The sequence below is a fragment of the Emydura macquarii genome, unplaced genomic scaffold, assembly GCF_026122565.2.
Source record: "Emydura macquarii macquarii isolate MOO-44397 ecotype Brisbane River unplaced genomic scaffold, CSIRO-AGI_Emac_v2 contig_1146, whole genome shotgun sequence".
NCBI lineage: Eukaryota > Metazoa > Chordata > Testudines > Chelidae > Emydura > Emydura macquarii.
Genome location: NW_027131283.1, coordinates 22,141,280 through 22,285,458, shown reverse-complemented (window position 1 = coordinate 22,285,458; position 144,179 = coordinate 22,141,280). Strand labels below are relative to the sequence as shown.

Here is a 144,179-nt window from a genome sequence, read left to right as displayed (position 1 = left end):
GTGGCTGCAGTGCTGTTTGTCAGCACCTGTACCACCCTGCCCGCAAGGAAGCAGAGAAACACTCTGCACGCTAGGCGAATGGCGAATGGCTCGCATGTCCTCTCGACCAGATCCCTTGAGTGCCGAGGTTGGCACTGATATGGACCCCCACCCACCCTATATCTGAGGCGTCTGATATTGGGGTAATCGAGGGGATTAGCTCCTCGAACACCCTTCAGCACTGCCCAGGGGGTCCTCCACCAGTCTAGGGAGGCTAGGATGGGCAGGGGAACTGTGACCACCTGATCCGGAGCATGTCTGCTCAGGACATATACCGAGGCCAGCCATGCCTGAAGCTGTCTAAGCTTCAGGCAAGCGAGTCTCACCACATAGGTGCAGGCTGCCATGTGACCTAACAGCTGCAGACAATGCCTGGCTGTTGTTGTGGGGCATTGGTGCAGATGGGAGATAACGGAGACCATCACCTCGAAGTGAGGTTGGGGCAGGAAGGCTCTGGCCTGGGAAGCATCCAGGGTAGCCCCAATGAACTCTATGCGTTGCACTGGGTTTAACATGGACTTCTGTTCGTTTATCAACAGGCCCAGCCGGCGGCAAGTGGCGCAAGTGAGGGTCACACTGCTCTGCACTTGGGACCTGGACCTGCCCTTGATTAGCCAATCGTTCAGGTATGGGAAAATTTGTACACCCTTTCGTCTCAGGTGCACAGCCACTACTGCCATGCATTTGGTAAACCTTGGGGCAGAAGATAGGCCAAAGGGTAAGGCTTTGAACTGGTAGTGGGAGCCAGCTACCATGAAGCGAAGGAAGCGTCTGTGGCTGTGGAGGATAGATATGTGGAAATACACGTCCTTGAGATCCAGGGTGGCATACCAGTCTCCTGGATCCAGGAAAGGGATTATGGAAGATAGGGAAACCATGTGAAACTTGAGACTCTTGATATATTTGTTGAGATGACACAGGTCTAATATTGGCCTTAAACCCCCTTTTGCCTTGGGAATGAGGAAGTACTTCGAATAGAACTCTTTTCCCACCATGCCCTGAGGGACCTTCTCCACCTCTCCCAGGCTGAGGAGGGTCTCCACCTCCTGTATGAAGAGTTGCTCATGAGAGGGGTCCCTGAAGAGGGACGGAGAGGGAGGGTTGTTTGGGGGAAACAAGGCAAACTGGAAGGCATAACCCACTGAAACTATACCAAGAACCCAGCGGTCCGAAGTAATTTTGGCCCACCCTGAGTGGAAGGGCGCTAAGGGGTGGGATGGATCCAGGAGAACAGTTGGGGCACCACGCTCGGACACACCATCAAAAGTGCCTTCTTTGGTTGTCCGACCTGGAGGCCCCTTGCTGAGGGGCTGAGGAGGAGCTCAGGGACAGATTACATCTCCTAGACCCCCTATTTCTGTCCCGTTGTCTGTAGGACGGGAACGGCCGAGGTTGGAATCTCTGCTGCTGCTGTGCCTGGGGACGTGACTGACGCCTAGAAGACTGTGGCATGTAAAGGCCCAGGGAGCAAAGCATGGCCCTCGAGTCCTTCAGACCATGCAACTTAGCATCAGTCTGGTCTGAAAACAAGGCCGACCCATCAAAGGGAATGGATGGACTGCTGAGCCTGTTGGGACAGCCCGGAGGATTGGAGCCATGAGCACCTTCACATGCCAATGGTGGAGGCTATAGTCAGCCGCATCCAAAGATGCCTGGAGTGCTGCTTTAGCTACCGTGATACTCTCCTCCACAATCATATTAAAGTCCAGGGCCTGGTCCTGGGGCAGAGTCTCTGCAAAGTGTTGCAGCTAGTCCCACAGGTTAAAATTATACTTGCCCAGGAGAGCTTGCTGGTTGGCAATCCTAAACTGAAGATTTGCCATAGAACAAATTCTTCTTGGCTGCCTTAGACATCGGGGCCACCGAAGAAGGGGTTTGCCACAGGGCCTTCACTATTTTGAGGACCCCTTCATGGATGGGGAAGGCTACCCGAGCTGAGGCAGCCACCGCCAGCACATTGAAGAGACTGTCTGTAGCCTCTTTTAGTTCCTCCACCTCCCCCTTTTGAGCAGTTCCTGGTGCACCCTGAAGTCATCCAATGGTGCTGAGAGGTCTTGGGAGACTGCTTCATCCAGTGAGGAGGAGGAGGATTGAAGGGGTGCAGCCTGAAATGGCACCCCTTCCTGTTGACAAGCAGTACCCACAGAGGTCCCCTTCTGTGAGTCTGAATCCTCATCCGAGGGCGGGTGATGGGCCTTCCCCCTGTACCAGAGGCATTGATTGTATCCCCAAGGACTTAACTGATTGGGGTCCCGGCCCCACTTGGAAACCCCAAGGGCCCCAAGAAGGCCATTGGGGTAGCCATTGCCCTTGAGGCCATCCAGGCGCTTCCTGCATTGGGTACTCTGGCACCTTTTGTTGACGGCAGCTTGTCTGACGACTACCCCCCGGGAGGACCCCAAAGCAGCGTTGGAGTCCGAGGCCCTTGCCCTGCGGTACCGAGTTGGGGGGGGAGCGGTGTCCCGAGTCATGGGCACTCTGTCTCTTCGGAGAATGCCCTCTCGATGACACTGACCTCGACGATGACAAGGAATGCCTTCGGTGTTGCGAACGGTGCCGGCGTGCGGGGTTGCACTCCGAGAAACTAAATGTACCAGAGCATCGTCTCGGTACCGATGACTTTCGGCGCCACTTGCTTCTTGGCTCCATGTCAACTCTCAGCAACCGGGTCCTGCATCACCTCAGTGCAGGCGAACTCTTCGGTGCTAGGGAGCAGAAATGGGAACCGTCTGTGGAGCAGTGCCCGGCGGGCGACCTCGGCTGGTGCTGTCTCCTGGCATGAGCTGCTCTTGGTGCCAGGGATCGATGTTGGCGTCAGGAGGGAGACTCCACATCCCATGTCAGTGCAGGTCAGTCCGATGACCCCGACCTGGAGTGACTGCTAGGGGAGCAGTGCTGCTCCACCCTACGTGACTGTCTGGCGGGAGATCTTCCTCCCTGTACCGGGGATTTCCTGAGCCACTGAGGGGGACCCAACACGGGTTCCCCCTGTGACACCAGCCCCTTCTCCCTCAGTGGAGAGCGGGATGGAAGCAGTGTAAGCAAGGCCAACAAGGCTCTTGCTGCCTGAAAGGCCTCTGGTGTCAACGGTGCCAGCAGGGTCAAAGGGGCTCCCCCACTCCCAGGAGTCGGGGGAGGCTCCCTGACTGAAGACACTGGCTCTGGAGAGACGGTCTCCACGGACCGACCTCAGTGAGGCTCAGTGCTCGACCCTGCCTGTTTCGACGGCACGGGGGAGTGTCCACGTTCCCCGTGCTGCTTCCTCCTCTTCTTCTGCGGCACAGTGCCGAGTCGTGGTCAGTGCCAATGGCACACTCCATACCAAGACGGAGCGGGTTGGCTTGGAGGCCGGGCAAAGTGCTGCCTCCATAAGCAAGGCTTTCAAATGGATTTCTCTGTCCTTTTGGGTCCTTGGTTTGAAAGCCTTGCAGATCTTACACTTGTCCTTACGGTGTGCTTCCCCCAAACACTTCAGGAAGCTGTCGTGGGGGTCGCTGAGTGGGAAAGCCTTCCCGCAGGAGGCACACGGTTTGAAACCCGGTGATCGGGGCATATCCCAGTCTCAGCTAAGTCCCAGGCGGGACTACCCTAAGTCTCTAACTACCACTGTTAATAACTACTTAACTAAGCAATCTAAGGATAAATAACAGAAAAACAAAGTCCAGAACAAGGGGAATAGCACTTGCAAGGCAAGCAAGGCTAGTTCCAGCAACGGGCGGAAAGAAGGAACTGAGGGGGCATAGGGCCAACAGCGCCTCATGTACTGCGGCATCTGCATGGGGCTCCAGGGGGCGCCGGAGCCGGCCCTAGAGGATCTGCTACGGGGAAAAAAGTTCTGGTAGCCGTGCATGGAGGCGTGCACACACTTATAGTGGAATGGACATGAGCAAGCACTCCAAGAAATGCTATTTTGGCCCACTCAAAAACTGGTAACACAATCAAACTCTGAAGGATCCTTTTATTACCCAGATTTACTTCTGCTGCTTTCTATCTGATACCTTTGAAGAGCCACTTTCTCTCTACCTTCTTGCACCTTCATTCTATTGAAAAAGAGAGCACTTAAATTAAAAGGCCAGATGCCATACTATGGAAAAAATCCACAGGAGTGGGCCAGGTCAGAACAGTAAACTCCACAAAGTTCCCGTCATGGAGTTGAGAACCACCCTCCCTTCCAATCTAAATACCTTCCTGTAAGAATATTAGTCACTCTGCTACCCACCCTTTCATCATCAGCTGCCATTGGCTGGATCCCCCCACAGCTACTCAGCAGTAGTTATTGAGGAGACTCAGCTGGATTTGATTTCTGCATGGAAATCCTGGTACAGCTCAGGACTGGTAACAGGGAGAACAGAAACTCCCCTGCTTCTTCTCCAGTAAGACATCCTTTCAGCAAAGGAGGAAGGGTGCCGCTTGGCCTGGTAGGCTCCCCTTTTTCTTCAGCAACAGCTGCTCTGGCAAGTTTTGGGGTAGCCCTAATGAATCCTTGGCTCCTTTTTGAATAAAAATGCATTCCCCTTTTACTCTCAGAGCTCCAACTCTGCACACAAATGCCTTTTTTACAGTCCATTCCTTTCTCTCCTGTGCCCTGAACACTCCCCCATCCCATGCCAAGCCAGCCAATGCCTCCGCACTCCAGCATGTACAGACATCTCCACAGTTTCATGCACTATGGGCAGCAGTGCCATGGCTAGCTACCCCTGCTGTGTCAAGAACATAGACCAGGATCCCACCCTTCAAGAGTGCCAGATGGATTTGAAGTGTCTGAAACATCCTCACAATAAGCCTCGAAATAATTTGAACTGAAAAGTAACTTTTACACTCATTAAAAAGTGTATTTTTAAAGGGAAAGTGCACCCATATTTTACCTTTTTGGATTATAGGTTCATCATCTTTCTAAAGGACTGGTCAAGTAGGGTGTGGCGCTAAGACATAGGATGGCCAGTCAGCTTGAATTTGATCATGTGATTCTGGACACGTGTATAAGAAAAATATACCATTGACTTAACAAGCAAATTGTCCATAAGTCCTATCACAGTAAACATTCATTGGGTTCCATCTCAGTCACCCAGTTGGCATTCACTAGAGATAGTCAACATTTAAAAAAAAGAATTTCCACCAAAAAAATGGCCTTTTATTTAAAAACAAACAAAGAATCACAAAAACCTTTTGATTTAATTCTTTATTCACAGTATTAACATTCTGTATCAAAATGATTAGAAACATTATTAAGGGTTTTGATAACACTGTAGATAAAAATGTCAACTAAAAACACATTAAAGAGAGGCCATTTCTAACACTGCAAAATGGAAACAATTTTGAAATCATTTGCAAATTTTTGTTTTCCAGCCAGCCCTAGGTATTATCAGTTCATAGTGTATATTTATTCAAAATGGCCTTAACAATTAAGGCTTTTCCCCCTCAGTGATCAGCCTTTTTAAATTTAAATTTAAATAAATCTCCATTTGTTGAAGTATTTTTAAAGCTGTCTTATGACTTGGCCAACTGAAGAATCCCGTGGAACTGTGATTAGCGCTGTGCCAGGCATGGTTCTGATGCTGAGCCCAGGAAACTGGGAGAAGGAGTATTTTTGGTTACAGAACTACTCCACCCACTTGTGACAAAGTGCAGTGGACCCCACCAGCTTGCTAATTCTTCCTTTTAATTTCTCTGTGGTCTATTGAACATCCCCACTTACAAGTCTCTGCTGGAGAAAAGCTCTTGCTCTGGCGGTCTTTCCAGCTGCCTGAAAAAGCTTTTTGCTGGCAATGAGATCGTACAGAAATCCTTTCATATATTACAGTATGTAGGCTCACTCATGACCTCACAACAGTGTGCTCCTACACTGGGTCAATTTCACTGACAAAGATTAGACTGCTACCTATGGGGCAGGTCTACACTGCTGGCAAAATTCAGCAGCAGTCGACGGGAGTTATGCAGGCTACGCAGAGTAACTTGCGTAACTCCTGTTGACTTCGTAACTCCCCTTTAGCGCGCCGTCTCCACTGCGCTGCGCCGACGGAAATGCGGTCCCGTCAACGCAGCGCTGTGCTTTTTCTGGAGGTGATTTTACTAGATTGACTTCTGGATCGATTGAGCGTCTGCCCCTCAATTAATCCGGAAAAACCGATCTGACGGCGGCAAATTTGCCACCGTCAGTGGGTACATAAGCCATGGTGTCTCATGGCTAGATTTTCCAGCAGCCCTGTAGCTTAAACAGAAGCCGGTAGAAGTTTTTGATGTCCTGTAACACCGTTCTTATGTCCGGATTCTCTTCTGCAAAAAGCCCCGACCCTGGCAAAGAAAACATCTGGTTTTTATTTGAGCTGCTGTGAGAATTCGATGTGCAGACAAATAGTGAGGCCCAAATGAGCAATTCAGGCACGTCCTGTTCTGATCTGGTTACAATGACACAACAGGTACCTCATTGATAGCCTCTGGGTATAAAGGCAGTTTTGATGCTATTTCCCAGTCTGCTGGACTCATTGCGCCAACACCTTAAAACTTACTCCGAATAACACTAGAGAAACTACAGTCCTTACGAACCACGTAGTACAACATGCAGTGTACACCCTCTGCCTGGCAAGAAAACCCCAGAATTCACTTGCATGTAAAGCAGCTATTAATGAATTCAGACTTAAAGGCAAGCTGTAAACAGACATTGGAAAAATAATGTCTGAGCGCCCGAAGTATTGTCTTAATGCAGATTGTCAATCGTAGGGCAGAGGCTGTCATTTACTGTGTTTGTACAGTCACAAGGTCACAGTACTAAATGGGGGACTGAGCATAGCTGCAATATAAATAAACAACAACAAATCGTTAGTAGCAAAATCTAAATGTTGATTTTAAAAATATGCTTTCAAATGTTCAGGTTTTGCCCTTGCGAAAACCTTGGCCCGAGATTCTGCCTTTCATCGCAGCCTGTGCAACCCCATCGAGTCAGGGCCGAATCTGGGCCCCGGGGACAAAAGTTCTCTCTTTATTCACAGAAGAACTACAGCAGTCAGCCACAGCGCAAGCTTCCTCTGCCTTAACCCAACTGACCTTCATGAGGTCATTTAGTGTCCATGATCATTCCAGCCTCGGTTTCTCAGCTGAGATGGCGTAATAGGGTCCTCAGGGGTCCGAGTGGTTAGCATCCACTGTGTCATGGGGCAGCGGTAGGAGAGCCCAGACCCACTCACTACACCAGGCTCCAACCCAGGGACCTCGGAGACTCAGCAGCGTTTGGTCTTCAGGAGTGGGCCTCTGAGCTACCTTCCCTGGGTTGCTTTCTGCCGCTGCTTCGCTCCCTCAGCTTCTTGTCCCAGATAAGGAGAAAAGGAAAAGGAGCCCCCACTACGCTTCGCACACAGTCCTGTATCTTCAGGGAGGCTTCTCCAGCTCCTTTCAGCAGGAGCCTGCAGGGTAAGTCTGCACTCCTCCTGAGTTCAAGGGATTGGGATTTCCCTAGCAAAAGGCAACTCGGTAGAAACATTTTAGGATATATATGGGTTCTTTTGGCCAGAAGCTCCTGGATGGGTGCACACCCATGTCTATCCAATCCCACATCCTACATAGTAATCCAATAGTAATTCCAAGACAGTAAATTTGCCAGGTTTTTTGTCTCTTTCATTTTTCATTCTCACACCCGGGACAATTTGGCATTTTTTGTGTAACCTATTGTACCAGATAATGCTCCATTAGATGATATGACAGACATATGTCTATCATTTGGCTGAAAATGGTGCACTGCTCGGGAGATGGAGTAGATGAGCAAAGAGGTTTTTATTCCATTTTTAACTTCTACAGATACATTTGCATTTCAATTATTTATTTTCATTTTGACAAGTTTTTATAGTTTTCCTTTAGGTTATATCATCTTGTGTTTGGGGTGAGTCTTACTTCTGAGGCCCACAGTATGGAAATAGTTTGTGAATAAATGTAATGCAAAACATTAATCCTCCAACTTGTTCTTAAATGAATGATCTAGTTAGATAGCATGCCTGACAGGAAGCATACCCCTGAACATGGCAGTAAGAAGATAATAGCACTCAATATATACAGTATCTCATATCTGAAGATTAGTGAATAAGTGGGGTCAGTAAACAGGAAAAAACAAGTAAAATAATGTGAAGTCTTTTTCTTGGCATGAAGAGGTTCAACACCTACCGCAGTGTTTCCCAAAGTGAGGGGCATGGTGCACAAAGGAGTAGGCATAGGGTAGGGGAACAGACAGATCCCTTAGCTGTTCTCCAGGCCCAGCTTTTATTTTAAAGCAAGCTTCTAGAAAGGCTGCCAAGAAAACCTTCAAAATATGAAGTGAGTGAAATGGATGCAGAAGCAGCTCCCTGAGTTTGCAGAAAGCCTGAAACAATAACTCCGAGGTAGGAATTGCCCCATAGTTGCAATGGGTGCCACCTCAAATACCAGGGACAACACTTTAAATGGCACTATTATTAACTGTTTCACTGCTTATTAAAGTATGAGAGAAAGAGGGGGGATAATATCAAGATCTACACCTGTGTTACCTAACGTATAAGAAGGACTAGCTGGTATGGTGGGCAGTGGGGTGGGATGGAAGACATAAATTTAAAATAAGTAGGCCTTTAACAACATATGGCAGGGTTTTAGAGGTGGGGGAAGAAACTATTGGTTTCATTTTCCTGAAGATGTGGTTCTACTTTCGAAAGATTTGGGAAATGCTGATTTATTATATACTGAAGGATCTACATACCAGTTTCATTGAAACTGACTCTCAGATAATTGAAAATTATCACTATAGTTATAGCATAACAAAATATAATTCTCATGAATGGAAGGATTAAACCTGTCACAAGAATGAATGCTTCTAGATCTCCAGGTGAAGTATGTCACAGATGTCTAATGTACGAGGACCCTGTATTGTACTAAGAGATAGTCTCTTTTCAAGATTTGGCGATGTCCTATGGAAATCTATTCCCTTACTCAGGGAAGCTGCACATTTGGAAATGACTGGTGGCAAACTCATATGCAAAAAGTGGCATTGATCAATCTCAAAGGACATTAGAAAACTTCATGTCTTATAGATTTTAGATTATATTAACCTTTCTTCCTTTCTGGCTTCTATTTTGCAGTCAGACTTTGCAGAAGTTTAATCGCACAGGAGCAGGTGTCCTGTCATTCGTGAATTTGGTTACCTACATTCCCTTGTTTGTAGAAATACATGGTGCTGTTATTCAAAACCTTCTCTCAGTGGGTCCACGTGCCATCTCTGATCTGGGATCTGCAGTTACCATAGATGGATTTTGGAAAACAGAACAGCTCTGACAAGAAGAATTCAGAAATACAAGACCCAGTGGAACTAGGCATCTTAAGTTTAATTTTGCTTCATGGAGAGTTTGTTTAAAATCATTGCTTTTTGCTTGCTGAGCCTGGCTTGCTGTTTTAGTCAGTTTATGATTTTATGTTGAAAAATTACAGCTTTCATTCTCCTACTTGACTTTTGGCCCTTTGAGGTTGGGGCTTGTGTGGAGATTTGCCAAATTCAGCTTTTAAAAATTGCATAGCCACTTACCCACCCACCCACCCACAAACTGCTAGAGAGTAAGAATCCCATGAACATGAGTGAGACATAAGACAGTCCCTTTCCTGGGACATCTGCTCATAGCTGAGCAAAGATGCAGATGGGTTGAATAAAAAAGGGTGAATAGAATGGGGCAATTTCTCAGCTGGTGTATATAGATGAAGTCAACAGAGTCAGCTGAGGACCTGGTGCAGATTTTCTAATTCCAGATTATACCATGTCCATCACTGGCCAATATCTGATGCTTTAATGGAAGATTAAACACCCCAGTTATCAGTTATGCAGTTCTGTACATAGGAAAGAGGCCTTCCTGATCTATGTAGGCAACCAATTCTCTTGGTTTCCTTACATATGAATGTTGGGCCCCATCCAACATACCTTACTCATTCACAATTCTCAACGGCTGTAATAGGGGTGTTGTGGGAGAGGGGACTGCTGGAGCAGATGTGTTGTTAATAGAAATGAATGAGAGGTACTGCAAGATCTCATTGATTGACCTTTGGGTTCTGCAGCACCAAACTAAAGCTAGTTCAGATCCATGTTGATATGAGGCAACCAAAACAATCAACACCTTAATTCAGGTGAGAGAATGGTGCTGTTTCATATAACCAAATTCTAATATTTTATGCATCATTTTCTAGCCTTTTTAGCAAACCTAATTTTATTACAAAACATGCTACAGTTTTTGGAATCTGCATTAAAGATTTGAAGTTGTCCTATAATGCATCCTGCCCTTCCAAAGGCATTTAAAATCAGTGGGGTTTAAATAAAAGTGGGTGGGAGTATTTGGTAATTATTGCTAGCTAGTAAGGTTTTGAATTAACACTTTTGCATCTGCTGTAGTATCATCACTCATTAAGTTTAAGGAAATGTTAGGGCTTGCATGCATATTAGGAGATACATTCAGCATCACAGCAGGTGTTTTCTACCTGGACATACTAGTAATGTTTGGAACGAGTCAAGACATGCATCAAGCTTTCCAAATTCTGACTTATATCCTATAATGAATTTCAATTATTTGTGAAATCTACATTTGAGCCCTATTGTTGTCTATACAAGAGCACTGTTTTGGTTTAGACTATATGTCTGTTACAAAACAGCATGGTGTTTTTCAGCCTAGTGATAGCTTGATTCCACTTTTGAAACCAGCAAAAGGCTGTACTTTGTCTCTTGTGTTGTACGCACATATATCTGCTGGAATCTCTTAGCTAGATACATTCACTGAAAGTCCTTCACCACTTCTGCTGTGTTACCATAATGCAACAACAATTGAAATTAGCATTACAGATATAGGGTGGGATTTTCAAAAGTGACTAAGGCCCAGATCCTCCAAGACATTTAGATGCCTAAATAGCATTAAGGATCTGGATTAAATGCCTTTGAAACATGAGACCCTTTTGAACATCAGTGGTGCTTGTGCAGTGCTCCTAAGTCATTTAGGCAGTTTTGAAAATCCCACCCATATCTAGTACTTCCAGCAACACAGCCTTATCCTGCTTGCACATACCTGTGACAGAAGGTGAGGAGCAGTCAAGCAGCAACAGTTATATTAAATGTAAACATAGTAATATTTGTTTGTATTCCCAAGACTGTGCACTTTTAAAAACTTTCTCTAGCTGAGTGGAATACTTTTTTCATTATAACTGAAAATTATTGTGACTCATAGACCCTATGTCAAATGTATTGGATTTATACAGGGTTACACACACTGCACTATTCTACAATTTCTTCCTGTTACTCTCTGAATTATTTATGATTATGCAAAAAACACAAAACACACTGTAGATTAGCATTTGGTAGTATTAAATTCAAAATAGAGTTTATCACCATAACAGTCAATCACTGGGCCTCCACTCCCTATGTGTAAAATATATAAATCAAGATAAATCTGTCTTGTGTACAAGCTCTTCAGGGCAAGGACTGCCTCCAGAGCAATGTCTAGTACAACAGAACCCTAATCTTGGTTGGACCCCCGGGCAGTGTTGTAACAGAAATAAAGTAATATTAATTACAAATGACAGAGACATAAAAGGTAACTCTTCTATTTAATTTGTTTGCATGGTATAAACTCTCCATATGAGAACTAAGACTGAGAGAATCTCCACCAGTTTGTGATCCAGATCCCCAACTAATGTAAAATGGCATTGCTTCACGGAAGCCAATGGAGCTACACCATTTCCATCAGCTGAGGAGCTGGCCCATATAGCTCTTTAGAAATAGTCATGAAAGCTCTATTTCAATTCCCTTATGTGTGTCTCAGCCCATTTTAAACATTTAAATGCTTTATTTCATTGAAAGAATGGAAATTTCTTGAACAGTGTAAAACATGTTTAATTCTACACATCTGTGGCTTGAAAAAAAACCCCAGAGAGTTATAGATTCCTTGGCCAATTCAATTTGCCAGGGTGAATTTCTTTGTGAAGTTCTTTGTCTGTTGCTCTTTCCTCTGCCAGTCATCTTGTTCTGTTTTGAGTTTGGTCTGTCTGATTAGTCTAGTCTAGTGGTTCCCAACCCGTGGGGTCTTTGAGAGTGGCCCGCAGCTCTCCTCTGCTGACTGCAGGAGGAAGCCACAGCCGCTGCTTAAGTGTGTTGCCGGTGTAGGCTCCTTGCTGCAGCCTAGGGGAGATCAGTGCTCTCCTCACCTTGGCTGTAGCAGGGAGCATGGCAAAGCACTCCACCTGGGTCCCTAGGCGCTGGGTCCTTGCTGGAGCCTGGGGGAAGGTAGCACTGATCTCTTGTCCCCCTGGCTACAGAAGGGAACTGCTGCCTAGGGACCCAGGGGGAGCACTTGGTTTCCCTGCTGCAGCCAGGGGAACAGGAAATCCTCCTCGCTGAAATCCTTCCCTCTGGCTGCAATGTGGGAAGAGGGGGATACTTGCAGAGACTGGTGGCCTTTCAGGGTTGTAAAAATTATATTTGTGGCCCATGAGCCAAAAAGATTGGGAACCACTGGTCTAGTCTGTCCCTACTAAAAACTCAACTATATCACAACCAGAGACCCACACAGCAAGCCAGCCAAAGAGACAAACACAAAGAGACTACGGCCCCTCTTGGTTCTTTCAGGCTTCTTTTGCTATTCTCCTGCCTTCAAGACCACTCTTATGGCGCCAGTGCTGCTGAACTGTTCTCATTTCCAGATTGGGACCTTTAGAAGCCAACTTTTTCTTCTACAATCCCACCTTTCTGCCTTAGCCAAGCCCCATTCCTCTTCTAGGCTCCTCTCTTGCCACCCGACAATCAGCTTGTCACATAAACGTTCCCAATGTAACTTCTGCTCAGCTTTGCTTCCTCCCCTCCCTCTTCTTCCCCACACAACTGCTCAGTCAGATTGGTTGGCAAAGAAAGGAAACTATTCCATAAATTCTCTTCCCTCAGATAGGTTTAAAGGGATAGTCTTTAAACATAATGTAAACAGGAAAATAAGCGGTTCTGTCAGAAATGTTCAATCCACAATGTCCAAATTCTCAGAATGAACTCTTTGGCACTAAAGAAGAGCGCTGTGCTGCTTGAAAGTTTGCTTCCTTGGCACTAGCCATTTAGCAAATGGTTTTTATATGCACATTCTGCTTTTTTTTTTTCTGTCCAGATTTGGAATTCAGATTACATAAATTAGATTAATTCAATTATTAGTTTACTATTGTGCTGTTCATTCTGTCATTCTCCAAACAAAAATGGTTTTGTCATCGTGTTTTCTGAAGATTTAATCAAATAATCTGGTTTAGGTAATTAATTGTTTAAATTCCCTGTTTAAAAAACCCTTCAAGAAAAGAGTCCTTTTTGCAAAGACTAATTAAGTAATACAATCATGAAAAAATGTTGATACATGAATTGAACTCTCAAGACTATTACCTCCTGTTCAGTACCATGCGTATGAAGTTATGCTATTTGGGCAAAATATTTTCTGAATACAGAATAAAAGGAATGTCATTTAATATGAAGTAGATGCCGGCTATTGTGGATGTAGTGGATGCATATCTGATCAGACCTGAGGACATGGTTTTTCTGAGGCATGATACTGAAGATGAGACTCTAGATAAGATTGAAGTTGTTTCTATCTATCCTAAGTAATTCAAAGGTACTAATCACTGTGGTTTCTAAGCACCAATGGTATCCACCAGGGGCTGAATTTTGCTCTCAATGACTGTGCTTACACTGGCAACTCTCATTGTTGCACTAGCACCAGCATGTGTAACACAGAATCGTGTAGATCTGCTCTTAACAGACTTAGACAGCATGGTGATAAAAGTGCCAGGGGCTGGTTTACACTACTTCTCTATCATTGCTAGCACAGGTGGAGCTGTGCTAATGCAGTGGTGGGAGAATTCCCCAAAAATGACCATGTAGAGGAGACTAGCCCCAGAGAGAGGAAAATTTGGCCTTAGATGAGTTAGTATGATACATCAGCAGAAGTGATCAGGCACCCAAAACCTGATCTTTGAGAAGGAAGGAAAAAAGCAAAAGAAGTAAGGGCCATATTTCTATTTATAAATGGGTAGGATCAATAGAGGCAATAACCATGCTATAGACATGAGTAATATGTGTTACAGATGCATATAAGTGTATCAGTACAAGGTGTTATACATGGGTATAAGCCACTGTTAATCTACTGAACTCTATAACAATCAATAATAATTTATTAACTATTTATTAAAACCATATATTAAGAATGTATTCATCCTTTATAAACACAACCTTAATATGAAGGGTAAACTGACCTTAATATGAAAGGTGAACTAACTAAATTTAAGATCAGGACCCACTGACCTTTCCATCTCTAGTTGATAGCACTTCACAACGGCATGCTGCTCAGTGGTGGCACTCAGCAAGAGGGTCCCTGGTATCATGTTTGTTAATAACTATATACATCTGTACATGTACTTCCCTTTCAGAACGTTGATTTAGGGCCAAATTGGGGCAGGACCTTATGTATACATGTGATGGGGAGAGCAGAAGGGCAAAAAGAGCTGGTATCCTAAAGGCGGCACACTGTGTGTAGCGGGCTGTTTAAGGGGTTGTATATCTCAGATCCCCTCTTAGGGTAGAGTACAGGGTTGTATGCATAGCAAATAATAAGGCCTTAACGTATGGATAAAATCATCAAAGACATTACCAGCCTTTAGTATCTAAATGAAGAACAGTAAATGACAATGTTTAGCCGGTCATCAGCTCTACTCTAATGTGCTGCATGCTGGGGTGGAATCAGCCAACATCCAGATTGTGACTATGCCAAAGCTTTATTCCATGGTTGCCAAATGGCTGAGTCCATGTGTGGCTCCCCAGTTTGATCTCCACAGTGATTCCAGTTCAGAGAAATCACCACCCATATTTCAGCAGTGTGAATCAGCACTGGAAGGGATACCTTATACAAAGCTATGAAAACTGACCATATATGGCATATTGATCTTTAAGGAAGTCAGTGAACTCCACTGAACATGATCAGCATGAACTGACGTTATTCGGGTGGTCACTACACAGTACAGCAAACCGGCAAAATTAACTAAGTCCATTTTCTTCAACGACATTCAAATTGGTTCCACTGTGGCTTTAATGTTCATATATAAAGGCTTTCCTACCTATCTTTTTCTGGAACTATAAAGAGTTCTTTATGGTAAGTTTTGGAATTCTCTACATAGCAAGGAAGAGCATGTCATAATAAAAGAAAGACTCCAGTGGGGTTGTAGGAGTAACTAAGAGCAAAATTTGGTCCCCTGTATTTGAAAAACAAAGATATGTAATTTGACAGTGAATTTATAGCTGTGAATAGTAACGAAACAAAATATTGGAATTTTTACACACACACACACACACACACACACACACACACACACACACACACACACACAGTGTAATTAAAACTGTAATGGAGTTTTCCACTCCTCTAAAAAAAATTGTCAGCAATTTTCTATTTGTGGCTAGTCAGTTACCATATCATGATTCCCTTTGATTTATTTATTGTTCAGATTTATTAGATTCTTTTCTCTATCACACTATAGCATAAACCATTGGAACAGTCAAACTTGGAGCTGTGTTTCTTAGTTGTGATTGGGCAGATAGAAACAATGTCATCTGTTCTATTCCCTGACTGGCTGAGCAGAGTATGGGAGCACCAGAAAAGAGACTGTTCTGTTTACAGTAAGAATGAACATGGTACAGATCGATGAATGATACAGAAGAAACCAAGGCAGAATAAATGCTGTTGCAGTTCAAGTTGAGCAGTTCACACAGCACCGCAAGATAATGTTTAGGAAAAGCTTCCCTTTTAATATAGGATGAGAGATAAACAGCCATATTACAGGAATGAGTGGGCGAGGTTCTGTAGCCTGCGTTGTGCAAGAGGTCAAACTAAATGATTATAATGGTCCCTTCTGACCTTAAAGTCTATAAATCCTTTCCCCCTTCCCGCCTACACTGGTGACTGAATGAATTGGAGATAGTGAGTTAAAAATCAAGCACATCTAGATCAATTAGCATGAAAAGTCAATTCATTTAATCCTGATGGATGTCTCTGGGAAACACACACTTCACAGCAAGAATCTGGCTGCAGTGCAACGCTCTCAGCAATTCAAATCAATTAAGCCATTATGTGGATCTTTAAGCTAATGATCATGGGGATTTGGTTAATTGTCTGCTTCTCATAGTTTCTCCTTAGGGAGCATGTAAACTTTTTTATTTCTCCTCTGAATTTTCTGTGCATTTAAGAACAATCCATTTTAGCTGTCATGTTCAAATCTTCATAGTCCCATGGGAAAATTAATCTTCCTCTCTAAATGTTCTGCAGAAAAACTAAAATCTGCAGTAAAACCAGTGAATTATGTCTATGTGGAACAAATTTTCAAAATCAAACTTAACCAATATTCATTCCCTTTCCTTCAGGTCCCAGACCAATGTGTTTAATGTAATTAAGACTTACCTGTAGTTCCCATTTCAACATCCTACTATCTACACCTTTTTCATTTGCTCAGATAAATTCCTTCTAGTTGTGACGGGGTTTCAGTGCTATCTAGACCTATAGCTAGCTTTGCGACATAGGCTGATTAATGCCACAGGCCATAACATTACACATTTGGGCCCTGACACTGCCCTGTGCAGGTGGAGGGATGGATTGCTCTACCTTCATGCTGCTCCTCTCAGTGAGTGCCATTCCCTGGGACTCCATGCGTGTGCAGCCATCTACGTTGCACTTCTAGGGCCACATTTCCCAACGTGCTCAGCTCCCAGCTCATTGACCTCATTAGGAGTTAGCGGTTGGGTGTTCGATGCTTTGGTAAAGTCAGACCACCTGTGTAGGTGACTAAATATGGATGCAGGAGCCCCACTTCAGGATTCTATTTTTAAAATCGTGACACTATACCATATTCCCTCTGTGAGGTGGGTGAGCATTTTACAGATAGCCAGACAAAAGCCTTGTCTAAACTTGCAGCAGCATTTTGGGTATGGGTACACGCCGCAGTGAAAGGTAGGCTGATTTCACACTTCCCACTGTGGTGTGTAGTTACCCCTGGATCTGTAAGGGGAAGGCAGCAGGGAAAGGCTCCGGCAGCATGACACTACTCTGCTAAAAGCAACAGTGTAGACATGGGAGGCACTCCTTGGGCATGTAGACAGCCATGTAGGCTATATACTCTAGGAGTTCAGGCATGTAGGGCACTCTACTCCTGGGGGTCTCAGGAGGATACAAGGGATATCCCTATATACATAAACAAACTGCTCCGGATGACCACCCTTGCTTAACCCTAGAGGGGAATGAAAAGCAGATAACTCTACCTCTGTTTGCTGTACCACCTCTTCTTGTACGAGTAAAACAATGTGATAAGTCTGCCGTGGTTCCTTCTTTTTCACGTGGGCATGGCTGCTGATCCCTGTCGTGCCCCTTTGCCTGCATCCAGCCACAATCTTTCTGTAGATGTCCACATTTCTGCAGCTGGTCTGTAGCTGTACCTGCCCACTCTCTTCTCCCCACAGGCCCAGAAGACCCAATACCTCCTGTCTATCTAGGCAGAAGCTCATCTAGTGTGTAGAGCCGGCATGGCTGGTTGGGCAGTTGCACACAACAATGGATAGTCGCTAAGTGTGCTTGCCAAGGTGGGCAATCAGGAAAAGGCATTTCAAAACACATGAGGAGTTTTAAGCGGGGTGGGGGAGGGGAGGGTCGGTGTCTACAACATCTGGGCAGTGGAGTTCACATTTGTGACCAGAGCATTTATGGTCACAGGGAATGGGGAACTATGAGGCAGCTGCTAGAGGACTGTTAGGGTGGATACATGTTGCACAGTATCTACACTGGGACTGCGTTGATCTCAGTAGGTCGACCTCAGTAGGCTCCACAACATTCTGGGAAGTGGTTTTACTGTATTGCCATAACAGGGCACTTATGTCAGCAGAAGACAAATTTGAGTATAGACACAGGCACAAATAGATTGACACAAGGTGACTTATGTCAACCTAACTTTATAGTGTAAACCAGGCTCAGCGATGAAGGCAACAGACATATAGGAGAGAGTCACAACTGAGCCCTGCCTCTTTACTCCATTCTGTTGGTATAAAGAGGCCTTAAAAGGGAATGCATTGGCCCACATAGAGTTGCTGAAGTGACTTTTTTGCTCCTCCCAGTCCCCAGTGTATCAGGTATGAGACAGTGGGCTGGGAGAAGAAGTATGCATAACCAAAGCCCTGTGCTCCAGCTATTCTCTGCTTCCTATGTCCCAGGGGGCCTGGGAGCCCCCAGACGAGTCCAAAATACAGTGAGCACAATAGTGGCTTAAATGATAGATTTCATGATTGTAAGGAAAGGAAGGATGAAAGCAGAAGAATAAGAACAATGATCTTCAGAAAAGCAGACTTTAACAAATTCAGAGAACTGGTAGGTAAGGTCCTGTAGAAAAAAATATCTAAAGGAGATCAGGAGAGCTAGCAATTTCTTAAGGAGACAATATTAAAGGCACAACTGCAAACTATTCCGATGTGAAGGAAAGGTAGGAAGAATAGTAAGAGGCCAATATGTTCCTTCACAAGCTCTTTAATGATCTGAAAAATCAGAAAGGAATCCTACAAAAAATGAAAACATGGACAAATGGCTGAGGAGGAGTACAAAAGAAAAGCACAAGCATGCAGGAACAAAATCAGAAAAGCTAAAGCCCAAATGAGTAACACCTCACAAAGGCAATAAGAAGAGGTTCTTTAAATATTTTACGAGCAAGAGAAAGATGAAGGAAAATGCAGGGCCTCTACTTAGGGGGAAAGAGAGCTAATAACTGATGACATCAAGAAGACTGATGTGTTTAAAGCCTATTTTGCTTCACTAAAAAGATTAATGGTGACCAGATACTCAGCACAGTTAACAACAAAGGAAAAGGAACACAAACCAAAAGAGGTAAAGAAAAAATTAAATAATATTTAGATAAATTAGATGTATTCAAGTTGGCAGAGCCAGATAAAATTCATCCTAGGTTACTTAAGGAACTAGCTGAAAGCAATCTCAGAACCATTACCAATTATCTTCAAGACTTTATGGAAGACAGGTGAGGTCCCACAGGACTAGGATGACCAGATGTCCCGATATTATAGGGACAGTCCTGATATTTGTGGCTTTGTCTTATATAGGGACCTATTACCCCCACCCCCTGTCCTGATTTTTCACATTTGCTACTTGGTCACCCTACAAAGGACTGGAGAAGGGCAAACATAGTACCTACCTTTTAAGGTGGGGGACAAAGAGGACCTAGAGAATTATAGATCAGTCAGCCTAACTTTGATACCCAGAAAGATACTAGAACAATTATTAAACAATCAATTTGTAAGCATCAAGAAGATAATAGGGTTATAAGGAATAGCCAGCACAGATTTGTCAAAAGCAAATAATGCCAGACCAAATAATTTCCTTCTATTACTGTATTACTGGCCTAGTCTCATAAACTCTAAGGTCAGAAGGGACCAATATGATCATCTAGTCTGACCTCCTGCACAACACAGACCACATAACCTCACCCATCCACGCCGTAATAGACCCCTGACCTATGACTAAGTTATTAAAGTCCTCAAATCATGGTTTAAAGACTTTAAGGTACAGAGAATCCACCAGCAAGTGAGCCCATGCTACAGAAGAGGGCGAAACCCCCCCCAGAGCCTTTGCCAATCTGCCCTGGGGGAAAATTCCTTCCTGACCCCAAATATGTCAATCAGTTAAACCCTGAGCATGTGGGCAAGACTCACCAGCCAGACACCCAAGAAAGAATTCTCTGTAATAACTCAGAACCCACCACATCTAACATCCCTTCACAGGTCACTGCCATATCTACCACCAGTAGTCAAAGATTAGTCAATTACCAAACTAGGCTGTCCCATCATACCATCCCCTCCATAAACTTTATCAAGCTCAGTTTTGAAGCCAGCTAGGGGTTTTTTTGCCCCCACTGCTCCCCTCGGAAGGCTATTCCAGAACTTCACTCCTCTGATGGTTAGAAACTTCCATCTAATTTCAAGTCTAAACTTCCTGATGGCCAGTTTATATTCATTAGTTCTTGTGTCCCCATTGGCACTGAACTTAAATAATTCCTCTCTCTCCCTGGTGTTTATCCCTCTGATGTATTTATAGAAAGCAATCATATCTCCCCTCAACCTTCTTTTGGTTAGGCTAAACAAGCCAAGCTCTTTGAGTCTCCTTTCATAAGGCAGGTTTTCCATTATGCGAGTCATCCTAGTAGCCCTTCTCTGCACCTGTTCCACTTTGAATTCATCTTTCTTAAACATGGGGGACCAGAACTGCACACAGTATTCCAGATGAGGTCTCACCAGTGCCTTGTATAACGGTACTAACATCTCCCTATCTCTATTGGAAATATCTCGCCTCATGTATCCTAGGACCGCATTAGCTTTTTTCATGGCCACATCACATTGTCGGCTCATAGTCATCCTATGATCAACCAATACGCCCAGATCCTTCTCCTCCTCTGTCACTTCCAGCTGATGCGTCCCCAGTTTATAGCAGGAATTCTTGTTATTAGTTCCTAAATGCATGACCTTGCACTTTCCACTATTAAATTTCATCCTATTTCTATTACTCCAGTTTACAAGGTCAACCAGATCTTCCTGTATGATATCCCGATTCTTTTCTGTATTGGCACTACCTCCCAACTTTGTGTCATCTGCAAACTTTATTAGCACATTTCCACTTTTTGTGCCAAGGTCAGTAATAAAATGCTTAAATAAGATTTGGTTCCAAGACCGATCCCAGAGGAACTCCACCAGTAACCTCCCTCCAGCCTGACAGTGGATGGGAAGAAGAAGTTGATGTTGTTGGAGGCCCAGTACAATTTGAGTTGCTTGACCACTGTCCTACAGGCCTAGCATAGCTTCAGTTGCTTGCTTGGCTATTCTGACCCCTGTAGCATGACATCTTCCAATTGGCAAAGACTGAATAACCTTGCAGATGTCTTAGTTTCGCATAGCACAGCACATAATAAGACAAAATACAGATACTGTATTTCTTGCAGCTGCACATAGATAATGGTGATGGGAACAACAAGTTATCCTTGAACGTCCGGGGGTACACTGTTTTATTGCCAAGGGACATATTTTTACTCCGCCTCTCCTATCACCAGATGTTGATGACCCCAATTATCATGGTGAGAATGGAATGTAGTTAAGGGTGGAAACCCAATGTAGGTAATTAGCATATATGATCATGAAAAAGAGATAATTAGGTGAAGGTTGTTTATAGAAGGGTATAAGTAGTCGTTACTTAGACAAAGGGGGGAGCTCCATCAACAACTGCCGATTGGACCAGAGGATCCACTGACTCTCTGGCGGGGCCCCTGAAGAAAGCCGTTCCTGTATACAGCCTTCTGAGTAACTGCTTAGCTGTCCAGGCTTAGTGAATATGATATATTGTAGTTAATTTTAGGTTTTGTATCTAACTAGTATATTTATAGAAAACCTTGCACATTAAACCTTATTGATCTGCAAATCGGGCGTACCGTGTCTCACTGGTATCCACACTGATCATAAAGTGTCCAGAATCAACAGATGTGATATATCTTGATTTTAGTAAGGGTTTTGACACAATCTGACCTGACTGTCTCGTAAGCAAACTAGGGAAATGTGGTCTAGATTAAATTACTATAAGGTGGGTGCATAACTGGTTAAAAGACCATACTCAAAGAGTAGTTATCAACGGTTTGCTGTCAAAATGGGAGGGAGTTGCTAGAGGGGTCCCACACGAGTCAGCCCTTGGTCTGGTACCATTCAATATTCAATATTTTCATTGGTGACTTGGGCTTGGTCTACACTTAACCCGGCAATTCGGCGGCTATTGACGGGAGTTACGCAAACTACACAGAAAATTTGCGTAACTCCATTCGACTGATGTGCTTCTGTTCTGCATGCCGTCTTCACTGCACGGTTCCCATCGATGCAGCGCTACGCCACTTGCAGGGGTGGATTAACAGTGTTGACTTCTAGATCGACTGAGCAGGTCTTTACTGACTGCTCGGTCGATCCAGAGAAGTCGATCTGATGGTGGCGACTTTGCTGCTGTCAGTGTAGACATAGTCTTGGATAATGGCATGGAGAGTATGATTATAAAATTTGAAACTCACACCAAGTTGGAAGGGGTTGCTACCACTTTGAAAGGCAAAAGCAGATTTCAATATTACCTTGACAAATTGGAGAATTAGTCTGAAAACAACAAGATGAAATTAAATAAAGACAAGTGCAAAGTATTACACTTAGGAAGCAAAATCAAATGCACAGCTATAAAATGGGAAATAACTGGGGGAAATAAATAGGAAATAGCAGAATAAGTGAATAAAGAGAGGCCTTCAGCCAGAGCTGTCAATCCAGCACCTTTCACAGGTTGTAGATTCACTTTAAAAAAAAAACTGGAACTAAAAGAAACTTGTATTGCCCCAGAAACAGCTCTAGCTGCCTTAGACTGAATAGCACACAAAACATTCTATTTGCCTTGGCAGCAAACGCACGCATATGAAAACTCCTCCCCCACACATAAATACAAGGAATTTGTCTGTCTCTTTTCAAGTATATACCAGCAGGAATGTACACATTGTAAAAATGGAGCAAGACAACACATTAACAGTAATATTTTTCATATGTTGGTTAGATTCTGCTCACAGCAATTCCTTCTATTGTGAGCAGGAGTAAAAAAAAATTACAGTTGCAGGCAAGCATTGGAATGAGTTGTGCAAAAGCCAGTCTAAGCACCATGCAAACAGGACCACACCTTCCAAACATCCGCCTAATGGTAAGGAAAGAACTTGCTGTAAAAAAAAAAAAAAACACACACCTTCCTTGGACCAGCCTCCTCCCATTGCATAAATGGGAGTTTTCATGTAAATAAGACCACTCCTTCTCAGGACCTGCTTATTCTCATTTGTGAAGATGGGATCTTAAGTACATTAGTCTGTCCTTTTTGCAATCTATTAAGCAGAAACAAGAGGAGTGTAAATAGCATTTACACTCTTTTTACTTGGGAAAAAATCTCGTTCCTTCTTTTGGAAAACAAAGTCCTTAGGTTCCAGCTGGTGTAGTAGATTCCATGAGTCAATCCAAGTTTTTCCTCAGTGCTCCTTTAAGGGGGATGACTTTATGCACAGTTTACTTTCCAATAGGATATGGAACTATGTTTTAACATAGAACAGTTACCTTACACAGTCAAGCCTGCTAAGGCTTTTTACATTGATATTATATTGGTCCCTTAGTTCCAACTTATGTTTTATGGACTCTTCTAACAATGGAAACAATGACTTTTTTAATACATCCTCGTTTTTCACACACACATATTCTAAACAAAGTGCAAAGTTTATTTGGAGCATTCCCACCTCAGTACAAATTCAGGACACATGTCCCAATAGGTAAAGAACTAAACTGCTGCCAGTATTAAATGTAAGCTTTTCCAGATGCCACAATGGTTTTCAAGGCCAACTAAACCAACTCTAAATCAGCTGTGTTTTGGGACACAAACAGCATAGATACCAGTAAAACATTATCATTGGATAGTAAATTAATTATCTGGAAACATGTAGGACTTCTCGGTTGAAAAGGAAAACAACTTGAAGGCATTCAAAGCAAAAACACTCTTCTGAAGTCTGTTCCTCACTTGCAGTAACATAGTCCTTGAAAAATGAAATAGGCAGACTTCTGCTTCCTAAAACTAGATATATGGGACATCATGAAAGTGCTTGTAATGGCCTGCGCTGGAGCCAAGAAGGTGGTTTTTAATAGAACTGGGAAAGGGTGGATTGCATTCCCACAGAAATTGTGGAAACACAGATGTTGTCTCAGCTTAAAAAAGTAAAATTGCCCATGTTTTTGATCTTTGCACCAAAGGAAAAACTACTTCTTGGAACATTTGACGGAAGAGTACTAAAGGAAACCATTATGATGATTACTGTGGCTCCCACAAGCACTAGAAGAGTCCAGGGTTTGTCAGCATTTTCATTGTAAATCCATCTTTCAGGAAAATATCTTTTGGCCAGAAGTATTAAGTTGGGACTGAAATGTGGAATGTAAGATCTCAATTGGAAGTGTAAGCCAATTTGGCCATTTGCAAAACAATAGTCCGCAAAAAAAAAAACAATAGAATTTTTATTAGTTTTAGTCATTTTGTTGTTGTTGTTTTGCACTGCTAATCAGTGATGAGCAACCTCCAAAGGTTTGAAATCAATTCAGATACGCATCCAAATGTTTGTGTGCTCACTTGAACTATCCACAACACTTAAGTCTGCAAACTTCAGCTGGAAAACATGAAAGAGTTCAAAAATAATTCTCAGAGTCCCACAAATAAAATCCATTATCATAACACAAAGATTCATATTCAGCTCTGGCTCTTCTGCCAGGCATGGAGCTTTTCTTCCATGCCAGTCTACTTTTCATGGAGCCACCATTCCCAGCACTTTCTATCTGGAATTCAATTTTCTGGCTTAGACTTCCTTCTCCTGTCAGCATCTCTCCTGTCCTGAAGGAGAAGGCAGCATATATATTAACCTCCTTCAGAGAGCTCCTCCTGACTGGCGGGGAGAGAGGGGAGCCCTGTCCCCACCCTACACTAAAGGACCCTTAAAAGGACAGTGTCCTGGGTTTTTTCCATCCAATTACTAATTCCTCGGGACCTCTTTCTCTTTTCCAGCTTCCACCATTTCCTTCACCTTTGTTCATTCCAATGTTTCTGGGACCAGGGTCTTTTGGCCCTCTGTAGGTTTAAAGTGCCAGTACATATTACTACAAACATATTTTATTTTACTGCACCACACCAAGGTACCTGCTAGGATCACAATACATGTTCCTATCTGCCACTGTTGCACGGCTTTACTGTTCACACTGAGCCAAAAATCTGCTGCACATACACACATCCCCTCCCACTTCCTTCCTCTCTGTTTCCACAGTCTCTTCCCACATTTCACCCTCCATAGCTATAGAAAGGAGAAGAGCTGAAGACCATGAAGTCCATTTGGGATCTTACTGTGCAAATATAACTAACCTGGGAGATATTCAGGTAATCATGGTGATGGACTCTAGTACAAAACCCAGAGTTAGCCAGATGTACAGAACCCCCATGGAACTGAAACAAACAAGCCCAGGCCTCAGAGCTCCCCCACTCAAAGGCAGCTGCAGCTGCAACAGAGCCATGCATGCTGGGTGTACAGTTCATCTGAAAATCTGGCCTCATGTTTTTCTGCTCCACCCTTGTTGTTGTTCCTCACCATTCCCCTTTCTCCTATCACCACTACCCCTTAGCTCCCCAACTGTAAAAATGAAGGCTCACATTAGACTGGGTTTTCAATTCAGGCTGGAGGTTAGTGTATGTGACAGGCCAAAAGTATGTGACTCAAAAGAATGGGTTCATGAGAAAGAAAAGATGTATGTGTTAACTTTGTAGTGATCCTGGTAACCAGAGTTATCTTATTGAAAGTGTGGGCTGATGTAATAGAAATAAAGAAAACATGGTTAATTGGCACCAAGTGCAGAGTTTAGCCCTAAGACTGTCTGTGTGTGTGTGTGTGTGTGTGTGTGTGTGTGTGTGTGTGTGTGTGTGCACATATCTATCTGTCTGTCTTTGGCTAAAGTCCAATTACAGCACTTGTTTTTATGGTATATAAAAAGTAAGGTTTTCTAGGGGTTTTTTGGTCAGAGCTTTTCCTTGCCTCCTGGAGTCACACTATGAAGAGAAGCTGTATCCCAGGCCTGAACCTATGTTGACCAGTACTTATAACTATACTGTTATTAGGATAGAGAATATGAGGATGTATGCATTGATATTTTGGATGTAATCAATACCAAGTGGCCTTTGAACTAATAAAGGAATGCTTGTGTGGGAATTAAGTCATGGTAAACCTTAATAAACTTATTAGGGACATTATTTACTACACCAATCTTCTTCACCCACGTTCTTCTTTTCTCACTTCCTGCCACCACTCCAATAATTTTCTTCTTCCCCCTCCATTTACCATTCTCTTCCTCCTACTGTCTCCTACTCTACCCACCCACCCACCCATTCTCCTCCTCCATGTCAACTTCAGTTTCTCCCCTAAACTCAAAATAACCTACCTGTGATATGTTAAAATTATTACTACTGAATTACCACACCCCCCTAGGAACTCTAGTCACAGACCAAGGCCACTCTGTGCTAGGTGCTGTTCAAAAACAGAACAAAATTACTGTCTCTGTCCCAAACAGTTTACAGTGTAAGAATACAACAAGAAACAACAGCTGGGTAGAGACAGACATGGTTGTACACGGAAACAATGAGACAATATTGATGATAGGCAGAGCTCACAGCACACCAGCAGCCCAATTGTTGGGGTTGTTTTTTGGTTTTTTGGGTTTTTTTGGTAGGAATCCTGGCAAAGGAGAGTGTTAAAGAAGGATTGGAAGGTGGAGAATGAAGAAGCGCATGTTTACTGGATATGATTACATGCCTAGTAACCATAGCATCTTCTTATCCACTCCGCCGTCCCTTCTCCTGCCCATCTCTGTCTTAGATCCCTTCATCTGTGCAGAACAACTTGCAGGATCAGGGCTTTTGACTGTAAGCTCTTCCCTATGGGAACAGTATCATACTATGTGTTTTTGCAGCAACTTACACAACCGAGCCTGATCAGAGCTTCTGGAAACTAGCCTTAAACGAAAAAACAAAACCAAACCGCACAGCCTGAAAGTAAGTCCGAGGAGCACAATCCTTCCCTAGCTCAATAAATGGTGTAAAATACCTTATGTGAATTGCTCGGTTATTTAAATCCATTGGGAAGATTTAACATGGTCACTAACTCCTCCACTTACCCCACAGAATTCTTCTGTGAACAACATCTACATATTAGTGTCTAGAAAGTATCTCTGAAACAAAACAAAAAACAGCCAGCTGGTGAGAGACCAATAAACATACCCTAAATCACAAAGGTTTCAACAAGAAACACTAATCCCTGTATGTCTGTTCCAGAAATGGAAAAGGAGAGAGATTCTTAACATCCAAATAGGGTGAAAAGATAGCGTTCCAACAAACAGATCAAAAGTGGAAAGAAAAAATGTTTTTTCAGATCCAAATGGTTTTGAAAATGAAAACTTGGGTTAAAAAAAGAATTAAAAAATGGAAAGCTGAAACATATTCCCATGATTTTTTTTTATTGTTTCTCTTTAAAAAAGAACACTAAATCCAAACCAGGTCCCGCTGTCAGACAGCATCCTGTGTATTTTCTGTGGCTTACAGTAAGGTCCTTTTCAGAAAGATGGGATTAAAGACAAGTACAGCTAGCCAAAGCTTCATTTTACAACATAAATGGAAGAGGTTGGGGGGAGGAAATCAATAATTTATGCACCACTAGGAAGGTGGTAGGCAGATCAGGTGCCAATGAGTTGCTCCCACTTCAACTTTTCTCTGAGGGAATCTATGTAATGGTGATTCTGAAACAGCAGCTGGTCTGACATTTATCCTGTACATGTTTCACAGACCTCCCTGTAGTAGGATTCTATTGCCCATTTGCTCTCAGCAGGAGGGGAAGCATGGGAAGCGTGATGTGTTTTGAGCAGCTCTCTTATCTCAAGATAATACTTTGCATTACCCAGAACACTTTTCCATCCAAAGATTTCAAAGTGATTCACAAAGGTTGGGTCAGCATTAATATCCCCACTTCACCAATGGGATCACTGAGGCACAGAGGATCATATTCTTCCCAAGCAGAGTCTGACATAGCAGCAGGGAGTGAACAAGAATGGCTTACCTGTGAGCTGCCCTATACTGCACCTGGCTAGCAACTGCCTTTATGGGCCAGACTGGTAGCTTGGAAGGGATGAAGTGTTGGAACCTTTAGCCACACTCCCACTTCCCTGGAAATACCACTGCTATGTCCCCTGTGCTTGAGGCTCCTGAGGAGGCCTGGAATAGAGCCAGCTTGGACTATGCCTGCTGGGGATGCTTCCCAAGATGGGTAAATTCCATGGGAATTTAGGAAACTTAGGTCAGCTTCACATGGAGATGGTGAATCAGGGCCAGGAAGGGTAATGCCAACCCAAGCCATAAAGCACCTCCTGAGAAACACAGAGCAGCCTCAGCCTCTCATTAGGACATCTCATAGGATTGAGGTCCTAAACTTTCTTTACCTCAGTAAAGCCCATCTGTAAATCCAGGGAAGAAAAAGTGCTACATATAGTGGGAAGTATTATCTAAGGATGAAGACGCTTCAGCAAAAATTAAAAAATAATACATTGCACTTTCAAATGGCAATCTCCTCCCGTTGATAACGAAGGGTAATGGAATCCTGTCTGTGAAGCATGTACTAGGTTGAGATAACAGTCAGTGGAAGGTGAAAGTGTGTAGCACCTCACAGTATTGGCCATTCGGTAATTTGCTCAAAGTCTCCAAATAAGTTAGTGGCAGAATAATAGAAGACCAGATCTCTGGACTCCCAGCCCTTAATCCAGGAATTGGGTCTTTACACTGCTTAACCCAGCCAGCCTTCACAGAGTAAATCATTCATAACAATAGGCTTTGGGTTGCAAACAACCACAGTTATGGAAAGCGATAAAAATGTTTTGCCAAGTATGTTTTTACATAATAGCCTTTACTGGCTCAGAATAAATCATTAATCTAGGGACATAACATGTAAAAGAAGTATTTACTTAATAGACCATCGTGGCTTCAATAGGCCTGTTTCTGTCAGTGAGAAAAATCATATATTTATATGAGCCCAAACTCAATTTTTTAAAAAGATTGTTAGTGGGAGATTTTTAGAGACCCAAAAGGGCATTTAGGCACCTAACTCCCATTGACTGTCAGTGGGAGTTGGGTACCTAATTGCCCTTTGTGCCTTTGAAAATCTCCCCTCATAATTTTCACTTCTATTTTAAGATATCACTAATTTGTTCAACTGACAGACTATAAAAAGTCTCCAAAGATTATTTTAAAAAAAAGACAGTGACTTCTCCCACTTGGAAAGCAGAGTTGCCTCAATTACTGCACCTTCCTGTGACAGGATGAACAGGTCTGTGGGGCCCCAAAATTCCCACAGGTGAACCCAGAGTCCTGCTGAACCCCACCCCAGTGACATCCTTAGGAAGTGCTGCACGGGGCAAAAAATGACCTGGAATCTGAGGAGTTAATTGTCAACCAGACATCTGAGGCAGCTGAAGGGAGCATCCTTTTAAGCATCAATACTTTAAAAGAAGGGGGTGCTGCTCTGAAAACAAAGAAGGAGGCTTATCAGAAGCCATGGTGCCCGAACCCTGGGAAACATCAGCTATTTTTACCTTTGCATTTAGTGAGAAAGATGCAACTTCCCCCCCCCCCTTTAAATGCGGACGCATCTGCCACAACCCTGAGGAACAGCTGCCACATAGGGGAGCAATTTAAAAGAGCCTCAGTAAGGTACTGGGGAGGCAGAAGTACAGTGTGTGGAGAGGTATTGGCCCAGAAGGCTGGTTGTGGTCGCAGGGGTAGAAAAATTAACAGTCAGAGGAGTGAAGGGGATGGGATAGAAAATGAAGTTAATTGACTGTTCTCATAGGGGTGAGAGGAAGAATATTCCATCCAAAAATGTTGCATGTATCATTGATTAATTGAAATTTTGGCAGCACATCACCGGCCCAGAGACTGCCTCTCAGTCTGTAGCTATGCCACCACTTTACTGATGAGAAAAGGTGTTCAAGTTAACCATTCCCTGGTGACAGTGTGTTTTCCTGTGAGGAATTTTCAGCTGTGGAACGAATTCCTCCACTGTTCCTGTATAATCGGTGGACATGCAGGGCATGTTTGTATTATTGTAGCGCCATATTATAAGGTGCATCTATTTTCTGATTCTTCTGGTGAGAAGCTGGGCTGAGGGTTATGAATTAGGCAGAGGGGAATTTATTATCCTATAACTTAGTTTTTTGAGTTCAGTCTGATTGGTTAGTTATATCTGGATATAGTTTGTGTCTTTCTAATTGTATAAATGCTGCTCATCACTTCCTTAAAGAAATTTCTTTAGGACTGAAATATCTTTGTGCTTCATGTCAGCTCAAAATTGAATTTGTTTAAATTCTCTGAGCAAAATAAATTCAGTTATTTCTGTAGCTATGCGAAGGTGATGAAAAAAAACCCTCTCTTAACCAAATGTTTTTAGAGCAAAGTTTATGTTCACAACTCAAAAATAGCTAAAAGCTATAAACTTTGATCTTGGCTTGTTTAGTAAACTATGCTGAGACTTAAAAATAAGACAAGTCTGAAGAATATTGGTTCAGTATTTTAGAAGTTATGACTGTTTAAAGTTGCCATTTTCATATATCAACAGTAAAAGTTTTCTAACTTTTTTTTAAGATGTTTTGTTATCATCCCAGTTTAGGACCCTTTGTAACACTCCAGAACCAAGAAATTTTCTTGAAATTATGGCCGACAGTGAGACTTCAGGTGTGGTTTTTTTTTTAATTGGCAGCATCATAAAAGTTGAATAGTTGTAACACAAAATTGATTCCACTACGTACACCTTTCCTTTTCTCATTAAAAAATCTTTGTCACAAGGAGGAGGAATCATTATTTGAATACCTCATAGCACCTGCCTCTCATTTAAGTCAAATGGAAAAGCTCCCATTAACTTCAATGGTGCAGGTTCAGAGCCATATTGTGCAAATTATAGCAAGGATTAGTACTACTCTAACCTTTCAGAATTAATTTGCCTTTTCTTCTTCCTTGCTATTCACATCCTAGTTCTCCCCACAGCTCCTACGCATTAGTTCAATAATTCTGGGAGTGTTAGGTAGTTTCTGGGTCTTGTTTAATTTAGCTATTTAAAGGGCTAACCTTGTTGTAACTTGGGCTCTTGGCAATACCATGTCTGTATATGACAGACCTTTTTGTTAATGTGGCTTTTTAATTGTACATATTACAATATTTTTAATAATTAAATAGTGAGAATTTAGTACTATATGCTGTTCCTAGAGAAAAGCAGGGCTGTCAAATGAATTTTGAATAAAAAACATAGCTTTGACAGGATTTGTATCAACAGGCCTTCCAAAAGAAAAATCAGACACCTCATCCATTCATCAACTAATTCAAGCTCCAAAGACAGTGTATATGTTTTTTATTACTGGAATTTATCATAATAAAATGAATAACACATTTTTTTAAATGTTAACAAAATTATGACTCACCTCCACGAAAGCAGAGTACAATAGACTCTCTGGAGAAATTGAGCCTATGACTTTCAGCACCAGAAGCACACATCTCCACCATTTTTGCTAAAAGAGTAACTATTACATTATAGCAGTAGTAGGCTCTTATCTTGTGTGTGGACTAGCACCTGTGGGGGCATAAACACATTTAGCCGGCATGTTACATAGACCTTACTTATCCCCGTTTTACAGATGGAGAAAACTGAGCTACAGCCAGGTTAAATGATTTGCTCAACATTAAGCAGAAAGTCAGTGATGGAACCAGAAATCCTGACTCCCATTCTTGTGCTCTAACTATTATACACAATACTTTCTCAGAAGCAAAACCCAGAAATAGGATTACTGTGATTTTCTCCAGTCAAGCAACCAACTAGCCAGCCAACAACCAACACCTTTTTTTTGAAAAAAGTAAAGTGATGAAACCTGAAAAACTCATGAAAGTTTATGAAATAAACACAACCCAGAATGTATTCACTTTGTAAGTCTATTTATTCCTCAACCATTCAAAAGTCACACATTGTCCACAATGAAAAAAACCCTGCAATTCTGTAAGACACGACAACACAATAATCAGATCTCTAGGCTTCTAACTAGTTAGACGCATCACTCTTTAATATCTTCTCTTACATATGGAGTTGTTGTAGCCATGTCGGCCCCAAGACATGAGAGAAACAAATGAAACAATGCTTTATTGGAGCAGCTTCTGTTGGTGAAAGAGACAAACTTTTGAATTCCACACACCTGAAGAGGAGCTCTGCAGTGCTCTAAAGCTTGTCTCAAACTTTCACCAACAGAAGTTGGTCCAATAAAAGATATTACCTCACCCACCTTGTCTTTTACATACCAATATATTGATATCAACTTATTTGCTTTTTCAGCACCTGGCCACTTATCAAGTTTTGGGTAAACTAAATTGAAGCTGCTTTTAAAAAGTACATGAGTCATAATGAGCTAGCTGGGCAGGAGCATAAAATTTTTGAAAACTGACAAAATTCTGAATTAAACTGTCCAGTCATCCAAGTTATTTCTGTAGTTTTTTACCACTTTGGTGCAATAGATTGTGACACAATCTCCTTTGCAAATAAAGATTTAAGGAAGAAATATGGATCTTCAATTTGAAATGCTATGAGAAAAAAGAAGAACAGAGGACAATATTCCATTAATGCATTTCAGTCTCTTTCTGTTCTGGGTTCACTCTAAGACCTTTGTATTTGGTATCAATTGGGTTGGCTAGCGGAAAGGGTTCACAGCTGCTCTGACTTATTTTTTGATTTTGTCTTTGTGCTTCCAGTTTTAACTCGAATGAGCTCAAGCCAGATTTCCACTGAGACTGTGACAATAGTGTAAAGTCCCTACAAAAATGCCTTCCGTTTTTTTGTAAATTTGCTGCCTGTATAGATTTCCTTCTTGTGTAAAATGTTTGCTAAGATTTGATCAAAAGATATCTCTGCACTCCATGAGAATTTCAATATACTTACCACAGCTAAATTCAAACATGGAAACGCTATCTTCTGAATAGTCTTTCAAGTGTCCTTTGGAAGCCAACCCCTCAATTCTTTTTTAAAGTCGACCATTAGGCTGATGGCAGCTGTGAAAGAGTTTTTGAATTTCTCAATGTGCTTTATGACTTTGTTGCTACTTTCTCAATGACATTTGAATAGCATTCTGACCACTCCTCCACCAAAAGTTTAGAAAGATTGTATCTGAAGAGTTCACTCATTTTTCCTCCACTTTATTTTCACTGTCCAAGTTAATGGGAAAGACTTCCTTACCATAATTTTCTTTTTATTCTTGAATGACATCTTCAGAAACTTAAACACAATATTCTGTATTGATGCTTGTAGCAGGCATTGTTAGTCATTTCTCATGTTAGACCAATCACCCTGCATTAATGTCAATGTTGATTCTTTTAGTTCTTCCTTTAATGTTTCCTCTCCCCCCACTCCCCACTTCCACCATATAGTAGTGGATCTGTGAGTTTAGATCTGGGATATGACATAGAGGCCGATGCTGGTTCACCCTATGGGTCAGCAACTCTTGTTAGGCCTGACTTATTCATTGCACCTAATATACTGTTGCCATTATCTGCATCTAAAAGGTGTCATGTAAGGTGTCTCATACAAACTGATAACACAGTGGTACTGAAAATCATTATGCGGTGTATGTAGAGAGTGTGTACAAAGAGGACTGGATATGTACTAGAATTATGTTCTTAAAAGGTGTTTGACAAACAATGCATTAAACCCAGACTGCCCTAGACAACGGAATGTGTCTGACCAGTCTGGCTCTCAGACAGAGACAATGAAGGTACATTTCCATGCCAGATAAACAAAGCCATCAGGAGAGCAAGTGGGGAAAGATGACCACTTAGTCTTTACAGTGGATGGAGACTGCACTCCCAGAAAGCTTTCCTGCCTCTTGAAGGAGGGTCAAAGAACATTGGGAAGATAAAAGGAGAGAGAAAAAGTCATTTTGACACCTTTCACCTGAAGAGTCAGAGGAACTGAGCACTCTGAGATCTGTGAAGCGTCCACCCAGAGAATCTGATCAGCCATGCTCAAAGAGAGATCTGGTCAGAAACACATCTTTAAACAAGAAAATCTACTTTGTTAAATCAGACTTTAGTCTTAGAAAATATTTTTACTTTTGTTTGCTTGTCCCCCTTTCTATCTTTATTCCTTATACTTGATATCACTTAGTCCTATGTCCTTTTGTTAATTAAATTTGGTTACTTTTACTATAAACCAATTCAGTGCACTGATTTCAGGCAAGGGTCTGTTAACCCCAGTTAAGCTAACAGGCTGCAGTGTATTGTCTCTTTAAAGGAGCAAAAAAATTATCTTCTTTACGTGTTCAGCAAGTGGGCTGGGCTGGACATTTCAGGGCAACATCTCTGGAGAGCTCAGAAACTGGGCTTCACTTTTTGTTACCTGAAGCACAAGGTTTTGATTTGCAGAGTCCCGAAAAGTTTGCTGGCAAGGCAGACAGGCTGGTGGGTCAGGGAGTTGTCACACAGCTCAGCAGCAGCAAAACTCTCACTTGTGAGACTGAGAGGGGTAACACAGTAACTCCCTGTTCTGGGAACCCCAGCAGATTGTCACAATGGTGGTTATCTGAGACAAATGCTACATACAAAGCAAGAGAGTAAGCGGTTAAGCTATGACTCCATCACAGCCCCTTCTCAACCTCAAAGGCCTCCTCTCCCATCCACCACAAAAGGGTGAGGAACAGGAGAGAATTAAAGCTGGAAGGAGGCTCTGATGAAGAGCTACCAGATCTGCTCATGGGACAGCTTCTCTGTCTGGCAAGGCTCCTGTGATTTGCCAGAGAGGAGTCCTGGTCTGATGGACCTCAGTGGGTCCGTCAAACCTGGACATTCTTCCTCAGTGGTAAAGATCTCCCAAGATGGCTGGAGAGGGCCATGAATGTACAAATTCATGTCCGCTTCCACTCCACCCAATCCTTGGTTCTCTCAAAATGGTACCCTCTCCACATACCAGGTTTCCCCATTTCCTTCTCTGTCATCCTTCCACATATCCAAATGTCTACGCTGCTCCACACTCTGGGCAGAGGTGTAAGTGATGTGTATGGATGGAAGGCATGGCTCCCATTTCCCTGTGCACCTGCTTTACTCCAAATTTCCAGATCTTTCTCCCTGTACCCACACTCCTATCGCTTCGCCGTGCATTCAACCTTACAGCAACTGGTACACACAGTCTGTCATTGTTCTTCCAAACCATAAACTCGAATAGCAGCTGTAGAAGATAAGGGGCAGTGCAGTAACCCAACACTCTGGCCCTCATTTTGGGGAATGGATTTCACTTCAAATTCATAGATTACAAGGCCAGAAGGGATCATGGTGATCATCTAGTCTGGCCTCCTGCATAACACAAGCCATAGAATTTCCACAAAATAATTCCTAGAGCAGATCTTTTAGAAAAACACCAAATCTTGATTTAAAAATTGTCAGTGATGAGAATCCATCATGAGCCTTGGCAAATTGTTCCAATGGTTAATTTCTCTCACCATTAAAAATATATGCCTTATTTCCAGTCTGAGTTTGTCCAGATTCAGTTTCTACCCACTGGATTGTGTTATACTTTCTCAGCTAGATTGAAGAGCCCATTATCAAATATTTGTTCCCCATATAGTTACTTGTAGACTAATCAAGTCATCCCTTAACCTTCTCTTTGTTAAGCTTAATAAATTGAGCTCTTTGAGTCTATCACTACAAGGCATGATTTCTAATCTTTTAATAATGCGTGTGGCTCTCATATAGTTACTTGTAGACTAATCAAGTCATCCCTTAACCTTCTCTTTGTTAAGCTTAATAAATTGAGCTCTTTGAGTCTATCACTACAAGGCATGATTTCTAATCTTTTAATAATGCATGTGGCTCTTCTCGGAACCCTCTCCAATTTATCAATATCCTTCTTGAATTGTGGACACCAAAACTGGAAAGTGTTCCAACAGCAGTCTCACCTGTGCCAAATACAGAGGTAAAATAATCTCTCTACTCCTACTTGAGATTTCCTTCTTTATGCATCTCAAGATTACGTTAGTCCTTTTGACCACAGCATTGCACTGGAATCTCACATTCATCTATGACCCCATCGTGACTCCAAAAATATTTTCCAGAGTCACTGCTCTCAGGATAGAGTTCCCCATTCTGTTAATATGATCTACATTCTTTGTTCCTAGATTTACATTTAGCTGTATTATAGCGCATATTGTTTGCTTGAGACCAGTTTACTAGAAATCCAGATTGCTCTGGATCAGTGATCTGTCCTCTTCATTATTTACCACTCTCCCAGTATTTGGATCATCTGCAAATTTTATCAGGGATGATTTTATGTTTTCTTCTATGACATTAATAAAAATATTAAAATAGCATTGGGCCAAGAACTGATCTCTGTGGGACCCCACTGGAAATACATTCACTCAATTCCCCATTTACAGTTACATTCTCAGATCTATCACTTAGCCAGTTTTTAATCCATTTAATCAGTACCATGTTAATTTTATATCATTCTAGATTTCATGAGGCACACATCAAATGCCTTACAGAGATCTAAGTATATTACATAAACACTGCCCCCTTTATCAACCAAACTTGCAACCTCATTAAAAAAACAAGTTAATTTGACAGGATCTATTTTCCATAAACCCATGTTGATTTGCATTAATTTCATCATCCTCCTTCAGTTCTTTATTAATCGGGTCCCATATTAGCCACTCCATTATCCCCCCAACCGCTCTGCAATCCACCCATGTAGAGCTTGGATACTCATGCTTTATATAAATCAAGTGGATTTCACTTTAATACCTTTGCAAGTACAATCCTTTCCTATCAAGTCAGCGGACTTTCAATACTGTGTTCTGAGCCTTTTTAAGCTCCTAAGCATTTTTCATCGTAAGCAAATATATCCAGTGTGGGAAAAGGCTACATTAGACATATTTCACTAGACTAGTGCTCTGCCACTCCCATACATGTCATCATCTCTGCTAAGGCAGGGCAAGTAACTGAGCTGAACTGAGCTGAACCGCTGTACCTCTGCACTGGGGTAGAAAGACTGATGGGAATGAATCAGAAGTAGGCTATTGCATGCTATCTGTAATATGGTGTACCATATAGTTTGTCTCAGATGCACATCTCTTCCAACTCTATCTTCCTAGGAACCCTTTCATTTCTAGTGAATAGTGTTCCTTCTGTTACACCTAGATTCCTTATTATAACCCATTCTCTGGGGCATATTATAATAAGTGGAATGCATTACAGATGGTAAGATACCAGTTTGGAACAGACTAGTTCCCTATGCTGCATGGCCCTTTCCAAACTTATACTCCCCCCTGTGGCAGCTTGATGACCAAAAAAAAAAAAGAAAGAAAGAAAAGAAAAAAGAAATCCAAGGCATGTACAGCACCATCACTATTTACAAAGAAAGAATTAAACAAATGCCTGTATGGAGTCTAAGCAAGTGTGGGCAAGTGAAATGAGAAGATAGCTGTTCCCAAGAATTCCACAGCTACATGACAGCTATTCTTTAAGAATGATCTTCACACTGAGGCAGCTAGTTTACAGAGGATTTTAAAATTCACCTGAAATTTGTAAAACCGGTTTGTATCATTGTATCCCTAGCTCAGGGGAATAGTGTGAGAATTAATTAGTGTCTGTATTGATCTGAAGAACTCAAGTACTACGTAAATTCAAGGTAAAAAAACAAAAGAAGGCAATAAATGAAAATCCCAGAGCAATCACAAATTAATCCAAAATAATCATAATAAAGATTAACTGCACCATTGAATTAACATTTTTTTCAGCAAACTCTTACTTCAGGGGGCACCTCTTCACTAGAAATGGACCTCAAACTAAAGCCCAAGCAAACTTGAACTTCACAACTGAATCCATTTTGCATACAGGTCAAACCAAAACGACAGATATAAGCAACCCCAAACATTGTGAAAGTTCAGATTCCAAACTGTGAAGCTCAGGCTCACTTCTATTTATATTTCTTATATGCCTTTTCAGCTTTTTTTAAAGTGGTAATATCAGTCCAATGATGGTGCCCCAACGACCAATGCAGTTATGGGAGCAATAACGATAATACTGGTTCAAAACACTTTGGTGTTATTGTTCTATTATTTCTAAATATTCCATGTTTATTATTTAAAGGCACCCATCGCCATGGCATGGCACTAGAGTAAACTGCAGTCTTCTGGACCATTACTGTAAAATACAGTGGAGTGGGATCCCAATGAGTTTCAAAGACAACTCTTTTTTCTGTTTGAGTTCCAGTTGGAAATCAAGCTCTCTTAGAAATGTCCCTCATGTTTCCTTTTCTCCCACTGCATATTTGTCTCAGACTTTACTTTCCTCGTCCGTGTGTGACAAACTGTTTGACAACGAATTCCCAAAAGACACTGATGAGATTATGGTTATAAGATGGTTTTGAGACCTGATCCTTTAGTTGTTAAATTTCCCATACATCTGCAGGTCAACAAGGAAGCCCCATCAACATAACCTTGGATGTCCTAGGCTATATCCTAGGTTCCCCATCTGCGTCACTTGCAGAGATCTGTTTACATAGTGTGCATACCACAGGATCACTAGCTGCAAAACTAGCCAGCCATGCTGGCAGTTAAATCATCTGGAATTATTCTCCTGAAAAATTAAACAAATCTTAATAAGAAGCTAATGTGTTGCAGTCACTATGTTCATTTGTCAATGTATATAGTCTTCCTACCAATGTCTCTATGTGCAAATAAAATTTAAAGGCACATGCAATAATTCAAATCCTCCACCACCTTAGTAAGGCCTGAGTAAACACAACAGCCTTGCCATGTTACACCAAGGTCAATTCACTCAGGCTGTGTCAGACCAAGGAGGGAAGTGAATTCCTGAGGCAAGGACCCATCACTGAAGACACTCGGACCACAAATGTATAAATCAGGGAAATGCCAGCTCAAGCACCTCAGCTGTTAAGGAAGAGCACAAAGAGAGAAGCAGACTCAAAGAAAATCAGAACCCAGAACACATAAAGCTTTCCCAGCCAAGACATTCCTAATTATAAAAGATTCATGAAAACAATTCACCCACACTATTGCTGAGGCACGCAACAAAGGCATTGAAAATAATGTAGTGTCAATGATTTTTGTAAGGTTCTATGTAATGATGGACAACCAATTTGGATGCCACAGATATACTGAGTACTAACAGAGCTGTCATTCACAAAGATAAGCAGTTGTTTGTTTAAAACCAAATGAAAAAGAAATGCTTATGAAGACACCTTCATATATATGTAATGTATATTACCCACACACAGATCATAGACATTGCCCTTCTCCTTGGCATCTCCCCACTTCACAACAACATATAGTAGTATGTCCTCGAAGGCTGCTGCAGTTTCAATCATATCTGTTAATTAACAAATAATCTGGCCAGGCTCTACGTACACCTTGAAGCTCCCAAACGAAACTGTGGGCCCTCCAGTGAACAGCCCAAGCCAGTTTCAGAGAGCTCAGTTTAAGTAATCAAACACTAAGAGGGACTCAGATGTAGTTACCAGGAAGAGTCAGGAACAGAAAAAAATGTTGCACCCGGTTACTTGGTACCAGAACATTTTAGGGCTGTCCGAATGCAATCCCAGCCAATCTACATCTGCTTTAAGATCTTCATGGCAGGAAGTGTTGTGTCTTGTACAGCCCCAGGCACAACATCAGTTCTTAATCAGTAGCAAATACTTTAAACTGCACTTAGAAGCAAACAAGCCACCAACACGCAACACCAGAGTATTGCGGCTCATTTCCAAAAGTGGCAAGCTGCTGTATTTTTCACTAACTGAAGCCTCCTAAAGTGTCTCAGAAATAGTCCCAAGTAGAGCACATTGCAGTAATCCAGCCTTGGCTGTAAGATTACAATATTCGGTAGTAGGGTGGATGCACTACTGCCCTCTGCTAAAGAAAATCAGAACTGCTCAGATGCGAATCATAAACCCTAAACTAGTAATAGCTAAGGGAGATAGAGTTAACAATCTGTGAACTTCAGGATTTATTGCTTGTTACTCTGCTGGCCCCTCTGAATTGCATAGTGCAAGCAGGGCGGGAAGTTAAAGCTAGATACATTCAGATTGGATATAAGAGATACAGTTGTAACAGTGAGGGTAATTAACCATTGGAACAACTTACTAAAGGTCATGGTTTATTCTCCATCGCTGACAATTTTTAAATCAAGATTGGATGTTTTTCTAAAAAATATGCTCTTGTTCCAGCAGGAATTATTCTGGGGAAGTTCTATGGCCTGTGTGAAAAATACACTTGACAGAATTCTATTTTTTTAAATAATTTTCATGAAAAATATAGATGTTTATTTTTAAATATTATCTTCAATTTTTACCAATTTAAATGTCACAGTTACAGGAAAATATGGGGTTGAGGGAGGGGAGGTCAGACTCCTGGGTAGGTCAGAAAATTATTTAACAGGGAGAGACAAGGTGGGTAAATTAATACCTTTTATTGGATCAGCTTCTGCTGGTAAAAAAAAAGACAAGCTTTCAAGCTTACACAGAGTTGTTCTTCTGTGTATGCTCAAAAGCTAGTCTCTTTCACCAGCAGAAGTTGGTTGAATAAAAGATATCACCTCACCCACTTTCTCTCTCTAATATCCTGGGAGCACCTTGGCTACAACAACACTGCAAAAAATAATTATTTAATGACAGTAGGCGTTGATTTAAAAAAGTTTGTTTTATAATCCTGATTAAAACTGCAGCAGTCTACAGGGATATACTAACATAAACTGTCAACACCACATATCAAAATACACAATGTAAATATCCTTAAATCAAATTCTCATACGTTCTCTTACTTTGCCTATCTGTACATTTCTACTAGTAGTGATGGAAATATTTATTCGTGGGTTTGTGTGTGTACAGTGAAATTGATGTTTATTGAGATTTACCAATAAAAATAATCTAATCCTTCCAAGACTAGCTACACAGGATGCCAAACTAGATCATCACACTGATCCCTTCTAGCCTTGGAATTTATGATTCAACAGATGGAGTTCAAATGCCCTTCCTCCAAAAGTTCAGGCCTCTGTCACTTGACCTAAAGGAACACCATATGCTTTTATTTTGTCTCTATCATAAAGACAGAGAAAGAAAAAAAGGATCCAGAGTGATGAGGGTGGGGGAACTATCATTTTCAATTAACAAAATTGTTTAAACCCTAGAAATAAGTATATTGTCCACATAAGACTTACACACCTTTACATATGCACAGCTAACTCAATGAATTCTGTAGTTACAACAGAAGTTACTGCTGTATGTTAATTTGATGATCACAGATAGAGCTCCTGAAAGCAGACATTCCTGTCTGATTGATGCAACAGAACTGTCACTGGGCATCAAACTGTCAAACCATCAGTTTGACACTTGCAACACTTTTTCTTCTTTTTTTTTCCTTTTTCAGTGACAAGAGATATGCTGGGTGACTCAGAATGACTGTCTGTCATTCTGTGGCCCAATACATATGGAGTACCCCAAAAGGTTTGTTGATTGGGCCAAAATTTTCTGGAAGCTTAGCCACTTTTACTTAAGTGCCTAAGCAAAGGCCTAGGTGTAGACACACGTTCAAACACTTTGGCCTTTATTTTCAACATTCTGTCAGATGAGCATATCGCTCAAGTATGTATGGAATTGCTCTAATTCCACTCCTGCAGCAAAGATAAGAAAAAGACATTGAAAATGGCTTTGACATAAAGAGCAGTAAAATGGTCACAATAGATTTCAGACCCCCCTTGGGATGTGACCAAGTGACACTATTTTTATTAGAACATGCTGGGACATTCAGTAATACTTTCAGAATGGGTGATTCAGGACCAAGAAGAAGCACACAAGTAAGGCGGTAGGAAAAAAATCACACATACCACAACATCCTCTATATTGCAAATCAAAGACAAACACTAAAGTTTAAAAAGGAACTAAAAATACTATTGTACTTGAAACAAGAACTCTTAAGCTCTTAAGTCAACAAGGGGCCCATCTTACACACCTAACTCAGCAAAGTACCCTTGATTTGGCCCTAATAGAATGTATGTGCAAACATAAGAAAGAAAATATAAATAAATTCATTTTAAAACTAAATGGGATTGATTTGCTGATGTAGGGGTATCCTTCTTCTGTGCCACCAAGGACATTAGCCTTCAGGAGAGAGAAGGCAGTGTTTCCATCACCCCTCTTCCAAGGGGTTCCTCCAAGAGAGGCCGTCAAAGGCTGCCTACGGGAATGAACTGTATCCAGATGCCCTGGGCATGTCCCATTTCCAGCCAGCTCTACTCACTTTTCGGACTGTGCTAGCCATTGTCAAAGCAGTGTGGGAGTGGTTGTTTTGAGTCATTGCAATCCCACCCCACTTGGGCTTACCACTGCTGGAAGTTCTTTACCTGCAAGCAAAATCTGGCAATCAACTGAACCTGATAATTGAGAGTCAATTCCCTACTCACTCAGCTGCCATAACCTGTGTTAAGGGCTCTATGTTTCTCTGCAAATGCTGAAGACATTGCTGACATCTATATTAGTGCAGTGAATGCAGCTCCCTGCACTGTTGAAATATTAATGGTGCCATCAGATGTTTCAGGGGCAATCCAGATGCTCTAGACCCAGGTCTAGGCAGGTAAAATGCCTTTCAGTTCCCTTTAAATGTACGCTTGGTTTAATAGTGACAGTTTTACATATGTTTAGAATACTCTCATGATTAAGATTATTCTATTTCCAGTAAGCACTTTACCACTTTAAGACCACACACATCCATGAAAAACAGTGGTGACTTTTCAGAGAATTAAGCCAGAAGTTTAAAGCAACCCTGTTAGTGACACTTCAAGTAATAAAATATCACATATTAGATAATGAATAACAACTTTAAGTGACAATATCTATGCTTAAGGAATAAGAATGATATCAGGTCTATGAATAGGGAATTACACATTATGATATAGCCTTACTCATGCTGCTGCTGAACCCTACTTATTGCCATAAGTGGTCTCCGTGGTAACAACTGGAGGCCAAATTCTCTGCTGGCAATTTTGACTTCAAAGAAACTCCACCAATTTACAGCAGCACAGAATCTAGCCCCGTGTCTTTGGGATCTTGAACTGGATTTGAACCAGCAATCTAGTAGTAAACAGCTTTGTAGGCCATAAACCATCCCCCACATCATCCAGTCTTTTCTTTGCTTGTACACCTCTAAGAAGAGTTAATGCCATAGCAGGTAATATCTCATTGGCAGGATTAGATGACGTAAACTGGTGACGTTTCATTTAAGAAAACGTACACCAGCTGAGGATCTAGCCCACCATATTATAGTTATACAGGTGAAATAAACTAGATGCAAAACATGGAAAAGCTGCTTGACAATTCTAAGGAAAAAGAAGGGTTTTCTTCATTTTTCTCTGCCTTTGCAAATTCGCTAGCTCATGAACTCCCCACCCCAAAACGTGTATGCATCTGTTGCAGTTATTGTACTTTCTATACCTGTGGATGTACTGAATGAGTCACCACATGAATTCTAAGAAAGACAAACACCAGGGCAGCAAATTCAAGACAGCTTTTTATTTTTACTTTATTTCCACTTCTGCGCTAGCACAGCAAATCTTGTCTGAAATCTTTATTTTAAGCAAATACATGTTGATGTAAGTTTAACTGGATCCCTTAGGATTTTAGGATAATATTTATTACAATTTGAGAAATATTCTGGCAAGCTTTTGGGGAGGGAAATTAATGCACATCGTTAAATCTGAGGCAAACTAGAAATATCTGCAGCCAACCACAAGACCATCATGATGAAAAATAGCTCAGGGTACAGATGTCCATATACGGCCAGACTTCCTATAAGGAAGACAGTACTGTATGTGCATTGCGTATGGTTCCTGGATCAGATTCACATTCTTTGGGAATGTTTCTCTGGGAGTTTTTGATTTCCGCTTTGAGGACTGGCTCAGACCTCCAATTGCTCTTATAAGAAAATATCTGAGACTGAAAGTAGAAAATGTGCAAGATTCCTTCTTTAAGTACACAAACACTCCAAGTCTAGCCACTTTCCTGTAGTCCTGCCAGGTTTTCAATATGTCTGATACCTGATCAAGTGAGTTTTTTTGGGGGGAAGGGAAAAAAAAGGAGGAAAAACATAAGGGAAGGAATGTAGCATATCCACACCTGTACATTTAACAAGACTAAACCAAAGGAACTGTACCAACTGAAGCCGATGTAGGCATATACAAACCACGTATAGCTGTGTCAATAGGGCTGTGCTGCCAACATAGTGAATTCTTAATTTCACCAGAAAAAATAGACTGTCTAAAAAGCATTTGCTGTATAAACACCTGCATACAACTCAAAATTAGTGCATTCTGATCTTTTATGCATCAATTCCAAGATGTAGTTCTTTAAACCATGACATACTGTTAATCAATAAGGATAGGCTACAGAAGGGTAATGTTATAAAAAGCCCCTATTTCCACTTTACTTGCTTCCCTGTACATGTGTACACACATGCACGCACGCACGCGCACACACACACACACACGAGTCATTTATAAACAGTGCAAGAAATAAAATGGCACAAAGCCAAATTCTGCAGGGTTGGATTCTGGGCATATTTACACTGGTTAAACACCTTAGATTCGAGTAAGAGTACTCCCAATTTACACCAAGGTGAGATCAGAATTAGTCCTGCAGCCATACTGAAGACAATAAGGAGTTATCTGAACAACAGCTGTGAGAGGACAGCTGTATTTGGCCCATCATGCGATTTGAGTTAAGGACAGACATAGCCCTTCACTTTGGATTTCCTGGCTTTTTGGTGGTTTGTTACTTTTAACCATACTTTTTCTGTCAGTGAAAAATTGTTTCCCTGAAAAAAATTCTTACATAGAAAGCTCTGAAACACGTCTACAGTCTCTCTCTGATGATATACTACCATATTTAGGCATTTTAAAACGGCAGTCTGTTTACCTGGTTACATTTGCATTTTGGTATGCATGTTATACATAGTTTGGTATGCATATTATTTGCCTAGTACTGGGGTCATCACAGTCTTTCAGGTAAATATGAATTTTGGAAGGCTTCATAAGTTTGTAAATCTATTATTCACCATAACTGTTCCTCTGGATTTTTTTTTATGAAAAATGGGATTTTTAGCAGAAGCGATGGCATAACCTTAACTGGAAGGCAAATGGGAGTGCCAAAAAGATAAATACACTTTTGCAGTACAATACAGAACCCTGGGTTTTTAAATGAGACTTTGAGGTACATTCTCCGCTCCACACACACTCGGTCGCCTCAGTGACATTCATGGAAGTTCCACAAACACACACACACAGGAGAGATTATGCTTATCATTCTCCACTCTTCACATACTAGCTACCATATAGATGACCCCAATTTCATATGCAAGTGCCTAAACAGGACAATGAAATCCTGCATTTGGGCATTCAGATCAGCACTTCAGCCCAGTCTAATTCCCATTAAAGTTAAACGAAAGATTCCCATTAGTTTCCATAAAAGCTGGATAGGGTCTATAGAATGGCCATTAACATGCCTAAAGGTCAAATGTTGCCCTCAGAAAAGCCACAAGCCAGTGATGTATGTATCCAGGTACAGAATGTAGCCCTAGTACTAATCTGAGCATCCAGAATGGGATTTAGGTTTCTCATTAAGGCCTCTATATTTGAAAATTAGGCCCAGAGTGTGAATTGTTGATAATGTAACCATTAGCAAGTGATGCTACTTAGAATGAAATTGTACTGATTCAGTTTCTCAAAATTCAGTAGGAGGAATAAGATCTCTTTCTGAATGTAGTTAATTTAGTTAGGCTGTAAAACTGTGTAAATCCATATTGCAGTATCATAGTGTGAAAGTGTGGGAGGAAGGAGTGGTTATATGCAAACATCTTTAAAAAATATCCATCATCTAGACTTCAATTTGCCTAAGAAAGTGCATTAACTCTGTCTGTCTCATTAAACACAAGCATACTTAAACAGGTCAAAAGTCAACACGCAGGCATTCATGGTGTTAAAACTGGGGTCAATCAACATGACATCACTGCACAGACAAATGATACATGATTGGGAACCCATCCTCTCTGCTGAAATAAATGAGAACAGAAATTATCCATGATCAGTTAATAAGGACAAAATATTTAGGAGCTACAGGTTTTGGTGACAAGTCAAACTGATTTTTAATCTTAGGAGACATAATCAGCAAGATTAGGAAGCAGAGATGCCCTAGGAATGTGTTACTCACAAATGACAGCTGCAAGCAGGCAATGGGAAAATAATAGCCACTTCTTCCATGCTTCAGCCTCACTTCATTGTGCCAAGTATTTCAGGGTAAATAGGCACTCTCTATTCATAGAGAGCATCTATTAGGAAAGGAACACATTTCAAATATTCAGTATGATTCACTAGCACACAGCGTCAATTTATAACCAGTCCTCATGATATAATTATGACTTTTTTTGGTAGTAACAAAATGCCCAGAGTGTTCAATGCTCAAAAACTGGTTCCCAAAGTTGAAAAAAATGTGTATCTAGGGAAGGCCAGACACCCACTCTCTAAATAAGTCAGCAGAGAGCAATCCACCTTTTAAAATTAGTAGTGTCTTGTATTTTCTAGCAAAGAGAAAAAGAAAAGGAAAGAATTCCCATGGTTGTTCCTAGCAACCACCCCCACAACCTTTCTCCCCTCTCCCCCCACTTGAACTAGCTGCCTGTCACAGCATTAATGGCTTGTGTTGAATCAAACAACAGATTCTTACCTACTGTTGATGAGTATTTTTCTCTGGAATCATTTAATATTAAAGAATGTGCTTCCTTGAAAGACAGAATAATGGAACCTCCCCACCAAATAAAAGTTTAAATTTTAATTATAGAAAATTAGTCTCAGCTATTGAAAAGCCAATAAACTTGATTAACAGTATCCATTATCTACTTTCCCTCTAAATCACACCTTCTCAGAAAACATTATAATCAGCAGCAGCAGCAATAGTTACTAAGAGAAAGTTTCTCCTTCCATAACTAAGAATGCAGAGTACATAACAGATTTTACATGCAGATTCTTTTGAACTCCTGTGGGTTTAAAAACAGCTTCTTTCTTGTTACCAGGGCTGCTGTTGGTACTTCAAATGTATCCTGTATATATAGCAGGGCAGGATACACTTGAATATATATATATATATATATATATATATATATATAGCAGGAGTTTGTATCTTGTAGTGAAGTCCTGTTAATAAGATTTATGCATTTTCAAGGTAGGGTGGGGGAAAGCCAAAGCAGTTTGAAACAGAGGTTTGTCATATACAAAATAATTTTAAAAGTATTTTTACATCAGATGAAATCGGGAGTAGGGGGCTGGAAGGGGGAAAAAATACCATTTGGTGATGGAAACAGCGCCTTTTTTGTGTGCTGAAGTGTGCCAGCTTTTTCAGACAGGAGGAATGCTGAGTGTCAAGGGGTCAGGATCAATCCGGTGTGAGTTGATGAGGCAGGAAGGTGGGGAGGAATGCGAGGAATGTCCCTGTTTGTGTAGGACTCCATTCAGCCGATTGGCGAGTCCGGGGCGCCTGGAGTGTATAAAAGCAGCCAGGCTGCCGGCTTTCGAGCCATCGAACAACTCTCCTGCCAGAGAGACGGGAACGAGCGAGAGGGGAACTGCACGAGGCTCGGATTCAAGCCGATCCCAGCCAGCAGCAGCAGCCGCCGCCTTCGCAGACAAGGAGGCAGCCGGCAGGGGACCCATCCCGACGACGCGCCCCCACTGGCTCGGACTCCCTCCGCCCGCAGGAGACCGGACAAGCTTTTGCAGCTCCGTCCTTCGCCGAGCGCCGCTGCCGAGCGTCTCTGCGAGAATGGCCCCCAGCTACTTCGTCCTAGCGCTGCTGGTCGCGCTCCTCAGCCGGGTAAGTGCCCGCCCCAGCTGGGCAGTGCAGGCGGGGAGTGGGGACGGGGCGATGCGAAGCGCCGCTCGCCGGGGCTCAGCCTCGCCTGACTCTCTCCTCCCGTCTCTTCTCGCCAGGAGGCGTCGGGCCAGGACTGCAGCGGGCAGTGCCAGTGCGGGGCTGGGCCGCCCCCCGCCTGCCCGGCCGGGGTGAGCCTGGTGCCGGACGGCTGCGGCTGCTGCCGGGTGTGCGCCAAGCAGCTGGGCGAGCTGTGCACGGAGCGGGACCCCTGCGACCACCACAAGGGGCTCTTCTGCGACTTCGGCTCGCCGGCCAACCGCAGGATCGGCGTGTGCACCGGTAAGTAGAGCCCGGGCGCCCGCCGGATCTCGCTTCTCCCCCCTCCCTTCCCGCCCCCCCAGCTAAGATTTGCCTCTCAAAGCGACCCCGGCCCCCTGTGCCCAAACCCCTTCGGGCTTCCTCCCCTAGGAGAGCGGGGTCCCCTCCCCGGAGCAGCGCAGGGCACAGCTGGATGGCACCGGGGTGATCTTGGCATCCGCACCTCCTGCCCCCCAGCGGTAGCTAGTGAGACTGCTCCCGCACTCCCTCCCCAGGTCCTGCGGCATGCCGTCCCCACAGTGGGAGTCACTTGGCTGCTGGCTTTTGAGGATCTAGTTGGGGTTGGTCCCGTTTTGCGCAGGGTATGGACTAGATGATCTCCTGGGGTCCCTCTCACCCCTAATCGTCTCTGAATCTATGATTTTTCTGGGTTGCTCATGGCCGGCTACTCTCTCTCTGTAGCTAGGGATGGCGCCCCATGTGTGTTCGGCGGGATGGTGTACAGGAGCGGGGAGTCCTTCCAGAGCAGCTGCAAGTACCAGTGCACTTGCCTCGACGGGGCAGTGGGGTGCGTGCCCCTCTGCAGCATGGATGTCCGACTGCCCAGCCCAGACTGCCCTGCCCCGCGAAGAGTTAAACTCCCCGGGAAGTGCTGCGAGGAATGGGTGTGCGATGAGCTCAGGGAACAGACGGCCATTGGACCAGCGCTAGCTGGTGAGTTGAGATCTGAATGAATTTTGTTGGTGTGCCCATGCGTTAGATTGAAATACATAGTCCAGTGATGGTTATCCTGATGGACCAGATTCAGCCCTGCTGTAACTCCAGTGCCTTGAGTGGAATCACACCGAGGATAAATAGGATGCCCTTACATTTATACAGGATTAAAACATTGAGAGGATATCATCTGCACTGTTGCTCTGTGCCACAATCTCATCCTCTTTATCTGTGCTTTACAGCTTACAGACCGGAAGACACTTATGGCCCTGACCCTGCAATGATGCGGGCTAACTGCCTGGTCCAGACCACTGAATGGAGTGCTTGCTCAAAGACCTGTGGAATGGGCATCTCCACCAGAGTCACCAATGACAATGCCTTCTGCAGACTGGAGAAGCAAAGCAGACTCTGCATGGTGAGACCATGTGAGGCAGACCTGGAGGAAAACATCAAGGTAAATATTCCCATCTAATATACACTTCTAAAGATGCTTCAGGATAGATCCAGTTTTACAGAAGATGTATAGCTCTATCTTACCCAGTTTCAGCACCAAGTAAATATTATATACGGTCTCATTCCAGTAGTGAATATTTAACAATTAAGTAATAAACAAATGCACCTACTTTAGCTGTTTAAGTATAATACAATTTGAACAGTATTTCAACTGTCTTCTTTGCATGTGAAACCCTCCATGAGAAGATCAATACTCTGATTCTTTTTGCATAAAATGACAGGATGAAATTAGTGGATAGAAATATGAATGGGAATTGTGCAATCTTTTTTTTAAAAAAAAATGGCTTCTAAACTTTTCATTTATTGTCTCCACAGAAAGGAAAAAAGTGTATTCGCACCCCCAAAATCTCCAAGCCCATCAAGTTTGAGCTCTCCGGCTGTACCAGTGTGAAGACCTATAGAGCTAAATTCTGTGGGGTCTGCACCGATGGCCGTTGCTGCACCCCTCACAGAACAGCCACCCTTCCTGTGGAGTTCAAATGTCCTGATGGTGAGGTCATGAAGAGGAGAATGATGTTCATCAAGACCTGTGCATGCCACTACAACTGCCCTGGAGACAATGACATCTTTGACTCTCTGTACTACAGAAAGATGTATGGAGACATGGCATAAAGCAGAAGGAGACGCTACACTCTCAACTTGAACTGATTTTGCATCTCATTTTGTAAACATGATTCAATAGCACAAAGTATTTAAATCTGTTTCTAAAAAGTTCAAACTCCTCCATGTGACTAAGACAAATTGTCTTCCGACCCCAAACATTGGTTTGAAGAAGAAAGTAGAATGGACGTGGGACCACAGCAAAGCTCAGCTTCAGAGGATGCTGTTCCTGGGGTGGTGTTTTAGATGTTACTAAGGGGAATATGCAGGAAGATCAATGTTCCCTTACTATGGTAACATGTGTTCCACCTAGTAGTGCAATTGAAAGAGACCCTTAGCATGTTTGCTGACGCTGGTTTAGTGACAGTAATGGCTGGAATGTAAATAATCACCCAGCAAGGTGCTAGGTAAAATGTGTTCTATTGGTCAGGACTGTAATGTTTCAGCTTTGACACTGATTTGAATGACTTGTTAAAGAGGAATCAGAATCCTGTCTATTTGACTGGACAGCTTGTGGCAGTTAATTTGCCTGTAACAAGCTAGATTTTTTTTTTATTATTGTAAATACTGTATATATATTTGTACAGTTATCTAAATTAATTTAAAGTTGTGTGCCTTTGTTAATGCTTTGATACTTCAATGTTAGCTTCTTTTTTTTTCGTTCTTTGAAAGAAATAGGTAGGATGTAAAGCTTGTCTGACAATGCATTCAAAGCATGAAATAGATCCTCTAATGGAAATTGTTCAGTTAAGGTGACAAGTGAATCAAAATGAAGAAAAATTGTTTGTTTGTTTGCTAAAGATGAGGTGCCTGCATCCTTGAAGCATTCACTTGGATGGCAAAAATATGGTTGCTTCCGTTTTGGTGAACAAATGGCCTTAAGTAAAATGAGTGGTTCTTTTGTAGCTGATCAGTCTTTCCACCTGGGAGCATTTGTTTCTTTCTTTGACTGTGGCTGTTCTTTGAACAGTTTATTTGTTGAGAAGTGTGACCAAAAGTTACATGTTTGCACCTTTTTGGTTGAAAATAAAGTATTCTATTTTTTATATAAATGACTTGGCATTTCATTTACACCCCCCCCCACACTACCCTTCCTACATATTCATCAAAACAAGGGTTTATTTTGTATTTCTTTTTTGTTGCCCAGAAATAAATACATGGAGAATTAAACTTCATGTGTATATATACCAGCACAATAAACTTGCCAGTTCATAATCACTGGTAGGCTAATGAAAGATGGGGACCATTCAGTCTTTCACACTTTAAATAGGGATCCTGGGGTGTTGAATCCAACATTATTAAGGCACAGCCAGTTCATCAGTAACTAACTAGGGCATGTATATAACACTAAGTAGTTTTAGACTTCAGCTACCTGTTTTTATACCATGGTGACAAACATGGTCAGCACCTACTATGCAACATCTATGTAAGTGTTTAGTGTTACTGGACTTTTAATCAGTTAAGCACCTAGATCCTTCTGAGCTAAATCATGGGGAATATTTTTAAAAGCTTCATTAAACTGAAACAGTTTCTCATTAAACTGAAACAATTTTGGGGTCAAATTGAGAAATCTTTACTCTGGTAAAATTCCTTGCAGGAGGACTATAATGTGGCTTAATGGATAGAGCCCTGCACTAGGACTCAGGAGACCTTGATTCTATTCCTAGTTCTATCTCCGAGCTGCTGGGTGGCCTTGGGCAAGTCACATCACTGCTGTGCCTCAGTTTCCATATTGGTAAAATAGTGATACTGACCTCCTTTGTAAAGCACTCAGATCTATCTGTACCCTAAATACTAGCTAGGAACTTCAACCTTGTATGAATTCCTTCATCAGAGTAACAGGCATATTTATACTCTGTCTATTAAGAGTAGGAACCAGGGAACTTTAAAACTGACTTCAGCATTTGAAGCATTTTCTTTTGTTTTCAAATATCCGGGTACTCTCCAATAAGAATCACTTTCAGGAAGCCAAGTTTAGTCTAGCATTTCCCTGGGGCAGTTAAACAGAAGAGTGTCAGCTGAAAAAAGTCTGAGCCTGAACCAAGCTGAGCACCCTCAAATGCCTACTGATTTCATTTTGAGCTTGGGTCAAGTGGACACCACACCAAGTCTGCATTAATGACAGACTAACTTAGGCCTAATCTAAAGCCCATTGAAGTCCATGGGACTCTTTCCAGTGAGATCAGTAGACACTGGATAGGGCCCCAAAAACATTCCCCTTCCTCTAAAAAATGTGAGGAATTCATCGCATGAGGAAGTGGTTTTCTGTGCCCATTTGAAATATTTTGGGTATCCTCTGCCTCTAATAGTTCCTCTGGCTCTCCATTTTTTTTCTTGCAAATTATGAATAAGGTGTAGCTGCTCTGTTCATCCTGGAAACACTCTACATTTACATAACCAGAACGACTGCTTGAGCAGCCACAACCTCAACTCCACTCCCCCCCTCCCAATAATAGCAGAACTGTCATTTCTACCTGAAAGACAAAAATCTACATGGACTTTAATTACAGTTATCACCATAAATGCTCTAAGAATTAGACAGTTGAAAAGATCATCGATCTCTAACAGGCAGGGTGATGGGAGTAGTGGCCCTAGAGGTGTGGTGTTTGATATTATTTATATACTGAATTTTTAAGAGTTCAAAATTGAGTAAAAATTGATGTAAAAATACTGTAAATGGATGAAAATCCCCTATGTTGTTACATTTCTAATGAACAATATTGTCACCATAGGTCTTAACTGGTAAAACTGATGCTTATTGTAAGTTTGTGGCTCTCCTCTGAAGTATTGTTTAAAAAATCAGCAATTTAATGTGTAACTGTAATACACTAAGATCTGCAGTTCTCTTGCCCCAAGACCAGACATGACTGCCATTTTGCAACATAGATGGGTGCAGCTGCAATAGCAGAGAAACCCAGTATCCTGAATATGTTGTTGCAAGGCCTTGTGGGAATGTAATTATGCATCATAGTATTGTGCCACTTCCTTCTGAAGACACATTAGGTCGTCAGTGTCTAATTGATACAGAGTCCTAAGAGTAAAAATAGGTAAAGATGTAGGCCTTTCAACCTTTATATTGTTTCCTGCTCTCTTGCCCTCATGCTTATGATTTAAAGGTCACTAAAAGCAGAAAGTGACCATAACAGGAATCACTTTATAGGAACAGGACAGTAAAAAGAGAAAACAGAATTTAAAAAAAATCAGTTTCCATCTAGTTTGTTTCATCTACCACATGGATTTGCTGACAGCATTTTTTAAAACTTTTGTTTACTGTATTTAAGTATATTCATTCAAATGAATGTTCAGCTACATGAATACTATAATAATTAGAACACCACCACATATTTGACACTGATTTAATGAACACCGCTCAGTTAGCCAATAGAAGAGGCAATCTACATGGCTACAGACCAAAGTGTCAACTGACTTGTCAAAAAGTGTGAGCTACTCTCCCTGTTTCAGTATTTTGTTTTGGGCAATCATAATGCATTTACATGGTTTGCATCTCAGCATTCTAACACAATACAGATGTGAACAACAGACATGGATTACAGCCCCATCATATGAGGCAGGCATTGTTCTCCAGACAGAATTTTGTCAGATTCCTCATAACTAATAAACATCCAACAGACACCCATTAAGAAACTCTTCAGGAATGAGCCACTTTCAATGATCTGTAACACATAGGAACAAATAAGCTTTTTGAATAGAATCCAGTTGTTTGAATCACAAAGAAAGGGACTCAATTGAGAAAATTGGCTTTTGGACACAACTAGAAATAGCAAACACCAGTTAGATCATTTGCATTCCTTCTTGCAGTGTAACGTCTTCACCAAACACTGTGCTGTAAGAAAGCACTGTAACTGTTATGCTAAAAATTAAGGTCACAAAACAAGTAAAGGAACAGGAATATTCTACCCCAACATGTAACTTAATCCCACCTTCCTGATTTTGTACCCTATTCTTGAATCCCTAGCTTCTTTAGAAACAAAGTTAAAATGTGGCTTTAACTCATTCATTAGGTACAATGATTTATATGCCTACATATGGAAGTAGTTACCAAGGAAAAAATTGTCCAGCCAGTTAGGATGAAATACCAATGCAAGGCTTTGCCCCAAAACCAAGGAAAATCTGAGAGTTAACTTTTTTTAGTTCCATTTCCCACTTTTTAAAGGAAACAGAGGGAGGGGAATTCACATACCCCCGTAAATGAAAGTACCTAAACCCCACCACATTCTTACAGTACTTTCAGTCTGACTGGAACCAGGAAATACCAGAAATTTCTTCAGCGAACCTGTGCCTAAAGTGTGCTAAAGCTCTTGACACATTCAAAGCTTTAAACAGAGTTCAGGAACATGATTAAAGGTCACATCTGCACTAGAAGAATGAAACTCTATTGTTCCTGTGTCAGAAGATAACTCTTGGCAACTGGGTTTTGATACAGCTGAAATTGTAGTGTGGATGGCCCATTAGGTGAGCAGATGCAGAACGTAGGAATTTAGGAGACAGATTATAGGATCTGGCCCTTCATCTGTCACACCTGTCTCACTTTGGCCACTAAACTAGGAAATATTGTTGCAGTTTTGCCCCTCATCAATACTAGAGTGGTTCTAAGCCATTTCAGTCATTGTGCCTTCTAATATTTCCCACAGTTCCCAGAATATATGCCAGAAGCAGTGAATTCTGGAAGATTTTGAAAAGTTTCAGGTGCACTGCAAGACAGAAGGAAGAGGAATATTTAATTGTTTGCACTTTTACACCAGAAAGCTATCTCCATCAACACGGAAATGGTATTTAGATTTGCTGAACGCCAGTCCAATCTGGTAACTGGCATGCATACATGCCACTTGGAACACTTGTGTATATGGATGCAAGGCATTTTATAATCATTCTAGGAGGACCAAAATGTTCATAGCACTGTGGTGTTTCTCTGGTGTAAACAAGATTTTAGATTCAACGTGCCTGCATTTATCACTCAGGCAAAACTGACTGGGTCAGAGAGAAAAAATGAACTCCAAGCAATTTGCTGTCTTTTTAGATTGATCCTATTAAAAGGTATAGAGAGATGTTGACTAGCTTTCAACACCTACCATGAACTTTTTCCTTTTCAGAAGAAAGAGCATAAAACCTATTTATACAACAGGGACCAGATCCTTAGTTGGATTAAACCAGAATAGTTCCAATGAAGTCAACTGAGCTTCATCAGTTCACATCAGCCCAAGATCTGGTCTAAGGTCTTGTTTTTATTTGACTATAACACAGATACTCTTCTCCACCTCATCTACTGCTGTACTTCCATGTCAGGAAAAGACAAAGACTGGCATCTAGTGGGCAAGCAGGGAAATAAATTATTAAGATTAACACAAGAATTTGGAGATTTAGCTGAATTACATAGAAAAACACATTGTGAATGGCTAAAATTATAACCTACTATGCAACTGAGAAGTTGTGGCTGATAAGCAAAAGATTGTTGTACAGAATTCAGAAAATAAACCTTTGAAATATTAATATGCTACTCAAGCTTTAACCTTAGAGATGTGTGACATCCAGAAGGATGTTAGACATATTATTAAAGAATGATACTGCAACATGTTACAGTGCTAAATACCCCTTTTATTTCTTAAATTATAGTGTGAAAAATCCTGAAGTCTTTACTCAACCCTTAATCAGACAAGGTACCCAATGGCTTCAGTTTTAACTGAGAAAGGACTTCAGGATTTGGTCCAGTATAACGTGCCAGAAGATAAACAAAGTCCTTTGTTCTCCCCCAATTCAAAATAGCTACCTGCACCTATTGGACTAAATTCCTATGTTTGTTTAGGAACATAGGAATTGCCAGTCTAGCCCAGCCCAGTGGTCCAGCTAGTCCAAAATCCAGTCTCTGACAGTGGGCAGTGCCAGCTGTTTCAGACAAAGACACAAGGTTTTAGTTATGGAATAAGTTATAACCTTGGTTCATGCCCTGAAGCACAAAGAGTTTAGATGCCTTTCTGAACATTTAGAGTTTGTTTTGGATTTTTCTTTCTAAATGCCTTATATTACAACTCTGCCTGTTTCTGATATCTATATATAAGGTCAATCCTTTTTTGAACCCTGATAGACTGTGTCTCAATGATGTATTAGCTAGTTTAGTGCTGCTGAAAGGTTCCAGACTGACTACCACGGAGATGGAAGTCCTTTGCTTATTAACAGAACAGGGAGGGCATAGCCACCCATGGAGCAAGGTTCCTCATTCTGCTCACGAGGGTGCCCCGCTGAACTAGAGAGGCTAGGAGTGAGAGGGTAGTTCAGTCTTCGTGACCACTCGTTTTGTGGCTTTTCTGCCAAATGTGTTACTAGGCAGTTCTGACAGGAGTGGCGATTGTTCCTTTATTTTTATTTTTTTTTACTGAAGAGCCATAACATTTCAAGCCAGCATTAAACACCCTGAGAACTTTGGGACAGATTGTGCATGGCCTTAAATGCAGGGCAGGGAGTGGGAGAGGGAGGGCAGACAAGAAGGTCACAAACAGCCTCCCCCAACTCACCAGGTAAAAGTCAGATAGAATTGAAGCCCCTTTAATTGAGGGAACACAGGCACTGACTGCTTTGTATTTACTCTCCTAGGTCTCCAAAGTACCCCAATGAGGGTGAGACAGGACAGGAGAAGAGGCAGGCCCATAGGTCTACCCATTAACAGTCACTCTCCTAGTGTGGGGGTAGGGACTGCACCCCAGAACAGGGTATGACTAAGGCATACCCAGAAGCTCCAAAAGGTATTTTGCCTCCTACTGCTCCCTCTGGCACAATGCAGTTCCATGCCTCCCTTTGTGACGCTCTGCACACACACAGCACAAGGCCTTTGTTGCTTTACTCTCATCTCACTAAAAATTCTACTTGCTTGAATTTTTCCCAAAAACTATTTCAGCCGTGGAGTTCCTTGTTTTCAGTGGCAAAGTACCATTGTTTTGACTTCCCTGCCAAAAGTACATTATTTCGGGTACCATATATATGAGGAGACACAAGGCAGTGGACATACGAGCCATTTACAGTGGGGAAAATAGCATCACCCTTTGTTTATTTGCACACATTCTTCTAAGGCCAAGGCGCCAAGGTGAAATAATTCAGTCTAACAGGTGCAGGTAGTTATCTATTTCTGACATCTGATATGCCAAGAGTTAATGGAGGTAGCGTCGTAGCTGTGCTGGCCACGGGATAGTAGAGAAACAAGGTCGATGAGGTAATATCTTTTGTTGGACCAGCTTATGTTGGTGAGACAGACATACTTTCAAGCTTAAACAGACCTGAAGAGCACTGAGGAGTAGCTCAAAAGCTTGTCTCTCTCACCAACTGAAGATATTACTTCACCCATCCTGTCTCTAAAAGTTAATGAAGCAAGCTAGTTTGTCTTACGTGTGTGGTTGCCTGTGAATGAATTGCACTGGATTTTTCCATCAGCTTCACCTTGGGCTTTGTCTAGACTAGCAAATTTGAAGCTGTAATTTACCACCTGGTGGTAGCAATGGTGTAAGCTGCACCTAAGACAAGGCTTACATGGTTTTATCAGTGTTGCTTACTATGTTCTCAGCAGAGTGTCACAGAATGGAAATCTCTTCCTCCTCTGTGCCTACTACTTCCCCATACCTCAATGCAGCCGATCAGCAAAAAGTCCTTTCATTGCAGCCACTATTGAAATAACATCTTTGAGAAGAACATCCCCTAGACTCTCAAGCAGTTGCTAAATTCTTCACTGTATGGCTTCATCTCCACAGAAGATTTTCAGTTACTCTCCTGCTAGAGGTCTAGCAGTGGTGGAAATGCACCAGCACTTGCAGTAGTCAAACCACTTGTGTAGATCAGTCACAAGCATTATTACCACTGTATTATCTCAGTGGAACTTCAGGACCAGGACTCAAATTAGATAAAGAGCACAAAAGGGACAACTTTATGGTGGAAAGGGGGACACTGAAGTATGTCATGAAAAGAAAATGCAATCATTCCATTAATTACATATTACACATATTAGAAGATGAGTTAGGGATAGAGATAACAGGGTTGCTAATATGAGTAAAAGCTGCAGGGGCTGACTCTTAGAGCAGTCTATACTAAAGAGATACTGGTATAAATGTTTGCTAGGAGTGTGATTTTTTAAAAAATCCAGCAGTTATGCTGGTATAAATCCTAGTGTGGATACACGATGCAGCTATAATGGCATAAAGGTGCCTTACAGTATATAGCTCATTTCACTTCCCAAACTGAAGCCTGGTCTACACTATGAAGTTTGGCTGGCGCACACACACACACACACACACACACACACACACACACACACATTAATTATATATCAGGTAGTAATGTGGGAAGAAAAAAAATCACACCCCCTATCCGACATACCTATGCCTGCAAAAACTCCATTGTAGACAACTATGCCGACAGAAGAATGCCAGCAGAACTCCTTCTGCCTTCTTACATTGCGTCTACACCAGGCTCTGCTAGAATAGTTATACCATCCAAGGCTCTGTAGCACAGACATGGCCTGGAATAAACTATGCCAAAATAAGCACTTTTATGCCAGTATAACTATACCCACACTAGAAGAGGCTCACTGCTTTAACTGAACTGGTACAATTCAAGTGGCAATACTTTCTATTTAGACAAACTCTTTGTCTGTAAGCCTCTTAGGGCAATAAACTTACATTTGCTATATAAATAATTTGTAGTAATACCAGGCAGATAAAGCTAGAGAATAGAGTTATTTATTACTTAATATTTGTTTGTACATCAGTAATTATTACTTAATAAGATAATGTTTAATGCATTCTAACAGTATTCCCCTTAGCTGCACAATAAATTCCATCAAATTGGTAGAAGCCAGTAGAAACATTTCTGGTGTAACCATTGCAGATAGATTTTTATAAGCAGAACACAAATGGAAGTTCTCTTATTTTGCTTTTAGATACCTTTTGTCTCATGCAGCTGAAGACAAAATTAGAGACAGTTTATGGAAAGTGTCTCGTTTTGGTCTTTGCCTATAGCCTTTACCACAAAGCAATTTGGAAGAAATGAATTGCACACTTGTTGGCAAGTGACTGGATGCAGACAGACATGGCAGCCACACCATATACCCCTATCCAAATGAGCAACTACAACAAAGCCTGCTGATAAAACTTCTGTCTAGTGCCTCATTTGGAGGGGGTTCTGAGAGATAGCAGAGATTTGTTCCAGATTCTCAACAGTACTCAAACAGAACTGTTTGTTCTCTACAAAGTTTTTAAAAATATATATTATATTAATCAGAACCCATCATACAGAGTCTTGAATTTTTATTTTGTTCATGTGCTCATACCAAGGGCAGCCAATGTCTGGCCTGCAGGATTAGCACAACTGCACATCTCTACAAGAGGATCCAGCTCTTCCGATGAGAATGAAGAACTGCATGCTGGAACCTGTAGTCTCACTTGGCTGCTCTTCCCTGTTAAAGAGAGGGGGAAGTGCAATCTGCTCCATTTTATTTGATGTGAGTATTTATGTAAGTTATTGCCCCATCAAGGGCTGCAGTATTTGGGCTCTTCTGATATACAATGTTGTTCTATATCCTATGTAATAGCAGAACACTATATTCTAACCTAATTTTTACTTATTTTTCATATTAGCCTCCTAATTCAAGATCAAAGTAAGAACTCCCAAAATCCTTAAACTAACACATACTACGTACCTGTCACGTGCTATATTTTTTTTCAGTGACCTCTCAGTCAAACCTCTTCCTAAGATTCATAGAATCATAGAAAATTAGGGATGGAAGAAACTTCAGGAGATCATCTAGTCCAATCCTCAAAGCAGGACCAACCCCAACTAAATCATCCCAGCCAGGGCTTTGTCAAACTGGGATTAAAAACCTGATTCCACCGCTCCCTAGTTAACCCTTTCCAGTGCTTCTCCACCCTCCTTGTGAAAAAGCTTTTCCTAATATCCAACCTAGACCTCCTCCACTGCAACTTGAGACCATCGTTCCACGTTCTGTCATCTGCCACTACTGAGAACAGCCTAGCTCCATCCTCCCTGGAACCCCCCCCCCTTCAGCTTGCAAGGAGGATGGAGATTACAGTTCAGCAAACAGCAACTAGATCGATATTTTGTTTTCTTAGATTACACTGACACCCTGTGGTCACTACGGCGCATATTTGCAAAAGAGCTGAACCACGTTTAGTGCTATGGTTGCACTAAGTAGATAAAAACAGCTCAAGACTGTTTCTGTTGTCTTCAGTTACACATGAGCTGTTGTGTTCCAAAACACATTTCTAAAAAAAGCAAGTAACAGCAACTTAAAGACATCTAAAGTATATAATAGATTGCTTATTCTTCAAGCTGCAACCACTGGTAGAAAATCGTGGACTGAAATATATCTGAGAATTACACTAATGGCATAAGTTAACTGTATAGTTATTAGAAAGGATGCTACTTATATTTTCTAATGAAGTTATTACATAGTATTTGTTACGAATGCTAGCTGCATTGTTCTGATACAACAGCGTGCATTGTTTTGTGATATGTACTTTATATTTCACTGCTTTATCTAATTTAGAGCTGCAGAAAATACAGAACCTGTAGATTTCAAAACTGTCCACCTAAGGAATCTTCAGGAACCAATTGCCAGTCATTAATAGAGATTGCTGCTACCTCAGGTCCCCTATTTTCTAGACTTCTCCATTGTTCCAAGCTGACTACCGCCTGAATAGCAGCAGCTGCATCTGTTAGGCCCTCCCCACTGTCCCATATCTTTGAATGCTTCCCCAAATGCCTTTCCTTTTTTTGGCAACAGTTCACAGAAATTTCTCCAATGAATATCCATAAAACTCATCTTAAATAAAGTGGTGTTTGTTTCCCAAAGAAAATGAGACAATCAGAATGAAGTGAATTTAAAGAGAGTCAGCCTGGCCGAGTCTGCAAGAGCTAGCTCACCACGCTAAGAAAGGTCTTTGAATTAAAAGCTTTAAATAGTACCTTCAAAATCTTTGCAAATAGGTCTTCCCCCAACTGTCTGGAAGGGAGAAGATGCACATTTGGGCAGTGTCCCATCCCTCAGCATTTGGTCTTGCAACAGTGTCCTCGATTAATGTAAGTCGCACCTCTATCTTATTGGCTAGTTTACAACTTCAAATGAACTTCCGACTAAGCCATTTAGCAGAAAATTTATTTCTCTCTAAACTGCCTCTAGATACATTGACCATGAGTCATGCCCTCTTTGTATGAATTCCTTAGACGTAATGCCCCCTTTGCCCCAGTTACTTAGAAGACTTGTTCTAAAGGGTAGGGGGGCGGGGGCAGGGAGAGAGAGAGAGAGAGAGAAAAAAAAAGCCTGACCCCAAGCACCAGATCCAAAATCCTCTCTAATTTTGGGGAAATTAAGATACCAACTTCTTGTGTGGGTCCATCTCTATGAAATGGATATGAACTTATGCATCTGTAATGGGTAAAGATGGGTGCTGAGAAAATATATAACTATTATGATCCCCTTTTTCCTGTACCTCAGCTTACTTCTGAGGAACCACAGGCCAGAGTTCTATCTTTTCAGGGTTTTGTTTGTTTGTTTGTTTGTTTTTTAAAAGGATTCCTCAGAGTAATAATATGCAAACCCCCAAATATAGGTGTTAACCACAGCTGCCAGTCAAGCTCAGAAGATAGCATACAATTTCTTAGTGAACAAACATTTAATACTTACGTAAACAGTATTTGGAATGTTTTTGAATAACTTCTTTAAAAAGCTACTAGACAATAGACCTCTGTGTTCTCTATAGTTCTCCCCACTTCATTGCTATTACAATTTTTGGTACACACAGTCTTCCACAGATGATTTTTCAGTCTCCGCAATGTGGCCTCAAATGAGTTGGTGTCACATGAACACTCGAAAGACATTTGCACTACCCTAGCATCAGTGCTGGGAGATTAGGTTACAAAACAGTTATCATCCAGTGATATAAAATATTCCATTGTTGAGTGTTCTTCAATCATGCTATATCCCTGATCTATTCAAGGCTATAACATAAGTTAGGGACATGCTTGGATCCTCTGTACTACATGTCAGAATTATTAACAAATGTGTTGTAATGCAGTTTCTTGGATATGCTTAGTACCACGGAGTATGTAATGTTATATATAGTGTTACTTTTTTTTTTAAATGGGGCTCCTCTGTTTCTCAAAGCACATCTCTCATCTGAAAAAGGCTTTCCAAAATAACTCTTCCAGTCTTTCCTTTTCTGCTTCCAACTGCTGCATGCAACTAGAGAGGTTGCTGGCCTCTTACTGGTCAAAAGCAATGATGGCACCTTTCAGTTAAATCCTGGCCCTATTGAAGTCAGTGGCAAAACTCCTATTTGCTTCAGTGGGGCAGGATTTCACCTGTTAAATGACATATCAGTGCCCAAAGTTGGCTGCTACCATTCATTTGCATAGTGCCTTCATCAGCATCATTCTCTGTGTTGCCTGGGGTATAGGGTCTTTGGCACTGAGAAAAATTTGAGAGATGACACAAAAATTTAGCAGTATTTACACGGAGCACAAAAGAAATGGAAAATCAGAGGTGAGAAATTTCTGAGGTATTTTCGGAAGAACCAGCCCAGAGATTTTGCAATTCTGGGAGCAGAGAAAAAAAAAACCCTACTCTTTTATTATTTCAAGTCGTACATGTGAGAGTTCAAATTGGGCAAATGGACTGTAGTTAAAATGGGGAGGATGCTGAAGTCTAAAAACGTTTAGCTGTATAATTTTAGAGTGAGACATATCTTTCAGAAGGAATACTACTAGAGAGCTACTGAGTTATGAGGTGCCAGTATGTATATACAAAACTCACTTTATGAAGATCAGAGTAATTCACTAGTAGCCACTAAATAGAGAAAGAAAAAAACAAACAAATCACAAGAGTGAAAAAGGAGGAGAAACTGAAGGGAAAGAGAGGAGGAAAGAACAAAAGGAGGCAAAACATATTTTAAACCTTGATATGAATTATCGTATTATGGAGCTATAAATATGAGTTAGACAAAGTTGAGTTAGACGAGCCCCTGAAGCTTGGCTTCCTGTGCCCTATCCCATGAAAGCAAAGGGTAAAGAGCCCCTGAAGTTGCAGGAGGAGCATATTCGATGTGGGGACGCAGGAGGCATTTTTGTGGGGTTTAGGGAATTCATAATTAATTGATCAGTTGATGGGTGTGTAGCTGTTTGGCCAATAGTTTTGCTCCAAAAAAAGGAGGGAGGGGAATGGAAAAAAGTCTAAACATTTTGTTCTGATATTTTCAAAACAAAGTGTTTCAGTTTGCTTCAAAACAACATTTCATTTTGAAATTTAACTAAAAAAAATGAAAAAGGTAAAATAACAGCCCACAATGAAACAAAAACATTTTGTTTCTAGTCAAACGAAATATTTCATTTCATCCCATGCATTGGTTTTTGGCTTAGCCACTGAACCAAAAAAAAAATTCATTATTCACCCAGCTCCAGTTACATGATAAGTGAAGCTCCATAACAAACACAGTGAACTGCATTTGTCTACATGCATTTAAGGTAGAGTTTAAGCCCTGAAATGATAACATGCTTTTTGATGGCAGTGGGTGAGTACATAGGTATGTATATTTGAAAAGGAGATTTAAAAAAATCTTGGGGTTACCAGCACTGTGTAAGCAAACCACGAACGCCCTCTATTTCAAGAAGACACTTTTCTTATCCTGTCAGTTTTAAACAGTTCATATTTTACATCACAAACTAAATCTAGGAACCCTTTTACTCACCTGAGTATCTTTGCTCTTAGAGCACCCTATAGGGAAGAAAAAACAGCAGCAAACTGAGCTCTATACAGCTGGAGAAGGACTCTATGATCCTTGAACTTTGACCCAGGCATTGAAGCATGATGGGAAATGTAGTGTGGTATTTTAGTGGCCATCTTTAGCAAAGGGTTGCTTTATCTAATTTGTTGAAGTCCCTAGGGGATTCCTCCTTAGGTCAGGGGAATCCTCAGGAAGCCAGTTATGCTAGTTTCTGCTAAAATGATCACCAGTGAAAAAATCAATGGCATTTTAAACTGTCATCTTTAGTTCAGGGTTAATGGTCCAGTAAGATAAAAGGGTACAGTTAAGACTTAGGGCTAATGTTTCTGGCTATTTGCAGGCTTCAGAAGATTCAGCTGTGTTATTTACACTCAGATCACATTTGGAAGGTTCTCTTCACAGTCATAAGAACTTGAAACTCTTTTTCTTAAATGCAAGCTATGATTCTGGAGCACAGTTCTGCAGCTCCTGTGGACCACCTCACGATCACAAAAGGGGTTAAATTTATTGTAATTTGTCTTCTGTTGAGAGAGAAATTTAGAGACAAACTGTAGGGAATTTTCTTTTCTTTTCAGCTTTGTCATCCAAGTTGTGCTCTCATGAAATTTTATGTCCATGGTGATCTTGACAATCCATTACATTTATTCATTTGCGTTTCAAAGAATTTTAATTCAATTTGTATTTTTCCTTACTATTGACAGTGGTTCCTCGCACTCACTGATGAAAAATATATATCTCAGTTAACTAAGATTGTCAAGTCTGTTAGCATATTTTAGTGTGGTTGCTAAAGCACTTGCCATTAACATTCAAAAGTAGGATGTTCTCATTTCATTGGGGTCTGTTTAGTTTTAAAGTTTTATCATATATTTTTTCCTCAAGGTCCAATGTGATGCATATTAAAACAACCACATTAGAAAAGTTAGCCACTAAAGTTGCCACATTAAATTGTCAAATAAAACAATTCCCTGTGTTGATAATTTATGCCCCTTCATTAGCTCATAGCTCCTGTATGAAGTTGACGGATTGGAGTGCTATACAGGCCTTGGGTAATGTGACCATATTAGGAAGCAATCTCTTGTTAATGTCTACTTTGTTTTACAGATGGGATTTTCAAAGCCACCGAGAGGGGCTGGGTTGTCATTCCCATTACAAATCTATTGAAGCTGGATATCCAAATCCACGAGGCATCTTTGAAAATCTCATCTCAAGTGATTATTTAGATGAATTTTTACTTTGTAAGCCAACATTTTTACTTGCTGTGAAAAATTCTTTTTAGAAAGGCGCATTCCTTGTCCTTGACCCATATCCCCTCATCTACCTCTGAAAGGGGATTCTGAGAGGTCATGGAGAGAGTTGAGGGGCCGTTAGGTAGTTCAGATTTTCACACTACTCCTCCACAATCACTTGATATAGGACTGAGCTGAGACTACATGACTTGAAAGGACAGTAATCCTTTCCACGTTAGGACTCTTGATTTCCTCTACCCCCCTCCCAAAAGCTAAATCTCTTGTACGGAAATGTAGCAGGAAGCCGGTGTGTCTAAAGAATTGAATCTGACATCAACCAGATTTAATTTGCTAACACTAAGCAACTTAAAAACAAACAGACTTTCAGATCCTCTCATGCTTTGTAAAGAAGCAATTTTCGCCCTCTTGCACGACATCTTTTTAAAAAAAATCACTTTATGGTGGCATGGTATTAGGGGATCGTGTTTCATTTAACACTTTGAGTAGCAAGAGACCTGAAACTGGTTTTATTTTTAATGTATTGGTAACGTCTTAATGGAAGCTTTTTCAGACCTCCCCCCCCAATCATTTGCAGCAACAAAACTGGCTAATTTTATTAGTCTTGTGTAACAGAATGGAAGTTTTGATTTAGTAAGCCTCATCTAACAGCTGTAGTTATTCTTTCCCTGTCATAATTCCCACAACCCATAAAATGTTCTGCTATTTAAGTGTATATCCAAGCTGATAAAACTAGGAAGTTGCTGAGGAAAATTTAGGTTGGGGAGCACTGTTGAATCAAGTTCCTATTTCAGGATTCAGCATCCGTAGGAAACTTCTCTGTGCAAAAAACCTGTATTTACGCAGCTAAGTTTGCGTAGTTCACCTAAGTACTAATTTGGCAAGTTGCACACGTGTCTCATTTCCAGTTTCCTGGTTAAATGTGTAGTTTACGGGAACGGAGGCCTCCCACTGCTGTAAAATATACACTATAAAATATTTCACACACAAACCTGTGTTTAACAATATTCTCTAAATTGCAAAGTCAAGCTCTCAGAAGTTAGGAAAGTCCAGAATTAAGGTTGCTGATGCAACTTTAGTTTAGCTGCCTTGTGTGTATGCACTATGCTACAGTTGTTTATTACATGATCACATGCTACTATTTTCCATAGAACTCCTGCCTATTTCAGTGCACAGAATGAACAGCACCTGTTCAAAATTTTGTTTCTCCTGGGTCAATGCATGGTTCCAGGGTTTATCCACTGTACTTCCAAACTCTGGTCTGAAGACAGAATTATACATTTCCTCCTGGGTTTTTCTACAGCACTCACCCTGCTTCACAGAGGTTAAGGAATTTATTTTCACACCTCCCTTGGGACATTAGAGGAGTATTATTATCCCTGTTTTATAGCTGGAGTGGTGCGGCACAGGGATTAAGAGCTAAACTGTTTACTAAATTTGGGGTGCCCAATATGAGATACCTAGGACCTGATTTTTCAAAGTACTTAGCCTTATACAGCATATGTTCAAACCACAGCTCCGCTTGACTTCAGTTGCAGCTGAGTGCTCAGTACTTCTGCAAATCAGATCCCATGGTCTTAAACTGGATACTCAGAAAACGAGGATCAGAGAAATAGTGGCAACCTGCGAAAAGTTTGGTTTCAGGGACTTCCCAAGATCATACTGGAACTGTGTGGCAGAGGCAGGGATAGAATCCAGTTCTCCACACCAGCATTCAACTACCTTACCCATGAGACTGATACAGGCAACTTTAATTGTAGTATTTCCTAACTTTTGAATGTTTGACTTTTCAACCTTAATAATGTTCTTTTAACACATTTGTGTGCATAATTTCCTAGGTTTCTAAAAAAGCAACCCCCCTTTCCCCCTGAAATTCAATTATGTGACATTATATTAACACCTCTAAGATTCATCTGCAGGGTGGATCCTTTAGATCCACCACATAAACCACTGCCGCTTGAGCTAAGAAAGAAACTGATGATAGTAGATTGTCATGCTCTGTGTAGACCTGTACTGGAGGAGGAGGATACACATTTTACCTGTGGCTTTCACAGATATTTGCTGATGTCAGAGGCATGGTGAGACTCAGAAATCTTGAGTTCCATTCCGGACTCTGAAGGAGAGTTGTCCTCTAATGGGCACAGATTCTTCTGTCTATTCCTCCCCTCCCAGACTTGATCCCTTTCTGCCACTCCAACCTGTTCCAGTCCTGTCTCTTCCCCACCCTTGTTATTTGCCCTAGTCCCAGTCTCTATTCCTCCAGCTTCTCAGCCTAGACCCCCTCTCTCTGCCCAGCCAGTCCTAGATTTCTCCCAAAAGGCTTGCTGAGATCCAATCCCCTCCCACTTCCAGTTTCTCTGCCCTCCTACACCTAGTCCCTGTCTCTTCCACTCCATGGAGCTCTTCCTCTGATCTCAGTGTTCCTCCCCAGACAACTGACTTCTGGGTCTCCCCCACAATTCTCTCCCCATCTCTCAGTCTCAGAGTCCCCCCACTCTCGATCACAGTCTCCTTGCCCAACATGTTCCAGTCTCCCCTCCCTCTTCAGCTCCTGAGCCTAGCCTCCTCCCCGCTCCCCCGACAGCTGCAGGAAAGCGGACAGATGTGGAGAAGCTCAGTGTTCAGACAGACATCCCTTAGGGGAGGATTTATTAACAGGGAGTCACTATGTTCTGATAGAGGAGAGGATAGAAGTTAATAAACTACAGGTAGAAGCTGAAGAGAAACAGTCTTGCTTATATTCTGGTTATGGTTTCGAAAATTTCTCCATAATCATAAGGTTGTAATATACCTTTTATCCTAGTAGACATATTTTAAAACACTCCTTTTATGCTAGCATGCACAAGCCCCATGAAGGCTAGAAAACTTTTTTAAATGGAAGCTTAGGTCCTGTCTACACTTACCTCTGAGATTCGGTGGCAGTTGACCAGAGTTACGCAAACTATGCAAAAAACTTGCGTAACTCCTGTTGACTTCTCTGCTTCTCTTCTGCGCGCCGTCTTCACTGCACTGCGCAGACGGGAACCGCGTTCCCGTTGACGCAGCCCTACGCCACTTGAGAAGGTGGTCTTAATACGCCAATTTCTGGATCTACTGAGTGGGTCTTCACTGACCACTCAGTCGATCCAAGAAATCGATCTGACGGCGGCGAATTTGCCGCCATCAGTGAAGACGTAGCCTTAGACTCTGCTGTAATCTGACCCTGTTAAGAAGGAAATCCATATATTGGAGTTAGTATTTAATTGGCCAAGGTGTCTGGCATAAGAAAAAGGAAACAAACTGCAACAGCTCTGATTTTTTTTTATTAGTCAAAGTTGATGTTACAAAGCCATTACACTGAATAATGCTATCACAGTCATAATGCAATGTTGCTGCAACGCTTGCACTTCACACAGTGAAACTACTTTAGGAAAATGTTATACTTATGACAGAAGATATCAAGAAAATACACAGTGAAAGGAGAAATGGTCCCAGTGCCTGACCCAATTCTACGGAAATCACTGGAAAAGCTTCCATTGACTTCAATGGGCTTTGGATCTAGCGCCTACATTTCTAGGCTAAACAAGAGCATAAATCTCTCTATTGCTCTACCACAGACTCTACATTCTTTTAATGTAGTTTATGATTTTTTAAAAAAGGAAATGCATCACTGAGTATAACAAATCCTATATACAGAGCCCAGTCTCTATAGATCAAAGGAGACAAAGTGAGAATATTATGCAAGTGATGGCATATTGCATGGAAGTGATGGCATATTGCATCACCAGTAGCTGGTTGTGCAGTACTACAACTTCCAAGACAGCTGGCTGTCTGCCCTTGGTTGCTTTGCATCTGGCAGTATCTGTGTGCAAAGTAAGTGAACAGCAATTTAGATATATTGGGGCTAAAAGGCACAGCTGGAAAGGCAGATGGGATCTAGTCAGTTGCTGCCTCTGGGCAGGTGAAGGATCTCTAGGCACATACTATGCTGAAAAATGGTTCAGGGAAAAAAAAAAAAAAAATCACCTGTGAATGTTAGTGGGGGAAAGATCATCTTGTTGTCCCAATCCTGTTTTCATGAAATACATGAAAGAACAGAGCCACAAACACCGGCACTCCTCCCCCTTCCTACCAAGAGGCACTTCAGCCTGACACATTGTAACTTTAATCAAAAGTTAAAACCTCAACTGACTCTTTTTGTTCTACCCTTTGAAATGTTCACTTCAGCCTTTTTTAAAATATCCATTTACTGCATAATAATTCAAGTCTGTCTTTACTTTGTATAATTATTTGTTTTAAGATTCGTTGTAAAACCACTCCACTGACCATTTTATCTGTTAATTTTACCCACTTTCAATATATTTGTAAAAACCCTATTTTAAGTATAAGGAGCCACACTGTGAAATGTAATTTACCTACCTAATTGTGAAAGACACTGGCAAAAATGAAATAATGTTTGCTTTAAAAATAATATGCTTCAGGAGTTGGCACTGAGTGATTGAAGTGTGAATGGCTGAGCAACTGAGGTGGGTGTAGACAGGGAGAGTGATTGAACAATTGGTCTGAGTAAGGGATGTGGAAACATGATGAAGAAAACACCAGCCTCACCTCAAACGTTTGAGGGAGGAAGAAAGGAGCGAAGATAACAACTTTTACCATTCAACTGGCCAAAGAGGAGTCCACCCTGATAAACTTTGGAGTCAGCCCACTTCAAAGGACAAAATATGATCAGGCTTGCAACAACGTGTGTGATTAAGGATCACACCAAATGCAGATGCAGCATGACAGAGCAAAAACCCATAGACTCACATGGAATCTTTTTCCTATAAAATGGGACGGAAAGATGAAGGCTGGAAGTTTGGGTCTACATCACCACGCCAGCCAGCAGTACCGATGCGCATTGGCAGAACCTTGCTTCTCACCCTTGTGCTATAGTCACCTGGACAGTGACTATCATGAGCACCAAGAGGCTGGTAACTATAACATCTGTGAGACCTCTATGTATGTTTGTCTGTCTCCCTGTCTGTGTGTATGAGTGTGAATGAAAGTACCAATTGAAACGTGTCAATGAATTATGTTTTATTAACAAGAATCTCTGTAATTGTAGTATTGATACAAAGTTGATACTGTTTTCCTAGTATTTACATTGATGCTATTTCACTAAGTAAAAAACAATATTGATGTTGTTACAGTGTTGATTTTTTTTATTGATACTATTTACCAAATTTCTGTATTCACAATAAACATGGCTTGTTGCCTTATCCCCTGAAAAAGACCCTGTGATATTTGTTATTTGAATAACAATCTTTCGCTATTAATGAAAATGAAAGCAGTGGTCCTCTGGGCAATGGCATTTCCCCCCAAAAATGTTAGTCTTCCTCAAAATGACAAATTTATTCCACCAAATCTAAAAAGCACCTTGAACCTTTGAGAAAACAAAACATTAATCAAATCTAGATTCATCTGGAGTGAGAATTCTCCAAAACAGTCCTAGGATTCTATTTGATTCATTTCTTATTATACATGTACTCTGAAGCACCACATCCCTGTGTAGTCACAGAGTGTGTGTGTAAGACACAGGGAAAATGTGTCTCACATTTCCCTTTAGTTCCTGGTCTACTACAGGAAAACAACCTACTACTGCTACCAGTTGAACTACTGCTTTAGTTAGAGGCCTCTGCTATGATGCTGAAAGTCTTGGGCTCATCCCCAGCTGATGACCCATTTGGGGGTGGGTGCCATTACACATGCAGTACAGCTTTACATGGTATATTGCATGATATTTTAATAGCACAATTCTCAAACTCTAATCCTCTGGATGTTCTCCCACATGAGAAGCCAAATTGAAAAGAACCATTGTATATGCACAAATTAATCAGAATTTTAATTGTTTTCCAGGACTTTAACATACTTGCCAATTATCTCTATTTTTTTTAAACAAAATATTGATCACTATCCCTCCCTTATAAACTTCTCTCACTCCAATGTAATTCAAATGATTTAGAAGATGGCATTAATTTTCTCCTCAGTGTCTCTGTACATAAAAGTTCAAATGCCAGCAGAGCAGCTTTAACAGACGCAATTCTACCATATTCAAGTGGGAGTAAGACCAACAGGAGCGATCTTCCTGGGTTATACTTAGTCCATCAAATATCCCTGAGATATGACTGTGACAAAGATTTTTTCCAATTCTCAATTTGGTCAACAGCTCTCAGTAAACATTTCAGCTCATTTAAAAACATATTGTCCTGAAAATAATAGTGTATTAACAAAATTAGTTGTGAAACAGACAAATTTCACTCCATGGAAAAGGTCAACCCTTATTAAAAGTTGATAAATATGTTTTTAACTGTAAAATATCAGATACTGGCTGTTTTCTGTCTTGGTAGAAGCTGAGTCCAGTGAGAAGTTCTACATCTCTGACCCGGGCTGTATGAAACCTCATTAGCTCTTCAACCCACAAAAAGTCATGTTTGTGTCTCTGTTGGGGCAGGGAAACAAGACAAAAATTAGGGATATTTTGCACAATTCTGTTACAGGGATTACACACACAGTATGCTAGTGGAAGGCTGTTTTGTAGAGTATTAAGGCAACGAATTGTCACAAAACCTAACCAAGAAGTTGAAGAGATCAGTGGATATTAAGCATTTACAAATACAGCTAAACATAGCACCTGATCTTGTTTTCATAGATACCCAGGTCCAAGGGACCATTGTGATCATCTAGTCTGACCTCCTGCATAACAAACGCCATAAAACTTTCCCAAAATAATTCCTAGAGCAGATCTTTTAGAAAAACATCCAATCTTGATTTAATAGTTGTCAGTGACAGAAAATCCACCACAATCATTGGTATATTGTTCCAAAGGTTATTTACTCTGTCAAAAATGTATGCCTTATTTCCAGGCTGTATTTAGCCTCTCTCTGCCAGGTCAAAGAGTCCATTATCAAATATTTGTTCCCCATGTAGATACTTACAGACTAATCAAGTCACCCCTTAACCTTCTTTTTATTAAGCTAAACAGACTGAGCTCTTTGAGTCTATCACTATAAGGCATTATTTTCTAATCCTTTAATCATTTTTCTCTTCTCTGAACCTTCTCCAATTTATCAATATCCTTCTTAAATTGAGGACAGCAGAGCTGGACACAGTATTCCAGCAGTGGTCACACCAGTGTCAAATACAGATGTAAAATAACTTCTCTACTCCTACTTAAGATTCCCCTGTTTATGCATCCGAGAATTGTATTAGCCCTTTTGGCCACAGCATCGCACTGGGAGCTCGTGTTTAGCTGGTTATTCACTACGATTCCCAAATGTTTTCAGAATCACTGATTCCCAGGGTAGAGCCCCCCATCATGTAAGTATGGCTTATGTTTTTTCCCCTAGAAGTATACATTAACTTTAAGCCACATTAAAATGCATATTGTTTGCTCGCACCCATCTTACCAAGAGAACCAGATTGCTCTGTGGCAATGACCTGTCTTCATTATTTACCACTCCCCCAATTTGTGTTATCTGCAAATTTTATCAGTGATGATTTTGTTTTTTTCCACGTCATTAATAAAAAATGTTAAATAGCATAGCACCAAGAACTGCTCCCTGTGGGACCCCTCTAGAAACACATCCATAGATGATGCTTTCCCATTTACACGTCTTAAAATGTAATTATCAGTGGGCCAGATTTTAAACCATTTCATCCACTTTCCTTTACAAATTCTGGGTGTGCAAGAAGTCACTTATTGTAGTGGTAGTTCTGGGTAAGCAAAGAATGCAGGAGCAAGACTATAAGCCAGTGAACATCTCTGTGGTACAGCTGTAGTCAATTAAGCTGCCAAGTGGTACACCAAACTTGGGCAGTGACTAGAATAATTCTGCTGTGTAGGTGGGGTGATCAGCTGCATTGCACAGATTGATGTCATTCGCTGCCAATCTGCCTAAGGGAGGGGCAAGAACAACTCAAGGGACAGTCACACATTTTGCCTCTTCAGCTTGAAGATGAATATTCAGACAGTAATTGCAGCTGAAGAGAGTGGAGAGGAAATATAGTAAGCAGAAAACTAAACATTTAGCAGCTCTTCTGATAGGCTGGAGGACTAGACTGCCTGACACCATTATCAATCACTCATTTTTAATTCTTCCAGCTAGCCAGCCAAACAATTCAGAAAAAAAAGTTTGGACTATGCACATCTTCGTTAAGTCACTGCAATAGTGATAAGTAGGTTTTTAAAACTGACTGACTGTCTTGTATAAAAGGCAATATTAACTTAGCACAGTGATCCTGTAAACTCAAAATGCAACTGATTTTAACCTACTGAGTTATAAAAATATGGAATCCAGTGGCAGGGGAGGGAATCATGTCAACAGTAATGGATTTCATCTGTCAACTATTGTGATTTGGTGTTGATACGATACATGTCTCTCTTTAAATGTCATAAGATTCTCTCACTCTAACCCACCAGCTCTAACCCATCCACTCTTTACCATTCAAAAGGGCACACAACACAGCTACTTTCACACTTAAATAGATATATCACACTTACATAAATCTACCTTCGTAAATGAAATTGTTTAATCTCCTCACCATGATAAAATACCTCAAAGGACTTTACCACCATTAACTAATTCATCACTGCTCTGTCTGCAGTACGAGCAAGGCTGGGCTTCACATATATATGGAGAACTGAGTGAAGATTACTTACTGCACAGCTTTCACTGTTGTCTGGCCTGTGAGGTACAATGAAAGATGAGGCATCTAGAGCCCCTTCACACTGCTGAGGGGTCTGGGAAATATTTTTACAACTCGTCAGCACAATGAAGTAGTGAGTTGGAATCAGAACTTCTGGGTCATGGGTTAATCTGAAATGCAAAGAGGTGGTATTTTAGATCTACTTCCTATAAACCTATCAAATTAAAGTAGCGCAAAGGACACATGGCACAATGACACCTGGTGTACTTTGGCAAACAGGTTTCATTAACCACCTTGGCCCAAGAGAAACGTTCAGAAGCTTAGCACTAGAATGTGCCAGTAGGATGCTTTGAGGGACATTCTAGACTGCAGTCACACAAGCCGAGTTCTGCTAGCTTGGTGGTCTGAAGACTAGGTCTAGTGATAGTCTGAAAAAGGCAAAACCTTGATTTGTCATAAAAATATATGGGAATCTAAAGTAGATTATTGGCAGAGTTCAGAGTTCTGGCTGAGTTCAAGGAATGCATGGTTCATCTGTTATTTTGAGCCCATCTTGCCAACTAAAAGCACATCTTTACAGAGAAGTCTTATCAATAGAGCTTTGCCAGTTATTCTAAATCAGGAAAGAATCAGACTACCCAGGATGAAGGGTCCCTTCCATCACTCCTGTTTCCCCCAATATTGGAGGCAACCTCATGGAGCTCTAGATGAAACCCCGTTCTGGCAGCTGCCACAGCTCCCTGGTGGACTTATCCTGGCAGGAGCCCCTCCTGGGAGATAACTTTTGCTCTGGACAATGAGTGTCAATTATTATGAAATGATTTTAAAAAGGAAAGAAAAAAAAATCAGCATTAGAAAGGAGAAAATTCCCACCTTTTCACTTTTTCTGGAGTATCGTACAGCCCATCGGCGTCATAATCGAACACAGGACCGATGACTACATTGACACCATTTCTTGCCACCGCATATTTTGGCAGCAGGACATTAAAGAAATGTTTCCATAACACTGGAAAACAAGATAGAAATGGAAAACGTTATGTCAGGGGGAGAATTTTTAAAAATAATTGCATTGTGTATTTATCAGTATATAGACAGACATGATGAAGATAGAAGGAGAAAAGCTGTTTATTGTTAGTCTCCCAAGATCTCCCAATGCCTCTGAGACACTGATGTCCCAGTTAAGAGTAAGCCATCTGATGTTCCCCATATGAAATATAACTGTACTAAGCTGATGCAGACCTGCTGGGAGGATGGGGGGGGGGGGGAGAGTAGTTATGAACCTAGTTTTTCAGATACCAACTCAATCCCCCTGTGCCCTACGTGCACCTCATGCTCAGTCTCACTCACGTACATCCCTTCTCTGCTAGATGTGAGATTGTTGCTCTTACTACTACAGCAGGCCAGATTTCAGATAAGAATCTCAGGCACAAGGGCATCTTTGAGTCTAGAAAGCATTCCTAACCTGGAAACAGTTGTAGATCATTTACCTGCAGTTATGTCCACTAAAGACACTCTGTCCAAAATATGTGCAGATGAAATTCAGACAGGAAGAAAAATAAGCAATGAAACATTGTAAAATGTTAAGTTAAGAAATGAATTCGGGGCCACTGTTTACATGGGACCAGAGACTGGGAACCCCTGTGGTGAGCAGTTATTCACATGAGCACTTCCACTGACTTCAGTGAAACTGCTCACGTGAGTAACTCATCACTAAGTTCAAGATTCTGTCACAGGTATTTTTAGTAAGAGTCAGGGACTGGTTGCTGGCAATGAACAAAAATTCACAGAAGCTGGGACCTGTCCCTGACTGTTACTAAAAATACCCTGGGGTGAGAGGGAAAACAGAGATGCTGGGCCTTACAGCTGCTGCTGGGCCAGCTGGCCAATCAGCTGTTCGGGGGCGGGCCTGGCCAACAGCTGCTCCAGAATTCCCAGAGGTCCCGAAAGGTCCCAGAATTCGTGACCCCCATGACCAAATTGTATCCTTACTCACCACCCATGTAGGCAAGGAGTTCACAATCTGGTCTAATTGTTATCAATTCCCCTGGCTGGGTCTTAATTTACCGAGGCTGCGAGACAGGCATCTTTTCAATGATTTGGACACAAGTAAATCAGCAATGTTTTTGCATGTAAATAAATGTACATAAAACATTTACCTGTAAACTCATGATACATTGGCACAATGTTGCTGTTAAGTAGCGCTTCATAGGAACTCTTCCTTTTGCCTTTTATTAGATCTAAAAGAATTGAATGATAAACAATTATGTATTACTTTGCAGGATTCCTTGGAAAACCATGAAATGCCAGCTACGTGGAGGTTAACTAGATCAACTTAAAAATGGTACTGAGGGTCTGATTTCAAGAGAGTACCTACACTTGGAACCGGAGTCTAAATTTACTGAGGTCAATGGGGTGTCTGTTCATTCTCTTAAATGGGCAGTGGATTGGGGCCTAGAGAATAAAGTAATCTAGGCAGCAGGTCCAGTAAGTGCAGTTGTCAAATCTAAAGTGGATACATTCCTGAAAATGTAAAAACCGAGTGCACAATTTTAAATGTCACTGGTCACCTCTGGATCACTGCATGAGGTTTAGGACTTCTACCAACTCATTCTGTCTGCAGAATAGATGGAAAAAAATAGAAGAGTCCAGCTCTATGTAAACCTAGAAGATTCTGCCCTAGCAAAACTCAGTGCGGCTGCTTAAATAATCAAAAAAATAAAATACCACCAAATAATACCTGATTCTCCAGTACCCAGCACCTTTTGTAGCCATTTACATCTGTGCAGTGTAGGGGTAAAATGCTACTGTATCAGAATAGCAGTATTTCACATTCACTTTACACAGGTATAAATAGAATTAAATTTAACATGAGGTGTCAGAGAATCAGGCCCGAAACATTTAAGTGCAAACAATGAATTATTTTGCTGAAGACCTGATGTGGGACAATATTGTATTTTAGATAGACAATGACTTCCATTCTAGTTGATTAAAGGAAGTTTCCCACTGAATTCTACAACTGAGTATTCAACATGAACGTTCTTGTACAGAAAACATGTGGGTTTGAAATAGTAACAGCCACGTAGGAGAAAAGTTTGAAACTTGCACTATTTGTATTTTTCTGGTTCACTAGACTTGATTCAGAGTTCATAAACTCTTTCACCCTTCCTGCATGCGGTGCCATGTAAAGCCATGTCTACATTAGCGAGCTTACAGTGGCACAGCTGTACTGATGCAACTGTGCTGCTGTAAATCCGCTTGTGTAGCCGCTCTATGCCGAAGGGAGAGAGCTCTCTCATCGACATATTAAAACCACTTCAATGAGCAGCAGTAGTTATGTTGGCAGGAGAAGCTCTCTCACCGACATAGCACTGTGCACACTCCACTTATGCCAGAGAAACTTATGTCACTGTGGGGTGTGTTTTTTCACACCCCTGAACAACATAAGTTTTACCAGCATAAATGGTAATATAGACATGGCCTTAGAAACTTGACTACCACGCAAACCTCCAGAGAGATGGTGGAAGTAATTCCATGCTGTTGTTTAAAAGAATGAAGAATGTTCTGACACAAAGGTTTTCATTTAGTGAACCAATACACTGTAACTAAGAGGGCACACTTAGCCAGTTACACTTTTCACAATTGGTGAAATCCTGGCTTCGCTGAAGTGAATGGCAAAACTCCCATTGACTTGAGTGGAGCCAGGATATCACCCAGTGTTGATCTAGCTGTATTTAGATTCTGCCCACGCGTGTTTTGTTATTGATTTTCCTTCTTTGCTTTATTTAAGTTGCTTTATTTAAGTTCCAGATGTCTTAAACTGTCTTTGGTGACAGTGGGAGTAAGAACATCTTGGGCATCCTGCCAACAGTCAAAGTCAAGTTTAGAGATTCCTACTCCTTTTATTTGAAAGTAAATAATAGATTAAAGTGGACTATGCCATAAATGACTCAGCAGCAGCAACCGGATGCCTCCAGTTAATTCCCTGGATCATTTTATTATAAAGGGTGTCCCCTTCCACTATTGAATGAGCAAACAGAGATAACAGAACTCAGACAAACTGTGTAAATATGACCATGAATTTACTTGGAGGGAAAAGGAATCCGTAGCTCAGTTGATGGTGACTTTTGTAAAATGAACAAGTCTGGCTATAACTAAAAGGGATACGAATGTCCACATGTAAACAGCTGGACACGTTTTCCACAGAGGTAGTCCAGTTATCCTAGTGAACAAAAACAGAACAAATTATTTGCTGTATAAATAGCCGAATTACCACCATGGTCACTTTAATATTTGAATTTACAAAACCCTCAAAAATTGTCCGCCATTGCCCCTAGTTGTATGAGGAGACTGAGTTTCAGAAAGAGTAAACATTCTTGTGTCCTTATTTTGAGGAGGCAAAAATTGCTTCATATGAGTATCTTATAAATAACACGACAGAACTGCAGCACTTCGTGTACAATGGAGAGAAGTTCCCATATCAAAAGAAAACCCAGATGAGCAGTTAAAGATGCCTGAGATCACTCACGAGGTGTTGTGGCAGTGAAGTGATTTAGCAGTCCTGGGTTTTATTTTTTGAGAGGTATTTGTTTGCCTGAAGCTTATTAAGTATAGTTTTGTACGACTTATTTAAAACAGCAAACATTTATTGAAAACCCTGCAATTTCCTCAAGTAATCAGACTGAATAACATTCTCTGTTTATCCTAAATTGTTTTTAATCTGAGGCTATGCTAAGAAAAATATTTCTATGAAATAAAGTAATTTTTTCTACCATCATGTGTGTTTCATTCTATTTTACTTTAAAAATACAATAAATATTCACATAAATCCCTGGAAAGTGTAATTTTAGTATTGAGTATTTAAAAGATGGTATCAGGCTCAGTGTATTTGGCAACAAGTTATTATTAGCCTCTTCTAATGTTTGAGAATTGGATTTAGTTCTTGTCATCAATTACTGTCCATATCTCAAGTCAAAAACAGATCATTGGGCTCAATGCAGGGTTAACTGGATGACATTTAATGGCCTGTTTTATAGTGGAGGTCAGACTAGGTGATCTAATAGTCCATGCTAGCCTTAAAGTCTATGAACATGAATCTATGAACAGTTTACCAGGTGTCATGTAGGAAAAAAGGTGGCTATTTTTAAATATTCTCAGAAACAGAAATGACAAGTCTAAAAAGCCTGGGCTAGTTGCACCCACAAGATTTCCAAGCAGATCTCCCCCGTTCTGCATGGAAAGCATGTGTATGTATAGATAGACCAGGGTGGTTATCATCCTTCACTTCATCACCATTTCCCCCTTCCTCAGACTCCACAGATGGGCTTCCTGCTTTGGGAAAGGGAAGAAACAGGTCAAGGACCTGCATGGTTTCTCATTGTACACTAGCCACACAGAAACTACACATGATGCCCTTTTGAAAAGACCCCCTGGTACTATGAAACCATCCTTAATGTGGGGGTTCTAGAGGCAGCCACTGCCATGGTGACTATGGACCCACCCTGTCAATGAGTTGACCCATCCAGAGGCACAAAGCCAGAGTGGATTCACAGGGCCCCTCCACCAGTGGCTTTTGCCTACTGGAGAGTGCCACAGTTCCTGGGGATCTGCTGGTTTCTGGAGGCAGAACTGCAGCTCACTTCGGGAAGGAGAGGAGCTGAAGTCCATCCACGACATGTTTTCCTCCCCACATCCCCTCTCCTGTTTCCATTGGGCAGATGCTAGGGCCAGCTGTTATGTGCATTTTGGGGCAACCAACATTCAAAAACAGAGCTGCTTCCAGCCCTGAAATTCCAATTTACAAAAAAACACCACCACATCTCTGACCAAAATTAAAAAGGGTAACACTAGAAAGAACCAAGCATTACAGAAGCCAGCAAAGACTTACATGTTTGCTAACAGTGTAGGCACTCCACAAAGTCATATTGAGACGTTGGCTGTATCCGCTCACATACTGTTGATGGTAAAGGAGGTAGTACGTGTTTCTCTTCTGTAGAACCCTGGGCCTCCCATAGGGCAAACTGTATTTCTCTATCTTCTTTACTAAAGCAGAAACAGGGTATATTACAACTTCTATTCACTTGGCATATATTTGTTAATGATGTTTTCTGCCATGCACCTTCAGATTTCTTGTGATAGCAAGCCTTGCCGTAATTTCCAACTGTCACACAGAAAAATCATGATTAAGATTAAGAAAAACATACTAGCCTGCAGAGCACCTCTGTGATAATGCAACAGAGTAGATGAAATAGTAATTACAGAATAAATTAAAACAACCAATATCTGATATTTAAACATACAATAGAATTAAACTCAAGGGGGAAGGAATGCATTTTGCCAGTACAGAGTAACCGTTTAAAATTAAAGATGGTTCTGAGTGCAAACTTAAGATCTAATTTCCCCAAAATCTGGATGAGTGTTCCAGTTCAAGTGTTTCTTCTGGAACGCATGACTCTTAGTTCTTATATGTCTACACTACCGTGGCATCAGGCATCGATACAGCGACATCGATTGAGCAAGTCTGTGTAGACCCACTCAGTCGATCAGAGAGCGCTCTCCAGCCAACTCAATTAGTCCACCTCCCCGAAAGGAGTAAGGCTGTGTCGGTGGGAGGGTGTTTCCCATCGTTGTAGTGCCATGAAGACACCATGGTACGTCAACGTAAATACATCGACAGAAGATGAACTTTGTGACTTTGTCCTGACCCACAATTACTTCAGATTTGGAGGCAACCTTTAAGTCAGTGGCACAGCTATGGGCACCCACATGGCCCCACAGTATGCCAACATTTTTATGGTTGACCTAGAACACCGCTTTCTCAAAACTCATCCCCAAGCACTTCTCCTTTACCTACGCTACACTGATAACATTTTCATCATCTGGACCCACGGGAAAGAGTCCCTCGAAGAATTCCACCGGGATTTCAATAATTTCCACCCCACCATCAACCTCAGCCTAGACCAGTCGACACAAGAAATCCACTTCCTGGATGCTACAATACAAACAAAGGATGGTCACATTAATACCACCCTATACCGAAAACCAACTGACCGCAATACATATCTTCATGCCTCCAGCTTCCATCCTGGACACATTACACAACCCATTGTTTACAGCCAAGCCCTAAGATACAACTGGATTTCCTCTGATCCCTCAGACAGAGACAAACACCTACAGGATCTCCATAAAACATTCTTAAAACTACAATACCCACCTGGAGAGGTGAAGAAACAAATTGACAGAGCCAGATGGGTACCCAGAAGTCACCTATTACAGGACAGACCCAACAAAGAAAACAACAGAACACCGCCGGCCATCACCTACCGCCCCCAACTAAAATCTCTCCAACACATGATTAAGGATCTACAACCTATCCTAGCAGATGATCCCACACTCGCTCAAGCCGTGGGAGGCAGACGTATTCTTGGTTACAGACAGCCCCCCAACCTGAAGCAAAGACTCACCAGCAACTGTACACCATACAACAAGAACACTAACCCAGAAAGCTATCCCTGCAACAAACCCTGTTGCCAGCTCTGCCCACACATTGACTCTAGTGACACCATCACAGGTCCTAACCACATCAGCCACACCATGAGGAACTCATTCACCTGCACATCTACTAATGTAATATATGGCATCAAGTGCCAGCAATGCCCCGCTGCCATGTACATTGGCCAAACCGAACTGTCACTACACAAAAGAATAAATGGACACAAATCAAACATAAAAAATGGTAACATCCATAAACCAGACGAAGAGCACTTCAATCTTTCAGGACACTCTGTAGCTGACTTGAAAGTTACCATAGTTCTACAAAAAAAACTTCAAAAACAGACTCAGCGAGAAACTGCAGAGCTGGAACTCATATGCAAACTTGACACAATCAAACTGGGTCTGAATAGGGACTTGGAATGGTTCTCTCATTACAAGAAGTAATTGTCACTGTTCACACATTCTCACCTTCTAATCAATGGTTGTGAATAGGCCTCATCTACCCTAACTGAATGGACTTTGCTAACATGTACCGTCCCCATTGTTGTTCCTTACCCTTGAATGTTATATATATACATATACACACACACACACACACACACACACACACACCCTCTATCTCAGCGGTTCTGAACCGGTGGTACTTCGAAGAAGGCTGGGCGGTACACGAGCCGTACCATGCCGCTGAATCCGCCGCCGAAAGTCCCGCCCCCCCACGAAACCCTGCCGCCAAAAAGGGGCAAACAGCGGCAGGGTTTCGGTGGAAGGCATTGTTTCCCCCCATGTAACCCCGCCACCACCGAAAGTCCCCCCCCGCCACCGCCGAAAGTCCCTCCCCATTTATTTCCCGAGTGGAAAAAAAGGTTGAGAACCGCTGCTCTATCTGATTTCTATTTCTTGCATCTGACGAAGTGGGTTGCAGCCCACGAAAGCTTATGCCTGCAGAAACTAAATTTATTAGTCTTTAAAGTGCTACAGGACTCTTGTTTTTTGTTTGTTTGTTTTGTTTTTTAAGATACATAATGTAGCTTCCGTATCTCCCGTCGACTGCCGACACCAATGTAGATCAGCTTTTAGGAGAGACAGTGACTGGTTGATAGGTTTGGAATACGTTGAAAGGATAGGAACAGACTTCAGATTTACTGAAGCAGCACAACTGAATAATAAATTGTATGAATTAAATTTAATTAAAGGACTTCAAAGAGACAAATGGAAATTAATCCATGACTGAAGTGTTGGTTAGTCCTTCTTAAGGGTGTGCACTTAGTGCTACAATGAATTACTGTTATAGTCACAGACTGTTCCTTACACTCTCTATCTACCAGCTGACCTGAGAAAACAGAAAAAATATAATTGCACTGAAATTGTAGTGTAACTACAGTCACTGTATTTAATAAAGTGTAACTAATTTCTCCACACAATGCAGAAAAATTCAGGTCAATTAATATTTTAATATTTTAGCACCACTGTAATTGTGTGTGGCTCCTCTCTCCTCTGTGGCTATGAGCAATTCTTTACTTTAGAATCCAGAAAGAATATATCTATTTCTTTCTGCACAACATTCCCCCTATCTCCCAAAAAAATTACAGGATGGTCACTGTTTTTTTTAATCTGTAGTGACTCCTTTCATTCCTATTTAGTAAGTTTAGTCACTGTAACTTTTAAAGTCAAGATCTGAATTACTGGAGAAATGTTCTCTAAACTGTTAAACTTGCAAAACGATCCTACTTCCACTGAGAACAATGGCAAAGCTCCCATTGACTTCAATTGGTGTGAGATTAGGCCCTTAGACTTTCCTCTCTATAAAAGTGAGTAAATTCGAATTAGGGGCCTAATCCTGCAGTCATGACTCAGACCCTGATTCAGCAAGGTACTTAAGAATGTGCTTAACTTTAAGCAAGTCAGCAGTCCCATCAACTTCAATGGGACTACACACAGGCTGAAGGATAGGTACTTGTGTAAACATCTTGCTGAATTGGGGCCTCAAACAAAATTCCCAGGATCAGGCCTAAAAAGTTACTAAGTGGATCTCATTTTGTTTACTCCTTGCACGAATGCTACAAAGAACTGATCAGAAGAATTTTAAGAGATTCTGTGGTATGTTTTTAAACTATCTGCTGTTATTGTTGAATATATTCATGAAAAACTCTATCCCACCACACCAGTCTACACATATCTGCTGAAGCCTCAGATTATTCATGAGTGGACAAAAATGTGTAATCCTGCCTTCAGCAGGGACATAACTCTTATAGATATTAATGAGAATTACTCATGGGTACAAAATTTATTTTTAGGAGAGATGGTGTCTTGAATACAAACATAGAATAAGGTCCATATTAATTTATGGATCTTTCTGATATTCTAACCAACCTGAATCCATTTTCTGTGATATTATTAATACCAGCAGATGCATTTCATATGACCATTAGTTGGGTTTTAATTATGACATCTCAGTCACTGACTATTGGTCAAAGGCTCACTTAAGGGGGAAAAAACAGCATCAGTATTGTCATAACAGAATATATTCTATTACAAATCACAGTAATGCAGATATACTGTTGACCATGTAAATAAACCTATTTTATTCTTATGACCAACACTCTAGACTGTCTAAAGTAAAGACCTTCTATGTTTCATCATATATGCAGGCATCAAGGCATATTTGCTAGGTTTTCTTAGCTAATTTTTCCTCAAAACCTAGCATAAGGAGAATTCAAGTATATCCAAATAATCAAAAAGTAGATTGCCATATATGCCACACCAGTTCTGTATTTAACAGAGCAACCATGTAGTAATGGCCTCAAATATGCACTACACCTGTATAAAAATATACTGCATAGTATACAGAGTTTTAAAGAACAGCAATTTACAAGGCAGGGGGATCTATTTGTAAAGATGAATAGTTCAGGTGAATACTGGTAAAAGATGAGATTCTTTGTTCAGCCCATGTACTTAAGTAGGACTAAAGATAAATCTAGACAGCCGTCAAACTTTTAAATAAAATAAAAATGTTTATACTTTTTATTTTAAACACCATTTTCTCCTATAAACTAAAATGCTTACCTTCTGATGCAGTGTGATTTAACTGTTGCTGAAAATCCTTTATTGGCAAGCCCTATAAAACAAACACAAGCATGCTACTAATTGTTTTATAGAGCACAATTCCCTGCCAACAGTTCTTAACAATAACAAATTCAAGCCCTCTGTTCCACAAGCCTTCCATACACGGAACTCCCAATGAAATCAACTGGAGGGCTGCCCATGAGGACTTGTAGGATCAAAGTTTAAATTCAGGAAAAAAAGTCTTCTATTTTACATACAACTATGGCCCAAATATGCCACAGGTGTGTCCACAGAAGGAAAATTCCCATATAATGAAGTCAAAATGGAAAGAGTTTAATGCAAAAAAAAAAAAAAAAAAAAAAAAAAAAAAAAAAAAGGCAAATACAGGACAGCACTATGTTAAACTTAAACTACTAAAAAAATGAGGATGGTTTTAAAAAAGATTTGACAAGATAAGGAAACTGTTTCTGTGCTTGTTTCATTTAAATTAAGATGGTTAAAACCTTTTTTTTTTTCTGCATAGGAAAGTTTCAAAGCTGTATTAAGTCAAAGTTGAGTTGTAAAATTTTGAAAGAACAACCATAACGTTTTGTTCAGAGTTACGAACAACCTCCATTCCCAAGATGTTTGTAACTCTGAAGTTCTACTGTATCTTATGCCCATTAATATCAATGGAAATCTTTCTATTGATGTCAATAGGCACTCCATCAGGCCTATAGGTGGCAAAATTATGGGATGAATGTAGTGATCACACTGGGGAGTACACAGTTGCAGACACAATTACACAAATTATTTTGGCTCAGCAGTTTTATCCATTTGAATACTTACTGCCAAATCGCATGAGCAACCAATGTCCAATGAAGAGGTGGTTTTTGTGAATGGATATGCAGAAGGATGACTTTGTTCCTTAGGATGACTTGGAATGTAAACAGGGTTCTTTAAAAGGTGGTTTAGGCTTCCATGAGTTCCATTGTTATAGGCTGGTGTTAAACCAAGCAAATCTGCGAACAATTTAAAGTGAACTTTAAGGGAGATCCAAAAAACATAAGGCAGTATTACATTTTGGCTGTGGCTGTACTCATGTGGGTGCCATGATTGCAGCATAGCCTGTTTCTGTCTAATACTCTATGCAGTCAAACTAAGTCAGGTGGCAGATCAATGTAGCTGCTTTTACAGCCAGCTACCACTTGTGACAGTCAATTGTACTGAAGGAGATGGGCACCATTTCTCATTCACCTGCCTCCTGACAGTGAAGAAGGAAGGGACAACACTCCCTTATGCAAAAAAAATACTTGCATCTTGTGGGAGTTGGACTTGTAGCCTCTAAATCTGAAATAGTGGCTAAAACTCTAATCTTTAGTGCATGAAGTTGGTGGCTATTGAATACCCAAGTTTTGGAGAACTCCTGATCAACTGATCTTCTGAAAGTTGAGATGCTGGCATGGGTACTTGATGAAGGCACTAGAACCTACAGCTGAACTGGCTCTTCTGGGCTGCCAATACAGACTTCCACTCTTGCCTCTCCCCACATAAGAGAGGATAGCTCAATGGAGAACCTTGTATAGTTGCAGTGGAGATGAACTCCTGACTGGTCTCCTATATCCTTCATCAATGATAGTAGCAGTAGCCCCAGAAGGAAGCAACGACATGCAGGGGAGTAAGAGGAAAAAGTGACATGGCTGCCCGCCGATGGCCCTGATCCAGTAGAACCTTTAGGCACCTGAGCTTTCCTACTGACTTCAGTGGGCCTATTCACATACTTAAGTGTTTTTCTGGATCAAAGCCTTTGGCAACAGAATCTCACTTGAAGGAGGAGCTAGTGCAAGGATGAACTTCAGTGAATAAGAGGGAAGAAAGAGGTTCTAGAGCAGGTTTTAAAGGGTCAAAAGGTTGAGACCCCAGGAGGAATAGAGGGAACTAGTACGTGGAGAAAGAGAGATGTGGAGGATTATAGGCAGCGGTGAGCTAAGCGAACCAAGAACAGAGAAAAGTGAAAGGGAAGAAACAACATAATATGAGGGGAGAGCAAAGGAGCCAACTAGACAACCAGTTTGCAGAAAGGAACCTTAGACTGCTGTCGCTAGTGCAATAAATGGTAATGTTATAGGAAATAAAGTGAGAAATATCCTGGATATGTGGTAAAAGGGTGTGTTGTCCGGGAGCACACAGACAAGGAAGTGTAGGAAACAGAAATCAATCAAGTAATCTAGAAAGGCTACTTTTTTGGGATGGCAGGAGGGATTCTTTTAATACATTTATGTCAAAAGTCAAATTGTTCCAATCAGACAGAGTTCATATTAATCTGCTTTTTTACTTTTGGGGTCTGATCTTTCTCACGCATACATGTAGCTTCAAATTTATTTCATTAGGCCCTAAAGGAGAAGCTTCATCAGAGATTTAAACACATGTTCACTACGGTTTTATTTCTATGCTCAAAGAGTTTTCCCAGGCTGAGATGAAAAAACTGATTTATTTTTCTTACCACATATTAAATTATAGATTTCAATATTTTCAAATGGGTCAACTTGAGTCTTGAACTTGAATCCAGGTCCAAAGCCAATAAAGAGAGCCTACAGTTTAAACAAAACTCCAGTTTACTTCTGTCTTTAAGGAATATTTCAGTGAAAAAGTCTACATATTATTACATAAACTGAAACCACTTTTATCCATTTACATTTTAACCAGCGCATCTTTGATGATAGACATACAGTGTGACATGGACTGAGCTAGGTGCAGATTTTTTTTTTAAAAAAAGATATATATTTCACATGATAAAAGGTTAATCATAGAGGAAATTTGAAGAGGTGGAAGAAGCATTTGCAAAATATAGGAAGTGGACAAGTCTTAGTAAATCTGAAGTTGATTCACATCACAGCTTTACATTAGCTGAAGATAACTTTTAAAGCTTGTGAACTGTGAAAGTCCCCACTCTCTTCCCTGCTTTTGAGCAAATTAATTCCACTTCCATATGTTTACTTAAATAAAATCACTTAAAGGAACTTAGTGTAACAGTTGGCCCAACATGACTGGCATACATCACCTGAACAAAGTTATTTGCAAGCATTTAGTCTGGGGCACTCATTTTCTCTTTCTGGATGAAATATTGCACACCCAATAGATTACACCCATCTTTGCAGAAGTGATTAATACTTTTCCCTTTTATATCACCTTCCTCGGCAAGATCTAAAAGCTCTTTGCAAACAACGATCACAATCTCAGATTCAGTCACTTTGTCAAGGTCACACAAGCTCTGTGGCAGAGCTGTGAATAAAATCCAGGTGTAGCTTCCAGTCCCTTTGAACTAATCATAAAACAATACTTCCTCTTGTGAGAGGGGGAATTAGAAAGGCTAGTTGGTAAGGTTAGGTGAATAATACAGGTATGGGTAAAGTCAATTACAAATGTTTAACTATGACTTTTAAGAGAGTTTGATCTCAACACTACATAATTTATAAGGCATGAAAAACGAAATCACAGGTTTGTGTAGTAAGAGTCTTATATTTTCATTGTATTTACTAACTCCTTCTCTATAGGAGGAGCACAGAAATGAACAGAAACATGCATAGCTTCCAAGCCCAGAAGGGACCATTGTGATCATCTAGTCTGACTTCCTGGATAACATTGGCGATAGAACTTCCTCAAAGTAATTCTCTGCTCCTACTCAAGGCTCCCCTGTTTATGCATCCAAGAATTGCATTAACTCTTTTGGCCACAGCATCACATTGGGAGCTCATGTTCAGCTGATTAGCCACCACGATACCCAAATCTTTTGCAGAGTCACTGCTTCCCAGATTAGAGCCCGCATCATACAAGAATGGTCTACATTCTTTTTTCCTAGATGTATACATTTAGCTGTATTAAAATGCATATAGCTGTATTAAAATGCATATTGTTTGCTTGTGCCCAGTTTACACCAAATAATCTAGATTGCACTTTATCAGTGATCTGTCCTCTTCAATATTTACCACCCCCTCAATTTGTATCAGCTGCAAACTTTATCCTTGATTTATTTTATTTTCAGCATCTTGATTTTGTGCTGAGTACTCATATCTTCCCTCTGTTTACCCTCCCCTTTTGTTATAAATGTAATGCCCTCCTGACCACTCTAGGCTACCAGCTGAACTTGATGGGCCTTCAGCAGCTTGGCCCTCAAGCCAACTCACAAAGTCCAAATAATACCCCAGATGGTGTTCAAAGACTCTGATAACTAAATAGCCTATTTACCCTTGCTAGGGCTGTCTGTCCTGGCTCTGGGCCCTTTAAATTTGGCCCTTTGTTCGGGCTCCCAAATAAGGTCTGTCCCTTTCTTGGGGGTTACACCACTTTACCTGTGGCTGATAGGAGAACTCTGGGTTCCAATCCAGGGGACCCTATAAACCACAGCCACATACTACTTACTCTAGTCCATGGCTGCTACTTCCCTGGGCCTCTTCCTACCAGGTCCTTTTTTATCTCCTTCCCTATCTCAGGGCCAGCAATCACAGGTTCTTCTCTAGCTCCAGACCAAAGAGAAGCCCCCTGCTTCACTCCTCTGATCCCAGCCAGGAACCGACCTGGTAATGCCCTGCAACTCCTTTTATCTAAACTGGCTGGGCTCTGACTGGCTGAGGCTAGCCTTTCTAGCTCTTGGATGATGAGGTCTCTCTAGTTTCCAAGATGTCTGTTCCATTGACAGCTCTCTATACAGGCCAAGAGAACCCACCTTTGCTGCTCTTTTTCTCCCACCTTACTGTTTCCTGGGGCGGGGTGTAGCAGAACAGTGGAGCCTGCAACAGGGGGCCACAAAGGCCTGGTACACCCCGTCACAGGGTATGTCCTGGATTAAACAAACAGATGCACGTAAATCACCCTGGGAATGAGGTCAATTAAAAATAAGAGTGATTTTATGCATTAACATCTTCTGAATCTTACCTGCATACTCATGAAGAGATTGTCTGAGCCATGGAATCCACCACTGCAATACCTGATCTCAGATGGTTTCCTATTGAAAAGAAAACACAGGGTATGTAACCAATAATACTTTACAAAATGTATCTGTGTAAAATATATTCAGTAGCTTTGTTTGTCTGCATACAAAAGGGGACACTAACTAAAGTGAAGTCTTTATACCCCAGGGGCCTACAGAGGCTGTAAACTCTGCCGGAATAAGCCTTTAAACTCTGAAGTATAGAAGCGGTCATCTGCAGTTCTCATCTCTGCAAGTCATGGGCTACAGCAGCCTCTTCCTGGGGAGTGGGCTGAGGTGGGCTCGACAGAATACTGGGAGGGCTGCACCCTCCCCTCGCTACATGGCCCTGCCCCTCTCCATAGATCTGCCCCCTGCTCCTCCTCAGTTAAGTGCCAGCCTGGCCTCCTCCCCTCCAGCCCGGCCCTCTGGCCAAGTCAGAGGCTGGAAGACTATCATAACTATACGGCATATAGGTTTATAGTAGCGTAGGCATTGAGTGTAAACTTTGATCTGCTATGTTTAATGAGTTTATGTTAATAGGATCTTAACAGCAGCTCTGAATCAGTTTTCTCTTTGGACTTTGTTAGAACAAGATGACCTTTCACACAGTTCACCCAGCTGAGTCACAGGGTGACAGCTTTGTAATTTCTTACCGTGAGGCCCTAAGTGGCATTGAGGAAGCAGGTCAGAGGATGAGATGTGTGCACAAGTAAAGGACAATAATGTTACTGGCCAAAAGGCAATGGATTATAACTCAAGTCCAGAGAAGTGGCTAGGCCTTAATGGCCCAAGAGCCATCTGTGACCCACCATTAACTCAGATAAGGAATCCTCTCTTGTTATTCCCTTGATCTCGCCTGCTTGAAAGAAAAACATAGGCTTGCAGTCTCAACAGGGGTATGGTGGAGAAGCAGTTCTGTAAAGGAGGCTACAAAAGTGAACCATATGTCAAGCTGACCACACTCAATCAGGATTGAACAATGCAGTTGGGGCACGAAACTTGTGATCCCTGAATTTGCTTGGAAGATCTCTGGGCAGGTACTGCATGGTGTTACCAGCTCAAATTGCAACCTTAACAATCCAGGTAAACAAGGGAAAAGTATGATTTACCCTGAGTCACCCCTACTTTCCCTAGGCCAGTTCAAAGGAAAGAAGACACAAAGACCATGGCAGACCAACCTGATGATCAAAAGGTGACACCCACTAGCATAAGATATCACTGTCAGAAGACATTATTTGGTTCCCCTAACTACAGTTCCTGACTGACTCTTCAGTTCCACAAATCAAGAAAGCTGAAAAGCAAACCCTTGTTCTTTTCAGATATCCTTTCCTTTCCGACGCCTTAATTTTAATACAGTCACAAGGGACACCCCGTACCTAATATTACAGATTTTTCCTAAGCTTCTTAGGTGGGGGTGGGGTGCACACATGTGTTAATGGGTAACGTGTCAGAGTTAGACATACACCAAATCAAATTCTAAGCAAATTCTACCTCAGGTCACAAGGTGTCACCCTGCATCTGTAAAGGTATTAGCATAAGCCACTTTCCCCAAAAGGGAAATTGTGAGCTGCTGATCACACTGTATTTAAAACAATGAGATGAGATGAGGAGTGGGAGGAAACTGAGTAAGTCATTCAATTATTGGTTCTCTGAAGGAATATAGTATTATTGCTTGGGCTCAGAAAGAAGCTACTTCCCTTTTGGTGTCCAGAGTTAGTTTTATACTGGTTTCTTAATTTGATTATTGATGTGTTCATCCAATAATTCGATCAGTTGTTGATCTCAATCTATATTCTTGACTTATTGATTCCAACGTATACTCTTGTTAACTCCTTGATTAATTCCTCTGATCTCCATTGTAACCTCAGTTCAATTATTTCACTGGTTAGTGCTTTAGGGAAGTTTAATTAATTAGTTAGCTTTACATCTGCTTGTTTATTTAAAAACTTGTAAGATGTACACCAGATAGGTTCTCATCAAATGCCAACATTATATATATGGACCACTGACCCACTCCTAAATTAAACCCTTACCACCACTACACAATACACACTACTATTCTGGCAATGGTAAATGTATAGGCCACAAGAAACAATGCAATTACTGACAGTAAAATAAGAGAAAAAGATGTAATGAGGGATGGCCCAGGAAATTTCACCTCTAGGTTCCCAGAAACGTTTCATCCTGGGCAGCTAGTACCAACAAGTACAATATGGTTGTTCAATGGCTTGTGAGAAGTGAGTTGATTGTCTGAGAGCTGCCGTGAGACACTGATTCAGCAAAGCACTTATACACATGCTTAACTTAAGCACATGCTTTGGGATTAAGCATGTATTTAAGTGCTTTCCAGAAATGGGGTCTTAACTGACAAGAGTCCACATCACAAAATCCACCAACACCTTAGGCATATTCAGCAAGGAGAAATTCATATAGACTAAAGTGATCCCACCAAGTCAGGGATGACAGCAATGTAGGGAAAAACTTACTTTGTGCTACACCTGTTCTGTGGATAAAGGCTGTCAACCTAGAACCATTCACTTGTTTTAATTTTTATCCTCCAAGGCAAAAGAAGAAGGGAAAAAATACTGTATAATCAAGTACTGATGAATGGTAACTTACCGAGCGAGTTGCCACTGAGGGTCTAAGTAAAAATGCACTTGTTCAATTCGGTCATTGTTGACATAGTGAAAACGCTTGGGTAAGAGCTCTTTCATAAATGCTTTGAAAGGTTGATTCGGGTCTATGCACTGAAATTTTAAAAATTAAGATATACATTTAATAACATGAAAAAACTAGTAGTGACCATCATGCATAAATTCTTATGAACATCAGAAACTAAGTGTGTAGCAGCACTTTAACAACAAAAGGTCTGATCTAGTTCTTATTATAGTCAATGGGAGTCTTTTCATCACTCTCAAAGACTTATTGGATGGTGCGCAAATATCAGTTACTTGCTTTTGAGAATCAGTCAATATGTATTTTAACAGTTATATTAAAGGGAGGCTGTCAACAATTTTTTTTTAATTAATTAATTTTTTGCTCCTTTTTCTGATGAGTCTATGACCACATTGGATCTGATAACACTGGTTGGTATTAAGACATCTATTTATCTCTCTCTTCATGTAAGTGTCACATGAACAGCATGTCAAAAATCTAGTGGTGTTGAATTATCCAATTTGAGAATGCTGCAATACTCTATTACGGAAAATCATATACATACAAAGGTTTTAAGATATTTGTCACCCATGGATGTTTAATATTCTGCCTCTCCAACATTCCCTTTTCCTTTATGTAATTCCAATTTGGAGATTGCCAGTCCCGGAATACCAGACTGAGTCTCTTAGAGGGTCCGACCCTACAAACTACAACAACAATGGCTATCATAGCCCTCTGACACCATTTCCCAGCATGCTTGGAGCCAGAGGTGGGGACAGAAGGAACTAGAAAATCCTGGTGAGGCCAGTAAGGAGGTTTCTGCATAGGGTGATCTGGACAGTGAGTATGATGCAATGTCAGCTTTTAAAAATAGTTAAAAATAGAAAAGTCTAATGAATTACTAACAAAAAACTTAAGCCAATCATAAGCCAAAAGTGAGTCACTGATGTCACAATCATAGAAATGTAGAACTGGAAGGGAACTCGAAGGGTCATCAAGTTCAGCCCCCTGCACTGAGGCAGAACCAAGTAAACCTAGACCATCCCTGACAGGTGTTTGTCCAATTTGTTCTTAAAAGCTTCCAGGATTTCACAACCTCCCCTGGAAGTTTTTATTCCAGTCCTTAACTATCCTTATATTCAGAAAGTTTCTCCTAATATCTCATTTAAATCTCCCTTGATGCAGATTAAACCCATTACTTCTTATCCTACCTTCAGCGGACATGGAAAACAATGGATCACCATCCTCTTTAGAACCTATTTGAAATACTGTTATCAGGTCCCCCTTCCATCTTCTTTTCTCATGACTAACATGCCTAGTTTTTTTAACCTCTCTCATAGGTCAGGTTTTCTAAACTTTTTATCATTTTTGTTGCTCTCTGGAATCTCTCCAATTTGTCCACATCTTTCCAAAAGGGCAGCACCCAGAACTGGACAAAGTATTCCAGCTGAGCCCTCATCATTGCTGAGTAGAGTGGGACAATTACCTCCCATGTCTTACATACACCATCCCTGTGAACACATCTCAGAATCATGTTACTTTTTAACTCAACTGCACAATATTGTTGACTCATTTAATTTGTGATCTACTATAACCCCCAGATCCTTTTCAGCTGTACTACCATCTAGTCAGTTATTCCCTATTTTGTAGTTGTGCATTTGATTTTTCCTTCTTAAGTGTAGTACTTACTTGTCTTTAATGCATTTAATCTTGTTTATTTCAGATCAATTCTCTAATTTGTCAAGATCATTCTGAAGTAATTTTATAAGCGTACTCTCCACTCCATTTTCCAAGTCATTAGTGAAAATATTGACTATTGAGTAGTACTGGATGTAGGACTGACCTCTGTGACATCCCACTATATATCCCCTCCCACTTTCACAGCAAATCATTGATAACTACTCTTTGAGTAAGATCTTTCGACCGGTTGTGGTCTAGATGAAATTACAGTAAGGTGTGACACATTTCCCTAGTTTGCTTATGAGAACGTCAGGTGGGACTGTGTCAAGAGCCTTACTGAAATCAAGCTGCATCATGGCTACTGTTTTCCCCTACCCATTAGGCTAGATATCCTGTCAAAGAAGGAAATTAGATAGGTTTGACATGATTTGCTCTTGACAAATCCATGCTAGCTATTCCTTATAACCTTTATTACTGTAAATCTTGTCCACTTTTCTCCCTACTGTGTCTCCTCCTTTCATTGTGTCATATCTAGAATTGGGTAGTAACCTGTTTGGGGCAGTGACCGTCTCTTTTCACATGTTATGTAAGAAGCCTAGCACACTGCCGCTGTAAAAAAATAAATGTCAATATGAATCAAGAAGCATGAGCAGATACTAAAGATAATACTTACTGTAAGTTGTCTGACAAAATGCTGGTAATCAACTGGAAGAGTCAGATGTAAGAATTAATCACCTAAAGTTTTTAAAAAAAGATGCAAAATAAAAGGCTTCCAAATATGGAATGCTGATTCAATACCATATAACTGTCATCTAGGTTAAAAATAATTTCTAAATGTAAGCAACTTGTTTTTCCTGTATGAAAACCAAGCAACCAACAGTAAAAACAAAATCAGTCAGAAAATCTTCAAACTATATTTTTAACTAGCTGTCTTTTTAGGAGAGGTTTCCTTCACATTCTCTTCTCTCCAGTCACTTTGATTATTTACTTGTAATGTTCAGATATTTATCGTTTTAATGGTATTGACAGAAAAGGATGTTGCCAACTAGAATTTGACATTCCAGATTTTATTGCAATGTGCACATAAGAAGCAGTAACTGTTGTGCTAGTCTAATAACTTGGAGTTTTCTTGATATAACTTAACATTGGTACAGTGTTTATAAATAATGTTTCTAATAAACATCTAAGGAAAGAACCCATCAAAGGAAATTAAATACATTTAATCCAGCAACCTTCATTGGAAAAGGATAAGGTCCTTCCTTGGAAAAGGCTAGGAAAGATTCATAAAGCTTAAGACCAGAAAGGACCATTAGGTCATCTAGTTTGACCTCCTGTATATCACATGCCATTAAATTTCTCCTAGTTACCCCTGTATTGAACCCAATAATTTGTGTTTGATTAAATCATATAGAGATTAAGGGCCCTAGCTACACATATAAGTGAACCAAGCTTTTAAATCCCTTTAAGAGCAGAAGATTTGTGTTTCTAGGTCTTAACAGTTTCCCCAATCCTTGTGGTCCAACTTCTCAGTTAGTCAGCTTGTACTGAGTCTGAGGAATATCAGTATATTCTGTATATCTTAATCCTCGCTTAATTTTAAAACGTTTAGAAATAGATAATCAAGGAATACAAATTAGTTTAGTAACTACATACAAGAGAAATACTCATCTGGAACATTTTGGGGTCTTAAGCGAGCAGCGGGGCCAGAAATTACTGTGATATCTTGAACATTCTCCATGTATGTGCTCAGATATGTTGTTTTACTACAGCTAGCTGCTTCCATTCCTGCAAAGGGGAAAAATGTTATTTTTTAAAAAGGTAGGTACACATCTGCAGTACTCCTGATAACAGAACATGTAGCTGATCTGTACAAAGGGGAAATGTAGCTTTCCTGGTTAAATCACCACCAAGCACAAGACATCTAAATGGCAGGAAGGAAATGTGAACTCACACGGTACATAAACATATACCCTTTCAGCTGCCTCGTAACACCTCATCATAACAGTTCTCACAAAAAAAAATGCAATAGATTTTCCTGACTGAAGGAGAAAAATAAAGGATACTGTTAGAGCTGGACTGATAGAGTGGATAACCTTTCACTTCTGAACTGTAGTCAGAAATTTAAGTTTTAGACACAGAGACCTGCAGTCTATTATAAAAACAAAATGTCACCACCATCCTCAATGAGAGGGGGAACTTGATGGAGCCAGTGGTGAAAATGGACAGTCCCAGCAGTGAGGGAGGGAAACACTTGCTGAGGGACACCAGGTAACTTCTCCCCACATGAGTCTCTTGCAGCCATTGGCCAGCTGGAAGGGTAGGGATGCTGACTGGCCAGCATTCCCCAGATTCCAGGATTTAACCTGGAGTGGGGACCATGCAGACCCTCGTTTGGCTCCATTCCAGCAGCCTCAACCTACTCTCCCTAAACTAGGAATGGGAAACCCCAGCCTGACAGATGCTGTAAGTCCAGCCAATTGCCATTTAGGGGTTGGGAAGGAATCTTTTCTCCCATGGGCCAATTGGCAGTGGATCAGGGAGTTTTTCATCTTCCTAGTGGCACCTTCAAACCACAGTGGATTAGGTAGAAATGTGCTTAGTACATAATTGAGGTACTTGGGTTAAGTTGTTTATTCATCAGAACTTGTGGCCGGTTTCCAGTGTGGTTAAGGGAATAAAATGAATGGTTCCCAGAAATAAAAAATCTGGCATTTTGGAGATGGGCCTTGGGCTCATGGGACAGAGTGAGGCCTTGTGGCCTTCATGGGACAAGATCAGACTTTGTGGCCTTCATGGGATGAGGTCCCCACCCTTCTGCATCCTCTGAACCCCTTGCAGCAGAGAGGGTGCTAGGACTGAGTTGTGGTAGGTAGGCTGAGGTGACCCTACCCCAAGTTATGAGTTATATGGTATTAAGCCCTATAACGCCCCCACTGGAACCAATTAAATGTCTGGTATAGGAGAGTATGGGTGATGGGCAGGTAGTGCCTCTCCCCTGTGCTAAAGTTTAATAAAAGTTGCTGCCTGCCGCTTAATTCCCAGTACGTGTCTGTCCTCATTTCGCCACTATGTACAGATCAATTTACCATGATCAGATAGAAGAATAATGTTTAGGCACTTGTGCAAGTTCATTTGCTTGAGACCATCCATCAGCATCCCAACTATGTTGTCCACTCTCTGTAGTGCAAGAATGACCTGCAAAATAGAAATGTAGGAATGTAAAATAGATGTTAAGCACTTAGAAACTAATTCATATATCTGTATTAGGTGTATGTAAAATGAATACTTTCAGTGGAACTATTTGTGCGAATAAGGGTTCCATGGTCAGACTCAAGTTTTCATTTCAGGTTAATATGAGCTATTTCTTTTGAATGAGAATCTCTTATAAAAAAAGATACTGTAATCAGTTTTGTCTTCATGTAAATTATAGACTTTTGTCATTTGGGTTATTTTAACTAGGAACATAGGGATGGACTAGTGACTTGGGGTCTTAACCATTGTTTGAAAATTTAGATGCATAAGTAATCAATACAAGCAACTAACATTTATAATCAACTAGTTACATTACTTGATAAGACTACTCAGTGAGAGTAAGGGTTGCACAATCATGCCCTTAGAGAGCTACTCAGAAGTCCTTACTGTAGTTTTTAATCTTCAAAGTGTTTTTAACATATGTAACATAAGTTTTATTTACTAACCAAGGATAAGGATAACTATATTTCCTATGAAGTAGGGAGGGCGGACACACCCCTGTCAGAGTTCTCATTGGCAGTTAACCAGCTAAAGAATTACATTGATCTTTTAATATTGTCACAGAAACAATGCTCAGTTTGTGAAAGTCCCCCCCACAAGAGAAATTGAAAGCCTCTTTCTGTTAATAGCTCCAGTGAAATCTGGAAAAATCAGTTATAGATGCCAAAACTTTCCCTGAGTTCCAGATAATAGCATTCACTAATGTTCCCAAATCAATGAATAGTTTTTCCCTTCTATCTCTTCTTTTTTTTGATAGTGCTTTTACTGAGGGATGTAACATTGGCCTGTCCTGGAAATTGAAGGCTTCTCTTTATTTACAGAATGTGTACAGCACAGTGGTAATGCCAGCTTCCCCATGCCAAAGTCTGACATGGAGGGAGATATGACTCAAGTCTGCCTAATTCTGGTTCTGAGACTGCCAGCAACCATGCAGGTTACAATGTGAACAGCCATCCACAGAAAGTGGACTAGGACTAGAGCTGGTTGAAATGTTTCATTCAACCCCACCTCTCTCTACCCATCTTTTTAAAATGAAAAGTGGCTTTTTTCTAAATTGATAATGTTCGTGAAAAGCTTTCATTTTTTTCAAAAGTTTCTAGTAATTTTTGTCAAAAGGGAGAACTCGCATAGAATGAGTGGGGTGGGGGGAGAGAGAAATAAGATACACCATTTACAACCCTATCCACATTTAATTATAAATAAAAAAAACAGTACCTCATTTGTTAACATTCAAATATTAAATGCCCTTTTATGCATGTTACATCATATTCACCCTCCCACAAATTCCTTGTTCTAATAAATACACTGCAGATGAGTGCTCCAGTTTATGGCTGTAAATTTAACATGCTATACAAAGCCCCATCACTAACTCAGTACAGAGCTTTAAATCAAAAAAACAAACACCACCTACTTACTTGACTGCTGACTGGTCCAAACCTATGGCCTGAGGTATCTGGTTCTTCTAAATACAGAGTGTAAAAGTGTGGTCTATATCAAACAGCACCAAAAATGTAATATTTTACATACACATTGAAAAAAATAGTCTGGAAAAATTATAATTCAACAATGAATATCAAGTATTAGAAACAACTATGCATTATTTAGTATGGGAGCATTTTAAAAGAAGGGAAAAAATAGACAATTTGCTTAGAAACAGGATTGAAACAACTAATTTGTTGATCATAAATGATCTGGGAAAGGGGGTAAACAGGAAGGTGGCAAAATTTGCAGACAATACAAAATTACTCAAGACAGTTAAGTCCAAAGCAGACTGCCAAGAGTTACAAAGGGCTCTCACAAAACTGAGTGACTGGGCAACAAAATGGCAGATGAAATTCAATATTGATAAATGCAAAGTAATGCAAATTGGAAAACAATCTCAACTATACAGACAAAATGATGTGTCTAAATTAGCTGTTACCACACATGAAAGAGATCTTGGTGTCATTGTGGATAGTTCTCTGAAAACACCCACTCAATGTGCAGTGGCAGTCAAAAAAAGTTGACAGAATGTTAGGAACCATTAGGCAAGGGATAGATAAAGAAAATATCACAATGCCACTACATAAATCCCTGGTCTGCCCACACCTTGAATACTGTGTGCAGTTCTGGTCACCCCCTTTCAAAAAAAATATTAGAAACGTTAAAAGTACAGAGAAGGGCAACAAAAATGATTAGGGGTATGGAATAGCTTCCATATGAGGAGAGATTAAAAAGACTGGGACTGTTCTGCTTGGAAAAAAGAAGACTAAGAGGAAATATGGCAGAGGTCTATAAAATCATAAATGGTGTGTTGAAAGTAAAGAAGGAAGTGTTATTTATCCCTTCACAAAATACAAGAACCAGAGTCATCCAATGAAATTAATAGGCAGCAGGTTTAAAAACAAACAAAAGGAAGTACTTCTTCACCCAATACATAGTCAACCTGTGGAATTTATTGCCAGGGGATGTTGTGAAGGCAAAAAATATAACTGGGTTAAAAAAATAATTAGATAATTAGAACTAGATAGGTCCATCAATGGCTATTAGTCAAGATAGTCAGGGATGCAATCCCATGCCCTGGATATCCCTAAACCTCGGATGCCAGATTCTGGGCCTGCACAACAGGGGGTCGATCACTTGATAATTGCCCTGTTCTGTTCATTCCCTCAGAAGCATCTGTCATTGTCACTTTTAGAAGACAGAATACTGGGATAGATGGGACCATTGGTCTGACCCAGTATGGCCATTCTTAGGTTCTTATGAAGTTATTGAAATAACGTACACAGGATATTATATTAAATATAAACATGTACATTGTAATGTATTTATTAATCATTATTATTTCATTATTCTAAAACTGTAAACAGGAGCTTTACATTTAAAATGTAATACCTACCTTTCCTCTTTAGGTAATTGCAGCCAATGAAGAATAGCTATCACCCTTTCTTCAAATGGGACTGAACTGTATCAGAACAATACAATAGCAACTGTATTTCAAAGATCTCAAAATTATGTTCACATAGGAAATCTGTCATCATTTCAACAAAGATCATTGAAATCACTTGGCAATATTGTATATATTGTACTGTATTTTTAAAACATGCCTGGTTTTCACAATGCGAGCCCAGTTGCCAAGTTTCTAATGACCATACATAGGTAAAATCTGGGATCAAAATTCTGAAGCAGACTGACAATCATAGATTAGTATACACCCACTATAAACAGCCTATATCTTACTGAGGCTGCACTACTGGTTGCCGATGATAGCTGTGGCTTGAACTACACAATGCAATTCCAAGTGATCCTGCTAAAGTGTAGGACCTCCCACTAGCAATCGTCAGAATCTACATGGGAAGAAAAATAGGACCTGAGAAGGAGAAGATTGAGGACCTCAGTGGATATTTTAAAATTATTAAAGATGATCCTCAAATTCAACAGTTTTTCCACTGCAGAGAAATGTTTATTCACAGGTAGGAATAATAGCTGACCATGAAATACCGTGAAATATCTTGAAAATTTGCAATAAGGTGAATTTGACAGTGAAACATTTCCCCATAACTATTTAATGATATAGAGGTTTTCAAGTACATGTAAAGATTTTCCCACCTCATGTAAGAGGAGAGCTCAGATTGGGTGATCAACGTTAGAATCTATGTATTTGTGAAATATCTGCACCAAGTGTAACCAGATGACATCAAAGCATCACCAGATTTAGATGGCAAATCTTTTGCTTACCTCTACTACAAACATACTTTACTATAAGGACAACGAGAGTTCTGTGGCACTTTAAACACTAACAAATTTAATATTTGTAGACAGTCTTTAAAATGCCACAGAACTCTCGTTGTCTTTGCTGTATACAGACTAACACGGCTACCCCTCTGAAATACTTTACTATAGTATGTTACAGCATGATAGTTTTTTCAACCAGTCACACAACATGCATAATGGAAAATGCAGGTTCTGGCTAATGGGATTCTGCTTTTTCACAACGTGTAGGAATACATTAGTAAACAGGAAGACATTTATCCTCTATTTGTGGTCTATCGTTTTGTGAAAGCCGATTGACAGCAGGAAAGAAAGCAGAACAAAGCCTACATATCATTTTTTCTCTCTCACACACCCCCTAATCAAAGGTAGTCAATAGGCAGGTCATGGGCTGGACCACCAGATGCTTTTGAATGGACCATGAAATCTTTTTATTTACTTCTTATCATTATAGTTATTAATTTTGTATAATTTTCTCTGACTATACCTTGACCAAGAAATTTGGACTTTGACAAAAATAATTGATTACCCTTGTCCTAATACCAAAAACAAAACAAAAAACAAAAAAACCCAAAACACAGATCCAAAACATGTTTTACATACCCATCATACGTTCTATGTAAATCTGGAAAAGTTCCATTAATTCTTACATCTGATCCAGGCCAGAAGAATGTACCAGCTTTTAGACCTTGATGCATAGCTGTCAGCCAGATCTGTGGGATAAGAACAAGCATCATTATTTAGTGCATCATATAGCCTCAGCTCCTGGAGTCCTGTTATTTCATAAGAATCTCCACTTTCATTTTTAAAAAAAAGTTCTCGCATTCATGGCTGTGGAGAAAAGCTTGAAAAGGTGACCTGAGCATAACCGAAAGATTCACAACCCAGAAGGAAAATAAAAAAAATCAAAAATGCATTTTTAGAAAAACCTAATGGTTTTAAAGCAAAGAGCATGATTTTTGGAGGCCTAATTCATTAATTTTGAATAGTTAAGTTGGCAATAATATGGCAAATGGGTGGGGGGGGGGGGGGGGGGAAGGAAGTTGAAAATAAAGTTGGGCGGGGATGATAAATGGGAGACCTAGTGAAGGGAAGATAGGAAGATGAGTAACAGAGGCTGGAAAGGAGAAAGGAATGGCAACAGACAGAGAACGGAGAGAGGAGAGTGAGAGACAGACATAAAATCCAGAAAAATGGAAAAAAGGAAAAGCAAGAACACAAACTTTTAGTTTTATTTCTTTCTAATGCATTATTCCCCAGGAAGAAAAGAGAAGGAAAGGTGGGAATCTTTGGGTCACTGCAGCTGAAGTGTGGGGAGAGCAGAATAATAGCTGTAGGTGGCCCAGGAGTTAGGGCTGTACCAAGATGCCTTCCCCAGTTAGCATCTTCAAGGCTCTTGGACTAGAACCAAGGGTGGAGGTTAAAAATTAAAATGTTCTAAACATAAAATTGTCATAAAAATCATATAAACAAGGTCATTAACAAAATCCTGCCAGCTAATTTTTTCCTTGTTGCAGTTTACATTTAAGCAATTTCAAAATCCATTTTACAGCTGCAATAATGTAATCACATATTTATGCTGAATGACAGCTCTTGGCAGCCTTGGAAGTACACAGTAACATTGTTCTCACTATCATCATTTTCCTGAGACATATAACTAAACAACATAACCACTATCTCTTGTGTCTCATAGCAGTTTATTAGTTATTAATACTTACAGGCTGTCCTTGGTACCACTGTGGATTAAACTTCTCCGCATTTTTAAGTGTGAAGGAAGCATTTCTATGGGGGTCATAGATCTTGTTATCAATTATACCATGGGATTCTGGATACAGTCCCTACAATTAAGATTATGCATTTTATATCAAATACAATTCTTTTAAAACAAATCCTTATGTACAAGTCACCATAAGTGCCACAAGTCACAGAATGACCTAACAGTGTCACATTTCACTGCTACAAAAATCAAATACGGTTTGACACTTCTCAAAGGTAATGCAGCATTTTTCAGATTTTGTGTAAGTGGATGTAACTCTATTGACTTATACAAAGTCTGAATTTGGCTTGACATCTTTAGGCTGACTTGACAGCCTACTTGCTACAGTCTTCTCTTACACCCTTTTAGAGGCATTTGCCATCCATGGCAAAACAGATCCTAACTGGATGCCATAACCTTAGCCTTTCCGGCTACTGAAGGGTAGCACAGCTGGTTTGTCACAGGGTGGGATGGCCTTTATGAAGCTATTGGGTGGAGCCCCACATGTGACTGACTGCTTGCCTCTGTGAGATAAGACCAACAAGTAGCTCACTGGTGGGTAGTAGGGAGCTGCAAGAGGCAGAGAGACTCCTGAGGAGACCCTGTAACAGGAAAAGAACCGGAGGGGATTTACCACACCAACTAGATTAAGGGCCGGGCTGGGGATACCTACTGTGTACCTGGTTTATGTATTTTGATTGATATTGAACTGTGTTTGATTGAATGCCTCAGAAAAAGAAAAGGAATACTGACAGTGGGGAGCATTATTTACACACTATCTGGAGAGTTAGCCCCACAGCTTTCATAAGAGTGGGAGAACTGAGGCATACCAAGTTAGGGGTGATCCCATTACATGGTGGCAGAGCAAAACCACCTCTATCAGATCACCTCTTCAAATTTGGGAGTGTGTGTGGTGGTGGTGGGGAAGGGGGGATTGTGTTAAAGAACTATTTTTTAAAAAGGTACATGCAGAGACTGACCATAACCGCACCCACTGACACACCACCCAAAGAGACAACACTACTGATGAGTCAGGAGCAGAAGGCAGTGAGCCTGTGATTCCATCAATCTTAATTTGAGTTCCTAAATTCTTTGCACCATGAAGCTCAAGGGAGTCTGCTGGTGTACTGTGGAAGGCAGTAAGACACAAGTTCCAGTTTTGGAAGCTTGTTTTTATTTGTTTATTTTCCCCAGTATATATTCAAGATGGGAAAAACTTTAAGAGAGCAGTTGTTTGCGACACTTCCACTCTTGGGCTACCTCTGAACCAGATTTGGATCCCAGCCAACCTCAGATCTCCTCAGACCTTCAAAACTCATGAGATTTTCAGATTGCTGGTTCCATTTCAGAATTTCATATTCTTACCTATATCTACTTAATACCACACTTTCTGTTCTAAAGGAGGGGCTTCAGGCACATATCTTCCCAAAGAAATGGAATGAGAAAAGAACCTAGCTTGCTCCTGTTCCCCTAGCCAAACTGTGACCTCAGTGGATTATATCAGATTTGTACCAATGTGCAAAGTGAAGAAGCATACCAATTTATAATACTACAGAAATTCTTACACCTAGTATTGGATAGTTTTTATTAATTATCTGGATCAAGTTAATCTGACCAGGCATTAGTAGCCTTTATATAGTGATTGTCACACATTAAGACAGGGTTTAAGCATGAAGAGAAAAGAAGAAAAGTGTGACATCTACATTTTCATAGTCCTACCGAAAATATTAAATATTGTTCACATTGGGTTGAATAATCCCCCGTTTCTCCTGGAATTCATTAAAATTCTAAACAATGTGTCTTCTAGAGAGAAAAACCACAGAAGTTCTTACTGTGACAATGGTGTAGTGATTGGGGAACGTTTTTGTTGGATACACTGGTCTCAGGTTGGGAGTGTATGTTCCACATTTTTCTAGGGGGGGAATGTAAAGTTACATACGTGAAACAATTTCACAATACACAACTATGCACACATTCGTTTTTGTTTGTTTTTTTAAAAAGTCACACCCCGTGGAGACTTTGCACTCTGCAACATCCTAGAATTCATACTTATGTCACTTGTTGGTGCATTCTCTGTACCACTGAAGTCTTTAAACCCTGATCTGAGGACTTCAATAACTCAGTCATAGGTTAGGGGTCTATTACAGGAGTGGGTGGGTGCGGTTCTGTGGCCTACGTTGTGCAGGAGGTCAGATTGGATGATCATAATAGTCCCTTCTGACCTTAAAATCTATGAGTCTAAATGAGGAAGTCACATTTGACTTAACAGTTAGTGGTAGAAATGCATTCTAGATACTCCTTATGGGGCTAATCCTCCACCACTGAAATCAAAGGATCAGGCCTTTTAAACAATACCTGGTGCAGACATATATAGGAATGACCAAAGAAATCACGCTGTTCTAATTAGAACACAGACTTGGTAGCTAGCAAGAATGCTGTGCAGTATGAGCACTAGTAGTGAGTTCAGTATGAGAACTCCCAGAAGCAAAGTAGCTTTTGACAGACAGCCATAAATACTATCTTGCCCTAGTTCTTTGAATGGCCATCTGACAAATCGCTATTTGCTTTGCTTTCAGTTTATATACATGTCCCCTAAAAAACAGGGTTTATTGTTTTCTCCAGGCATACCTTCAAACTTGTGTTCTTGCCATAGAATTGTGGGTCTCTTAAAAAAAAAAAAATCACTCACAACATATATTAGAATGAAAAATCATTTGTGTTAGGCCAAAATTGACAAATTTGGATTCCTAAAGTGAGGTGCCTAAATCTATACTCAAGCACCTAAATAGGTGTCCTAATTTTCAGAAGAACAATAACCCTCACTACAGTATAAAAAAATACCACACAAAGATCATAAGTTTTGTGTAAAGAATATAGTTAAGACTGAAGTTAATGATTTATCAGATTGATTTTGTGTTCTGTAATCTATGCATACACTTTGGATCATTCTCTCAATCAATCTAGTATAGATGTTGGTAAGATCAAGAAATCTTCATATCCATGTTATTTTGCTATGTCACATGAACCTGATCTTAGACACATTGACTCCCCTGGTAAAAAAGTTTCATGTTGCATTCAATGGGCTTTGGACTAGGCCACAACAGGCCAAACCCTCTCCTAAAAATACATAAAATTCTCTTTTAGAGTATAATAATCCTCCCTACCAAGTCTTTCTGGTGCTCTGCAATACAGTGATTCAACTTCCAACTTTCAACTAGTGATTCAAGATTCAACTTGTTGTCATGGCTGCCTCACAAGAGGCATCTTGAGTGGCTTTTAACCAAAATCCTAGGGGATTTTGGCTGGGACTTTTCTGTTTGTCCTCTATTCTGCTTGGCTCGCTTCCCATATTTCAAAGCCAGATAAAATTGAAAACAAAGAAGATTTGTTTGAAAATATTGTATTGAAGAGTCAAGAGAAATCTGCAACACACTTTTTCCAAACCAAAATGTACATGTCACTGAATAGGATATGTCTGGGTCAAACTGTGAACTCCAATTTGTTACCTCTATTTTAGATTAGGACATCCATTCCATGCTGAACTCATGTCTAACCTTGCTCAAGGCAAGGTTATTACAATGTATTCTAGTAAGCTACCCTGCCCAGGAAACATGTGATCTTTGAGAAAACTTCTGAACTACAATCTAGAGCCATTGACTAGGTCTCAATTGCCAAGGAAAAATGGACTCTCTAAACAAGAGCCCAGAGGGGTGAAGGAACAAGCATGCCAGTGGAGCACAAAGCCAAAAAGGAACAGAGACTTTAAAAAAAAAAAAAAAAAAAAAAAAAAAGGAGGGCTTCTGTGTAAGCAGGGTCATATTTCACCACATGCAAGAAGACTGTGCTGGGGGGGCAGAGGGAATCTGGCTAGTGCAAAATGCAGACAAGATCTCAGACGAAGTGAGATCAGTCTAGGACAGAGTTCATCTCAGACTTCTATTAATTTGCAAAGATTGGTCACTTTAATGCTGTTAAAGAGTAAAGTGAACATGGTTAAGAAATCCCTTTGCTAAGCCCGTGTTTCTTGCTTTCCTGCTATATTGTCCTGAAGGAGTTAAACTAGAAGCCACAGTGCCCACAGCTTGATGGAACTCTGAGGGAGTAGGGGGCTTGGGTGGTCTGAGGCAGTAGTTCCAGAGTCTGGGATGACTGGTATGTGGAGTCCCATGTCCTAAGAAAGGGCTGAAAAAAGGCCGGAAAAATGGTCTGAGCCTGGGAATGGGTCCCAGAGACCAGAGCTAGAAACAATGACTAGACTCAGCCCAGATCCAGTAGTTTAGTAACACATGGGACCCAGCAATTATGTCCACTCACAACAGACTGGTGACCATCCTGAAGGGGACTGGCCCAGGTTGTAACAATACACACCTCTGGAAGACATGAAAAAGATTTCCCTCAGAATGCCAGCCCTTCCAACCCCTTATCCTGGATACCCTCAAAGGTGGGGGTTTAGGATGATGGCAGCCTTCCACCAGGAGGTATGGATTATGGAAAGAAACTATAGTTACGGTTGTGCTTAGTTAATTTGGCTGATGAATTTTTTTCCCCCATCATTTAACTAGTATTATAAATGAATGTGTCCTGCAGATAAAGTATGTCTGAATTTCCCATCAACTGTCAAGCAATTTATTCAATTGTTTTTATTATTCTACCAGAAATAGATATTTTTCATCATTTCTTCCTATAATATATCATAAGTCACTGGTTGTCCAACAGGGAATTGAGGCCTTCATCTTGCAAAATACTTATCCCCATGCTTAACTTTATGACATAAGTAGTCCCACAGACTTCAGTGACACTATACACTGTAATGTTAAGCACATGCATAAGGATTTGCAGGATCAGGACACTAGAATGATGTGTTCTTGAATTTTTATTTATGTCCCAATGCAAGACTGATATTGGTTCAAGAGATGGGGTAGGATTGCACCCTCTTATCTTTATGAATAAAAGCGGTGTTTTATATTTGTAATTATACACAGTTTAATAAAATCTTGGTTACAAAAAAAAAAGTAGAAATAAAATGTATGTTTTTTTCCATGTCTAATAACGAATGCTATAGAGACACTGTTTTATGGGGACTTCTCATCACCCCCAATTTGGCTACTTAAATGCTAACTCTTAAGTGGAATGAACAGGAATTTTATATTCATGGACTCCGATCCCCCAAATACATATGTATGAGTAGTCCCAATAGTACTGTTGACTTGCGTAGCTTCTCCTGTGTGTAACTATTTGCCAGGTCAGAGGCTATGTGGTGCTATTATTTTACTCAGGGTGCTATGAAAATAAGTCAGTAACACATTGACTTGCAATATTAAGTGACAATAACTTACATACAGCACCTACCATTCCAGAATGCTGCATTACAGGCTACAGACCAGAACAAAAGCCAAATTAAAATCAATGGGCTTCTTTCCCTTGACATGAATGGCTTTCATTAGGCTTCAAGCCTTTCACTAAATCCTGGGGAGGATCAGGAGTCATTGTGCTATAATAGCAGTAGCTGAAGATACTCTGCCTGAATTCCTCCCAAGGCCCACGATTGTGCACACTAGATCAGGAGCTCTAAACTTTGAAAGAGTGTGTCAACCATTGCCTCTCTCATGCTGGTCCAGCAATGCTGGTCAGTGCAGAGGTGAGGCTAGGGTCCCCCCAACTTCATCCCCTTTGGGTAAGATAGTGCTATTGCTGGCTCCAGGCTAGCACAGGGCTTGCACTCCCTATCTATACTATGGCTGTCCCCTGCACAGGGCATGAAGGAGAGGCTAAGGCTCCTGGCGTCATATCCTATTCTCCTTGTGTCCTCATGCACTGACAGCCAAAATAGGGCTATATTCCACATATCAGCATGTACATACCATAAATTGTTTATGTAGGAATAAAATTGTAATTGTAACCCTGTAGATTAATTCATAGCTTTTAATTCATACCCTTATTTGTGTCAACCTCTATATGGTTATTATTGAAATCGTGTAACATTTGAACTTCTCTCAGTCATACTCCACATTGTGAATATAAAACCCCATTTTGACCTATGTACTCCATCTTGTGTAAAAACCCCATTTTGACCCTATGTACTCCATCTTGTGTCAAACCCTTTCTAAACCTTTAGATGAATAAGATAGTTATCTGAACAAGGTATGAATGGAGGGTGTATGTGTGTGTGAGTCAGACCCAAACTGCCAGCTTGTCTTGATGAAGTTGTCCTGATGAAGTGTGAAGTCCATCCTAGGCTGAAGAGTGTGAACATAGCCCCAAAAAGCAAAGAAGGATCCACCCCAGAAAAACTTAATCAAACTTAATCAAACTTAATCAAGACATCAAAGAACAAGCTGAAAGTCACGTCTGCTATTGTACCAGCAATCAAGGGTCACAGAGAAGCGACGTGACACAGCAGAACTGAAAAACCTATAAAAGACTGGGTGAGATTTCAAGGCTTTGGGGGAAAAACAGCGTTCTACACATCATCTAAAGAAGAGCGTCGGTGCGCGCCCGACAAGGACCCTGCTCTCCTCGTGCCCAGCTTCCCTGGCCAGGTAGCTGCCACGAGCCACGAACTCCAGCAACGGACCCTAGCTACGGTCTCAAGCCACAATCAGGACTGGTAGCTATATATAACTATAGAACGCTTTCTGGTATGTTTGGGCGCGTGTGTGTGTGTGTGTGTGTGTGTGTGTGTGTGTGTGTGTGTGTGTGTGTGTGTGTGTGTGTGTGTGTGTGTGTGTGTGTGTGTGCGTGTGTGTGTGTGTGTGTGTGTGTGTGTGTGTGTGTGTGTGGGTTAAGTTAGTTATTACTTTAGTTTCTGTCAATAAATGCGGCATACTGCCTTTTCCCCTTGAAAAAGTCCCGAGTGCTTAATTTTGCACAACATTATTGGTGGAGAATGCGAAGGGGGGGGAAAGTGAGAGAGATTGAGAGTGAGTGAAGTATTGCTGCAGTTATAAAAGTATAAGATAAGCGCTTGATACTTGGTGTGCCACCACCGGTTGTAGGGATAGCCGGAGTTAGAGCCAGGTTTAGAATACCTGCTCTATTGATAAATAACTATTTAATATTTGGTGTGTTACCACCGGTTGTAGAATAGCCGGAATTAAAGCCTGGTTTAGTATACCAGCTTTATTGAAAAATTTATTGCCACTGGGCAGAGAGTTGTGAAATAAAATATTGGTTTACACACCACCGGTTGTAGAATAGCCGGATTTAGGACCAGGTTTAGGACCCCGGTTCTATTGAGAGCATTATATTTACTGATAGCACTATGTTTATGTTTAAGCGTAAGCAAACCCCTAAGGACTCTTCTAAAAAAGAGATCCAAAAATTAAACTTTGTAAAAGAAATAACCCCGTTCTACACCATTTTAGAAAAATTTGGACAAAGTCCCTGGACTCAGCAAGTTTTGTCTGATGTCCGTACTATAGCTGATCTGGAGGACAAATTGGCTAAATACCTCCTAGTATATGAACCCACAAGTCCCACAAAAAAGGAGGCAGCAGCAATCTGGCTTTTATGGGAAGCCTGTAATGATGCCTACATTCGCCTGACTGATTGTCAGGAAGATATTGCTTCCCTCCAAAAAGAAGTCCAGAAATCTGGCCAGGAAACTGAAAAATGGAAAGCCTTGGCTGCAGGCTTACAGAACCAATTGGAAATTCTTAAAGATATGTTGAGAGAATCTAGAACTCAAGGAAAAGAGAAAAATAACCTCACAGAGGAAAATGAGCATTTAGAAAAAGAAACCTCAAATTGTTTGAGTGTTACAAGTAGCAGTGTATCTGCTGGGGGGAAGTAATCCCCAGAGTACTGTCTGTGGAGGAGGCAGAAAGTACTGTTCAACTTATGCTGGTGAAAGATTTATCAGTTGTGGGTCTGGATTCAACTGAGATCCAGGAAGGAAAGGTTCCTAAGCCCGTGTCTGTTGAGGGCAATAGCTTGCCCATGGGGAAAGCCACCCCGGTCTCCAAAGGTTTGGCTGGGAACAGCCATATGGACTGGGACAAAAAGGGGGAAATTTCAAATAGTTGGAAGGTTGAGAATAGCAGTTTGTCTGCAGAGAGAGAGTTTAGCTCCAATCATCTGTCTAAAGAGCAGACAGGGTGTGCTTCTCAGTTTATGCAAGTTAAGGGGGTGCCAGTGGTATCAGATCTGGTCCTGGACTTAACAGAAACCCAGAAAGAGTCTGTTGGGGATCAGGGAAATATTTCTTTGGAGCAGGCCCTGGATGAAAAGGGTAGGGGAGGAATTTCTGTGAAAAATGATTTGTTGCCTAAAACTGCTCCTGAAGGAATAAAACCTCCTGCTGGCTTTTGCAAGCAGTTTTCTGCAACTAAAGGGTGTGAAAGTGAATTGATTAAGCCAGCTCAGGATGAGTCATTGCCTGTAGCAAGCAACAGCTTAGATGTTGGGAAAAGTGGTTCAGTTTCTAACTGCCAAAGTTTTCCAAATGTGGATGGATTCACTGACTCTGTTATAAAAAAGTCCAGTTTGGATACCTTGGAAAAGGTTCCAGATGGGGTGAAGATTATTAGAAAGCTTAAACAGCCCTGTAACCAAGTGGCTGTGCTTAATCATTATAGTGGGGAAACAATGGTGTTGGAACCTGAATGTCTCCAGGCTGTTAGCTCTGTAGGTGAACAGATAGTGCCTCAGTTTCAGAAAAAAGACTGGGCACCTAAAGCTACACAGCAGAACAGATGTGCTGTTGATCTCTGGGAAAAACAGGGGGTGGCAGACAAACTCTCCCCTCTGAATGCTTTGGATGTATCTTGTAGTCTCTTAATGGACTCAGGTACATCTGATGCTATGTGGAGTCAGATATTAGCAATGGAAGAACATGAGAACCCTGTTTATGAGATGCTAGTGAAAATGGTTGATATCTCTTTAAAACCTAGTCCAGTCTGGAAAGGGATAGCAGTTAAGCATCTGGGAACTAGTGAACTAACTAGTGCGGGTGTTGATGCATACTACCTGCCTGACAGGGGGGAAAGATCCACCCATAGCTGTTTACAAGAAGAATTCCTCTCGGGTGTGGCCAGCTGAAAGTGAGTTGGGCGTGCCTGGAATGGCTCTGCATTGGAGCCACATGTGGAATGAGTCTGTTAGGGCTCAACAAAAAAAAATATTTCTTTGGAGGGGGCCAGAGTGGGGGCCCAAAGCCTAGTCCCAGCAGGAGAGTGATGTAAAGGTAACAGAACAACCAGTGGTGAAGTATGTGTCACCATTGAGCTAACTAAACTATTATAACTATTTGTACAAAAAAAAAAACAAAAACAAAAACAAAACAAAACATTGTTACCTCCATGATGAACCTTGCAAGGAAAAAGCCTGTTTTAGCTAAACATGATTTTGCTAATGATATGTGTGCCATTGTTAAGTCTTGTAGTTAGTTTGTTGTTAGTGCGAGAAATGTAAAAATGTGCCGTGTACCTGATATTATGTAAAAGCCTTGAAACATGTTAAAAACTGAAGAGGGAAAGTTCCTATGATGCACCCCTTTCTGCATCAGTTTTGCGTGGTGGGGTGTCACGCTGTCTGGATAAAGAGGGAACCTGAGGTTTATTCAGGAGCTCCGATTGCTCCTTTCTACACCAGTCTCACGTTGGGGGTGTCACACAGGCTAGCTTGAGTGGGGGGGCATTTTGTATATTGGGTGACATCAGCATGGCAAAATCATGATAATGCGTGTCATATACGTCATGTCAGTTACAATGTTTACTTGAGCATGTTTCAGGTATCCCCATAAGAAGCTGAGCCTCATAAAATCTCCGGTAGCTACAGGAAGCTAAGCATTCATACCTGGATCACCTTCCACACATCCTTATGGACAGTCTCGGTACAGTAACCTACTAACAAAGACATTTCTCCAGCGCAAGCGTTTCTTTCTCTTTAGGTGGACGTCAGCAGCAGAGATGTGGACACCATTTCTGGGGCTACTAGTGCAATTTATCATTATAAAAACAACCAATGCGCATTGGGGAATCCAGTGGTTTAATTTCACCACGTGGAACCAAATTGAAATAATACCTGTAAGTAAGCACCCACATTGGACCTGTAACAGATTACAACCATGGGTGTCATCCTATGTTCCTGGATTGGTATAATGTGCTAAACTCCAAAGTATATACATCCACTCTTACAGGGCATATATCTATACAAGTAATCAGGGCACAGCCCCACAGTCACAGGGCTACCCTGTGGCCATTCAAAGCCCTCCCAATTCTCCAGGGCAAACATATCTGGGTCCCTCGATTGGCAGGGACCTATCTAAATAACCAAGGAGACATTATAGATCATCGTTCATGTTTAAAGTGGATCCCACAACAATGGATATGCCCTACCTTATCTATATTAGAAGAACCCTGTTCATTACAACATAAGAGTTTGGCAACTTGTTATTGGGACGAGTTAAATAATGATACTGCAAAGGTGTACTATGATGAAAAAACTTGTGTTTGTGTAATTGGGTTAGAAAAAATTGTTTGGCAAGACAAATATACCTCAGAGCCCCCTGTGCAACAATGTATGTGCAATGTAACTATGTTAACAACTCCAAGACTAACATATTACTTTCCATCTCATGAAGATAAAACAATCGATGGGTTAGAAGCAAGTAATGTTCTATGTTTTAATTTTTCATTGGGAATTAATTGGACAACCCTGTACAAATTAATGCAAAAGAATGAATAAATTAGCCACCTGACCACAACTACCCGCAACCAAGTAGAAACCCGCAGTATAGCTATATTGACCCCTCCTGGTCATCATTTTTAAAAATTATGTTACATCCTATTGTTATTCTCTTTGCTTTAATAGTGCTTTAATAGCCACGAGCCACGAACTGCAGCAACGGACCCTAGCTACGGTCTCAAGCCACAATCAGGACTGGTAGCTATATATAACTATAGAACGCTTTCTGGTGTGTGTGTGTGTGTGTGTGTGTGTGTGTGTGTGTGTGTGTGTGTGTGTGTGTGTGTGTGTGTGTGTGTGTGTGTGTGTGTGTGTGTGTGTGTGTGTGTGTGTGTGTGTGTGTGTGTGTGTGTGTGTGTGTGTAGGTTTAAGTTAGTTATTACTTTAGTTTCTGTCAATAAATGCGGCATACTGCCTTTTCCCCTTGAAAAAGTCCCGAGTGCTTAATTTTGCACAACATCAGAACATTTCTGACTAAATGAAGTTTCATCAAAGCCCAAACGTTATCAGTTTTCAGTGGGAAGGTTTTTTAGGTCCTGGGCTCTCTGGTCCAAAGGGACCAGCGAAAGACTAACTCTTGCACTCTCTAGCCTGGTAGAATAGGCACTGGTGTGGGATGCGGGAAACCCAGTTTAAGCCTGCTCTGCTTAAATCAGAGTGCTCTGGGATGACAAACACTGCTCTGAGTCAGTCAGAGCAGGCTCAAACCTGGGCCACCCACATCCCAGGCCAGTACCCATGTGAAGAGTGTGAGTGTTAGTCTCTCTCATCAGGAGCACTCTGGACCCTAAATGATCAGGTTTTAATAAAAAACTATGTCAAAAAGTCCATTTATTTCATTAAAGTGTTTGAAAGGTTTTGATTTTGTTCCAGTTCAAAAATGAAAACAAAGTTTCAAAACCTTGAAAGTTGCTGTGAAATGGAATTGTCATCCTCCAGACAGCTACAGTTGTGATGAATATCATATTCAAGGAGGGAATTTGCGGTTTTGTTTTGTTTTGTTTGTTTGATTTTTTTTTTTTTTGGGGGGGGGGGGGGGGGGTAAAAAGAATGTAGTCACTCCAGATTGTAATTTGGACACGACGGCAAGCCTGATATTGCTACTCAGGCAAGAAGTACCATGGGAGTTTTACAAGTGGTCAAGAGTTTGGTAGTAAGCCTTATGTTTAAAATTATTCTTATAGTTAAAAGGGATAAAAACTTTGGGCTTTTCTAAAAAGAAAGAAAACGACAACTACAAGTTTATATTCTGTAAAGCACCACAAATGAACTAAGACTATGGCCTGTTCTTGTCACTCGTTCATTTAACAAAATGAACTCTCTCCCTCAAATGTCAACATTTTCCTACTTCATGCATCAGCTCTTGCATCTTATTAGTCATTTCTCATATTTTCTCCAGCCCACTTTTCTTTCCGTTATTTTGTCACCATCCCACCTAAATACAAGTCACTCCGCAGACTGAATCATACTTTAGAAATGGTATGGAGTCAAAATATCATGTCTAACTACCTGTTTATTTTTCACAACAATGTGAATTCCTTGCAAAATTATCACTCCTCAACCACAGAAAGGGCTGCTCAACCATTTTCAATCTCTCATTGAGAGCCTGAAGAATGCTTAGTCAGTTCCCATACCTCATGGCCCATTTGCTATACAATCACCATCATCTTACAAGTGATAATTTGTAAAATTATAGGAGGCTGGTGAAGTGTTTAAAAGAGTTCTCCTTATACTCTTACGAAAATGGACAGCTTAGATTTTTCTAATCAATTGTCATGCTATGGCTTAGACAGAGAATCTACTCACGTAATTTGCTAATAACAGGAAGAAGTTCACCCCATGTGTGCAAATACTCTGCTCGGAAGCCATCCAAAGAAAACAACAACACTGGCGGTTTTGTAAACCTAAGCAATTAGAAATGAGAGAGTTAAAAGAAAAACATTGGATTCAATATCTATGCAACTGGGCTCACATTGTGAAAACCAGGCTTGTTTTAAAAAATTTTTGCCTTAAAAGGCCCAATCCTGCATGATTCTGAGATAGAAGCAGTGAGCACCCAGCATCCTGCAGGATTGGACACTTATGGGAGATTGTTATAAAATGGTCCTCGTATATTGAACGTTTTATCAGAATAAAAACACCTATAGTTGTAATGTTACTGGGACGCTCTAAATAATAATGGAGTATAATTACTATTGAGAGACTGCTGAGGGGTGGAGTGGGGTTTTTGTTTGTTTGTTTGTAAACAGATAATATTACCCTTAAAATATTGTTTTAAATGCAAAATTTCCAAATAAAGAGAGAATATCCTTACCCTGTTGGACACTGGGGCTCATTGATGTCCTCACATTTTTCTTCAACCCAACTTTTTTCTCCTAAAATAAGTATATTCACATTAAGAAATACTGAACAGTTCTCATATTAAATTAAATAAAATTGATCTGCTAAATGTCCATCAAAATTTCACAAAACATCCAAACTTTTTTTTCAGTTTTCACACCATTAAAATGCATGGCCAAGAGTTATCAGGTGGCATCATCACGTGTAGTGATCTTAATAGTAAGAACATAGCAGCCACTAGCAAAAAATTGGCCAGAAATCAAACAATGATAATGAGAGCTAAAGATTTGCAAAAGTGAGAAAACTAAGGCCTGCTCAAGGGTGCCATTTATAAGAAGGGCATGGGGGAGGCTTCTGCCCCTTCTCCCCCCACCCCTGAAGTCTCAGCACATGTCCTAGCCCAGGCGAAGCTCTTAACTGCAGCAAAACCTGAGGCCTTGTCTACTCTTGCACTTACGCTAGCCAAACTTTTGTCGCTCGGGGGTGTGAAAAAACACCCCACTGAGCAACATGAGTTTTGCCGCCATAAGAGCGAGTGTAGCCGCGTTATGTCAGCGGGAGAGAACTCTTCCACCGACATAGCTACTCCTGCTTGTTTAGGTGGTTTTATTATGTTGGCAGGAGAGAGCTTGCTGCTACACGTGCGCTTATGTCAGCAAAACTTATGTCACTCAGCGGGCTGTTTTTTTCACACCCTTGAGTTACAAAAGTTTTGCCACCATAAGCACGGGTGTAGACAAGCCCTGAGTGTGGAATGAGAGTTGTGCAGAGGAGCGGTGCTGCTCCCAGCTTGTTAAATGAGCCTGTAAAACAGAATCCCTCTGAGGGGTAGGGTTTGAAGGCAGAAGGAAGGGGACTCCGAACAAGTACAGCCAAGGTTACATTCAGAAAAGAGAGAGATGTGAAGGGGATAGATGAAAACAAAGGACCAAAACCCAGGGAAGGGATAGCATATGGCACCATCACTGCAGTATCGGAGTGTCTCACATCTAATCTATTTCTCCTCACAACCCATCTGTGACGTAGAACAGTGCTGTTGTACTGATGGGGCACTGAGGCACAGAGACTAAAGGGCAGATTTTCAAAGGTATTTAGGCACTTCATGAAATTTTCAAAAGTGCTTAGAAGATGAGGTGGTTTGTAAACCCCACTAAATGCCTCACTGCATCTTTAGGTGCCTAAAAGCCTTTGAAACGCTGTCCCTAAGGCACTGGCCTGAGATCATACAGGAAGTCCGGGAGGAAACAGAATCAAGGTCTTTGAGGATTCTCTCTGCTGCAGGCTGCAAAAAAAGATGAGTCTGACAAATCAGAGCAAAACCAAGGAGGCCAGTTCTCTGAGACTTCAGCAAATGGTCCCAAGTGATTGAGAAGGATGTCATGGTAGACAGCATGAAAAGCAGCACAGAAGTCAGGAAGGATGGAGAGAGAGAGAGAGAGAGAGAGAGAATGGGAGTCAGATGAGAGAAGATCACTTAACTTAAAATTTTGGCAGGTTCTGCCCCATACTTGGTTGTAGAGCAATGGATGCTGTCCAATTTTACATTTTAATTGAAAACCATTTTGTTTTGTCATTTTTTGTTCTGATTTTGAGAAAAGGAAGGAATGAGGAAGTGTTGGAGGAGTATCATATATTTTTATGCCTCATATTGTTAGGGTTTCAGCTGTATTCAGGCCAATTCCAAAACAAAAAACAGAAACTGCAAACAGCGTTCATAAAAAGTCAACTATTATTGTCATGATGTGTATTATTTACTACGCACCAGAAGTTTTGCCTGATTAAGGACTGGAAGATGTGACCCTACATCTTTTTTTCAAGGGGAAAAGCTGCCCAGAGTTCCTGTGCTTGTTTTATTTTCCTTTCCTGCTTGCACTGGACATACCTCAGAAGACTCAATTTTTTCCTCAACTTTAAAATGTGGAATATTCTTGGTGTTTGGCTTTAAATATTCTCCTGTGAGAACTGCAAGTCCATCACTGCAGTGTTGTTTTGTGTTTAAGAGCTTTCTGGAAATTAACAAGCCTTTAAATAGAACTGAAAAAGCAGTGTTGCCAACTCTCATGATTTTGTCATGAGTCTCGTGATAATTATTTTTCTTAAAGCCCCAGTTCCTGGACTCAAATGGATATGTGATCAGTTCAACCTTCATTCTTAAAGAAAAAGTAAGTTTCTAGACCTCATCACTGTGTAGAAAGCTTCAAAATGTGACCCCAGTGCACCCTAAAGGCTCAAAAAGCAGAAGGCAAATAAAAAGAAAGCCACATTTATTCTTTTTACATAAATCTCATGATTTTTAAGACAATCCCATGAACCTGTGGTGAGCCTGACTCAGGATTTTTGAACATATGGGGTTGGCAATACTATGAAAGTGACTTGAAAGTGTCAGTTTCATTCCTGTTTAAAGTCATTTTCTAGTCTATTTGTAGTATGGTAACATCCCTAGACCCCCAAGCAGGTGCAGTATTAAACTCATGGGGCCTTGCCCTAATAGGACATTCCCAAAAGTTAAATGACCTATTCCAAACTTGGTGAACTGCAAAAAGTAAGTAGCCTAATCACAAAAAGATATCTAAATTTCTCTACAATTGTTTCAATTGTTATATTCAAGAGTAAGAATATACATTAAAAATTTAAAACTTAACTAGTGTCCCTTATGTGACTTGACAAGATGTTAGTATTAGAGCTGAATGGGTCTAATATTTACTTAATTTTCTTTCTCTATATAGGACTTAGATACAATGCTCCTGTCAGCTAATTTCTAAGTTATTATCTGCAAAAACGCTAGATTTTTCAGGTGCCTAAATAGTCCCACAGTTAAAATTGTCCCCCCTACCAAAATCTGAAAAGGCGCCCCTGCTTGCTCTAAACACAGGTTTTATACCATTATAATTATTCCTGTTAACGGTACGACCAAGGACTAAAAAGTGTTACAATTAACATTGAAAGGAACAATAGAAAAGTTATGAAATAAACAAGCAAGGTGTGGTTGGGAATGTAAAGTGGGAGTTTACCTTGGCAAACTATATAATAATTAACACAACAATCTTTGTTTTCCACACAATCATCTGAACAGGAGCAATGATTTTCTGGCCGCCTCTTCTCTCCACACCGGAACTTATTGCAGGTCCATATATGAGCTACAATCAGAAATCAAATGCAAAAAAAGTACAATTTTTAGCTCTTGTCTACATGCAGGAGTAATGTAAAAATTAAGGGTTCAATTTTTCCTCCTGATGCACATGCAAAGATGAGGTTTGAGGAGTCCACACACGCAAACAGGGCAGAATCTGACCTTCCAGAAAGCATTAACTGTCACTTCTAAATGATAATATATGCACAGGGATATCTGAATACAATTATACATCATGTAATCATATTGCCACAGATCAAGAAGGACAACAAAAGGCAGCCTTTTATGGATTTCCTGATATGTGACAATTTGTATCCTTTGTAGCAAGCAGGCTTAATCCAGCCTTTGCATCAGGATTCAGTTTCAGTGCTGTCCTGAATAGCAACAGAGTTAAGCACATGTTAAAGTGCTTTTCTGAACCAAGGCCACAGTGTCTGATCAGTGTCAATGTCAACTCCTAGTGATTTGAATGGAAGCCAGATCAAAATCATAGTTTGTCATGTTATTTTCAGATGTTTTCCTGAATCAGGCACATGTCCACTTTCTCAGCCCTGATCTACACTTTTCTGGAGATTCGGCAGTTCTAAGCAACATGCTGTTTAAACTGCTTGTAGCTGCTGAAAGCTTGTCTACACTAGCCCTCCCGCCAGTGGAACTACTCAGGAGGCAGATGATGTAACTGCTCCCTTTTGTCTCCCCAACTTTTTCACCCTTACCTGGCTGTATGCACGCTTCCTGGAAATCTAAACAGCAGTTTCCGAGTTTGGCACAATCTCTGTCACAGCGGCAGTTTCCAAATGTCCTCTCAAAGCAACGGCCTTTGCAGGTTTTGACTGAAATATTGGACAGTGTCATTACTTACAGTAATCTCTGTAGTAAGAACGCAGCAGCTATTAGCAAAAAGTTGGCCAGAACTCAAATAATAATGGTAAAAAGATCTAAATATTTGCAAAAGACAGAAAACTAGGGTCTCCTCAAGACACATACTTTGTACCATTATAATTTTTCCAGTTAAGGGTATCGTTAAGGACTAAAAGTATTACAATTAACATTCCATCATATCTTTTCTATCGTTTCTTTCAGACAAGCTGTGTGTGGCTATTAGGATGCTGGTAGGGAATATGAAGTAGGAGTTTAGAAGTCAACTCTTAAACATTGATACTGAATTGGTCAATATGCCTATAACATCAATAAAATCATTGTAGGGAATGACACATTTAGATTGTACCACTATTTAGATAGATGTATAATTCTAGTTTTCTAATATCCTGTGGTTGCCGAAAGTTAGAGGATATGGTGACTGGCATACTAAAAATACACATATAGGTAACTGGTTTATTTCCTGATAATTAAAATCACATGTACTATCTCCTATCTACAAGGTCTGACGTAAGTATTATGCAGTTACTAAAAGAGAAAAAGAGAATAGAAGTGAACTACTGAATCAAGTATCCACCTCATCTCCTTCTGCCAATCACTTAGTCAGAACAAATTGTGGTCCTCCCTACAAAGCCTGAATCAAATGGTGGAATAATACCAAATAGATTCCAATGGGGATTTAATAGTAATTGGAGTATCATAAAACATCAGCACAGGATTGTTGGCTGAGCTTGCAAGGACCTTTCACTCAACTCAATGGCATTTCGGTGTTCTGAGTCTGGTCATAATCTGTCCCAACCCACACCTTGTTGGATTTCTTTCATAGATGATTTACACATTTCACTAGCCAAGTTGTTTCCTCATTTGCTCCAGTTCCCAGAATACCTCCCTCCTGTCTCCTATCTGAGCAAACCTTATAATTGGGGGGGAGGAGGTGGGAAACACCAATTAATTAGAAAAGACCCATAGGAATTCCCACAGGAAAGTCCTCGGACTAACATTCTGGCATGTGCATTACCTGAAGTAATTTCAATTAACTGCTTCCCTGCAACATAAGGATGATACTCTGATAATTTCATGATTTGTTTAGAATATTTATATTGGAGAATCACATGAATTACCATCTCTTGAACAGCTAGGCTTCAGTCCAAATATGCATCCTAGGATTATGGTTAACACACAAGTGGACAGTACCTGTAATACAGGAAAGAAAATAAACAGTTAAATGTCATTGTAGGATAATTGTGGAACCCCTCTTTCAGGTAATGAAAATGTAGTTATCTAGTCTATACGATAGCATGCAAGCCTGCAGAAGCTGATACAGATTAGGGGACCAATCCCACAGCCATTACTTATGCAAGTAGTCTTTACTCATGCATGTAGTCCTGTTAATTTCAATGAGACCATTCACATGAGTCAAGATTGCAGGACTGGGCCTTTACTTCTTTCATCTTCCTTATAAAAAATGAAGAGACCAGATACTGTCCTATGTCAATTGCTTATAATGCTTTTCCTTCTCCAAAATGAAAAAAGTTGACTTTTAAATGCTTCTGTGATCAGTGCTTAGAATGGATCCCACTGAGAATGCCACTCAGGGAAGACTGCAACAAACAGGGCAGACACCCCTCCTCCCCCAAATTGGTGGTTTGGTTAACGAGAAACGCAGTCCCCTTTGTGCATTCCAGCCCTTAGTTCCCATCCAGACAAACTGCTCTTATATGATGACAGGTTACCGAAAACCCAATTCACCATACATGATGTTCTACCAATCCCAAAAGATCAGACACCCACCCCCAGGTCAATGTGTATTTCAGATCTTACCCAAATATCACGCTGTCAGCCAATCCTTAGTAACTAACTCTCGTTTTCTTTTATTAATAAATCTTTAAAGTTATTGAATGGTTAAAGAATCACATGCATTACAAGTGATTGCCAAGTTCTCAGATCAGAATTACAGCATTGACAGTGAATTTGCTGATTTGCACAAAAGTCTCCATGGAATCATTCCCTAACAGGTCAGAATCCAAAGCAGCTTATATGTAGAGTCTTTTCAGGCGTTTTCCATGGTGTTCCAGGCAACTACTTGAAAGATCTCAGTCCAACGGCTTAAACTTTCCCAGTTGAAAGGTAAGCAGACTAGAGATGCAGAATCAGGCCCTACGTTTCTCTTATCCCTGAAACAGGCTGTCAAGCACAATGTGCCTGCTGCTCCTTTGCTGAGCACACATTGACCCATCCTTTGAAGTTAACATTGACGTTAACATTCCATTTCCTATACACTTAGCATCTAATCTTTGACTCTTATCAATACTAGAAAATGGGTTAGAGCTAGCTTAATTAACATTTCTTTGATATCCACGCACAAGTGAATTGCCCTGATTACAATTATCAAATGCCTTTTGATAAATTATGGGTCAAACATAGATTATCTGGTTTGCCAGCTTAACAGCTTCCATTAATTTCCACTCTTGTATCAACATTTTCTACAAAATCCATCTTTTTAAGTTCTCTTCAATCCACCCACTCCTCCCCCTCAGGGTGTTAAAACACTGTGCCAGTAAGCTATCCCATTGGCCACATATCTCAAAAGTAGCATGTCTCTTAGCAAAGTCTAAATATTGCCTTTTTTTTTTTTTTTTTTTTTTTAAAAGGAAGAAAAATCCTTTCCACTTCCTAGTGACTAATAGATGTCTTGATAAAACCTAGACGAAGCATAAACACCACACCACCACCCATAAATCATTGGTGTGATTTTGGCAGCTAACAGCCCCATGTTGTACCTCCAAATAATTTTGCATTACTCTGAATATAACTCATCTTAACAAACAGTACCCCCAATATGATGCTGGTCACCAGAGTAAATGAATCCTTCCCTCTGGTCAGGAAGTCTAACTTAAATGGTAATGTTACTGTTGAGTTGCACTGAATCATGTTGTTCTGGGGTCCTCAAGCAAGCCACATTCGGGCAGCTTCACAACACCACAAACCCATTACAAAAATATTCTTATGTTTATGACATGCCAAAAACTCACAGGAGCTGTGTAAATACACAGTGTGGAAAAAAACAGCTGGTGAACTAAACGGATTTATACCAACTGAGGATCTGGACACTTGACTATCCAAGGTAATGGGTGGATACATTTACTGGGCTTTTTTAATTAGAGTACGTCTTCACTGACGGTGGCAAATTCGCTGCCGTCAGATGGATTTATCCGGATCGATTGGGAGAAAGTGAAGACCCGCTCAATTGATCCTGAAGTCAATTCAATAAAACCAGCTCCCCAAAAAGCATAGCGCTGCGTCGATGGGTACACATTTCCATCAGCGTAGCGCAATGGAGACGGTGTGCAGAAGAGGATTTAGGAAGTCGACAAGTTACACAAGCTATGCAGAATAGCTTGTGTAACTCCCGTCGACTGCGGCAGAATTTCCCCGTAAGTATAGACCAGGCCTCAGTCTCAGGATCTTTTTAGGTTACACCATCATAAAAGCACTTTTTCATACCTGTGATGTTGTATAGCAATTTCTGTTACAGAATCCTAAGGCTATTGTATTTTCTTCTCGTAGCTTAAAAGTAAGGCTCGCTGAAGAGGCCTGGTTGGCTCAGTAACTTGGGGATGGGACATTTCACCCACAGACTGCCAATCAACTCCAACACAGCAAAAGCAAATTGTTACCACCCAATGTTTAGTAACTGAGGTGGATCTGAATCAAGGATCTGATTCCCCTACTGAAGCCAATAGGAGCCTTTCAATTGGCTTCAATGGGCTTTGATTCAAGCCCCCCCGTTTCCACAGCATTTACAAATGCTGCTCAATGTAGCACTTATATTATGGCCAAGTTTTAGTCCCCACTGCATGGCTGAAGGAAAAGATCCCCTCAAGCCCACAAAACTGCCATCGGTAGGGCAATCTCAGCCAAGAGGCCAAGGACCGGATAGGCAAAGCCACTGAGCAGCTCGCCTATTCATGGAGAGGCTGCCTCCAGATCAGGGTTGAGACTCTACTGCTTCCTATGCCTGGTCTCTGGATAAAGAGCATTCAGAACTGTCAAATTAGCACCTCTCATGTGTACGATGCCAAAAATATAAAGAAAATGAAAAAGAAAAAGGCTTGGTTAGGGATGAGCATCATAGGAATGATATCCAAAAGCAGAAGGTAAATACAGTTAATAAAAACAGAGCTTGATATCAGTAGATGAGCCCCTTGACCTTGTCATGATCTGTAACTTCCAGATATTGCTCAGCTGAAATGCCAAACCGATATGCAGAAATGCTATGATACACAATATTTGAGAAAAGTTTTCAAAAACAAAACAAGGCAGTAAGAAAAATACACTGTTTTCTTTGGAAAAGCATTTGTGTGTGTTTGTTTTGGAACAAAACAGTATTGTCCTGTACTGATGAATCTCTGTCCCCTCACTGCTTCCTCTGTTCCCTCACTGCTTCCTCCGTGTGGGAGGATGCAGGAAAAGCATTAGCCTGTAAACATTATGGGTGTTGACAACAGATGGTTGGCTAGCTGCAAAAGCTACATTCCTAAAGACATTTGGAAAGATCCTTATTTTGAGATTGACAGATGGCATAGTGATACCACAGTTAGGCACCAGGTTTACATATGTCCCTCACTAAGGACCTGATCCTGCAGAACTGAAGTCAATGGGAGCTTCACCATTGACTCCAATGAAGCAGGAACTGAAACTAAGATAGGGATAATATGAATATTGCAGATATGACACACTGGAATTCCAAGGAGCCTAGCCATACTGAACCACAGCACCACGATCATGGGCTAGGCTGCGGGTGGTCAGGCCTAATGGTCAGAGCCAGAGTCAGGAAACAAGCAGGGCTAGAGTGGACTGGGGCCAGCCAGGAGCATGGCCAGGAACAAGACAGGCACAGAAGTGATCACAACTACAGGAGTAAATGTTGAGCAACCACCAGCCTGGTGCTGCTGCTGGGCTTAAAAGCAGACCTGGTGATGCCTCTCAAGGGGCCTGGTTGATCAGGGTGTTTAGCTGTAGTTCAGCTAACTAGTCCCAGGTTCCGCTGCAAGTCCTGACTCCAGCCAGTGTCCTACTGGATGATCTACAGAGAAGTTTCTCAGCATTGCTTGTCCCGTCACACTTCCTTTGCTCCCTTGTTTATTCGGAATCTCACTCTCCTTTGCCCTCCTAGCTGTACCCTTATATCTTTCCTTCTCTCTCCACCTCAGTCTTTCTCCATTTTTCTCTTTTGCCCCTTCTATTGCACTGACAACTCTCTGCTATTCCCCATCATGATTCCAATCCCAAGAAACCTGCTAAAATCATAGTTAATTATAATATTTTCGAAACAAATATCTCCTTCCCTCCCCTTCCAACTCCCACACTCCCTTGGTTGCTCTTCCTTACTTCCTGCGCCTACCAAATGGTCCTTCTCTCAGTCTCTACCTTACAATCTTTCCTCTTTCTCAATGTTTTTGTCCCCAGCAAAACAACCCCTCCCAAGTTCAACCCGAAGCCTTTTTAAACAAATTTTTAAAAAAATATGCCAACCAAGAGGTCTGCATAATTAACAAAGCAGCTTCATGATCTAGTTTATTTACTCCTTATCCTCCATGGTTTACTTTCTCTAGACATCATGCAAACTCTATAGACGGGCTAGTCTTGAAGGTCTCACCCTTTGTGCTATTGCAGCTCTACACTATGCAGAGAATTCCCCAACATCATCTGTGAAATCCTGAGAAGGGAAGATCCACTAGGCTTTCACTGTTTTGTGCTATCAATGCAACACACACCATGTGAAACTTAATATTGTAAGATCTTTAGGGAAGGTACCATGTCTTTTATTTGTCAGTAAAACGTATTTACCTACACAAACATAGCACAACAGAAATTATGAATAAGAAATAAGGTCAGATAGTTATGTCAAAAATAATATTTTTGAAGGCGCACTGGTAGAAAAATATATTTGTAAACAAAGGAACACCTGTTCTGCAACCTGCTGTAGAAGAGAGGCAGCCTTTAATGATCCTGTTGTACAGAGGAAGCTGGGGAGTTACTTATTTACACAAAGCAACGTCTGTCTGTCTTCACTGTAACTTCCAAAAGGAAGTTGAATGGATGGGTCCAAAGTTTCATATCATGAACAGGAAGAGAATACAGAACTATCAAGTATCTTTTGGCAAAATCTGCCTCATCCCTCAGGCCAATAAAACTTCACTGAACTGAAGTTAGGTGAAAAGGCATACGAGCCACAGAAGTGTGCAGGTGGGGCTGAGTCCCATACTGTGTCAGAGCTCAGTCTTCAGATTAATCTATTAGATAGATATAAGTTTAATATTTTATACTTATTTCAGGTCTTTAAGGATTTTTTTATGCATCTTCAGACATTCCCTGACTTCACACTGTTGGTGCATATTAAATGCCTACTTGTAATATATCATCTGAGGGTGGGAGAGAGTGTAAGGTTAGAAGTCAGGTATTAAAGCCAACCTACTGATTCTGTCTGACCACAAGACCAGATTTGATCTTGCAAATCTGAGGTGTGGGAGTTGTGCATTGGGCGATGCTGGTTACCCTAAATCAATGCTTTTGAGGTAGCTGGATTACCCTTAAGGCAATATGCAAAAGCATCAGGTGCAAGCTGAAGTTTGCATTGAACAGAAAAGAGAGGGTTATTTCAACAGATGTTTTAGTTGTTAGTTCTGCTTCACCAAGACAGTGGTGTACCGAGGGTCGCCGGCACCTGGGGACCAAGCCTACATTTGCACACCCCCCTTGGGCCTCATGACCTTCTCCCCCCCACTCAGGGCAAGCGGGGTCCCGGCGCTGCCCCACAGCTGCTCTGGGGAGGGGGAGTCTGTACCTGTGGGGTGGGGCATGATGTTTGGGGGGGGGGGGGTTGCAAATGCATGCTTGACTCTGCCACCCCCTTCCCTGCACTTACCCGCTACGCAGCACCTGCTTCTCCCGCTACAGCCCCACAACCCAGCACTGGCTCGGACCTAGGGAGGGGGGCTGGGCCAACCCTTCATGACACATGGCATGAGGCACTGAGCAGTACCCCTCAGAGCCTCCTGTGCTCCCCGTGAAGTGCCAGCCCAGTGCCCCACCGCCCTTACCTGTTGCTCCATTCCAGCGCCAGCTCGTATAGGGCAGCCTCACCCCCCAGCCTGCGGGGGGTCCACAGGCCAGCCTTCACAATGCAGAGGGGGGAGGTGCTGAGGGGTGCCCCTCAGAGTCTCCTGCGCCCCCTGCCTCCTGCGCATCATGAAGGGACAGCCTGTCATCCCCTCCCCCCAGCTAGCCCCCTATCTAGGTACACCACTGAGTCTTAGCATCTAAATGGAATACTCCCAAGACTATTATTATATGCTATTTCTATCTATCTAAGGTCATTTGAGGGGCAAGAACCCCTTAAAAAGCAGCTGAAGCCATTGTCAGCCATTATAAACAGCCTTTAGGGAATTTACCAAGGAGTGTTGAAGTGCCAGATCATCTGAAAAGTTCTTACATTTACCTGTGGGGGAGACAGACATACCAAAACTTTCTAAATTCTTAAGTGTAGACAAGCCCTCAGTGTTTACCTCGGAGATTTGGCAGCAGTTGACCGGAGTTACGCAAGCTACGCAAAAAACGGATTTAAAATATTTGTCATGTATATAGTGTTGTCCTGCAGCAGCCTTACAGCTGTTCTTTTTTTCCATTCACTTCTTGCCAATACAAAATACAGAGGTAGCAAATGGAGAGGAAAGTCAGAAAAGGAAAGAATTTACTTCCTGTATAATTTTAAAAGGAAAGTAAGCAAGTGGTGCTGGTGTTTAATCATGAGGAATGTTCTGTTGAAACTTCAATGAAAACAGGGCTGAAAAGTGATCTTTATGTGTGGAAAAAAAATTATACTTTCAAAGGCTAGTCTTAATCCCAGTAACAGTGAACCATAACCAAAGAATGAACAAAGAGCTTTGTATGGTAAAAACATAATACATAGCAGCATGTACTCAGAAGAAACTACCAATCCTACGCTGAGCTAAACCTTTAGTCCAGCCAAGCTGCATTCTGTGCATGAATAGATGCAGAAGTAAAAGGGAAATGTGGCTTTAAGATACCTTTATGCCCTTCCTGTCCTAAACCAGTCTCCAGCATAAGTCTGGAGGTTGTTCCGATTTAGAATATAACCAGCTGCCCATAATCCTCAGGGGTCATTCAGGTAGCAGGGGATCAGCAAACCATAAAGTTTCCTTTGTCCCTGCCCAGAGGCCAGAAGCATGGCATAGGAACCGCTACAGCTGATCTACACCTACTGAGGATTGTCCTACAAAAGTAGAATCCTCGGGGGCTTTTTGGCCACTTTGCACTTCCAGAACACTGCAAAACAGACAGAGCAGGGCCTAAGATCTGGCCCACCATGTTCAAACTAAGGAGGAACCTTGCCGTGATTTGCATATATAATAAGAGATATTGAGCCTATATATTACATTGCACGTCAATAAAATGTTCTAAAAATAATCTCATGTATGAGGCATTCTAAAATGCTACTGTTGTGCTTTTCTCTTGGGTTTTTTTTTTTTGTTTGTTTTTTTTATGATTACATCATGAAATTTGTACGCCTAAAGACCTGAAAAAACTCTGTGGAACTCAAAAGCTTGTCTCTCTCACCAATTGATATTGGTCCAATAAAAGATATTATTACCTCACTCACCTTGTCCAACTAAATACTATTGCACTTTAAAAGATCTGAGTAAGAGGAAAAAATGACCTCTAATTTTAGGTCATTCACCAACAGATAACTACACAGTAGAGCTGGAAGAGGGCTCCTGCTAACTAATCTGAGTCTCACTGATAGTATACATCTCTTCCTCACATTTCCCCTTCTCCTTATTTCTCTGATTTACTCAAAGAGTTTAAAGAGAGGTTTCATGACTCATTACAACACACCACACTGCCTGCTACCCTTAATTGCCAACTACAAACCCTCTGTACATACCCCCCAATTGCCCACTTCATTTCAAGTGACTGCCCCCAACCTGTATTTCCCCATCCACTGAACAATCTGTCAACTTGTTTTTAGCTCAGATGCTCCGTTTCCTTTCCTAGATCTGAATAAGAGCTGTGTACTTTCCACCAACAGAAGTTGGTCCAATAAAAGATATTACCTCACCTATTTTGCCTCAAAGAGTTCATACAGTTAGACCAATGACTCAGATGGTAAAACAGTGCTCTATCAAAAGGCCTTCTCCTACAGTAGCCAATTTTCCCTAAAGTTTCCCACCATTTCTAACACCAGTGCAGCTCCACTAACCATAACAATGATAGGAGCTTTAATATGGACAAAACATCAGAGGTTTTATCACTGTCATCTAGACAAATGATGACTGAGAACACATTTTCACCTCTGGTTTGTTCAACAACTTTTAACTGCAACTATTATTTCACGTATTCAATACACAGAGTTAGTTAGCTTTTCATGCTGTGTGACTGGTCATCTAAAACTATTGCCTCTGCTTCCTAAATGGATGACTCTCAAATATACCACCAGTTTCTAAGATTGCTACATGAATTTCCAGCATAAAAATATGTATTTGCATTAGTATTTGAGGCATTTTGTCTGGCAGCTCATCTGAATGTTCACCGAGAGTGAATAAAAGGGATTGGAAATGCAGTTGAATTTTGCATTTTTTATTTGAACTAATGTTCACAAATATTATTTTGTAAGGTTCACCCAGCCTATTTATAACCATAATAATGATGCTTACATAGCGCTTTATATGTTCAAAATGTTAAACACCCTGACTTGGAACCGGGCTGACATCTGCATTTGTGATATCTAGCTAGGGAAGCCTCTGTAAAGATATGAAGAGAAGTCCTGGCCTCATTGATGTTAATGCCAAAACTCCCATTTACCTCAACGGGGTCAGGATTTCACCCATATTGTTTATTTGGGGCATATATTGAGGTCTACTGGCAAATCAACAGTAAGGAGGTTTAAAAAAACTGGAAGAATTTTGAGTGTGCTCCTACAACCATATTGTCATTCTCGATTTTTTACCTAACTCAGCAGATATCCAGCTTCCACAGTAAAACAAACTGGAACAATTCACCCCTTGTGTATTTCCATTGACATCAGAAGGGTTATTCCAAGGAAGTATTTGACTCAGCAATAAATCAGAAGTAAGACTTGCATGAACTACATTTTTATCTTTTTCAGGCCTCATCTATATTAGAAAAGTTGCAGCAGTGTATCTAATTACAACTCCTAATGCAGATCTAGCAAACCAAAGTATTTATATCGACCCCATTATTCTGTATCTGAGAGCCTCAACAGCCCTTCAAGGTAGAAAATGTCAATTGCCTCCATTTTACAGAGGAGGAACTGAGACAGAGGATATGTCTACACAAACAAAAAACCCAAGGCACCAAGTCTCAGAGTCCAGGTCAGCTGACGCAGGCTCACAGGGTTCAAACTGCAGTAGGGCCAAAAATAGCAGTGTAGACATTCAGGCTTGGGTCACAGCTTGGGGTCTGAGACCTGCTCATCTCTCAAGTTATTACAGCCCAGGCTCCATTCCAAACCTGAATGTCTACAATGCAATTTTATAGCTCCACAGCCCAAGCCCCCTGAGCCCGAGTCAGCTGACCTGGATCAGTTATTTCTGCATCATTAGTCTTTTACTGCAGTGTAGACATAACCAGAGAGACTACATGATTAACTTGCCCACAGTCATACATGAGGTCTGTGGCAGAGCAAGGAACTGAATCCAGACTAATAACCGATCCAATGAACCAGTCAACTTTTTAATAGAAACAAAGCCTCAGCTAATAATGTTTCAACTTCACATCAGCACTTGCACTCTACCATCAGATAAGCTGGATAGCAATTTCATCTGATCAAATAAAGACTGAAAAATAAATACAAGAGGCAAAAAAGTGTCATAACTCAGAGGAACAATTAACTTTCCTAGATATCCCCTGCTCTGAAGGAGAAAGATTACTCCTTTTAAAACTTCTTGTGTCTCAGCACCCAACTCCAATACCCAATACACATATTCTTCTTCCAAAGGTATAGAAATCGTACACACACACAATTTCTAGAAGCTTATATAATGAGAAGCTAAAACAAATTCTATAGCCTGTGTTACATTCAAAACCACCTTTGGAAAATGAGATTACCAGAAAAACAAAATTAAAAAAGTGACTGTTCTTAAAACTCCTAAGAGCTAAGATTTCCCTGTTTTAATGAAATAGAGTGGATAACGTTGTATGTGGATATATTGGAGGATATAATAAAAAAAAAAAAAAAGAAAGAAATCAGAGGACCCATTCAATTTGAAACTAGTACTTTTTATTTTTTTTTTTTTTTTTTTTACAATAAAAACGTACATCTTTAAAACTCAAACTTGAAATTATTGTTAAAGCAGGAAAATTGTAATGTTGCAAAAACAAAAGCAAAAAAAAACTACATAATGTCCTTGTTCCCACATATTACTATTTGCCTCACTTGCCAAATAAAAGAATACTTCAGAAAGACCAGCAATATTTTAAAACAGATTTCCCAGTAAGAGCACATAGTATTTCAACATTCAGCATACCGTGGAGGTTTAATGGGTAGTCTAAAACAGCAATTTTAAATTCCACTTGGCATCCCAGCATTAGTTACTCTGAACCTTTGTTTTGCCTACTTATATTTTTCAGGGGCATCCTTTAGAAATTGTGTGGAAATCAATCACATTACTATTATTATGTGTTGTATTGAAGTAGCACCTGGAAGCCCAACCTGAAAGCAAGGCCCCATTGTGCGAAACACATAGTAAGAGTGTCCTTGCCCCAAAGAACTTACACTCAATGAAGACAAGACAGAAAGGACAGGAGTGGAAACAGATGCTCAGAGAGGAAGTGACTTGCCTAAGATCACACAGGAGGTCAGTGGCAGAGCCAAGAATAGAATTCACATCTCCTGAGTCCCAACCCAGTCCCCTAACCATTTATCTCACTGCCTCTGGATTGCTTTTGCTGAATCTTCTAGTCAGAGCCAATGCTGCAGAGCTGACAATTATGCAACATGGACCTAATTCAAAGCACACTGAAGTCAATGGTAGTATTCCTAATGATTTCAGTGGGTTCAAACCCAACATGACTCCTCACAATTGTGTTTTTTTCTTACTTCTACATCATTAAAGTACCAAGACACATTGTGTGGGTCAGTTTTAAGTGCAGGAGTGGAAAATCCATCAGTTTGGGCTTTGGTCTCCATGTGATCATCCTCCCTGGTGAAGTGAGATCAGTGTTGCTTCCCCCACAGAACTAGAAGAGAACTCACTCCAATGTTCTATCAATCTCCCATGCTCGGAGGGAGGTCATGGACTTTTTTGGCGTCCCTGTGCTTCTGCACTGATTCTGGCCCACCCAGTCCCAGTAACCTCCCATGTATACCTTGATTGGTTGTTACTCCCACTGCACCCCCAATTGCAGTAGGGGAAAGAAAATAAACCTGACAGCATAATCTTAAAACTAGATTACATACGTTTTTTCCATGGCTTTCTGGTGGAAGAACTATGCAGCAGAGATTAGCAATCCACAACTTCTTTCCTTCCCCATGGAGTGTCTTCTGTGTGATATTTATTTAATTTCATTTAAATAATAATAAAAAAAGCCTATACAAGAGTGTAGGCAACCTGACACATTTAGTATTAAAGCAAAACCCCAGCAGCACTGAAGTAATCAAACAGGAACTTGGCCAGCCATACACCTTCCAAAAATAAATAAAAACACACACTTCCTTTCCAACCCTTCATCATTCTGGGAAGCACACCCTCAGCCGTCTCCAAAACCCCCAGCAAACAGGTGTATTTTGCAACATACCCAGGTGGTCATGAAATTTGAGCTACTTTAGACCATGTGGGGAGGGAGCAAGATCCTGACTGCCAGATCCCCCATACAAAGCATACTGCCACCTACCCTCTTTCTTTTATAATGAGCGACATCCAACTTGATCATCTCTGCTGAATTCAGCTGTGGAAGTATGGTAAGCGAAGAGAGACAACCTTTTAGACTGGCAGGTCTAAGGCCACTGAGAGCTTATAGGTCATAACCAATCCCTTAAACCCAGAAACCAAAAGGCAGTTAGTGAAGATCTTGGAGAGCTGATGTCATGTGCTCCCAGAAAGACGCTCTGAGTAAGCAAGTCACTGCACTCTGCACTAGCTTAAATCTCCAAATGGTTAAGCTGTAGCCCCATGTAGAACACATTGCAATGGTTTAATCTTGAAGATCGGCATCCTAAAAGAAAGATCACAGCTGTCTAACCAGACACAGGTGGTAAAAAGCTGCCTGAGTTACTGCTGCAGTATGATCATTCATCAGTGGCTGAGGGTCTAGAATCACCACTAAGTATCCAGCCCTGCTCACTAATGGTAGATGAGCTCTCTCAGTCAGAGATGCTGTTATTTTTTCTGCCATCTCTTCAATCAGTTTCCCCCAAACCACCATTACCACTTAAGTCTTGTCTGGATTGAGCCTCAGCCAGCTCACACTCATCCATGCACCGATCTCAGGTAGACACTGATTGAGGCACATCATCTGAGTTGGTGGAGACTGAAACATGCAGTTGGGTGTCATCAGCATACTGAAGACATGAACCCCATGTCTACTTATTAACCCTACTAATGGCCCCATAAACCTGTTGAACAGGACTCAGGAGGGAGAGTGACAGAACAACACACTGTGGCACACCACACTTGAGAGCTTTTTGGGAAGAGGAGCAATTGCCTTTCTTTTCCCTCCTCCTGATCTGAGTCCTGAGTCCAGAAGTGGAGAGAATGATCTGGCCACTAGTCAACAACTTTTTAACTATAGGGCCAGATCGTCAATTAGCGAAAACTGACATACATCCATGGCAGTTAATAAAACACATCAATTCCAGCTGAGGATCTGGCCCTGTTTATGTTAAAGAGCATTTCTGACACAGTTTCATTAGGATGGACCATGTGAGATTTTCTCATTCCTAAATGACACATTTCCAAAGCACAAAACTTCCCACATTTATACTCAATGGACCAAATCCAGTCCCAGGGTAAGGAGCCGTAACTCCACACCACTTCTTGTTCTACCCACAAACCTCCCTCTGCTACTGTACGTTCCTGTGTGCAGAGCCTTTGCTAAGTACTGCTCTGCCACTTATAAGGGCTTATGAAACCACGACCAACCCCACATGTAGAGTCCCCATAGCCTGTTCCCCTCCACAAAGGAACTATTGCTGTTCTTCTGTAGTTTGGGCCTTGCATCCTTGTGAATGGGGGCAAGCAACATGATTCTCTATGTATGCACAACTCCCCTTGACATCTGTGGGAGTAACCTGTAGATAGAGAGAGGAGAATGTAAGTGAGCCCTGTTGCTTTCAGAAGAAGCGAAAACCTTAAGGCAAGTGTTCTCTGATCATCAGCCCTCGATCAAATGCATTGTTTAGTATTTATAAAAATCTAAGCACCACTAGGTATGAAAACATTGCACATATCTTTACATCTACAACTAGACACATTCTCCCTAAAAGAACCGGAGAGAGTCACAATCTCTCCATTAGGGATGTAACAGGATAAACGTTTAAACAGTGAGCAGCAGTCTCATCATTTACTGAATTAATCAAACGTTTAAACGAGAGGGGAGGCTCGTCCCCAAGAGCGTGAGCGTAAGCCACCCATTTGAGGCTCACTTAGCAGCCCCATGTGCCAAGGGGCCTCTGAGCTGGCCCATCCCCCAGAGCCCATGCCGCCCAGCTGCTGTGGCTCAGAGATCCTGTGCTGGGGGGAGGAGCCGCTGGGCTCAGTCATTAACTGAGTTACTCATTCATTGATTGAGCAACTCAGTCATTAACACATAAATCATTAACTCCCCCAGTCATCAACACATTAATGCTTTCACCATTTTTAACCATTTTCCTTTTAAACAATAAAAATTATAAAGCTGGAATGCAATGTGTATCATTATTTAAGCTTACAAAACCCACATGATTCTACTTAGCGTCCTGCCTGCCCACCACTGAACATCATAGTGGAAGGCACTCTCAGAGTATAAGTATTTAAACATGAACATTTAAAGGAATTGCTCATTAACTGAATTTTTACATCCCTACTCCCCATTATAGCCATGTTCAAGGGAGGGACTTTCTATTCCTAAACCCACTTTTCAGCCTTTATCACTTTCTAACAGGATCCTATAGGCTACAAATACTCATGCTTTTTCTCAGTTCAACATCACCCCCAAGTTTTCGGAAAGTTTTGTAAATTCTGTTTGACCATTTTGAGTTATCTGAGTGCCAGCAACAGCAGCAACTGTGAAGAGCAATTCATACTTTAAAAGAGATTTAACAATGTTATTTGTGCTTGGATTACTCAAAAATGGCTTCATTTAACATTTCAGACTATGGATGTAATCCTCAGTGAAGGATGAATGCTTTGACAAGTCTGAAGGAAAACACTGGTTGGGCAAATAAGGCTTTGATTTAACAGAGCACTTAAGCACGCATTACCTCCAAGCACATGTGTTAAGTCCGTCCTTGTTCAGCAAGCCAATGAAGGATAGAGCTGGGTGGGAAAGTTTTCCCATCCCATGAAAATATTTTGAGGTATCAAAAAGGTTCCTATTCAGCATTAGGACAAATCAGGAACCTTTTTAAATGTTTTTAGGAAAAAGACAATACAATAGCCAGTATCACAGAGGTTAGGCATCTGATTCAGAGCAGGGTCTTAATCTTGGTCTCCCATGCCCCAGGTGAATGCCATCACCACTGGGGGTACAGAGTCAGGGTCTCGCTCTCTGGACCAGTTAACATTGAATTATTAATGCAAAGTGGAATAATTGAACAGGACAGATTGAGAGGATGCCCATACATCTCAACATACCCAACAGGCTGGGAGTTAGGATGTGCCGATGGGATGTGGGAGAGTTAGGTTCAAGTCCCTGCTTTGAATCAGGTGCCTTGGAAAAGTGGGCCAAATTGTCACCATCAGCCCTTTCCAGCCCGCACTAAGCAATTTGAGGGCTGTGCTGACCCTCGATAGCCAACCCCAGAGTATGGCTGTGACCACCTTCCCTCCTCTATCTCACACACATGATGCACACGCACACACTGAGGGCTTTGGGTTGCCAGTAAGTTATACATCAGAAAAAACTGCCATAGATCCTGGGGTGAATTTATCAATTTATAATTCCATGAATTCTGACAAGGCTTCAAAAGTGATTATGCACAGTTCACACATCAGATAGGTGTGCGTATGATCAGTGTACAGCTAGCAGCTAAAGATTTTTAAAGATAGTTGTTAGGTGGTGTACAGTTCATTTGAAAATGTAAGCAGTGTTTGTAGATTAGCACTAATCATCAGACAGGTTGCAAATTCATATACATATTTGAAAAGATACCTCAAAGCCGTTGGCTTTTTCATGAAAATTACTGCTTATGCACTCAAACAAAAGCAATATTTTGTATTTCTATAGTACCATCCTTCCAAGGATGGCAAAGCTCTTTATATAAATTAATCATTTTAGCCTCATACCATCCCTGTGAGGTATGAGGGTTATCTTCACGTACAGATGGCAAAAGTGAGAACACAGGAGGTGCAGCTATACTAGGAAACTGACCCATTACTTACAACCACTATCACCAATGGGTCTCCCTGAAACAGTGCTGAAAATGGTTTCAGGGGACACCGTATACTTCTAACCAACATAATTTCAAAAATTAATTTAAAGTAGTTTCCGGTACTGCACCTATCCTTCTGTTCCACTGCAAATTTTTCACATTTCCTTCTCTCTATATTTCTCTCCCCCATTGCAGGGCCAAACACCCACAACCACAACAGGGAAAAACCAACTAAGGGATTTCAAGGAGATGAAGCAGTGAAAATGAGTGCTATTAAATGCACAAAATAAACTATATGGGGGAGGGGAAACAATGTTCCACCTCTAATCTCTTTCAGATATAGTATTACCTATAAAAATAGAAGACAAAATAAGTTCAGACAGAAGTGTCTGAAACTGTCTCTGAACTACTAACCGAGGCAGGATGAAACTTTTCAGCACCACCACTCAGAGTGTTCTTGAAGAGTCTGTAGTACTGAAAACTGTTCTGTGCCTTGCACACTTAACAGTTAAACTATTTACATAACAGAATGACCCCCCCCCCAGACAACCATTGTCAACAATGGGTCAATTTCCTATATGGACCTAGAGAGGTGTGAAGGCTCTCCTTAAGCCAGGCAACAAATAAGGATTAGAATTCAAGTTCCTGGATCACCCTCCTGTTCTCCAACTACAAGACCACACTGTGTGTCAGGAATCTCAACTTGTGACAGAAGGGTTTGGTTATTTTAAAGGAGGTTTAAATGCCTTGTGGAGGCACATCGCAAGGCCCTTTACACAAGAGATAGATGCTTTTAAATCCTGAGTTAAATTAATGCAATAAAAAGTGAGGCACTGGGCACATCTGCCTGGGTATAGCTAACTTATCACACTTGCTACATCAGCAATGCACATTAAACGACCATTTTATTTAATAGACGCATAGAAGATTAGGGTTGGGAGGGAGATCATCTAGTGCAACCCCCCACTAAACCATCGCAGCCAGGGCTTTGTCAAGCCAGGCTGTAAAGACCTTGGAGGATGGAGCGTCCACCACCTCCCCAGGTGACCCAGTCCAGTGCTTCACCACCCTCCTAGTGAAAACGTTTTCCTCATGTTACCCAGTAAGTGCTAGTTCCTCTGGAGGCGAAACACAAGAAGAAAAGCCACCAGCGCTGTGTCAAAGCCAGAGGAGAGGAGCGGAGCAGCGGTGGCTGGGCTGCAGTCTCTCTCTTGAATCCCGCTGCAGAATGTCAGCACCTGCCTGGAGCACATTCGTGCCCAATGACCCGGGCTCGCCTGCTCCTTAGGACCCGTGGCCGGTGCAGCAGGAGAGCCACCCGGGAGGAGCCCCGCAAAGCTGCAGACCAATGTCCTACCGGTGGCTATTCGCGGCCCCCTCTGCAGGGGTCCCGGCCCTAGGGGCACCTGTACGGAGCCGCTGGCATCTCGGAGGGGCCGCGGCCCTAGCCTCTTACCAGGGAGAGCACTTTATAGGTGTTGGGATCTTTGCTTTTGCCACTAGGCGCTGCTTTCTCCGGCTCCTGGCCGAGCTCCATGGCCGAAATCATGGGCACAGCCGCCGCCTGCTGCTCCCCTCCGCGGCCGAGGCTGCGCTCCCCAGGCAGGCTCCCCATGGCGCGGCCGTCTCCCTCCATTGGCCGGGCTGGGCCGCCTCTCCGGCCGCCGCTATTAATAGGGTGACAGAGCGGCCCCGCCTCTCGCCTGGCCGCGCTCACGCCGGCCCCCGCCGGGGACGATAGCAGGCGGCTCCAATCCAAACAGACGCGCGGGAGGAGGGTAGGGACAAGGAAGGGCCGCGCGGGTTTTCTCTGCGGCAAGAAAAGCGTTTCCCGCTCCGGTGCCCAGGTCGCCCCCACGCTCCTGCTCTGCACACAGGGAAGCAGAAACAGTGGGGCGGGGCGGTAGCGAGGGTGACCGAGAAATCCAGACGAAGACTATGAGAACTGCTGCTTCTCCCTTTACTGCTAAAGGGGCCCTTGGTGCACTTTTAATTCTTTACTCCCTGGTGCTTTTTGGTCCCAACAGGAGATGAAGGTTTTCTCTGCCAGACACTTTTGTCTTGAAGTTGGCCTTGCTTTGCTCTCAGGTAGGGTGACCAGATGTCCCGATTTTATAGGGACAGTTCCGATATTCAGGACTTTTTCTTATATAGGCGCTTACTGCCTCCCACTCCCTGTCCTGATTTTTCACACTTGCTATCTGACCACCTTACTCTCAGGTACCAGCACCACCCTCCATAGGAGCTCCTCTTTACTGGAAGATGTTCTGTAAGCAGTTGCTACAGCACCAATACAGGGAGCGTAATAGCTCAAAATTTTGCTTTAGTGCATGTGTTTTCCCTTGTCTGTTGTTTAGATTCTTTTCCATTTACTGGCAATGTGGGTTTTCTAATTGTTTTCTAATTAAACCAGGAAGTTATTCCACATAGAGTAGGGCACCTTTACAATAAATCAGGCAACCCTTGACTTTAGTATTTAGTTGTGTTGTATTTGGCTAGACAGACACTCATTACTATATAAAATGTCATTAATATATTCTTACGATTGCTCCAGGGCATTTCTTAAATGTGATTGCTAAAAGCAGAAATCACCAGTTATGACTTTAGCACCCAGGCAACCATAATCCACCCACCCTATCAAGCAAACATAATTACATCCAGATAGCTCACATGTGCTCATCATCTGTTCATAAACCTCAGTAATGTTACACACATCTTACTCTGCACAATTACACTGTACTGACTCTTAACTGTGATCTCAGCAAGATTAAGATAATTTAAATGACACTTTCACTGTGTTATTAATACCTAAAAATTCCCACTTCTTTTCTCTTCCCCACCCCCCCATTCCTAACACCATCTCTGCCTGTATTCCTGTCCCTGCTCCATTTTCCCACAACATAGTTCCCACTTATAGATAAACTGAAGGCTAGAAAGGGTCATTAGATCATCTAGTGTCTAGTCTGACCTGCATAATACAGGCCATAGAATCTCATCCCTTATATCCCTGTTAGAACAGTTCTAATTCCCTGCATTCCCTTACTCCTCACCAGCTTCCTGGCAATACATTAAGGATGATTAATGGCTAGATGGACCATTGGTATGACCCAGTATGGCCATTCTTATCCACAGTAGCTTAGCTCTTTCTATAGTCTTTCAGAGGCTCAACAAGGTCAGCATAGTCCTCTGATCCATGTAAGAGCAGACCACCTACCTTGTCTCCAGTTTAGTAGCAGTGCGACTTTAAACAAAGGAAGATAACTGCCATTGTAGGGAATGAGGTTAGCCTATTCCTCCTGGCAATACCATCTTGTAGCCCCCCTTCTTAGTTTTCAACACCCGTCTCATCATTATGTTGAGTCTAAGTGATACACAGTACACGAGGTGGCTAAGAGGCGGGTATTATCTGTCAGTGACATCATAATCATTTGACAATATTGCCATGTTGACTTTTCCCCAACAAATCACATTCATCTAGGTGTCTGATAATTCTGGTTCTTTGCTATAGTCTCAACCAATTTGCCTGGTATTGAATTATAGGCTTACTAGCCTATAATTGTCAGGATTGCCTCTGAAGCCTTTTTAAAAAATCAGTGTTACATTAGCTCTCCTTCAGTCATCTGGTACAAATGCGGATTGAAACCTGTCACAGGGTGCATTCTTACTATGCTGGTGCCTCCTAGTGGCCCATCTGGGGATGAACTTGCCCCATGGTCTGACACACTTTCCTTCAGTTGCTCAGCTCATCGTCTCGTTCACTTACTCCATGGTCTCTATTATGGCTCCCCAAAGCTATGTTGCTTTCCTTTTCATGGCTTAGCTCTCTGGCCAAGTCACATGGACCCTCCCCCATGGTATTATTAAAGTTTCCTTTCAAGCTGTCTCCAGCAGCCCCCAAATGGGCTGGTATGCCACTCCCACAGTGGCTTGTAGGGAACCTACGCCCACCCTCTACACCCTCAACCCAGCAGCTCAGGTCTATACCCTCCCAACCCTTACTGGTCCTTTCCTAGGCTGCTTCTACACTGCCTATTACAGGCAGCAGAAAGGTCCTGGACTTTAATCTGTTATCTACCAGCCTAAATTTGGCATCCAGGACCTTTCTCCAACATTTCCCTATGTCACTTGTACCTGCATGTACCATGATCACCAGCTGCTCCCCAGCACTGTACATAAGTCTGTCTAGATGTCTCAAGAGATCCACAATCTTTGCACCCGGCAAGCAAAATTCACTATGGGGTTCTGCTGGTCGTTGCAAACCCAGCTATCTATATTTCTAATAATTGAATCCCCCATTACTATTACCTGTCTCTTCCTCATAATGGGTCCCTTCCCCTGAAGGGGTATCCTCAGAGTGAGAGGATACCAGGGGTCCCAACTATGGAATAGTTTCCCTCCACTCCTGTTTAATATTCTCTTTCCTTTTCAACAACATAGAGGCTGTCAGACTGGGGTAGGAACTGATCTGCTGTGTCTCAGAAGGTCTCTTCTGTGTACCTCTCTGTCTCCCTTAGCTCCCCCAATCCAGCCGCTGTGGTGTCCAGAGCCCATACCCAGTCTCTGAGGGCCATGAACTGCTTGCATCGAATGTACAGATATGCCACCTACCCATAAGGCAGGCAATTATACATGCTGCATTTGGTGCAATAAACTGGATAGCCCCACTCTGCTTCTGCCTGCATTAGTTTTGCTCTTGCTGCTGGTTTTTTTGTTTTGTTTTGTTTTGTTTTGGAATGGGTGTTTATTGGCCTAAATTTAGAGAATGTTCGGTGTATTGGGCTCTCATGATCCCTCTCTAATCTCCTTCACAAAACTCCCCTGTTTATTGGTCCTGTTTGCTAGCTCCTCTGGTTGCTTAGGAGCTGGCATTAGAACCCCCCATTCTCCCTGAGTAGCCCTGCCCCCTTCTTAAGGGATCCTAAAGGGATTAGGGATCAAAAGGTGGCCAACCAGAGCCCCATTAAGAAGCTCTTCACCTTGCCTAGCAGGCCTGTAGGCTGAGCACTCAGCCACCCCCAACAGACCACACTATAATCTTCAATCAGGCAGGCACAGGGCAAGCAGCAAGCACACAATAACGATCAAACTAACAGACAACAAACTCAACCCAAGGGTCACATAGTTGCTCCTCCTTCATCTGGAGATCTGCCTTGCAAAACTCCACCATTTTGTTGCTCATGTTCACTAGCTCCTCAAGTTAATAAATTTCTCTCAAGCTAATGAATTGCACTGGGAGCTATTAATCTACTCTCTATTGTTAAGAAAAAAAATAGAACCCAAAACATTATTAACTTGTTCCAGTAATAGCTCTTAGGAGAAAATACATTGAGAACTTCATGATGTTTTATACATGGAAATAATCATTCACAGCTGTAATTTTGTAACAGTAAATAATAATCATTAATGCCAAGGATTAATTATGATCTGCACCAAGAAAAAAGAAGGAAATGCTGATGGCAAATTTGCCTAATTCTCAACCCATTTATATAAGCATATCCTAACTTGAACCTTTACCATGCCACAGCTCGCTTTTGGCATGGTACAGCCTGAGTTGCATCTCACAGAGTTTTTACATTTTCACTTCACTGCCATGCATGGGACAGATCAACATTTTTTTCTATTCCCTAGTGCTTTCCTTTGGACTCCAATCTCTCTCTCTCACGATATGCTTACTGTCAGAGGATACAGTGCAAATGCTACATGATCTTTGGCCTATGGATAATAATATTTAAGAAAACATTTTCTAAGCTAATCTTAGAGCAATCATGGAACAATCTTTGAGACTCTGTCCAGGCACTTATATGGGCCCCAGCCACATAAGGATCTTCATACTGCACAAATATAAATACACTTCAGATAAAGTAAATTCAGTTATTAGGACAATAGTTGTGACATTACCCAGGCTACAATCTGGACTGATGGCAGCTGTGTCCCCTCAACTATCCAGCCTGGAGTGCATCTTACATTGCTTTACTGTGAGAACAACCACTCCTGGTCTGCTCACAAACAGCCCCCAGCATGTAATTCACTCCCAGCTATATTGTATGAGTGCTATAGCCAGTCACTCAAGAATTTTATTATAGGGTAACACTAGCAAACTGCCAGGCCCCGACTTTCCTCCAGAAATGTGCATTTTGTACTGCCCAGCTGTTTCTTTCTGGACAATACAACCTCATAGAAAGTCCATCATTTCATTAATAGAAAATGATATGCACAAACGCTGTTATTTCAAATGGAGGTTCCCAAACACTTCAGTCCAAACACACTTGTTTAGATAAAACAATAAAACAAGTTTATTAACTACAAAAATAAAGCTATTAAGTGATTACAAGTAATGAGCCATAAAAGCCAGAATTGATTTCAAAGAAAATAAAAGGTAAAATGCAGCTAGCATCCACTTAGCAAACTAACGAATTTAAAGCAAAGTTTTTTCTCACCACCTGCCTTTTTTTAATCTTTACTGTCTGAAATCTCTTAGTCAGGACCCCTTGCCCAGTTCAATGTTCCTTCAGGTGTTATTGATGCCATGAGCAGATAGAAAGGGAGCCATGTTTTGGTGCTTCTCTTCTCCTTCCATATAGATCTGTTTTCCCTTTGAAGATTGTCTCCTTTGGAGACAGGAGGCGTGAGGGATGGGAACCCCCTGCTGTTTCCTTGCCAATGCATAAGTTTCTTGCTCACACTCTATTTCCTGCCCAAGAATGGCCACTTAACCAGGTGATAGTCCATTTTATTATGTTGACCTGGCCAAGGCATCAGTTTACCTTTTATCTTTGAGAAACTGGTTCATGCCTGCTTTTCTAGACTTGGAACATGTCTCAGCAATGTCATACAGTAGAATTTTATAATTCTACATACAATGTTGACACACATATTTTACCAGGACAATAATGTTCAGAAGATTATGAGTTTTCATACAATACCTCATAAGGTATACTTTGTACAAAATTTATTATAGTCCTATAAAAAGGATGAACATAGGGGTACTGATTGTCACAATAATCTGAATTCATTCAGGAGGGCAGGAACTGAGCATTGAGATCAGTGTTTGTCAGATTGGTCCAGGTGCCTTGTGCTAAGACTATATTGTTGTCCATTATTCCAACACCAGTACTGCCCATCTTCTGAGAGGTAGCAGATGTCCATGGTGATGCAGATCAGCTTTCAAGTGGAGGAGAAATCAGTGACATGGAGTCCAAGCATATTCTAAGTGTAAGTCATTTTATTTTCACATATACCAGTCCTTGAATGGAGGTGGTCTGTTCCAGCATGCAGGGCTGTCTCTTCTTTCACGAATCCCAGCTCAACACTAATGCCCAGTTCCCAGAGAGCAACTCTGCCTCAAGAATTGACTCTAATTAGAGATCAAGACAGAAAGCAAACTCTTATGCTACTCACATGGCTCCCTTCCTGAAGATCCCTGCTTGTACACAAAACCTTGCATAGTCCCAAACTAACAACAACACAGTATGTCTTCCCAAGACTGAACATTTCCTTGCACACAAAAAAAAAAAAAAATCAGGCACACACACACTTAGATGACTATTAGCGCCACCATAACAAAATAGCTCGGTTATATACAGCTTGCCGTTGGATGAACACAGTCCATATGCAATGGGATTGTGGATTCTTCTCAGTTTTCCCACAACTAGATCAAAAAACCTGGGAGGGGAGGATTCAGAATGAGATCAGAGAGCAATAGAAAAAGACCAGTTTGGATTTGTCAAGTTTTTTATGGAGCTGTATCAGAAAGAAATGTTTATTTCTGACAGCTGCTTTCCAAGAAGAAGTCAAAAATCCCATCCCATTCATTGTCTCTTTACTCCATGGCTTGAAGTATGTGTGATAAAGCTATTCTTAGGTATGTTCAATAAGTCAGGCATTAGCATTTCCAGTATAACATTGTAGTTGGGCAAAGATCCAAGCCACAGGTAGTGGGATGAATTCCAAGCAGGACATTAAAGAACTCTGATTCTGGAACTGTCAAGAACTCCCACCAAGGTAAGATATTTGAGACATTAAGATCTGGTAACAACACCTTGGTTTTCCACAGAGGTTCTCTGGGTGTTTCACAGGCCCTTAGTTTTGTCCTCTAAAACACCAGATTATTTTTAGAACACCACAAAAACAAATCACATTTTCAAAGACCATCTCTTGTTTTCAAGTGTTTTACTGACCCTCAAGGAGAACATGGGTCTAACAGTAACTTGCCTGATCATATAATCTCTGTCATAGCCTTTGACTATATTTGGAAACTAGCAAAGTTGGGATTGATTTCAGCTTTCCCACTGGACTGGGCAAATACAAGTCAATAAAGGCTCTGTTTGATTATTTGTATTGATAATTGCAAACTGTTGCAAAGGGCACAGTCAGTAAGTAGCACTAGCCTAAGTTTTAGCAACATGGAAC

The 144,179-nt window shown here is 41.2% G+C and overlaps 2 protein-coding genes across 2 annotated transcripts; one reads left to right on the top strand and one right to left on the bottom strand.

Annotated features, from left to right (window-relative positions):
• Nucleotides 1-47,396: 47,396 nt before the first annotated feature.
• CCN2 (cellular communication network factor 2) lies at nt 47,397-50,876 on the top strand. The gene is made up of 5 exons (XM_067546752.1): nt 47,397-47,679; nt 47,796-48,018; nt 48,460-48,711; nt 48,954-49,165; nt 49,540-50,876. The coding sequence occupies exons 1-5, from the start codon at nt 47,629-47,631 to the stop codon at nt 49,834-49,836; spliced, it is 1,035 nt and encodes a 344-aa protein (XP_067402853.1). The 5' UTR covers nt 47,397-47,628; the 3' UTR covers nt 49,837-50,876.
• Nucleotides 50,877-68,183: 17,307 nt separating this feature from the next.
• Nucleotides 68,184-137,406, bottom strand: ENPP1 (ectonucleotide pyrophosphatase/phosphodiesterase 1). The gene is made up of 25 exons (XM_067546751.1): nt 137,227-137,406; nt 120,280-120,352; nt 118,996-119,112; nt 118,161-118,286; nt 115,124-115,184; nt 114,616-114,713; nt 103,956-104,035; nt 102,086-102,205; nt 100,971-101,080; nt 99,496-99,561; nt 98,033-98,105; nt 96,452-96,560; nt 95,019-95,150; nt 94,039-94,070; nt 91,650-91,777; nt 88,994-89,063; nt 86,565-86,652; nt 84,911-85,083; nt 84,083-84,134; nt 79,413-79,567; nt 77,612-77,747; nt 75,685-75,765; nt 74,402-74,534; nt 73,542-73,698; nt 68,184-71,321 (listed from the first exon to the last, which is right to left on the bottom strand). Exons 1-25 carry the CDS (start codon nt 137,404-137,406, stop codon nt 71,154-71,156), a joined length of 2,718 nt encoding a protein of 905 aa, XP_067402852.1. The 3' UTR covers nt 68,184-71,153.
• Nucleotides 137,407-144,179: the final 6,773 nt, after the last annotated feature.

Excerpts from the sequence above, each read along its gene's own strand:
- CCN2 (XM_067546752.1), top strand. The coding sequence starts at position 47,629 with ATGGCCCCCAGCTACTTCGTCCTAGCGCTGCTGGTCGCGCTCCTCAGC. Across the intron at positions 47,680-47,795 it reads TGGTCGCGCTCCTCAGCCGG|GAGGCGTCGGGCCAGGACTG; the intron begins GTAAGTGCCCGC and ends TCTTCTCGCCAG. Across the intron at positions 48,019-48,459 it reads CAGGATCGGCGTGTGCACCG|CTAGGGATGGCGCCCCATGT; the intron begins GTAAGTAGAGCC and ends CTCTCTCTGTAG.
- ENPP1 (XM_067546751.1), bottom strand. The coding sequence starts at position 137,406 with ATGGAGGGAGACGGCCGCGCCATGGGGAGCCTGCCTGGGGAGCGCAGC. Across the intron at positions 99,562-100,970 it reads TTACATAGAACGTATGATGG|TTCAGTCCCATTTGAAGAAA; the intron begins GTATGTAAAACA and ends GTTCTGATACAG. Across the intron at positions 95,151-96,451 it reads TATTCTTCTATCTGATCATG|GAATGGAAGCAGCTAGCTGT; the intron begins GTAAATTGATCT and ends TCCCCTTTGCAG.